We start from the raw sequence: 144,179 nt of genomic DNA, 5'->3' as shown, positions 1-144,179 counted from the left end.
TTTCAGCTGGACGGGTGTTTTTCGTGAAAGATTGGCGAGGGAGGACCAGAGATTGGAGCTCAGACGAGCACTTATTATGGAAATAACGATAAAACAAAGACAGGCTCGTAATGTCTCTTCTGTGGGAGAGAGGTTGCAGGGAAGAGAAAAGGGCATCCCCACTCAGCTACTCTTCCTAACACCAATGTGTTACAGATCAGGTGTTCATGAGTTTTGAGATTTTACCTGTAAGTGAGTTACCAGCTAAAGCCAACAGTCCTCACTCGACCTGTTACCAGATGAAGTTGTCTAAACGTATCAGCTTCCTGACCTAAAATGCACCAAACATTGATGTTATTGTGTTTTCCCTTCTCTTTGCAAAACTCAATCATGTTCTGCAACGCCAAAAAAAATTGTTCCCTAAAAAACACCCAAACTAAATATCATGAATAAAGATCCATCAATAGCCATGAGCCCCATTAGGGGCATAGGCCATCCACAACTTTGTAGATGCTTTTGTAGCGAGGAGTTCTTTTATCGGGGTGAGGGTGCTGGTTCCACGCCCAACCTTCCCAGAAAGTAGATACAGCGCCTAGCCTTCCCAAATGGTCACTCATCTAGTACTGGCCAGTAGCTAATTAACGTTGGTGAACTGGCGAGAACCGATGTGTCAATGTGATTGTGCTGTATAGATATAAAGAGCTCAAAGCATAAAAACTTTCACCGAAATAGTTGAACCTGAAAAGGGTTGATATGCCATAAAACAAAACAACCAAACCAAACACCATGAATAAATATTTCAAGATATAAAGAACATGATGCATAAAAACTTTTTTTTTTTTTCTAAAATTATCGGATTCGGCACTGAATAACCCAAAAAGGGTTGATATGCCGTAAAACAAAACAATCAAACCAAACACCATGAATAAATATTTCAAGACTGAGTTAGTCAGTTAGAGTTTCAGGTGCTTTAGTTCATTTTTTTTTTGTTTTTTGTTTTTTTTACATATGCATAACCACTTATCAAGGCCCAGAGACCACTCGGGGATAAGGGTTAAGAGTATACAGTAGTCAATTGGACAATATAGTAATCGTTAGTAATTGAAATTTGCTAAATTTGTTAACAAGTGGAACGGCTCATCAAGAACTTGCTTACGTTGAACTTGAAGACAACCATATTATAGACAGCTGGAAAGCAGGAAAACGGAAGACAATTCCACAGGCGTGCAGTTCTTAGAAAGAAGCTTTGTTCATGGAATCTATGCTTAGGTTTAGGCACAGATAAAGAATGGGGGGGGGGAATTATTGATAGTGTTTTCAACTAGACGAGTGTTTCTTGTGAAAGTTTGGCGAGGGGGGACCATACATTGAAGCTCAGTCGAACACTTTCCATGAAAATAACGATAAAGCAGAGACAAACTCACATCTCTTCTGTGAGATAGAGGTTGCAGTGAAGAGAAAAGGACATGTCCTATGAGGCTACAAAGTCTATTTTTCTTTACAATAGGCATTCGATACCTATTTAACCCCTAACCCTATCTAAATAGGACGAGTCCCACACCACCCTCTAGAATGAACTATTAGTTGATCCGAAACTGATTACGGATTATTCATAGCTGGCCACCTGGAAGCCGTTCTCATGGCCTTCCAGTGGAATGGTAAATCGTCGGTCCATACACGGTTGTTTTATAGGAAGTCTTAACAAGAACTGTAATATTTTGTAGCAACATGGACATTAAATAAAAGGAAAATGAAACCCTTTTATAAACAACTAGCCTAGGTGGCCAGCGTTGCCCGAGTGTTTGGAGGTGTGTGTTGAGCAAAAAAAAAGAACATGTGGTGGTAGGCAGACAGGCTCGAACTCATACCACGAAAGAGGAAAAGAATGGAGGAAAAAGAATGTGACGTCTTTGCTGTTGCATCCATCGCCAAACCAGAATTGACAATGGTTTAAATTAAGGCTAGTCAATCGAAAAAGGGGGATGACTTTCGAAAACATTGGCGAAAAAAGCGACCCCTTCCTGTAGAAAAGTGCCCAGTTGAGGGTGAAAGAATTAATGTTTTTGGCCAATTTTTCGACATTTGTCGTCTGAAGGGTCGAGCTTTAAAACGATACTGATCTCCTGAAAATCCGTCGCCTCTGTCGAAAGTTTTAGGCAGACATACATACATACATTTAAACAGGCAGGTGATTTTTATTACAGACTAGCGGGGGTACTCGGCGATGCCCGAGTGTTTCAAAACAAAAGAATAAGCGAAGACTTCTTGCCCGGGTGTTTGTGTCGAGGGGGGGGGTGCTTTTGGGTAAATTAAAACAAAAGACGTTGCCTGAGTGTTTGTGTCGGGAGGTGGGGGTTAAAAAAAATTTTTGGTAGGTAAGTAGGAAGGATTGAACCTGAAACCTTGAAGCAAAGTTGGAAAATAAAGTGTGAAAACAAACGTGCGACACTAACCACTGGGTCAGCAAGAAGTAGTAGAGGAAAGATATTTGAATATATTTAAGTATTAAGAATTGGCAGGTGCCCGTACTTGATGACTTAATGACTTAATGAGGTCAACTTTGACTGTGGGGTAGTATTTTATTTACTGCGGGGCAGTAAATAAAATCCACACGCGGTGATCGGAAAATGCGGAATATTTAGCTTTTCAAACTCGGGCAAATTAAATAGACAGGCGGACCCCATTGTTAACTCGTAGATATTCCCAAATGATCACCCATTTTAGTAGTTTAGATTCAACGTCGCTTAACTTCAATCATTAAACTGGAACCGGTGTCAGCATGATTGTGCCATATATTTATAGGAGGTACTTACAGTATTGGGTGAAGATAGCCGGAAGTTAAGAGAGTGTCAGAGTGAAGAAATTAATTTTTTTCTACTCATTTTCCACTTAAGGAATATTGCCAATTGGACGTAAGGGACTTCTATTTGGGAGCATGTCTAGCTTGCTTATATTTATCCATATTGCATTCAACCTATCTATTCATATGCTAGCATTTCAGTCCAGCGTTGCCTGGGTGTTTGGGGGTGTATGTCAAGCAAAAAAAAAAAAAAAAGCGGTCAATTTTTTTATGACCTCTTAACATTTATTGTTTGGGACTCAAATCAAGTTATTAAGTTAGATCTATGTCCAAGGAACCTATATCTAAAATTTCAAGTGTTTAGACCCAAAATTGTCGGAGGAGTTTGGTAGAGTTCTCAAAGGTCAAATCGTTGAACTTTGACCCCTTAACAGCCAAATTTCTGGCCGAAAACCGATCACAAACATTTTCCCAAATCTCAGTACCAAGTATATCAAATTTCGAGTTGTAGACTGAAAATTAAGAGAGTTATTGCATAGGGAAATGTACACACACACGCAGACACACAGACACGTTCACTTTTATAGATATATAAATATAATAGAACCCTGGCATACGGCATTAAAAATTAGTAACAAAATACAGTACAGTATATAATACACATGTATATAATCAAATAACATCATAAATAACACCGTAAGGTGGGATAAATATCGTAACCAGAGTCCTGAAAAAACATTGTATTTCACATCGGAACCTGAAAAAACATATCCTAGGGCCACCGTATCTCGGGGTTCTACAGTATATTTGGTCAGCATTTTTTCTCTAATACATGTTTCATTGAAGAGCAAGGACAATTCCTGTTTATTTCTTTTTGGCAGGATAATGTTCGAACGTCCTGTTCAAGCGTAAAAAGAAATTTGCCGTAGTTACAAATGTTTTCGGCTTCCATAAGTCGTCTTCAGGCGTTGATGAATTAAAAATTGCGGTGGTGAATTTATTGAATAGATTAAAATCGCTTAAAATCATTAAAAGCACTTAAGCGTGCCTTCCCCCTCATATTGAGCTTGATGGTCGTTTTTTTTTCATACGGATGAGTAGGACTTCAGTGATTGGGAGGCGCAGATCACAGTGTGAGACGGCTAAAATGGCGGTGTTTTTAATTAGTATATTCCTAAATTCAGTTTTGGGGGTGTTCTGTGCTGTAAGGTGTTGGTAAATGGAACTATTCGAAGAAGATGGGTGGCACGTTAGTCGGCGAGAGATACTAGTTCTAGCCATGTGTTATTTTTGGCGAGACATTCTCCTACAGGGCATTTAAAAACGTACACGGCATTTCTAATTTTGAGTAAACTGTCGTCACATGTAGTGTTATTGGTTATTAGCAATTGACTTGTTTTTAATTTTTTGTAAGAAATAATTAATCTAATTTTAGAGTATTTTTCACTGGTTGAAATGTGTTTGTGTATATTTCTTATTATTTTTTTTGTCTATTTTATAATTCTCACGCATTTGGTTACAATAAAATGTTATTGGCCTTCGGGGCAAGATCAAAGTGTAGTATCTGTTCTTCAGATGCTGCACTTCTATTTCTTGTTCTCTTTCGGTGGAGGAGAAATCCTTCACGACTGAGACAATTTTTATTTTTGTACCTTTTCTCCACGTTAAAAAACGACCCTGGTGTCTAACTCTGTCCCGTGGGGAGGCATAGTAAATAGGTACAATAAAATGTTATTTTATTATTATTATTATTATTATTATTATTATTATTATTGTTAGTGGTGGTTTTTGTAATGGCGGCTAAAGTGTGTTTAATCTGCTGATCAATAATATAATTTGGGAAGCTGTGATTATCGGCAAATTTCTTTTTATGCTCGAACAGAACGTTCAAACACTGACCTGCTAAAGGGAAAAATGGATGGCAAGAAAAACAAACACGAATTATCCCTGCTGTTCAAATCATATAATATATACCGGACTATCCATTCATGTGAAATCTTTTTATCATTATTTCTTTTACTTCCTATTCCCCTTACCTCACCCTTTTTTTTAACCAAGTAAGATCTGTGACTTACTTGTGGTTTCATTAAATACTTTTACATGCAAAATCCGATCCCACATTTTGCTAATTCCTGCCCTCTGATGAGAAGGAGAGTATTTCTTCGAAACTCCGCGGATTAAGGACTATCCATTTATCTTGTGCTTCCTTTTTAAAATTAAATATGTTTTTAACTCTTTTTCAAGATGTCTTTTAACATGTTTTATTAATTATTTGTTCATATTATAAGCTCTATTTCCTTTTCGGTTTTATTGAGCTTTTACATCTGGTTGAGATTACTTTACTTGTAAATATTAACTCTTTAATATTTATGATATATTTAGTTTACCATTTTGATTACCTTGGTAAACTTATTGTAATTTTTATTTCTTATATATATATATATGCCATAATCATGTTGACACATCAATTCCTGTCAGACCACCCGAGTTAAGCAATGTTAAGCCTGGTCAGTATTAAAATGGGTGGCCATTTGGGAATTCCAGGTGCTGTGTGTGCTCTCTGCTTATCTTGGCATTGTTTCCAGTCAGTCTTGGGCCTCTCCTTGCCACTGGACCCAAGCAGTGCAGATTCAGGAGAGGTGTGGTTGGAGATTATGCAATTTTTGCCTCACAATTACACATGCAGCTACCCTTGTAGTGTTTTAAAACCTATAAATAAAATAAGCTTTATAAACATTACACTTGGGGAGATATATAAATATATCGATTCGATGCCCCCCACCCCGGTTCAGTCTCGAGAGACAATGGATACTCGCTTGACCAATCAAAGTATTAAACCATGATAAATTAATACTGGACCGTCACACGCACACACACGCACACAGACACACACATTTACACACACACACATGTGCACACACAACACATTCACATACAGACTCACACACACAAACACTCACACACACTAACACACACACACTCACATGTAGAAAACGAGTCTATTTTTTTCTTTAAAACCAAAAAATGTTTATTCCATACACTCAGTAACCGTGAATGGAATCTATGAGGGTGGGGCGTTACTTGGCACAAGGAAAAACTGATAAAAAAATAAAATTAAATATTATCAATAATTTAAAGATAAGCCATGACCCCCACCGCATCTATACATTATGCATTCTTGGGATTTACTCCCCCTCCCCCAACGTTTATCCACATGTTAACAGGGGAGACAAGAAACTTCCTTTCAAATTGTTAATTTTCGAAATCTTTTAATCTAACAAGGGAGTGTTACAACAACCGCTATTATAAACCTATCACTGGTGGAGATCTGGTAGATGTCTGAAGCCGAAGCTATACTATCACTTCTGTTAATGTACTGTTGTCATTGTTCCTATTTACTTGCCTCCCCACGAGGGTAGATTTAGACACACAATCAGTTGTAGGACTGACCTGAGTCACCCCTAAAAGCCAAGAATTAGGACGAAAATAATACCATTCTCCAAGAAATAATAGTTTCTTAGCCCCTCTCTTTCTCTTACTCATAAACTGAACACAAATCAGGAACTGCTATCCAGAGTCCCTCATCATCTCCCTCTCCCTCTCTTTTTCTCCTTAACCAATCCATAGCCAGCATGACAGGCGAGTAGGCAGTACACTCTTAGCCCCGAAACCAACGATACTTATGTTGCCGGCGAACATTATAAACAAGAGGTGTACTCACTCCAAAATGTAAAAAGGCAAATAAAGTTATTTCCTTTTAAAGGTTAACATTCGTATCACTTTTATTACTCCAACAGCAACTTATGAAGACAAGTGCTACACAGTTTTTAATGTGGGTAAAATCCAACTCCCTAAAAAGGGGCACTCTGGATAGGAACAAAAATTAAAATTGTCTCAGTCATGAAGGATTTCTCCTCCACTGACCAAGGACAGAAAAGATGAAGTGTAGCGTCAGAACAGCTACTACAGTGTAATCTTGAAACAGAAGGACAAGAAACAATGTTCACCCTGGTTGAACTGAGCCAGTTTTCTTTCCTGGCCTTCTCTACATTCCGAATCATGGTAGCCCATGCATGGCGGTCCTCAGCATAATGGCACGAGATGACTGCGTCACAAACAATTTTTGCTCTATAATAAATAGAATTACGTAAGAAATTTCTTCAAGTTGTGTTTCTTTGAGTGGATAACATCTGGTTATAGCTGCAGACTAAGAAACTGTTAATCGACTCCAAGGGAGAAAAGCAGGAATGCAACCATATTCTCGCTGGCTTGGGAAATACATGTCTTGGTGTGAAAATGACCGGTAATAAATGCCTTTTCATGCAACTGAAAAAAAAAAACTCAGATTTCTTTCTGGTTATAGCTGCAGACGAAACAACTAATTGACCATATTCTCACTAGCTTGGGAAATATGTGTCAAGTGGCTTGGTGTGGAAATGACCGGTAATAAATACCTTTTCTTACAACTGAAAAAAATCCTCAGATTTCTTTCTGGTTATAGCTGTAGACTAATCAACTAATTGACTATATTCTCGCTGGTTTGCAAAATATGTGTCAGGCGGCTTGGTGTGGAAACGACTGGTAATAAATGCCTTTTCTTGTGACTGAAAAAAAACTTGTGTAAAATTTCTTTCTGTTGTTCCTTTGCAAGACTTTCATACTACACGTCCTAACGACCATGTTACAATATTTTGGTCAGCATCTCATTTTAATAAGTACAGATATTTATCTTTTGGCATTTTCAAACTTTACAATGACAGCATTAAGCATGATAAGTCACAAAATTGCTATTTCTGACTTAAGCATGATAAACTTAAAAAAATGCCATTTCTAATGTTAACGTGACAGACCAACAAAAATGCTATTTATATTTAAGATTTAAGATATAAGACCTATAAAAATGTTATCATGATATGTATTTTTGGTACCACACTACTTTTAAATAGATTTCAGGTTAAATTTAAGTTTCACATTATTTTTTTTTATTATTAAATTACTAGGTGGAAGCACAGAATAGTTGCAAAACACCGTCCTCTCCCCATGTTAAGAATGGCTTTCGAAATAATAATGTTATTATTTCAGTGCGGTACCAAAAATACATAAGTACCAACGTTATTCCAAACTTAAGCATGACAAACCAACAGAAATGCTATTTCAAACGTGTGACAGACTAATGTTATATCAAATTTAGGCACTACACCTCAAGGTAAAAAGAAATTTTAAACTCAACCAGAATATACGAACAAAAATGCTATTTGAAACATAATAAATCAACGAAAATGTAATTTATATTTAAAAAGTAATAAACCAACTAAAATGCTATTTCAAACATTAGACGTGATAGATATACGGAATTGTTATTTTAAAATTTTAAGCATGACATTGCAAGAAAAAAATGCTATTTCAACACAGACATGACAGACCAAGAAAAATGCTATTTCAGCACAGATATGACAGACCAAGAAAAATGCTATTTCAGCACAGTCATGTCAGATCAAGGAAAATGCTATTTCAACACAGTCATGTCAGATCAAGTAAAATACTATTTCAAAACAGTCATGTCAGATCAAGGAAAATGCTATTTCAACACAAACATGACAGACCAAGGAAAATCCCATTTCAAAACAGACATGACAGACCAAGAAAAATGCTATTTCAGCACAGTCATGTCAGATCAAGGAAAATACTATTTCAAAACAGACATAACAGACCAGGGAAAATGCTATTTCAGCACAGATATGACAGACCAACGCAAACGCTATTTCATGTTAGACATGACACACAAGCAAAAACGCTATTTCAAGTCATGCATGACAGACCAACAAAAATGCTATTTTAACTAATGCATGACAGATCAAAGGAAATGTTATTTGAAACTTAAGCATGACAGAAGGACAAACTATTCACATTTAGAAGTAACAAAACAACAAAAACAATATTCCAAACTTAAGCGTGACAGACCAACTGATTCTTGTTAAATAAGATGCAATTTAGACAATCCGAAAAAGTGTTCACTAAACAAATATATAGCAAATAAATGTTACCAAAGGCAAGATTACTCTTCTACATACCTAGATAAGTTTTGGTGTTTTAACTTATTTTAAAGCGTTTATTCAGTTTGAAACGCAATTAGTGTTCAGTGTTTAAATAAAAACAAAAAACAGATGGTGACATAAGGCTGTCACCTTTTGAGTCTCGAGAATTGCTCAAAAGTCGAAAATAAATAAAAAATAATCGTAGAAATCCACAAAATAGATATCCTGTGAGATTTATTGGGTGGATTTCTAACAGTATTGTGTTTTATTTTCGAGTTTTGAGCGATTCTCGAGACTCCAAAGGTGACAGTCATATGCTGCAGTCTTTGTTTGCATTTCAAACTTAATAAACGTTGTCAAATAACTTAAAGCACCAAAGAACTTATCCAGGTAGATAGAAGAGTAACTTATCGTGCCTTTGGTAACATTGTATCATTTTCCGGGAACCAATACATTGTAGTCTCAGTCACAAAGAGACAAAGAATAGAAAAGAACTTCAACTCGCGTTTTGATTGTACAACAACATTTATTTCCTCATTCCAGCTTTCTTGAGTGTCATTTACGCCTCCGACGTCATCTCAAACGTTCTTCCTGTCTGTAACGTGATTCCATTTTTAAAGTCTTTATTTTTTTTCTACCGATGACGTCATTTCACAGGCATTTGCATATGTGCGTCCGTGCTACGTTACAACATCTATTGTTATGTATTTGTTTCGTGACCACTTTCTCGGTTTGTTGTCTATAGTATAAACATACTTGATAATTCTATTTCTAACTGCCGTGTGACAAACAAATTGACAGACAGACGGACAGACGAAGCATCTCATATAGATGTAAGGACATATGAAGACAGATCTCAGACATTTGTTGATAAGCGTGTGCTGATTTTCTTGCCAAACTTTATCGATCCTTTTCGCCCGTCTCTGTCGCAGACTCCAGTTGATTGATTTGCTGTCAGAGATTTGCATCCTAGTGATGCTCTGCTGATTTCCCTTGAGGATCGTATGTTCTTCGGTGCAACAAAGGCGGCTTTGCACCCTGCCAACTCGCACGATGACGCCTCGGTCAGTTACCAATCTACTCATTCCCTGCTTGACAATCGCATTTTCCAGATATTCAAAAGATAACACTGCTGTTAACTAAATGAAGGAGTCTGTCAGGCATGCATATGCAGTGCGATGACGTATGGAAGTGAAACCTCGTCTGTGAGGGTTGAGGACATGTGTTGCATGGATAGAAATGATATAAAAATGATGTAATGAATGCATGATGAGAGTCTAAAAGACAGGCTTAGATCTGATGACCTCAGAGGAAGATTAAATGTGGACAGTGTGATGATGTATGCACGTAAAACCATGACTTTGAGAGTTGAGGATATGTGTTGCATGGAGAGAAATGATGTGAGAATGATATGAGGGGCATGAAATGTTTCAAGATAGGCTTAGTTCTAATAACCACAGAGGAAGATCAAATCTGAATAGTATAGGGAGATGTATACGGAAGAGTAGACTTAGATGGTATGGTCACATTGAAAAAAATGGATGACAGTTCTTATGCTAGCAGATGTAGAACAGTTGAGGTAGCAAGGTCAGTTCACAGGGAACGGCTAAGAAAAACAACAAAAAAAAAAAGAATAGATTTGAGAGAAAGTGGTTTGGCCAGATGTAGGCTAGTTTGGAAGTTAATTTCTAAAAGATGTCCAACACATTCCAAAACGGATGTTAAAGCAATGATGATGTCAATGATGATGATTTCAAAGAGAAAGAAAAATTTACTTTTTTATTCTTTCTTAATTTAAATTTTTTTTTTTTTTTTTTAATTAGCTTAGCACTAATATTACTATTACAGTGTAATGATGTATACAAGTGAAACCTCGTCTTTGAGAGTTGAGGATATGTGTTGCATGGAGAGAAATGATATGAGAATGATATGATGGTTGTGTGATGTGAATCTTAAAGATGGGATTCGATCTGTTGACGAACGTTTTGACTGATGTTGCCTCCAGTCTTCTTTAAGTGTGTCTTGTGAAACTTGGCAATTGGTATGTCGAACTCGTGAATTTGCATGGAATTTTAAATTAAACTATTTAATTTATTCATGTGGTGGTAGGTTGTTCTTGTTCTGTCAGCCATGACCAGATAGAAATCTTAAATACTTTGTAATTGTATTTTTAGTATCAACCGTGGGAGGCGATGATGGTTCAGTGGTTAACGACACAGACTGACGACCTGGGTGTTCTAATTTCGAATCCAGGTTGTTTTCACAAAAATCACTATCACTTAGGATGTTGGCAACCTTCAAGTGGTCCCTCCCATAAGTACCCGACTTCTTTCTGGAAAGAATTCTGATGAGAAAGATATCAGGGAAACCAATGCCAACAATTGAATCTTCAGATTCATACGATGATGAGGAGGAGGAGGAGGAGGAGTATCAATCAAAAAGTACTGAGGATTGAATATTCAACCTCTTGAACACAGATTCTTAGTTGGTTGTTTTTGTTTTATGGCATATCAACCCTTTTCAGGTTATTTAATGCTGAATCCAGTGATTTTGAAGAAAAATTTTTTAATAGAATATATTTGTTGTTTTCAAGTCAGTTTCTATTTAACCCATAGTTGGGACCCTAACAGGTACTACCACTCCAGGTCAGAGTGAACCTGGGAGCAATGGCAATTAAAGGGTGGCTCCACACTCTCCAAAGCCCGCAAGCTGGGGCCTCACGACTGGATATAGTTTAAGGTCATATCCAGGACCAAGGGATTCTTACCTAGGTTGTAAAAAAATTATACAGTCGAGGGGGTGTAAATACTTGAAGTAACTGATAATTTAAAAATATTTTTTTTATTTTCAGATTGTGTCATGTCTAAGAAACGTAATACAAATTAACTTCATAATTTTTTTTATTTAGAAAAAAGATTTTTCTTTATTTTTGTTATACGAATGTATAATACTATTTGTTCCTATTTACAATGCCTCCCCCACGGGACAGAGTTAGACACCAGGGTCGTTTTTTAATGTGGAGAAAAGGAACAAAAATAAAAATTGTCTCAGTCGTGAAGGATTTCTCCTCCACTGACAGAGAACAAGAAATTGAAGTGTAGATCTGAAGAACAGATACTACACTTTGAGGTATTTATTTGCTCCCCCACTGAGCAAATTAGGCACAAGGCCGATTTTTAAAGTGAGGAGTGAAGGGGAAATGGGGACCAACTCCCCGGGGAGTAGGGGAGCTGGATAGTAACAATTGGTATGAAGGGGTGCCCCTACATTGACCAAGGTCTTATATGTGGGGTTTCCCCCACATATGGTCTTTGCTTGCAGTATCTGCCGGAACAGATGGTATTTATTTGCTCCCCCACCGAGCAAATTAGGCACAAGGCCGATTTTTAATGTGAGGAGGGAAGGGAAAAAGGGGATCAGCTCCCGAGAGGTGGGAAATGGGAGCTGGTTAATGGGCAGGCATGTGGGGTTGCCCCCACATCTGGTCTTTGCTAGTCATAGCTAGTCATAGCTTGCAGCATCTGCCGGAACAGATACTACACTTTGATCTTGACCCGAAGGCCAAGAAACAATAAAAAAAGGTTCTCCATGTTTTTCTGTCACCTTATGATGGCTATGAATTTTTTTGTATGGGAGCAGAAATATATAAAAACAAGGGGTCAATGATGGAGAAAAGGTTGGGAATGGCTGCTGCTCTAGAAGATTTAGAAATGATTATTACCAATCACTTTTATCCTTTGCGCCATGGGTCTTTGGTGGTTACATCGACCAAAACGTTGGATGCTGAGAAGAGTAGTCTGAGTAACCCAACTAATACAAATCCTAAAACTTTTTTACAAGGAAGTCACCATTTATCAAAACCTGAAAGCCACTCGAGGATAAGGGTGAATGAATATAAGATGGTAGCGTAGTGATTGTTAATGGGGTAGATTGAGTAGAATTTTGATCATTTAAAGAGACGGCTCAACAAGAACTTGTTTACATTGGACTTGAAGGCTACCATATCGTAATCAGCCTAGAAGCAGGCGGGTAGGAGTGGCAACAATACTCCATACATAAGCAAATGGTGGCCTTGTAAAGATACAGGATACTCTCAGGCGTAAGTAACTTTCTAACACAGTAGATAAAGCCTATCTTCTTTTCAGCAGCCTTGGCAACGCCCCCGATGTATCTGTCTCAACTCATGTTCCCTGTGAATGTTAAACCGAGGAGTTTGAACAAAGTACTTTCAGGTAACGTATCATTAGCCATTGCTATTAATGGTTGAGAAGGTATCTTGCAATTATTAAAGGAAAGACCGGTGACATTAGATAATTCCAATATGGAGTCATTTGAAATTTCAGGAAAGATGCAAGTGATCTTTTTTATGTAACTAATCACTGCTTATAAAGGCCCAAAGACCACTCAAGGATAAAGGTTAATGAGTTCGTCAAGTGAGCGATGATACAGCATCGTGAGGATTGGTAACGATGGTTGATACTGGGAAGAAGTTGATTATTTAAAAGGACGGCACTGAACTTAACATTGGATTTGAAAACGACAATGTTGTAGTCAGCTGAGAAGCAGCACCCTGATATTATGTTCCACAGATGGTTGGTTCTTGGAAAGAAACTTTGTTCATGGAAGATCTGTTTCATTTTAATTCATTTTAGGTACGCAGGGGAAGAAAGGGTAATTATTTATAGTGGTTGTAACTAGACGAGTCCTTGTTATGTTTTAGAAGGAGGACCATAAATTTAAGCTCAGTCGAGCATGTGATTTGGGGGATCATTGATGAGGATCAGTAAGAGGGTGAGGCTCAGAATGGATCCTTATGGTGCACCAACATTGATACGATGTGCTTCAGACTTCTGCCCATCAACGACTACATTTATGAACCTATCGGAGAGAAAGGATTTGATGGTTGAAAATTCTCTACCTTATAAGAGCCAGGTACGTCCAAGGATGGAGTATTGTTGCCACATCTGAGCAGGAGCTGCTAGAAAGACCTTATCCTGCCTTGATAGAGTTCAAAGTAGACTTTGTAGCTTAGTGAGGGAGGGGGGGGGCTTTTCTCTTCCCTGCAACCTCTTTCTCACAGAAGAGATGTTGCGAGCCTGTCTCTGTTTTATCATTATTTTCGTGGCAAGTGCTCGTCTGAGCTTCAATCTATGGTCTCCCCTTGCCAATTTTTCACGAGAAATACTTGTCTAGCTGAAAGCACTATCAATAATTTCCCTCACTCTTTATCTATGCCTAAACCTAAACGTAGATTCTATGAACAAAGCTTCTATCTTAGAACTGTACACCTGTGGAACTGTCTTCCATTTGCCTGCTTTCCAACTGACTACAATATGGTCGTCTTCAAGTCCAATGTAAACAAGTTCTTGATGAGCCGTTCCTCTTAAGTAATCCAACTTACCAAATTTACACAGCTAACGATTACTATGATATTGTCCCATTGACTACTGTATACTCTTTAGCCCTTATCCTCGAGTGGCCTCTGGGCCTTGATAAGTGGTGGCTCCTGTGTGTAAAAAAAAAAAATAAATAAAATAAAAACAATAATGAAAAAGTAGATAAAAACTAGCATCCTCTCTTTTGTGAGAAAGGAGCTGTATGCAAGAGAATGAGGCACCCACTCCCACTAGATTTCAAAGTCGATTTTGTACTTTGTCCAGATGTCTTATGATGTATTTGACCCTTATACAGGCAGAGGATTATATCAGGTGTGAGATACTTTCTGGAGCAGTAGAATGATCCAACCAGTTTTCGAGCGATCTTAGTTACCGATTTGATGGAAGTGTTCCATTTCAGGTCTGCAGTAAAGGACACTTCTAGAATGTTATCAAAGCAGAAGGCTTCCTTAAAAGGAAATCCATTCATTTTATTTGCTCTAAAGTGAGGACCAGAGAATTGGCGGCGAAAGAAGAGAAGCTTGGTTTTAGACATATCAACAATATAATCAGTTACCTTTTTCCGTATTGCACGCTGTGCTCCAGAGAATCAGAAAGATCCAGTTTATTAATGCTCTTCAAAGTGTTGCCATAGATCGTTTGTGTGATCTGTACAGGGTGGAACGATAAAATTGTCGTCCTAGAAAAGATGACGTGTATCCATTTCCGTTTGATGGAAACCGGCTTTCTTTTGTTGTTGCAGACTATTTACAAGTGGGCCAGTTGTGTACAAATCCCAAGAGCGATAGGAGCCTTCTATCATGTCTGAAAGTGACACAAGGTTCAACAAGCGAGATCGGAGATGTGCCACTGTACAACTCATGCTCTCTACTGATCTAAGTTATGACAACAGGACCATTGCCAGCACCCTCAAAATGCAAATCTGGATGGTTCAATGCTTGAGGGCACAGCTCAACACATCGGACGAGCCATGGTTATGGTCTTTGGTGCAGTTTGAAGTGAGGGTCACATCATGCCACCTCACATCTTCGAAATCAGCTTAAAAGTCAACACCAAAGTGTACCTGGATGTGCTGAAGAGTGTGGTGATCCCCTGGTGCAATCAGGTGGCCAATGGCAGACCCTGGGTGTGGCAGCAAGACTCATCACTGGCCCACAAGTCCAAACAAACCCAGGCGTGGCTTCAGAAGGTGTGCTGTGACTTTGTACCTTTCTCTCACTGGCCCCACTCCTCCCTCGACCTGAACCCACTGAACTACTTCGTTTGGTCATACATCAAGAATATCACCAACATGACCTCCCACAGTACCAAAACCATCCTGATCGCCACCATCTGGCAAGTATTCGCTGACGCTTGTGGAAAAGGCATGCTCCCAGTTCCGGACCCTAATCAAGGCGGTGATCAAGGCTGAAGGTGGCTATAATGAATAGATGTCAGCTCTGCTACATAATCAAGTTACCTGAATCGATTTTTTTAGGGTGACATTTTTATCATTCTACCTTGTATATATGTTAACAAATGATCATAGAATAAGGTTTGGGAATGTTATGTGTATATTTTCCTGTGTGGTGTTTATTTAATGCATTGTGTATATTTTACGTGTGTGTATACAGTCATGGGTGCGTGGGTGTGTGCCACATACATACAGTACAATGATCTTTTTGGAGGGACAAAGACATACCTTATTTCTTTCACTTCTTGTTGGCGGGTGATTTCATGCCGACACTTCTGGACCCTGAAATAAGACCGAAGCACAAACAACTTTGAGGTTTATTTGTCGATCCCCTTAAAGGTTGGGAAAATCTTTGCGTTTGATCAGCCCGTGTTTCATTCGACTATTTTTCTTTCACTGTCTTTTCATCTTTACTCAACATGTTCTGTGTAACTCGTAGCTGTGTAACTCGTAGCTCTGTAACTCGCAGCTGTGTAACTCGCAGCTGTGTAACTCGCAGCTGTGTAACTCGTAGCTGATTGAGAACTGAACAGGACTGGAAAAAACTGACCGACTAAAAATACATGTGCATCCTCCATATATATTAACCCTAACCTGACCTACTGAACCTAATTTGCCCCTGTGCCTGGCCTCCTGGGCAAAATTGTGAAAAAAAATTAAAACGTGTTAGTAATTTTTTGCCGCCAGCATTCAGTCTTCATATGCCAGTCCGCCCAACAAGTGGGGCCCTCCTTAATGCATAGGCCCACTTTCATCATCACAATTATCATCACTTTCTCCTTCATCGACATTTTCATCATCACTAGCATGACTCGTTTCAGAAACATACTCCTGATCAAATTCGTCTTCATCTGAATCAGAATTTGTCACTTCATCCAACACTTGTTGCACCGTCAAACTCCTTGGTCTCGCTCTTTTACCTGTCGAAGAGCTTGGTTTGTCACAAGCTTACTTCATGGCTACTTTAGTCAACAAAACAACTCACAACTCCACCAAAATAAAAGAAGCCATTTGCAGAACGTTAGGCTTACGCTAAATCAAAGCTAAGCAGCGATTGGGTAGCTATTTTTAACTTCCTGACAACACAAAAACATGTGATCAGAAAAATACCGGTTTAGCAGTAACTCAGTATATAGCATTTTCGGAAATTACCAGCATATCGGTAATTCGGTCTGGTAGGGTTGAGGTGTATGTGTGGGGTGATAACATCCCGTTAACCAGTTTGCACTCAAAATGCACTGACCTGCCTCGTGACCCCTGCTAGCATGCAGGTGCAACATGTCAATCAAAGTGAACGAATTTGAAGCCTGTAAGATTTAACCTTTCGATCTCTCTGCACTTAAACTTGAACAGAGCAAGTTGGTTTAAGCTAGTACTGCATTAACTGCATTATTGACACATAACAAGGAGATCATTGATGAAAATCAGTAAGAAGGCAGGAATCAGAATAGATCCTTTAGGCACAACAACATTGATATTATCAGCTTCAGATTTGTTTCCCCATCAACCTACTTTTATGAACCTTTCAGAGAGAAAGGATTTGATAGATGAGAAGACATTTCCAAATATACCAAAGCTAGTGTAAGTTTGTGAAGTAAACCTTTGTGCCAAACCTTATGAAAGCCTTTTGATATGTCAAGAGCTATTGCCCTAGAAAAGAAAATAATAGATTCACTGACCTTGTGTCATATTACAGTCAGTACATCAGCTGTTGAACTTTCCAGAAGAAATCTATATTACTTGTCACTAATTGGATTGATTTTGTTGAGGTAATTTTCAACGTCTTCATTTATTACAGGTTCAAACAACTTACTCATGACGCAAAAAGGACTAATTGGTCTGAACGATCTTCAGTATTTTTAAATACGGGACTGACTAATCAGGTTTTCCGAAGTGTTGGGAAGCATTTCTTCTTTAGCCATCAATGAACAGCTTTGCTGTGGAACTGTCTTATGAGTACTAGTTTAGGTTGCAACATTTTGAGTACTATGGCTGGAACATTGACAGGACCAGTTGCTTTGCTGGCATCAATGTTCTTGATCAGTGCAGCAACATCACGAACAGATATTATGTGGATGCCACTCAGATTACTTCCTGTCTTAAAGGGAAATAATGTTAATGTCATAAGATACCTTTCTTGTAGTCTATTTGTCTTATTGTATTCCATGACAAGAATTCGTCTAGTCTAGTGGAATATCCAGCCTCATGCTGTTATATAAAGTAACAAAACTTAGAGCATCTTTAAGTGTTTTTAAATACTAGGCAAATTGACAAAGTTTTCTAAGGTGTGGGAAAGCATTTCTCTTTTAAGTAATGATTGGACAGCTTTGTAAGAATAGGAGTTAGTTCCAGTTGCAGTTTTTTTCATCACATTATTCTGAATGTTGTTATGACCAGTTGCCTTGCAGACATCAAAGTTTTTCTTTTAATGTGTTTTTATATTTTGTTTGTGTCTTATTAATGCCTACTATACCCTATCCCCAAGTGTCTAATGTCTCTCTGTACCAGGGGTTTGTCAGGACAACCTCACATTATGGATAATTTTCCCTAGAAGTAAATCCTATCTCAATATTTAAACTTGCTTAGTATTCAAAGCCAAATTAAAATCTCTTTGGTGTAGCTAACCAATGCTGGGAAGACGAAAAGTGATGGAAAGCATTTCTCTTTTAAGCAATGATTAGACAGCTTTGTAAGAATAGGAGTTAGTTCCAGTTGCAGTTTTTTCATCACTATAATCAGAATGTTATGACTAGTTGCCTTGCAGGCATCAAAGTTTTTCCTAAGTTTTGCAAAAGATATGGCTGTTGCTCAGAGTATTTATAAAGGAGGCCTATTAAAAATTGCCTGGCTGTCCTTATCAACATTTTTCAGTCTGGCACCTCAGACAGTAAGCAATAAATTTATTCTAACCCAAAGAAGGAAGACAAAGCCTAGGGTGGTGTACCTCCTAGGACTACACAACACTTACACCACAGCCCGACAGATAAAAGCCACCATGAATCGTCCCCCTAAGTAATCAAATTTAGAAAATTCCCACTACTTATGTTTACTACGCTATAATCACATTGACTAATGTATACCCATTAACTCTTATCCTCGAGTGGCCTCCAGGCCATTATAAGTGGTGATTCCTGTGTAAAAAAAAAATGCAGCCGCCTTCAGTCTCAATCAATATAGGTCTGGAATTGGAAGCATACCTTTCCCATAAGTACCGATGGAAGAAGCTTGGCGAATACATGGCGAATGGCAGCAATCAGACAGGCTTTGGTGTTGTAGGAGGTCATGTTGGTGATGTTCTCAACATATGACCAAACAAAGTAATCCAGTGGGTTCAGTGCGGGGGAGGAAGGGGTGCAGCGAGAGAAAGGTACAAAATTGTAGCACTCCTTCTGAAGACAAGCCTGGGTTTTCTTTGGACTTGTGGGCTGGCGCCGAGTCTTGCTGCTGCACCCGAATCTGCCAGCAGCCACTTAATTGCACCAGAAGATCACCACACTCTTCAGCACATCTAAGTATACTTTGGTGTTGACTTTCAAGCCGACACCGAAGTCGACTTCTAACAACTTTTTTGAGTCTGTGTATAGAAACACAAACCTGTAAAGTTGATATAAATGTTAGAATAAGACTTTATCTTGTATTAAACAAGAATTTAAACACAGCCACCAATGAAAGATTCAACTTGCCACAGGAACACTTGTCAGTCACATGTTATTAACTTCAACACAGACTGATTTGTCGGCAAACAGAAGTCACAGTCATGAACTACAAAACATAGCAACAGCTCATACGAACTCTCACAAACATATTCACAAACAAAATATACATACCAACAAAACAAGACTTTTTTTTTTTAGAGCTTTAGAATTTTTATTAACTCTTTATCTTTAGGTTGTTCCATCGGGAGGCTTTATACTGGAATGACGCGCAAAACATTTGTTACAAGTTAACCGACTTCAAAATTAACAAACTCTGAAGATAACATCACGTTAATATCAACAGGTATATTAATGTCGCAATTCAAATGGTGGTAAATATTGACAAAGTTCAGAAATAAAGACGAAATGTTCTGGAATGCAAAATAGTCTGAAATGTCACTACAGAAAAGCTGGTGAAACTTGCAGAGAATGCTCTGTTTTACGGTTGCTGTAAAAATGGAACGGAAATTTAAATTTCGTTCCGTTTTAAATTCAGTACATTTTTACATTATCTCCAACTCATCCTTCACATTCGATATGTCAACTTTTATGGTTTTTCGAGTATGCTGACAATGTTAGGGATGTCTATTTCGAAAGTCGCTCTTAATATGGAGAGGTTGGGGGTGTCTATTTCGAAAATCGCTCTTAATATGGAGAGTTTGGGGGTGTCTATTCCGAAAAGTCGTTCTTAACATGGGAAGGTTGGGGATGTTTATTCGTTGTAAGTACACCCGAAAACCTATAAAAGCCGACATTTCCAATGTGAACGGTGAATTGGACTTATGTAAAATAAATAAATAAATAAATAAATAAAATACCAAAATGGTATCCGAATTTACTTTTTTTCCGTTTAAAAATTAAATTATTTCGTTTTTGTTAATAAAATTTTATTTTTATAAAAAAAAAAAAAAAAAAAAATGATTTTTTTTTTTTTATATAAAAAAAAAGTACGATTGTTGAATGTTATTCTTTCGCTTACTTTCGTTTTGGGAGGACAATCAAAAAAAAAATTAAAACGGAATGAAATTCAAATTTCGGTACTTGTACAGTTTAATCAATACATTCAAAAATGAAAATATTGAAAAAAAAAAAAAAAAAAAAAGGTTGAATTGTAGGTAACCGTTTTGGACTGAAGAGATTTCATTTAATTTGATCGAGTAGTTTTTCTTTTACAGCGTAAAAACACGTTTTTATGAAAGCACGTTGAAGTCAGCCATTATGGAATTTTTAGAACACACCACGGGGAGATAACTCAATGTAAAGCGCCGACACTCCCTCCCCATCTTTAATACTAGCTTTTCTTCCTTAAAATCGAACCTTTTGCTCGGTATCATAACAAATTGTTTTTTTTGTTGTTTTTGTTTTTTTGCTGTAAAAAAAAAAAAAAAAAAAAAAAAAGGCAGGATTGGAGTTTAGGTGGCGATTAACCTCGAACTCAAAACAACCCAAACCAAAAACGAAAGGGGCACAAATCGCGATTCACCGTTTTGTATCCATGGAAACAGTGACCATTTTTATTTAGATTGTAAAAATATAGAAATAGAACTTTTTATAATTTAAAAAAATTTAAACAATACGAACAGAATTGTTCTGGTACTTTTGCAGAATTGTTTTGCAACTATTCTGTGCTTTCACCTAACAATTTAATTTTTATTTTTTACAAAAACAATAATTGAAAAAGACAGACTGGAAAATTGATACGTGTGTAGGGTTAATTTTATAAATGGTCGATTAATTAATCACGTGGTCAATCATTCGACTTATATAATTAATAACGTGATTTCACCTAACAATTTACTAAAACAAAATATCACTTAAATTGAATTAAAAATGGCAAGAGTGTAGTTTAGGTGGAAAAATAAGCTCGAACTCTTTATCACATAAAATGAACTAATTTCCCTAATCACCGGTACGTTACTATGTCAATAATATATAAACAATGATATATATATATATATATATATATATATATATATATATATATATATATATATATATATATATATATATATATACATATATATATGTAGGTATTTCAGAAGATGTTTTTGAAAACAACTTTTAAAAAAAAAGCCCAACTTATTTATTTTAAAACGATTCACGATCTTTTTTTCACGATATATTTTTTTTCTCATTTTTTACTTCTTTATTTTAAACAACATTTTTTTCATTTTAAACTATTTCATTTTAAACAGAACGTTTCACGATATCTTAAGCACCTTTTGGTAATCGTGAAGAAAGAGAGAGCATGTTGTTTCCTCCGTTTGACTATAGGTGGCGTTACTGTCTGTCCACCCAGTTACGGAAGCACAACATGTATATAATGCCACCCTTGAAATAAAAATAATTTTTTTTGTTATATTTTAATTTTAAACATGTTTTTTTTTTTTTTTTTTTTTTTTTTGCAAACATATGTAAGTTTTTTTTTTTTTGTTTTTTCACACATATTTACGTTTTTTTTTTGTTTTTGCAAACATATTTAAGTTTTATTTTTCCAAACATTTATGTGTTGTTGCTTGTTTATTTTCAAGCATTTACGTTTTTGTTTTTTGTTTTGTTTTTTGTTTTTTTGCAAGCATAAACTAAATATTTTTGAAATATTTTTCTTTTTGAAAAGTTTGCTTATGCACTTATATTTTAATAGTTTCAAGTAAGATTCAGGTTTTACAATATCCTTTTTTCAAATATATATATATATATATATATATATATATATATATATATAAATACTGTCGGAATTTATCTTGCTTCCAGATAAATTCGACGCTAAAGTAACTAGGCTGAAAAAAAAGCATGAAACAAAAGGGGGGGGGGTAAGGAATAAAATATAAATGTCTTGTTTTAAAACGAAGAAGAAACTTTATTTACAATAAGTTGCAAATTTTTCCCTTTGCGGGCATTAAACTTAAAACGCCAAAATAACGAAGACAAAACACGCTCGCAATATTACAGTAACAAAACAAAAAATGCTGGTTCTTCTATATAAAACAATGTTTTAACGGAAGGGTCGTTTGTTAACCCGACTACCACAGAATATATTAAAAGTAAAAGTACTTCCGAAATAAAGCCTTGAATAAAGGAACGTACTCACAAAAATAATGTTCAAAGTTCTTTTAGAATTTTCCTTTCCTGCGTGAAAACCGTAGACACACAGGTATTACAGGAGCAAGACCTCGTCGCTTGTCCGGATAGGAAATTCCATAATACCTTGTCACGTAAAAGGTATTTTCTTTAAATTTCACTCCTTGTAAAATAATAATAAAATAAATACGTGCAGGACCGCAGCCACGTAGTTAATCTCCAGAAGCCTGTCTCGTCACAGCCGGGTTTACTTCTTTCAAGGAGGGCTCTTCAAAATTCATCTTCAGCGCCGGGCAAAGAACGCGTTCTCTCTCCTCGACAGCAGAATTTCAAAAGAAAAAAAGGGACACGGAACCCAATCCAATAAAACAATATATATATAAATATAAATCATGAACCAGCATAAAAAATATAAGTATATACACAGGGGGGCAGTATACAATTGTTGGTGTAAAAACAGAAAATATTCCAACATTCTCCCCCAACAGGAAATGGCAGTCAACCTATAGTTGGATGACACCTGTAAAATTTACAATACAAAAAGTTTTTCTTTATATATACATACATATACTACACAATGCATGGTCAGGAGCTCTCCAGGAAACACATTCGAACAAAAAATCAGAAAAATTCAAATAGGCTTATTCTACAAAAATTCACATGAAAACATTCATGTTTAAGGTTAGAACAGAGAATATTCTGCCAGGTAATCAACCATTAGCATATAAGAGTAAAGGCTTGAGAAGTTCACTTACCATCCACCCTCCTCATCCTTATATTATCTCTGGCGTACACCAAAATATCTCAGCTCCCTCGTAACCACAAGAGCCCAGTGAGATCAACACCGGTGCTACAAGAGGGACGAATCCAATCAACCCTACGCTTGGACGAGTTCTTCAACTCGGTGAAATAAAATAAAACTGCAACCCAAATTTTGCACAAATTATTCAAGGCAATTGCAGTTTTAAACGCTTTCATAGCTATATACATATAGCTAAACAAACAAAGTTGAGTATAGGTGTCAGAAACACATAGGTAGCTTGAGATGTAATATTTATGGAAGACTCCTATCAAGGAGAGATCCAATCTTGTGTTCAGCACTGAAACAAACATCTCAGCATTAGGAAAATCATTTCTAACTAAGTATAGGATGGTTCTGAGCGCCTCAGAAATACCCCTGGACAAATCAAGCTTGACTTCGATAGCTCTTGCAATACTGCAGTAAGCCACGTCAAGGCAGATCTCCACAAAATATTCAAAAACAAAAACACCTGCATGTGACTCCCAAGCAGGAACCGTCCTACTTAAAGGAGCAACTTCACAGAATGAAGGTTCTGCAAGTGATTTCTGCACAACATATCCTACACTCCCGTAGGAACTCGGAGAAGCTGAACTACACACCATGTAGTCAGCAAATTCAACAGGATCCCTCATGGGATTCTTTATCGAGTTACACTCAACCTGAATCTGGACGCCCCAGTCCAACTTGAGTTCACGTAACTCTTCAAAAACCATTCTCCTCTTGGTTTTTACACCTTCACAGGTGGATATAGTGCTTTCTGCCCTATACCCTTGATGGGGAATTTCTCTCCCAGTGATAACAGCACTTAAAGAAGTGCACAAAGCTTGCACTTCAACACAAGATAGACTCCTGTCCTTCAACCACTGACCATTGTCAGAACCACATGACCGGAGTAATATCCCACCGTCATGATTAAGTTCCTCGGTATTCTGACAAGGTTGTGGAAGATAACCACTTATGCGAGTTTTCGAACTCACATGGTTAGAGAGCAAAACAATTCCAACATCCCATGGAAATCCCTCCATAAATTTCATAATATTCATGCCCACACTTAACAAGTCGTGGACACGAGTGGTATCATTCATGATACCTGGGAATCTCACTCCCAATACCTTCTTTAAAATACTACAGGCAAACTGCCCGCCAGAAAAATCGAACTTCAGCGCCTGACTACGCAGATCCTCTGAAGTGGCACTTGCAACACTGCTCTCAGACTGTGATGCAACATCTTCCAAGCCAAACTTGCCAGAACTCAGCGAACAGTTTTCAGAGTCTGGACATTCGGGCTTTGTAGTCGGAAACTCGCCAAGCATCTCCCTAGGGGTTTCAAATATCTCAGGGTTGCACAAGGAATCACACTCTACACCATCTGCCAACCTCGAAAGAATGAATCGAACCTGGGACGAGAACACTACAACATTAACAGCATCCGCTTCTACTAGCGAACAGTCCACGTCCTCACGTAAGGAACGATCACCCAACAACTCTGTAATATCATCTACCGATGACAACCATTCATCGACATCGGCTTTCATCGTCATAAAATAAGGCTGGGGCAAGTCCCTCTGCAACCGCAACAAATCCAAGACGGCGATAACTTTCCCCAAATAAAACTTTCGTTTCTTTACAAGGAATCCGGAAGAACGAGTGACCAACATCGTGCAGCGTTTTTCTTTTTCTTTCAAAAATATGGAATAAATCCAAACAAATACAAAAAATAGGCGTTCGAGAACTATACACAAAAAAATGCACACACAAAGGCTACAAGGGTATTTGCATAAAATTCCTTCCTCATAGCACAAACAAAACAAGACCAATACAGCATATTTAGCCGTGAAAATATCAAGGGATACAATCCCCAGTTACAAATTAAAAGAGTCACTATGGCTTAAATTAAAATTAAATGAATTTAAAATTCAAACTTCTATATGGAAGTTAATTCACTGGAAATGAATAATAGCGTTAAGACGCTTACAGCAATATCCTCACTGAATACGACCTAGGAAAAAAGTGGAAAGAGTTTAAATATACAACTACGTCGGGGGAGGGTACACGCCACTATGTCACATGTGTATCTTCAAAGGAATTCAAATAACCAAATGAAAATACGGGCTAAGAAAGAAAAAGGGGGCTTGTCTCTTCACAAACTCTTAGAATAACAGTCTGCAAAGCAAATGGGTATAAATTCGCTATAGAAAAATAATAAATATCTTCAACGTATAAAATATTTCTAATAATGCTGTCCGGTTAATTCACAACCCGGAAACATTTAACACATGTGAGAGAACGCACGAGTTCATTAAATCAAATAGTGGGGTATATACTTATTCCTTTTTTTCTAATATATTGTGGAAAAATACCAAAACATACCTAACCGGTTTGGGACACAGCGTCTCTATTTACTAGGCTCCCCACGAAGGTATAATTAGATAAAAGTCGTTTCTCAAAGTGGGGATTATCCAGCTTCCGAAAAATATCGAACACGCTGAATTAGGACGAAAAATAAAATTACCTCAGTCTAGTAGGATTTCTTATTCGCTGACTAGGGACAGAAAGTGCTATAGTTTCTCCCGCCCTAACTCACAATACCCGTGGAAATTCAACTAAAGCGGGTAGGATATAAATTATATTCCGAAGGAGGTTTACGAAATTTACAACTTCAATTCTAAGGAATAGAGAAAAAGAAAGTGTATACTTATCGCTTAATCTTTTTATTAAGAAAAATATTATGAAAAGTGCGTAAAATATTACTCAGATATAAATAAAGACACTAGACGCACATAAAAATGCTAAATTCGGGAATTTTCATTAAGCGAAAGACGAATGTTGGAAACACTAAATTACATTACACGCTTTCTAAAATCCGGACATAGCAATCCTCATTTTAAGGAGAGCATTAACAGACGCACTAAATTACAAGTGGGGAGGGAAGGCATCAATAAGCCGTGTTATGGACGAGGGAGTGACAGAAACGCGTCTCGAAATAGAAGGGGCATAGGCGTCGTATCATACAATGCGTGTAGTAACTTAGTTCGCTAAATTATTTGAGATAACTGACCACTTAGTTTGAAAAGTATTCTGAAATAAAGGAATACGAGTTTGTAAAATGCCTTCAAATAACGGAAGCAATTTACAGTGGTCGAACGAATCTAAGTGATGCTGATAGCGTCAAGTAGCGAAGTTAACAGAAATTTCAATCCTAACTCGAAGGAAAGTGAATTAAAGCGTATCTCTATTAGAAAAGGGTACACGATAACGGACAAAAAAAATGGCTAAATGTATTTAATATAAAGTTTGCAAAATGCATTTACCAAAAGAGAACTGGCGTATCTCGATGAAAAAGGAAATATATTTAATTTTCAAAGGGTTCCAAAAAAGGGAATAATAAATTTGCCTAATGCATTTAATATGGGACAAAATTGGCCCAATGCTTTCAAATAAAAGAAATTTCCCAACTACTCTTAAGAAAATTTGCAAATTGTCGGGAAACAATTTGCAAAGTGCCCACAAATAAAGGCAGAAATTTTCTAAACTACCTTTAAATAAACGAAAGAAAATTTGCAAAATGCCTACAAATAGAAGCAGACTTTTTCAAACAACTTTTAAATAAAAGAAAGAAAAATTTGCAAAATGTCGGAATTTATCTTGCTTCCAGATAAATTCGACGCTAAAGTAACTAGGCTGAAAAAAAAGCATGAAACAAAAGGGGGGGTAAGGAATAAAATATAAATGTCTTGTTTTAAAACGAAGAAGAAACTTTATTTACAATAAGTTGCAAATTTTTCCCTTTGCGGGCATTAAACTTAAAACGCCAAAATAACCAAGGATTTCTCCTCCACTGACAGAGAACAAGAAATTGAAGTGCAGCATTTGAAGAACAGATACTACACTTTGATCTTGTTTATATATTTTATTGCTTTTAAAATTTTGTAAATACAATTAAGTAAAAAAAAAAAAAAAAGAAAGATTTTCAAACAACAAAATTAGGCACAAGGCCCTACAAGAAATTGGGAAGGGGAAGGATTCAGGGTCTTTGTGACTACAGTGATTAAAAAGTAATAAATGTAGACTTTGGAGTCTTACTCTTGACTGGCAACATTTACCAAAATACCTCATTCACTCTATGGATCTTAAACTAACTAATAAATCCCCAGCGTTTAAGAATCAAAACCATATTTACAATTTATAAACAGTTGTCTGTGTGTTTGTGTATGCATTTTTTTTTTTTTTTTTTTTTTTTTTTATTAATTTTGTGTGTGTGTGTGTGCATGTGTGAAAAAATAAAGTTCAATTTCATTGATAAATAAAAAAGTTTTTGAATTAAGAAAAGGATTACTCGTGGAGAGGAGAAAACTAATTAAAAGTGTTCATATTAAAAACAAAAAATAAATCCTACTGGGTTGTTAGTGAGACCCCCCTGTACTAATCTAGGTGACTAGACCCCCCCACTGTTTTCCGGGGGAACCGAAAACAAGCAGGGCGATCCCTAATGGGGATTGAGGAAAATATCTTAATGGAAGTGGGAGAAAACAAAGCAACGGGTGTAGGGTGGTTGGAAGGTGACCTCTGAGTAGGGGAGTGACTGGGGATGTTGAAAAGGCAAGGATGTGGCACAAAGAGGATGGGCAGACTCAGAGGTTCTCTAGTACCAAAAAATAAAATCAGGAATAGGATCTCATTTGTACCACCAGTCAAGAGTCTTCTTAAAATGACTTAGCTAGAACCTAAGCGGGATGGGTTCTGAAGGACCCAGCACCGCCCGTGCCATGCTTAAGGAGGGAACACGTATTGAAACTTGGCTCCTCAACGGATGCACAAACTAGTGCTGTGCACCCACCTCTTGTCAAATTCCACTCTAGGCAACCTCCTCCAATCACATCTGATCTTTACTTTAAGCAAATGTTTAAAGTAAATGATCAGATCCCGATCCGGAACAGATGTCCCTTCGCGGACCAACTTGAGGCGCGTGATCCAAATCACCATGCGCGCTACTGCCAGGATCGCCAGGACAACCATTAAGGCCAAGGATGTTTGTCATTGTTTTTCATTAGGGTTTTCCAAATGATTGGGAAAAATGGAGTGCATGTTCCTGTGACCTCAGACTTGTGTTAACTATTCGAACTATGGAAAAGCAGAAGCAACTTAATGATTTTTTTTAAACCTTTGTTTATCTTCTTCAAACTGCAATTAATAATTAATCTTTGTTATAATTTTGTTTTTAAGATGTACACAGTTTAACGATTAATAATATTATAAACATTTGTATATTAAATATGAAATACGGTTTTACTAAATATTTACATGTTAATTGCCGACTTCCATACGTTTGTTTGGTAAAAAGAGACACAAAATATGAGGGAGGGGGTCTACAAAATGCTTAATATTTGTGCAATAATTTTTCAAATCGGTTTTAATTTGGCGATAAAATAGCTGACAAGAGCTATGTTTATATCAAAACTTAATATTTAAAAAAAATTTAAACACAATTAATTAAAAATCTATGTTGTAACGGCACATTAATTAATTTTTATGAAGTTTCTTTTTCTTAGCAATTCAACTGATTATAGTATATATTAGAAAAAAAACGCTATTTAAAAAAAAAACAATATTAAATTTATATCATTTTTTTAATTGCAACATCAAGGTTAGTTTTTGTTCAATACGTGTATTTAAATTTTTTAAAATTAAATATTTTTTACTTATTTGAACTCTTCTGTTTCATAACAAATTGAAATTTCGATATTTTGTTCGAATTTCGAAAAGATAAATATGGTGGGGGAGGGGGGTACGCGCTAAAAAAAATTCTTTCCGTTTATATATTTTGTGGAAACTACATTTTATATGTAATTTCATTCTAAAATGGATAAGTATAAAAAATTTCACAAAAATCTGATCATTAGTTGATTTTTGGTAGATTTATTAAACACAGGTATGTTTTCACGTTTGAAATGCCTACTACATGGGAACATTATTTTAAAGCGCCGATTATGTAAACACGATTTTCATTTCGCAATTTCATTATTTTCGTTCGATGAAAAAATTGTCTTTAAATTGTTACTAGTTTATTTTGCCCTTCTTTTAAATGGTACAAAAGTTATATTGATAATATCAACTTACTAGCTGTACCCTGGCACGCATTGCTGTGGCTCGAGTTGGTGTAATGGAAGAATCCCCATCCCCGCTGTTTTAGTACCCCTAAATCTACCCACCAAATATATTGTTATATACGAACGTGAGACACACGTTTCCAACCCAAAAAAAAGAATGAAAAAAAGGAAGAAGAATGAAAAAAAAAGAAATGGGTTCCTAGTGCCGCCTCTAAGGGAAAACTTGAAAAAAAAAAGAAAGAAAGAAAAAAAGAAGTAAACGATGAAAATTGGGGGAAAAGTATCGAACAAAGCGAAATATAATGGAAATAAAAAAAATGTAAAGTTCGTAGAAGCAGAGGAAAATTTATAAAAATAAAAATAAACAAATAAATAATAAAAATGAAAAGAAACGATGGTGAACTTGCCGAAACAAAGAGGAAACACGGAAAGAGAGAAGAAATAAATTTGAGAAAGGGAAAGATCGGGAAAACGAAAAACAGAGGGAAGATACATGTAAACCCCCCTTCCGCCCCCCCAAAAAGAAAAGCAAAAAAAAAGATGTTGTAATTGCCGAAGAATGCGAAATAAAACGGAATTGAAGTATCATAAGTTTTAATGCACTGTAAGAAAATGTAAAGTTTTTTGGTTTGTTTTTATTTTTAACCAACATAAAAGTTAGCGTGGTGCATCTCATCTAAATTGCTGTCCAGTTTTTATAAAAACCTAAACCGGTGTTCGTCCGTATTTGTCTCCTGTGAATGGTCACGGATGGTGTAAATGAGTTGCGATGGAAGTATGAATTTTTTAGAGAGAGATGACTTTACTACTTCCATTGATCGTAACCGGTTTTGGCAGTGAACTCTCACCAGATATAATATAGGAAGCTCCGATCTGCGAGTTAGTGGATAGCTAATATGCCTATAACACACCTCAGATATCGTGATGCAGTTTGTGCATAGTACATCTGCATAAAATGTCTAGATTCTTAATCCTATTAAGGACAAAGTCAGACGGGAAAAAATGAGTTCATTTTATTTATATAGATATATTATTTATATAGAAGATAGATAGATAGAAAAAAGATAGATGAAGAATAAAAAAAGATAGAAGATATAGATAGGATAGAAGATAGATAGATAGATAGAATAGAAGAAGATAGAATAGAAAGATAGAAGAAGAGGAAGAAGAGATAAAGTTACATTATGTTACATATGGGGGAGGATTAATTTTGTGGTGAATTTTGGAGGTGCTTACTTTTCATAGTGCCTTTTCTCCTACAAGTACAATTAGAAATAAAATAGCCGCAAGCAATAAAACTTTGAATAAAAGTACAAGCTTATAGACTTTATTTCTTCATATCGCTCAACAGAGGGTCTGAAAACAACCTTTTCATTGTTAACGGATTTACAATAGCAATAAGATAACAATTATTTGTTTTTTTTTTCTTTCTGACAAAATCCCATAGACATTTCTGTTTAAAACAACATCAAACCATCATCATCATTAGAATTCAGCTGTGCGAATTCCTCTGAATTTGTGTCGACTAGCAAGGTCACTCGGCATCGCTTGGTCCGCATCATGTCACAGATAGATAGATAGATAGATAGAAAAAAGATAGAAGAAGAATAGAAAAAAGATAGAAGATAGATAGAAGAAGATATAGAGACGATAGAAGATAGATAGAATAGAAGAAGAAGAGATAATAAAGTTACATCGTGTTACATATGGGGGAGGATTAATTTTGTGGTGGATTTTGGAGGTGCCTACTTTTCATAATGCCTTTTCTCCTACAATTACAATAGAAATAAAATAGCCGCAAGCAATAAAACTTTGAATAAAAGTACAAGCTTATAGACTTTACAAAGTAAAGTACAAACTGTGCATCGAAAGAATACCATGATAGTTTGTTGACTACTTCTTAGGCCCGTACAAAATTTCATCCAGATCGGTTTAGTAGTTTCCAAGAAAACTTTTTGAGTAAATGTAGTATTGTGGTGACTAATTCCAATTAATCCCTAACAGTGCATCAAACAGATACCACAATACTTAAGTCATTACTCTTTATCATAAAGGTCCATACAAAATTTCATACAGATCGGAGCAGTAGTTTCTGAGAAAGAGTGAGGTAGACAGACTAAGCAAAATATAGAGATTGTACACGATCATTAATATTGCATACATGAAATAAAATAAAATCTCAAAAGTGTATTAGTTTATCTCAGTTTTTTTTTGTGAAACTCTGGGAGACCTGGTGCAGAATGTTAGGGCTGAGAGACGCTGTGAAAAACACATCTGTGATAAAAATTTGATATTAACGACAGCAAAGAGTAATTCTGTTTGCACTTCAACATTGAAAAAAAAAAAAAAAATGGTTGAGTAATTCTACTGTTACAGAAAGTACTTAACTCCTGATGCAATCCTCCAATTGCATGGGAGTCAAATAGTGTCAAGATGAACTTCTAGAGTTAATGTGGTATTGTGGTGATTAATCCTGATTAATCACTAACTCTGCATCAAACAGATACCATAATACCTTTTTTTTTTAACACAGGAATCACCACTTATCAAGGCCTGGAAGCCACTCGAGGATAAGGGTTAATCGGTATACATTAGTCATTGTGATTATAGTGTAGTAAACATAAGTAGTGGGAATTTTGTAAATTGGATTACTTAGGGGAACGGTTCATCAAGAACTTGTTTACATTGGACTTGAAGACAATCAGATTGTAGTCAGCTGGAAAGCAGGCAATCGGAAGAGAGTTCCACAGGCGTGCAGTTCTAAGAAAGAAGCTTTGTTCATGGAATCTAAATTTAGGTTTAGGCACAGGTAAAGAGTGTGGGAAATTATTGATAGTGGTTTTGGCTAGACGAGTGTTTTTCATGAAAGCTTGGCGAAGGGAGACCATAGATTGAAGTTCAGATGAGCACTTGCCATGAAAATGATAAAGCAGAGACAGGCTCACAACGTCTCTTCTGTGGGAAAGAAATTGCAGGGAAGAGAAAAGAATATGCTGTTGTCCTAGCCCTACTAATCACCACTAATCCCTAACTTTGCATCCAACAAATACCATAATACTTAGTTCGCTACTCCTTGTCATAACAAAGATCCATATAAAATTTCATCTAGATCAGCGCAGCAGTTTCTGAGAAAAAGTGGAACAGACAGACAGATTAGGCAAAATATAATATATGTTGTGTGTGTGTGTGTGTGTGTGTGTGTGTGTGTGTGTGTGTGTGTGTGTGTGTGTGTGTGTGTGTGTGTGCGTGTGTGTGAAACGGCATTAACTCTATTTAAGTTTAACCATGGGAGTATGAAATTCATAAGCGACCTCCAGTCGCATGTACATCTCCATTAGAGGAGATGACGACATTAGGTTTTTGCAACTCTTGCAGAGAGGTGTCATCGTCCTCCTATATACAGCACCTGGAATTATCAAATTGGTCACCCATTTTAGTAATGACCAGGCTCAACGTTGCTTAACTTCAGTGAAACGACAGGTACCGGTGTGATCTGATAGGCTGTAAGTGATCATTAATAACAAATAATAACATGCTGCCACATCTTGGGAGGTGCTGCACAGAGTACGCTTTCTTGCCTTTCCCATTCTCTATGCCCTCCTCCTTTTTTTTTTTTTTTTTTTTACAGAAATGATGTTACTAGTCCTTTTTTATTTTCATGAAAATCACTCCAGACAAGACATAAAGCCACTTGATGTAAGGATCTAAAAAAATACTACTTCTATGTTAAAAAGTAGCCTATGATAAGTGTTAGATGGATATCTTCTGACCCAGAAAACAGCAGTTTTTCCTCCTTTGTCGGAAACATAACTCATGGGATGCAAGAACTAAAGAACAAAATAAGGGAAACAAGAATAACAAGATTGCCGAAAGTAAATCCAGTAACCACTTTCTGCTTTCTACTTTATCGTTATTTATACGAAAAGTGCTCGACTGAGCTTCAATCTCTGGTTCCATCTTGTAAAATATTCACAGTAAGAACTCAACCTACTACAATGACTGCAAAACACTTTCCTTTATTCCTCCATACACCTTTATATTTTTTACTAATGGGTCACTACTTATTAAGGCCCAAGAATCACTCGAGGATAAGGGTTAATGAGTGTTGAGTGGACTGTTAGCCAACACTGTGATGATCAGTAATGGTGGAACGAGTTGGGTTTCATATGGCTCAACAGGAACTTATTTACATTAGATGTGAAGACAACCATGTTATAGTCAACTGGGAAGCAGCCCTGCAGTATTGTGTTTCACAGATGGATAGTTCTAGGAAAGAAACTTTGCTCGTGGAATTTTCGTTTAGTTTTATGCACAAATAGAGAGTAAGGGAAATTATTGACAGTTGTTGCAGCTAGACAAATGTTTGTTGTGAATATTTTGCAGGGGAGAGCATAGATTGAAGCTCAGTCGATCACCTGTGATGAAAATTACGATAGAGAAGAGATAGACTCACAACATCTCTTCTGTATGAAAGAGGAAGTAGGGAGATGAAAAGGCCCTCATCCACTAGATTTTGAGGACAGTTTTGTATCCTTTCAACGTACGAAAGGGTACTCTGACCAGATGTTGCAGCAGTATTTCATCTTAGGACATATTTGGCTCTTGTAAAGGGAGAGAATTGCATCAGGATTGAGATACTTTCTGGAGAGGCGGAATAATCCAACCATTTTTTCCAGCAGCTTTAACAACGAATCTGATGTAGTGTAACGTTACCCATGGGATCTACATGTTATATGCAGTCTACATCAAAAGGAACATAGGACAAGTAATAACTCGACTCCATTGTTTTTTTTGTAACAACAATATTTGTTTCCTCCTACCACACATGACTTCTCATGACGTTATCCACGTCTCTAACATTATCATCCTCTCTAACGTGCTCTTTCACTTTTTTATAATCTTTTTTTCAGTATTTATGCATAATTTGAACCAGGCGTAACTGACCGTCCGATCGGCATTGCTCGGAACTCGACGTTAACCGCTGAGCTTCGTCGATTATGAAAGTGTAACAAACACTGCTCGAAAAAAAAAAAATAAATAAATAAAATAAAGGAATAATAATGATACTTTTAACAGAAGAAATAAGCAAAACAAAAAATAAACCAAGAAACAACGATCTACCGTAATAAGTTTTTTTTTTGGGGGGGGGGGGTAATATAAGTTTGTTTTTTTTACTGTAATTTGTTTTTCTTTTTTGTCCAACGAAAAAGTTCAAAACAAAGTTTTTTCTTTTTTAAGTTTTTGTGTAACAATTAAAGAAACTTTTTTTTTTTCAAGAAATAGATTAATAAATTATATATATGTATATTTTCAGTAATGGTGGTTCTTAACATGGGGAGGTTGATGAGGGGGTGTCTATTCAGAAAGCTATTCTTAGATGAGGAGATTGGGTCTATTCCGAAAGCCGTTCTTAACATGGGGAGGTTGGAGGGGAGATGTTTATTCCGAAAGCCGTTCTTAATATGGGGAGGTTGGGGGGGGCTTATTCCAAAAGCCGTTCTTAACATGGGGAGATTGGGGGGTATGTTTATTCCGAAAGCCGTTCTTAACACCCCCATCCATTCTTCTCATATCTTCTTTTGGCGATGATGCACTTCTCGCCACAGGAAATGTAGTTTTTTCTTTTTTTTTTTTTCAGTAATTAATTTTTTTTTTTCTTGACAATATGAGACCGCTTGTTCTGGCGTCATCAAATATTTCTCCAAACTGAAGATATTATTTTTTGTTTACACAGTTTTCAGAAAAGGGCTGTTACAGGTGTGTGCTGCTTAATGAATTTAATGATTTTTTACTTCCTTCCAATTTTTGTTTCGAGAAGTTCGTCTGCTACTTTGCAGTGCATTGATTAGCTGATTGGCGTCTTACGTCACATTACAATCAAACCCGAGTGCATGACGTCATGTTCCAAGCAAAGCCGATTGAACGCGGAGTTACGTCTGATTCAAATTATGCCAAAGTACTCTTTTTTCTATAAAGTGACATTCTGTTACATTAAGTCTTCCATTTCAGGTCAGGAGCAAGGGTCGAATTTAGAAGTTTGTCATCCTCATCACAAGAATGGAATTTCCATCAAGAGAGTTTTGTTCCTCAAAACCGTCTTTCCATAGAACTCATCACCACAAGATTGCTTCCCTGAGGACTACAACATGGTCATCATCAAACCTAACATCAATAAACACCTGTTCGCATCAGCCATTCCATTCATTACTTTCAATCCTCTCATAATATTCATCATCATTCAACTTGCAATCTATTCATCTTGTTAGCACTTTATCCTTGAGTGGCTTTTCGCTTTGCTACATATTGGTTCATTATTAATAAAAACAAATGGAATAAAATTTATACATTAAAATATTTTCTGTGTTGCAGATAAATTGGACGTAATGGGACATCGCCGAAAACATGTGTGAGGGCATCGTATGAGGACAGGATGAAGTGAGCAAGCCAGGACGTCCAACTTGACATGTTTACGTTATCCTCAATTCCCAACATCCCTCGCCCTAACCCCAAACCTGCAGGATTTTTTTTTTCTTGTTTTACTTCTTCTTTGTAATACCACAATCTTTTAAATATATTTTTACATTAATAATTTTATTGTCACTTTAAAGTTCAACTATAAAAGTTTACTATCTAAAAATATCTGGCTAAAGTCACTAAATAGAGTCTTGAGCTCATATGGGAAACTAATTTTCAGTGTGAGCATTAAAATTTATGGTAAGTGTTGAGACATTATGTTGAACAAAGATGGCGGCAGTAAATCAAATCAGCAAAGAATCAATGCAGTCTCAATCTTGAGTGTTAAGTTGGTTGGTTGGTTGTTTTACGGCATATCAACCCTTTTCAGGTTATTTAATGCCGAATCCAAAGATTTTGAAGAAAATTTATTTTTTATAGAATATATTTGTTGTTTTCACGCCGGTTTTTATTTAACCCATAGTTGGGACCCTAACAGGTACTACCACTCCGGGTCAGAGTGGACCTGGGAGCAATGGTAATTAAAGGGTGGCTCCACACTCCCCAAAGCCCACAAGCTGGGGCCCTCACCGCTGGATATAGTTTAAGGTCATATCCAGGACCCCCATTGAGGGACTTTTACCCTCTGCAGGGGGGCAGTCGACGTATTCTAATGCACCACCAACAGGGCCGCTTGAGTGTTAAGTAATTCCTAGTAACAAAGATGGCGGCAAAGAATCAATGCAGTCCCGATCTTGAGTTGTTTCAAGACATAGACGATCAAAATCATTGGAGTCATACCCCCATCATGAGTCAAAAACATTTTAACAATTATCTTGTCGGAAATTTTACCTTACACAGTTCAGAACTTGACAGAGTGCAAAATTAAACAACGAAAGCAAAGCAAACTTACCTGGTGTGATGAAAAGAACCAGTTGTTCTTCCGTAGGGTTCTTTCGGGTTGCAAAAGTTGTTGCACTCTTTTGCCACTCTGCTGAGTTTTTTTAGTTGCCTTCTAAAGAAGAGTTAGTTGGTCTCTACTGAGTACAGTTTTTAGTTCTTGGTAAGGTTCCGTTTATTTACAGCTCCAGTTGAAGGCAATTAAGTTCGCCGAATAGAAAATATGATATCAACATATACGCTGAAGTAAGGAGACGATAAAACGTCATTAAAAGAAGCCTAATTGATTAGGTATTATAATTTCAGTGAGGAGAAAAAAAAGGTGCCAATAACCTTTAAATAAATGACTTCATGGTTGTAAGCAGAAGAGACGAAAGGCACGTCTCACTTTTTTAAATAAATTCACAAAGTGACAAGTTAGTTGTTTTAAGTGGTTGGCGCCCAGTGTTCCAATTTCAATCCACCAATCAAAATGGCTGTAATAGAACATGGCAGTAATTTATCAACCAATGAAAGTTCGCGTTTCAAGTCATGCAATTTCTGACAATGTTAAATATTATTACATGAGAAGTCAATTCATATTAAAATCTATTCTATTTTACCCATATAAACTCGAGAAATACATGATTAAAATATGTAGACAGCACTTAAATACTATCCATCATGGCTGCCTTGCAGAGACTTCATATCAAACACAACCGCCTTGACAGTCTCTATCAAAAAAGACAAGTCGAGTTAAACCAAAACAGAAAACGAACCGAGCCGAAATTGACAACTCTGCAATTTAAAACTTGAATAAAAAAAAATAAAAAAACATGAAAAATAATTTATTTACAAACACTTATTGTTTAAACAGAAGACAATAAATTAAACGACTTTTATTTTGATATCTTAGTTTGGTTTGTTTCCCGTTTCGGTTGAAATCGATTCGTATTTTTGATCCAGAATGTCCAGGCCATTATGTTGCACAAGGCAACCACCATGGATAGTATTTAAGAAATGTTTGCATATTTTAGTTTAGATGGGTAAATAAAATGAATGTTAACTCGAAATGACTCCTCATATAATATATATTTTTATTTTTACAAAGGAGTCACCTCTTATCGAAGTTAAGAGGCTACTCAAGGATTTGGGTTAATGAGTGAGATAATAGCGTAATAATCGTTGGTGGACATTTGGTCTAATTTGATTATTTAAGAAGACGGTTCAACAAGAACTTGTTTACATTGGACTTGAAGACGACCATATTGCAGTCAGTTGGAAAGCAGGTCAGCAAAACAAAGTTCCACCAGAGGGAAATTCTAAGAAAGAAGCTTTATTCATGGAATCTACGTTTAGGTTTAGGAAATTATTGATAGTGGTTTTAGCTAGACGAGTGTTTTTGTTTTTTGTGTGAAAGTTTGGCAAGAAGGGACTATAGGTTAGAACTGAAATATAAAATCTAAATCGACACAAGAGTAAGTGGACAATAGAATAATTAACAACAATTAACTAATATTTAACATAAAAAAGATTTTTAATGCCGTCATATAATTGTTTTTGCACCTCAAGACTCTTTTTAGTGACTTTACCACTGTCTTGTATTTATGAAGAATAAAATTAATTCCAAATAAATAAAAAAGATTTAAAAAAGAAAACTGTTTTAATATATTAAAAAAAAAAAAAAAGATAATACTTTGTGTCTTGTCATATCTAAAAAGAAAAAAAATCGTGCTGTGGGATTCAGTCCCCTGCCTAAAAAATCTGGTTATAGTTAGCTAATGTACTTCCTAACTTCCGGCGTGGCTACGACCAGAAACGGTGACAAGGCAAATCAGTTCCTTCAGTTTTTTTTCTCTCACGCCTATTCTTTTTTTTTATTAAGTTTTTTTCTGGTCGTTCTTTTTTATTTATTTAATAATCATTGAAAAGGTTGGTGGGGGGGTTCGGTCTTATTTTAATTAATAATAATTGAACTGAGTTTTTTCAAGGAATTATTGAAAATATATTTTAAAATCTTTTTTAAACTATTTTGGGAATATTATGTATTGGATGCGTTTTTTTAATGATGTTTGAAATTTTATTTTGATTTCAATAATTTTATTTTTATACTTTCATAAACATGTTTATTATATAAATTTAAATTTTAAAAAAAAATTTATTTTTAAATTAAAAAAAAAGTATTTTTATAATTTCATAAACATATTTCTTATAAAAATTCAAATGAATTGAAACCTTTATTATTTTAATTTTGTTATTAAAAGTGCAAATAAAGACTTACTGTGTTATTTTTAATCTTTTTATAATTTTGTTAATTTTTATTGCATATTTTTCAGAAAGGCCATTTTCTTCTATTTTATTTCAATAATACTTCACAATAAAAATACTGAAAAACAATAAAAGTGAAAGAACTGATGTACTTTGTCACCACTTCCGGTAGCAGCCACACCGGAAGTTAGGAACTATGTTATATACTATAAAAAAAATCTTTGTATTTATAAAGAATAAAAGTAATTTCAAATAATTTTTAAAAAATTAATTTAAAAAAAAACTTTGTTTCATGGAATTGATATCTAAAAAAAAAAAAAAATGTTGTGAATGATTCAGTTAATATTTCAGTGTTAATCCGCATCATTAATATTAAACTTAAAAAAATAATAATAAAAAGATAAACAGAATTGGTAAACTCCAGATTAGACAATTTTCTGTTCAAATAACCCAGAATTTTATTGTCCCTTGAATATGATCAAATTTAACTCACTACACTGCATTTTATTGATAGTTATTTTATTTATCTCCCCTCTAATAGGTTAAACATGAGGTCAGGTGTGGCTTGGATGGAAGTGCTTATGTGGAACGAACTGGATTCGAACTTGGCACACCCAAATTTGCAGCTCGTGTCGTTACATACTTAGTCAATATCACTTATTGATAGAGTTATGTCCCTTGAATATGGCTACATCAGTTTACTGACCCACCGTTTCTCAACCCTTTTTTAGTCTTGCTGAATCTTTAAAATAAATGTGATTTGAACAAAAAATTTTCTAACCAATGTAGTTAGATGAGATATGCCTGTATGGTTATATAATAAAGTTAAGTAAAAACCAGACGATTTACCCTATTAAGATAAAGGAAATAACTTGGTATTAACTCCATAGGCAAATAGATTCACTAGTGTTGAGGTGGTGCAAATTAGGAATAATGAATTGAATTGAGAAAAAGACGAACTACGTGTTAAATTGAATTAAACGAACTAGGATTTATTTCGTGAAGAAACAAGTGAAAGAAAAGGGTACAACACGTGTTCATGTCTGTGTTCGTCTCTTGCTGTTTACTGGTGGAAAGGAGAAAGTCTATTGTTGTAGAGAGAGAAAGAAAGAAAGTTAATCCAGTTTGGTGTGTGTCTCTCGCTGTTAGCTGGTGAGGAGGAAAGTCTATTATGGTATAGAGAGAGAGAGAAAATGAGAAAAAGTCAATCCAGGCCATGGAGAGAGAAAGCGTATAAAGTGTACGTACGGTCTGTTAGCCTTTTGTTCGTCATAGTAGCAAGTGGCGTGAGGCGTGCGTGCGCCTGCCGAAAAGACACGCTGTCGGTCCGTAGACCGACCAGCTAGGAAGCTGGTCTGAAAAGGGCTGGAAACAGCTTGTCTCTTGCTTTTATAGTCGTTTCCAGTGGTCTTTTGCGCATGTGTGGATTTCCTTTGAAAGGGGAAGTGACGTTGTCCATGTGTGTGTACATGTGCGTACGTTAGCGTGTGTGTAAATACACGTGAATGTGAGTGTATGTATGCGAACGTGAATATATGTGCGTTTGTGGACGTGCACACATATGTTTGTGTGCGCGTATGTATGTGACAAGTAATATAGCCTAAGATGTGAACGCGTGTTTTTGTGTGAGACGAGAAAAGGCTCGCACACTAGTCATCTCTCTATTTCCTCCTCAGAAATAGATAGACGCAATTAATTGGTTGTTTGTTTTTTTTTACAAATTAACAAACTTTTCCCTCTTTCTTTTTACGAATAGAGCATATAATATTATATTCAGATAAACGCAATAACTTGATCTTCACATAGATTCACTGGTCTCTCTATTTCCTCGTCCGAAATAAAAATCGCAATTAATTTTTTTTTTTTTTTTAGTTTTTTTCACAATTTAACAAACTTTTTTCTTTTACTTTTTAAGAATAGAGTACATAATAATTTTACATTTTACATTTTATATTTTACATAATAATTTTACATTTTATATTTTACATAATAATTTTATATTTTACATTTTACATAATAATTTTACATTTTATATTTTACATTTTATATTTTACATTTTATATTTTACATTTTACATTTTATATTTTACATTTTATATTTTACATTTTATATTTTATTTACCTTTTACATAATAAGTTTACATTTTACATTTTACATAATAATTTTACATTTTACATTTTATTTACCTTTTACATTTTCGGGCCCTTTGATCATATTTGTATCAGTTCATTATTTTTACATCAGTTGTGTAAGTCACATGGCGTTTTGATGTTATTTTATAGTGAGTGGGATGCGGACAGAGAAAGATAAATAGAGAGGGGGAATAAAGAGAGGTAAAGAAAAAAGTTTTAAAAGAAAGACGTTATACACATTTTGTAACTCTTCTATTTATATTTCCATGTCCCGGACAACGCCAGGTAGCCATGCTAGTTACATATAAGCAGAAACCAGGGGCAGATAATTATATGATATAGACTAAGATCAATAAATAAATAAATAAATGAATAAATAAGAATTTAACATTTCAGTTACAAATCTCATCAAAATGTTCAGTTATTAAAATTTGAGGAGTTCATAACATTAATAGAGTTATATACCTTGAATATGACAAAAATTCAACTCACTAACCCTGCATTTAAAAAGATAGTTATTTTATTTATCTCCTCTCTAGTAGGTTGGACATGGGGTCAGGTGTGGATTTGATGAAAGTTTTTGGGTGAAAAAAATTGGATTCGAACATCCAGATTTACAATCTTAGCCAATATCACTTATTGATAGAATTGTGTCCCTTGAATATGGCTACGTTCAATTCACTGACCCATCGTTTCTCAACCCTTTTTAGCCTTGCTGAATGTTTAAAATAAATTACATATTGCAAGGAACACCTGTGTGAAAACAAAATCATACAATATATGATGAGAAGGAACACCTGAAATTATAGTCTCTCAATAAACATCATCTCTAAAGCAAAGCGGGTGATTCTTCCAATGTTTGTCTAGTCTGACTTTGAAGGTATTAAGTGACTCTGCAGATACGATTTCTTCCGGCAGCTGGTTCCACACGTTGGGAGAAGAGGTGTTCTCGAACAAACCCAGCTGTCTCCTTCCAATGTCACTGCTTATCCAAACATAACAAATGTCCCTGGGTCCTACAATCATATTTCAAAGGAAGCATCTTAAGACAGTCCTCGTTGTATTCCCCAAAGCAGATATTTGAAGACTTGGAATGGCATCCCCTTTCATTTGACGGAACACCAGAGTTTGAATATCCAGTTGCTTCAGTCGCTTCTCATAGGACAGATCATGCAGATCTGGGACCAATTTTGTAGCCCTCCACTGCACCACTTCTATGGTTCCAATGCCACACATATATCGCAGTGACCATACTGATATGGTATATTCTAGCTTTGGATGGATCAACCCCTTATAGAGAGACAGGAACAGAACATTGCGTACCATATCTTTTTCATTTTATTTTTATCGTAGTTCACAAGGTATATATGAAGAGTGTGAAGTGCAAAACACTATTTTCAAACTAGTGAAGCTTTCATTGTGAAAAGAGTTTCGGTGAAACAGTGATAAAAAAAAATAAAACCCTTTTTAAAATTAAACCATTTGGCGCTTCTACACTATTGGGACGAAATTTCGGAAATCGTAACATTTAATTTCACATGGAAACAATGGTATCTACTAATGGTATTCCTGGTATTTCTAAGATGATTATATCCAAAAATTAAGAAAATCGATAAGGTAGAAAATTATTTAAGAAAATAAAAAGTAGAATTTCACGAAAACGATCGTAAGACACAGGAGAGTTCAAAAGGGAAATGATTTTCCGTTTCGATTTAAACAAGATGGCAGTAATTTTTCACCTGTTAACGCAATTAAAGTTTTTTTTTTTAAATAATTCAGCAATATTCAGGTAATTTCGACTGCATAATTTAGAAGCTCCCATTGTAACTTATTAGAATTGACAAAAGAAATCAGTTGAAACCATTGTTTTTTTATCTGAAAACTCCATTTAATGACTACAAAATCTCGTCTCAATTCTGTAGAAGCGCCAACCTTTTAATAATAAAAAAAAAATACTTGCGCAAAATAGTTTGTTTTGAAACAAACGCATTTCAGGTGAAAACATTATCACATACTTACGTGTAATGCTGAAATGAGTATAAATTCGAAATAATGAAAAATAATTCAGAATATGTGCTAGATCTAGTATTTTTGCAAAATGGTCCAACATTTTATCTTTTGAAATAGCAGATTTTAATTGAAAATCAAGAAAAATAAGTCAGTTTTGTCAAAATTATCGATTGCAGTTACCTTCCCTGGATTTTGAAAACTCTTCCAAGTTAAAACATACAATAAGACTTTATAAATCGATAAACTTGACAAATTTTATAGTTCTGAATTTTTTTAGATGAAGGCTGATTGCTTGTATTCTTGTTTTGATCGGACTATGGTTCTCATCTTGAGTATTATTTGTGCAACTTTTCGATCGATGTGGCCTTCAACCATCGCCAGGCATGTTGGTCGCCATCTTGGAAAAGAAGAGAACAGTTACTGACTCTGTAAAGCTTTTTAAGTCTTTTCCATTTTTTTTTTTATTATTTCATATCCGTACCAATTTGATATTACGGTTCTGAATTTTTTTAGATGAGGACAATAGTCCAATCAAAACAAGTAATTGATAAATTTTGTTTTTACTTGTGATAATTTTTCAATTTATACTAATTTTGACATGGCATGCAAGTACGTAGTAAGGTTTTCACCTGAAATGCGTTTGCTTCAAACAATTATTCTGTACAAGCACAAAAAAGAATTATAAAAAATACTTTTAGAGTTGAGAGGAGTCGTATATGTCTGGTATAAGGTGAATAAATACCTTATCAACATTAGGTTCCATTTCTAAACAAAAAAATGACCAAGTTCAGCACCCCCCCCCCATGATCTCCGGTCATTGATGTTTCATTGAGTTTGTTCTAACAAAAATGAAGTAAAAAATTATAACATTTCTTGTTATAGACAAAATAAGACTATTGCGAATGTTACTAAAAAGGAGTCCTAATTACCTCCCCTTAATATCTTATATCCAAAAGAAATATCTATAATTAATTTTATAATTAATCTTTAAATTTCATATTAAAAAAATATGAAAAGTCATACATTAAACTAAACATTGTTTATAAATTTCTTTCTCTTAAACTGCGTCATTTAATTTTATAGTAACGAAATGATAAATAATAATATTAATAAGATTTTTTTAATAGAAAAAAATAGAGTATTGCAAATTATATTAAAGACTACACTAATTACGTCCCCTTTACTATAACTCTTTAATGTACTCTAAATTATACATTCCAACAGAAAAGGCTGAATAAGGATTCTACAGTTACAATCTTGATTTATTTGTGGTGTTATTCATTACATGGCAACTAGCAGATTTCTCCGGCGTTGCCCGGGTGTCAAATATTGTAAACAAAACAAAAATAAAAATTTTCTTTCCTTCTTTCTTGTTTGTTCTTGTCAATGAAAAAAAAATGATTGTTTTTTTTTTTTATATATTTTTGCTATTTCTTTTATCTGTTTATAACTCTTTTCATTCAAGTGACATAATATATTTAATATATAACAATTTGTAGAAAAAAAAACATTATTAAGACATAATGAGAAAAGTGCACAATAGTTAACAGTAGAGAATTCATAAAAAATAACCTTTAAATAAATTATACTAAATACAGTAGAATTTTAATAATCTGTATACTTTTAACATGCTGAAACTGGGTTTCTTTTTTTTTTTTTTTATAAAGATCTATACAGAACACAAAAATGTCACTTAACAATTGAGTACTTCATAAAAAGATAGCAAAAAGAAATGACACTCCAACTAACCCTAAGTTCAGATTGGGACTTGCCACTGAAACTTAGGGTTAGTGATAGGCTACGTCAGTTTCCTTCTTACTTTTTCAGGCATGAAGAGCGCCAACAATTAAGCGACAGGCAGCTAATTTTTCGTGTGTTGTAAAGGTCGCTTTGAACGAATTTTTTTTTTAGCACATTAAAAGTACACATTAAAAGTGGTGAATTAGTGGAACTCTCCGGTCACTTCCTCTTGTTGTTTGGCGCAGAGTTGCGCCCCTTTGTTTTTACATTTTAAAATTTATCATATTAGATAATGGACACTAGCGGTTGTAAATATGTATGTAGATTTGTTAACAGAATAAAACTTACTTAAGCTATTCTTGTCTTTCTTTTTGTCTGTCCGCTCTCTACACGGTTCTCTTTCTTTAGTATTCCATACCAACAGGTCAGTATATTAAATTCTCAAGCATTTGGTAAAACTCATGAGTAGTTTTTTATTGTTTTGTTTTTTTGTTGTTTCTTTTTTTTTTTTTTTTACGATTTCTAGATTCTTAACTATTCTACACTTTCACAGAAGGATTATAGCAATGCTGAAAAGTGGAGCAGTTAAAGGGTGAATAAAAATAAAAGTACTTGTACAGTTTAATCAAGACATTAAAAATTGAAAATATCGAAAAAAAGGTTATATTGTACGTATCCATTATGGAACAAAGTTCTCCGGAAAAAAAATTCAGGGTTTGTATTACTGTACACATAGATTCGAAAAAGTTGTCAAAAAACAAATATATAACAAATAAATGTTATCAAAGGCAAGATAAGTTACTTTTCTGCCAAACTGGATATATTTTTGTGTTTTTATTCAATGTAACATATTTATTCAGCTCAAAAAACATACAGTGTTTACCGATGTATTCGAAAATTCAAGATGGCGTCTCACACCCTCTTTAACACCGTAAGTATGGAAAAAGGTGTTATAAATAAAAACTAGACAAAATACTATTAAAAACCCGCCGAATATATGTCAACCTATGTCACGGTAACATATATTGAGCGAGTTTCTAACAGTATTTTATCCGGTTTTTTATTTATAACATCTTTTCCCACACTTACCGTGTTAAAAAGAGAATAAGACGTTCCTTGTGATTGCACAGTGAACGAGGCATAAAAAAAAATGACTAAGTTCAGACCCTCCCCCCATTTAGCCCCAAAAGTCCCAAGGGGACGTCAAATCCTGGTGAAAATGAAGAAACGGTGCAGTTCTAGGCAACATATGTAAATTTCAGTTCTGCACCATGCAAAAAAAGAAATGATTTAGTCCATTTGTACAAATATGGTAAAATAGTCCCAAAAATGGAATGTTTTTATTAGCCCTAAAAGAGCTCCTGGAGCCAGGAGTTATCGCAAAGTATAGACAAATAAAATTATATAAAAATTAATTAGTTACAACTTTTCAGAAAGTTATATAAAAATCCAAGACATCAATTTCTTAAATACGCACAAAAGTGTCAATTTTAGCTATTTTAACCCAAAAGGCACCCCTAGGGGAAAACCAGAGTTTTCCCAGAAAATCTGTTCTGTTACTTTTTTTACTCATCATGTTTAATGTTTGTGCAAAATTTCAAAAAATTTCAAGACATAGGTATTGAGAAAAGTGCAAACAGGTGAACAGACGAACAGACAAGGGTGAATTTACAAGTCCACCCTCCTTTTGTCGGGCGACCAAAAAAAAAAAAAAAAAAAAAAACAGTTTTAAGAGATAATAAAAAAAGTATACATTAATTAACAGTCGAAGAAATCGTTAAAAAAAAAAATCAAATAATTTATACGAAATACAGAAGAATTTAGTAATGTGTATACTTTTTATATACTGAAACGGTTTGTTTTGCTTTTTAATATTTTTTTAATTACTTATCTCTTCAATTCTCAAAACCTTTGATATGACCTTAAACTATATCTGATGTTGAGGCCCCAGTTGGCAGGCTTTGGAGAGTGTGGAGCCACCCTTTTAATTGCTATTGCTCCCAGGTCCACTCTGATGCGGAGTGGTAGTACCTGTTAGGGTCCCAACTATGGATTAAATAGAAACCGACTTGAAAAAAACAAACATATTCTATTAAAAATATTTTCTTCAAAATCTTTGGATTCGGCATTAAATAACCTGAAAAGGGTTGATATGCCGTAAAACAAAAACAACCAACCAACCAATCAAAACCTTTCTTTTATAAATGATTTCTTCTAAATGATGATTATTATGCAGGAAAACGAAAGCACAGGTTATAGGTACTTTAGGGATGTGAGATAACTAATTAACCAAAATATAACACTGAATAAAAAAACAAACCTCTTTTAAAAACAATAACAAAAAAAAACAAAAAAAGAAAAAAAAACAGTGAAAAGGTTTCTTTCAGTAGCAGAAAGTTGAACAGTGTCCAGGTAAGAAAAAGGAAGAGTTGAAAGTTCTTTGGCTGTCACAGGTCGGCTAGCAGTTATAGTAATGTGAAGATCGTCGAAACTGAACCATTCAGTGGACAGGGACAGGAGAGAGAGAAAACACAGGTCTTTCTTCAATGCTTGTCGGGTTCTGATGAACCGTGATTTCCAAAAAGGCTAAAGAAATTCCTTAAGATGGAATCAATTCCTTAGGGGACAGATGCAAGCTGATTGGTTAGTGTGTGGCAGAATTGCTTCGCATATGTAACATAGTACAGGAACCAACACAGTGTAACCTCAGTTGTAAAGCAGACAAATAGAAAACAACTTCAACTCAATTTTTTTGTTGTACAATGACATTTATTTCCTCATTCTCTCATTACCACTGTGACATCTCTCATGTGACCATCTTCTCAAATGTGCTCTTGAACGTCATCTATGCCTCTAATGTGATCTCGAATGTTATTTTCATCTCTAAAGTGATCTCTTTTTTAAAGGTTTTAATTTTTCCCTACCGATGACGTCACTTTGATCACAGCTTGGTATTTGCAAATAGCCGTCCATGCTATGTTATACATAGACATTGATTTACGAGAGAAAATAAATCTTTATTTTATTTGTGCCTGCTTCAACAACAGCAAGTTATGTCCCTTTACTGACCCTCAAGGAGTCAGAGAGAAATTCGGCGCCAGTAAGCAAGTAAGATTAAACAGAATGATGATATATGCATTCAAAAGATATCTATATAAAAATTACCCACGAGTAAAACTTATGTTTATCAATCTTTTTTTTTTTATTATTTTATTCAATTTTTTATTTTTTTTATTCAATTTTTTTTTTAATTCAATTTTTTTTTTATTCAATTTTTTTTTTAATTCAATTTTTTATTTTTTTTATTCAATTTTTTTTTTTTAATTCAATTTTCACCCCAAACAAGGCACAGTGCCACTTTGAAGTAGGGGGCTACTATCAGAGACATAATTTGCCGGGGCATTATGCAGAAAAATGAGTAGCAAGATGTTTGTTCGCATTACACTTGAACTTCTGCATATCAGTACAGTTGGGAAAGCAGAATTCCGGGAGGGAGTTCCAAAGATTTGCAGTTCTGGAGAAGAAACTATTGGAGTAAAAGGCTTTCTTACACCTAGGGATCTCTACTGTAAGGGGGTGGGAAATGTTATGTTTTCATTTTTTTTTTTTTCATTTTTTTTTTTTTCATTTTTTTTTTTTTCATTTTTTTTTTTTTTTATACTTTTTTAATGATCACGTCGGGGTCACTAATGTTGGAAAAAAGTTTATTCTCCTTTGCAAATTAACCATAGAGGTCTGAAGCATAAATATAAGAAGTAATGGCGATTTTTAATTTACTTGCTCACACATCCCAAATTCATGGCCGTGGGCCGCCGTCAAAAAACTGCCACATCTACATCAGATGGTCATAAATATATAAAAATAAAACGTGTACATAAAATCTTATTCAGGAAAAAATTTACAATAAAAAAATTATTAAAATTTTCTGGAATGATTTTTTTACATGAAAATGAAATAAAAATAGAATATTCACTTTATTAATGAAAACATATCAAATAATTCAATTAAAAAATTAATATTAAAATAGAAAATATTAAAATATTGAAATATATAAAATATTAAAAAAATAAATATATAAAATATTAAAATAGAAAATATTAAATAGATTAATTAAACAGAAAATATTCAAATATTCAAATAAAAATGTAAATATTAAAATATAAAATAAAATATTGAAATATAATATTACATATATAAATATATACAATATAAAAATATAAAATATTAAATAAATCAAATAAAAACATATTAAAATATATTAAATATTAAACATATAAATGTAGATATATAAACGATTAAAATGCAAAATATTAACATATTAAGGGTTTGTATTACTGTACACATAGATTCGAAAAATTTGTCAAAAAACAAATATATAACAAATAAATGTTATCAAAGGCAAGATAAGTTACTTTTCTACTTAACTGGATATGTTTTAGTGTTTTTATTCAATGTAACATGTTTATTCAGCTCGAAAACCATACACTGTTTACCGATGTATTCGAAAATTCAAGATGGAGTCTGACTCTCTCTTTAACACGGTAAGTTTGGGAAAAGGTGTTATAAATAAAAAACTGGGTAAAATACTGTTAAAAACCCGCTCAATATATGTTACCGTGACATAGGTCGACATATATTCGGCAGGTTTTCAATAGTATTTTGTCTAGTTTTTTTTATTGATAACACCTTTTCCCAAACTTACCGTGTTAAAGAGGGAGTGAGGCGCCATCTTGAATTTTCCAATACATCGGTAAACACTATGTTTTTCGAGCTGAATAAACATGTTACATTGAATAAAAACACTAAAAACATATCCAGTTAGGCAGAAAAATAACTTATCTTTGATAACATTTATTTGTTATATATTTGTTGTTTTTTTTTTTGACAACTTTTTCGAATCTATGTGTACAGACAGTAACAGTAAACCCAAAATATTAAAATAGGAAATAAAACATGAAAATATATTAAATATTGAATATCTAAATATAAATATAAAAATGTTAGAATATAAAAATAAATCAAATAATGTAAATAAAAAATAAATATTGAAATATCAAATAAAAATATTAAAAATATAAAAAATAATAATATTAAATAATGAATATGGACCTTGGTGATCGTTGATACAACAGCCGAAACACACACACATACACACACACACATACACACACACACACACACACATTTAATTTTCAAGGGACGTAATTTTGCTGATGAGTTATTTCCCTTGTGTAGTTTAATTCATCACGTCTCCTTACATTAAATAATTAAGAATATACTTATATAAAACTTTTAAATTAACAAAATAAATTTAGCCATATTGTTGAATGATTGGCCAATCGTTTTTTTTTATTCCTTCTACCTAATACCTATTTTATTTAATATATCAAAATTGCAGAAGGTAGGTGCATTAGGTGGTTTTTGGAATCAATGCATTTTAGGTGGAAAAAATTGTTGCGTATTTACATGGCAGATAAAAATTACTGCAAATTCCAAAAATTACGAAAAATAGTCAAGTAGAAAAATAGTTACAGGTAAAAATAAAATTATTGAATTATCGTGATTTATCGTATGTTTTAAAATACAACAGTTTGGGGAGTTCTTAAAACTTCCTTATTTATGAGAAATTGACTTATCTCCCTTGCTTTCTTTGAGACATTGAAAACATGAAAAATCTACAACTAGGTTTTACGTTTTTTTTTTTTTTTTAGAAAGACAAATCGGCGGACCTGTACGATAGTGCTCACCCCCTAAAAACTAAAAATGCATGTTGTGTAACCTTTTATTTAAAAAAAAGTTTGTTTATTTGGCCGACGTACACGAGTGCTACTACCCCACTAGTGAAATACGCATCGGCTCCGATGTTGAACGTTGTTCAACTGAGGGAGAATTCATTATTTTTACAAGGAAGGAATTTTTGCGTGTGTGACCTAGTTTTTTATTATTATTATTTTGGCTTGAAATTTGCGCATGATTTTTGTTGTGAGTTTATCTGGAATTTTTGTTTTGTTTTTTTTTGGGGGGGGGGATAGATATTTTTTTGCCGGGGTTTATGTAATTATTAACAGGAAAATTGGTGAAAGTCAAAATGGAATCCGCGCTATTTTTTTATGTTATTTTCAAGTTTAATTAAAGTTTTACGATACCTGCATTATTTTTTTTTATTTAAAATTTGCAAAGAGGTTGCGAATACTGGAAATCTGGTGAGACTTGTTGCCACTAAGATTCTAGAGAACACCACAGGTTGTTCTCTTAGATGATTGCCCGTGTGAAAACTCCTAGTGAGTAATAAAAATATTAATAATACTACCACCATTATCATCACCAGCACCAGACCTCCACTGAATGGATGCAAGAAGGACTGGGGCCTTGGGGAGGCTTGTTGCCATCTAAATTCTAGTGAAGACTAATAGTTGTTGCTAGTAGTAAGTCGATGGCAAGTGGATGTTGCGATAACACAAATTCATTTGCAAAAGTTATTAAAAGAGTTGGAGACCACTGGAAATTGGGGGGGGGGGGGGGCTTGTCACCCAGAATCCAGGGGACACCACCGGTTCTTGTCAGTGAGTAACCTCTGAAGATGGCCTGTGTGAGAACTCCTAGTGAGTTATTCTTTCTTTCTATCCCTACTTCTATTCCTGTTGTCATGTCACTAATAAGGGTGTTGGGGGTAAATGTGTTATGTGGTTAGAATTGGGTTTATCTATCTAGCTATGTGTTTATCTAATATCTATTTTTCTCTAGCTGATAGAATGGCAATAATTAAATTGTTGGAAACGATAGTTTAGTCAACTTTGCAGGGGCAAGGAAGGATCAGGGGTCATGATTTGACATAGATCAAACTCTGTTACCGGCCTAAACTTGTACCGAAAATTAGGTAGATGGGGCCCGAATCTGACATGTCGAAAGTTCCGGTTGGGGAAATTTAGTAAATTTGATTTGAGTTGATAGCTAAACATGAAAGAGACAAGATATGAGGATCAAGTTTCCCTAAAAAAGGGGTCAACGGTTTTTCCTCATGTCAAGGTCGCCGGTCCACTCCAGTCTGCTAAAATAATACCTGTGGAGTGGAATAAAATATATATATAAAAAAAAACAATCATCGTCTTGCGTTCGTTTGGCGTGCTTTTGTCTTTGGTTGGCAGGATCAACTCTGTAGATGATCAATAAAGAGTCCTCCACAGCTAAGCAGAGCCAGGTATGTCTTCGTGTCATGTGTTATCCTATGTATTCATGTTATATGTAATTCACACATCCACACACTAAGAGACATTTAACTAGACGGTCACGACCCTGATAAATACGGCTTGATGAATACGGCCCGACAAATACATAACAATACAGACATTACTCTCATAAATAGATAAGAGATGATATAGGAACGGTAAAAGAACCCCCCCCCCCACTCCTTTGAAGAACACACACTAAATTTCATTACAAATGTTTTAAACTGGGTTGGCATTATCCGCCTGATAGTCAGGGACCCGAATCTTTGTGTAACTCTCATAGAGGTTGTCCCATCAGCAGGTGCAAAGTACTGGGGCTGCTGTATTACCATTTGGTGATTGGTATCTGGATCATGTAGTAGTCTCAATGCCATATTAGTAGGAACTGTTAAGGCTTTTCCTTCATCATTAGTCAACAAAAAACCTTGGCTTTCTCTCTTCAGCTTTCCTTCTTTCTATGTCCTTCTCTAAAAAATTCTGTTGACCTTCCCATATTCCTCATAAATAGAAAAAACAAAAACAATTCTAAAAAGATTAAACACAGAATCCCAATTTCCAATGTAGACCCCATTGTAGCACCATCCTGAGCGGGTCCTAACCCTAAGTCTGGGTGGTTACACTTTTAACTCTGTCTAGTAGTGGACCCTTCAAGGGTGACCAGACCCTCATTGATCACTAAAAAATACCGCTCAGATGCTTGGAACACACAAAACGTACACAACCCTGTGTGGCAACAACGTTTATTATGGTCTCCTGTACCTCACTTTGTGCTGAGTTTTCATCTCATAATGGCTTGGTTTGTGTCTTTATCGTCTGGGTGTCAGGTTAGATCTGAAATCAACTGTATCTTCAATTCGATAAGCAATCCACAAATAAAAAAAAGAGGTCATTTTTCTTATAAACAAAAAAATAATTATTCACTGAAAGTTACAAGACTGATAGTTCATAATTACAAAAGTTCTGGGGGCTGGCAGCTTCCATTAGTAAAGTTGGGGCTTGTCTCGTCACAATGTAGATTCAGGGGCTTAGAATAGGGGTTTCTCTTGGATTGGTGTGAAAGCCCCAGGCAGTGAGCAGAGTGTGTCTTCGGGGCTATTTTTGCCTTTCATTATGTTAAGAATCAGGTGGGTTTAACCCCACCTCCACTCCCAGAATTTCATTTCACAATTTTCAGGAAACCAATCTCAGGCAGTTTTGGAAATTCTCAAACTCTAAAAAAAAAATTGCTGTTCTTCTACTTCTTCCTTAATTTGTATCTCTAACTGCCATTCCCGACAGGAGGGTTCATTGCCTTCACCTTCCATTGGGTCTCTACTTTTCACTATCATTCTTGTGGGAGGGTCCATCCTTCATTTGCATAACCAAGGGATTTGTTCCAAGTGCCATTTCGTATGAGTAAAAAATAAATAATTTGGTTATCTTTTGGGGGTGATCTAATTCCCTGGTCAATAATTAATAGACACTTGACTTTGTATCCACCATCTTGTTTTTCCTTATCCAAAGAAACACATAACATCCGACTTATATTTTGAGTGACCCCATAATAATTTTTGGCCACCCAGAATTTGGTTAAATGCTTTTCTTCATAGGGGTGGTGTAGCCTATTCGGATGAACATGCCAAATCACTAAAAGGCGCCATTTCTGACATTTTTATTTTTAGATATCTTTATATTGAATGTCACGTTTTCAGCTAGTGTTCTTTTTTAATGGCCGTTTTATAGCAACGGAAATTATGTAAGAAAACAGATTTCTTCTTTATCAATATCCATAAATAAGTGTGTGCATGTATTAAATTGATACCATAACAACCTTTCCTAACAGTGCTTTTTCTTTCCATCATTATCATCAGCATCATCACCACCATCGCCATCATCATCATCATCATCACTGTCATCATCATCATCATTACATCAATAACAGCCACACACACAACCGGGCCTCCTTCTCCAAGATCAGAGATTGTTCCAACCTTTCAGAGGTTGAAATCCAATTGTACCCCCTCAACGTAAATACCCCCGACTGACTTGACAAACAGCAAAATCCCACCCTACAGTGTAGAGATCCTTAGATGCCGGAACACCTTCTACTCAAATAGTTTCTTCTTTCAAACTACTAGACTTTGAAATTTCCTCCAGGTCCCTGCTTTCCCGACGTACTGATATGTAGAAAATCAAGTGTAATGTGAACAGACATGTTGCTGCTCAACTCCCCACATATTTTCTCTGCAAATTTTGTCTCAAATAGTAGACCCCTACATCAAAGTGCAATAAAAAAAAATTAAAAAATAATAAAATAAGCTTTTTTTGTAAAATTACACAAATGAGAACGAAATGACCAAAAAAGCCACGTCATAAAATGATGATGATTGTATATATATATATGAAACAAACAAATGACAAAAGTCTATATTCCAAATTTCATGGTGTTGACCATCTTACAATTTATTCTTTTAATTACGTTGACATTTAAAATTCTTGACAGTAACCGTTTCATAGTGTAAAATCATTCATTTAATTATTATATCAATCAATGAATCTATTTTGCCCTTAATTCATCAGAATTAGCAACTGTCAATTTATCAAAAGAAAATAAAATGCATTTCGGCATGATTACAAAATCCGAAAATTGAAAGAGAAGTTGCAATTATCTTTTATTTTATCTTTTATTACGCCATTTTGAATTTACAAGTAAAGTCACTAAAATTTAAATATTCATAGGAGGGGCGTGCAATAAGTAATGCCCCTGACCCACTTCTAGTTGTCTGATCTAGCTGAAATTTTGCATCTGCAATGATTTATATATCTATGGGTTATGTGGCAAAATGCATAACTCTGGGTGGTTCCTATGTAGAGAAAGACTGTGCCAAGTTCCGTTGCTTTACTACTATGGGAAGTGGGTCAGGGGCATTACTTATTGCACGCCCTTCGTATTATTGCCTGTAAACATAGTAAGAAACTTTAATAAAGTTAAAGAAACAAGACAAACACAGTTTTACTGCACTTACATCGCTTCCTAGTCATTTTGTGCTGATGTTGGCGTCAACATGATCCATGAATGGTCTGCAATCGTACATATTCTTCACTGACAGCCGCAGTTTCCTGTGTTGTCAGGTTTTCTTCCATGCCTTGAGAAAAAGTTTTTAGTTCATGTAGAACACTATGAAGATAAGAGGCATGTGAGAGCTTCTACAACAGTCAGTTTTTTTGTTTATTTTTTATTTTTTGTTTTTTTTCAGTAGAGGTGGTGTTGGATCGCTCCCATAAACATTGGATTTGTATGTGTTGTCAGATGCATTCTTTACCTCCAATCTTAAAATACTAAGGGGTTTGTATTACTGTACACACAGATTCGAAAAAGTTGTCAAAAAACAAATATATAACAAATAGATGTTATCAAAGGCAAGATAAGTTACTATTCTGCCAAACTGGATATATTTTTTGTGTTTTTATTCAATGTAAAATATTTATTCAGCTCAAAAAACATACAGTGTTTACCAATGTATTCGAAAATTCAAGATGGCGTCTCACGCCCTCTTTAACACCGTAAATATGGAAAAAGGTGTTATAAATAAAAAACTATACAAAATACTATTAAAAACCCGCCGAATATATGTCAACCTATGTCACGGTAACATATAGTGAGCGAGTCTTTAACGGTATTTTATCCGGTTTTTTATTTATAACATCTTTTCCCACACTTACCGTGTTAAAGAGAGAATAAGACGCCATCTTGAATTTTCGAATACATCGGTAAACAGTGTATGGTTTTCGAGCTGAATAAACATGTTACATTGAATAAAAACACGAAAAATATATCCAGTTTGGTAGAAAAGTAACTTATCTTGCCTTTGATAACATTTATTTGTTATATATTTGTTTTTTGACAACTTTTTCGAATCTATGTGTACAGTAATACAAACCCGAAAAGACTAATAATTAAAAATACAAATAATACTATATTGATAATAATTTAAAAATCTAATACTTTAAAATACTAATACTGTAAATACTAATAATTTAAAATACTAATAATTTAAAATACTAATAATTTAAAATACCAATAATTAAAAATACCAATAATTTAAAATACTAATAATTTAAAATACTAATAATTAAAAATACTAATAATTAAAAATACTAATAATTAAAAATACTAATAATTAAAAATACTAATAATTTAAAATACTAATAATTTAAAATACTAATAATTTAAAATACTAATAATTTAAAATACTAATAATTTAAAATACTAATAATTAAAAATACTAATAATTTAAAATACTAATAATTTAAAATACTAATAATTTAAAATACCAATAATTTAAAATACCAATAATTTAAAATACCAATAATTTAAAATACCAATAATTTAAAATACCAATAATTTAAAATACCAATAATTTAAAATACCAATAATTTAAAATACTAATAATTATAAATACTAATAATTTAAAATACTAACAATTAAAAATAAAAATACTAATAATTTAAAATACTAATAATTTAAAATACTAATAATTAAAAATACTAATAATAAAAATACTAATAATTTAAAATACTAATAATTTAAAATACTAATAATTTAAAATACTAATAATTATAAATACAAATAATTTAAAATACTAATAATTTAAAATACTAATAATTTAAAATACTAATAATTTAAAATACTAATAAGTTAAAAAACTAATAATTATAAATACTAATAATTTAAAATACTAATAATTATAAATACTAATAATTATAAATACTAATAATTTAAAATACCAATACTGTAAAATACTAATAATTTAAAATTCCAGTACTTCAAAATACTAATAATTTGAATTCCAAAACATAAAATTCAAGAGTTTTCTATTGACAATAAATTAATTCCATGTATGTAAATACCATTGTATTTTCGTCCTGAAAATTTACATTTATTTAAAGATTTACATATGATGTCAATTCATGCATAGTTTCAAAGTATTCACATAAAAACAGTACACTGGCTATGGAATATCTAAAAATGTCTTCTCAACCATCGAATCTGATAGGTTTATACAAATACTCGTCAGTGGACAAAAGTCTGAAGCGTACAGCATCAATGCTGGCATGCCTGAGGGATCCATCCTGGGCCCAACTCTTTTTCTCATCTTCATCAATGATTTCCCAAATCACATTCTAAGTTCATTCATTGACATGTATGCAGATGACACTACGGTCTATGATAAGATTTCAAAGAATAACAACCACCAAGATCTCTCTGAGTCTCTCTCCTCAGACATTGAGCAAGTGGTGCAAAGGTTGGGGATACAGAGGAGAGTTTAGGGAACACATTGGTATACATAACTCGCTTTCCCTATATATGACGCTTGATACTGTATGATTCTGAGGGCCTCAATTATTGGGCAAGAAAGGTCGTTTTTTTTGTTATATTCTAAAAATATCGAATTCACCCCAAACACCCTATATAACAAGTTGACTGCCTTTTAATGAAAAACTTTAATATGAATTTCTGTTTTTGTTTTGTTTTATGTGGTGACAATAAATATAAGTATAAAATTATTACAAAGTTTAGGGATTATTATTTGGTGCTTTTAAGGCAATCCCTAATAAAATAATTTAACACAATTTTCAGAACAAACAACAAACCACTTCTTAAACTTAACAAGGAAAAGGTTTATTTAAAAAGGCATTAAACTCGAAGGAGGAGAAGAAGGAAGGAAGGTTCGGGACTTCACTGCTTACTAGGTAGTTACAGCCGGTGGCTGTCGTCTGATACCTAGTAGGAGCAGAGAAGCGAAAGGTCTAGTCCCTTCGAAAGCTGGTGGAGTAAGAGAGAGTTTTTTCTTCTCAGGACCGGAAGCTGTCAGATCCTTGGGGGTTAAAAATATTCATGCGCTACTCCTCTGATTGGCCAGTGTATGGCCACATCACTCAATCAGGGAGGAAGATGTGCAAGAAGAAAGAGGTCTATTTGCGTCTGCTACATAACCCCCTGCTTAGGCTGAAAACCGACAGAGAAAAAGGTAGCATAACAAATAGTAAGAAGAAGAATACAATAGAAATGTAAATTTATTTGAGTATTTTTTTGAATTTTTTTTTTTTTTTTTGGTGAAAGAGGGAAGAAAAAAAAATGTGTTCTTTTTTTTGGAAAGGAGAGAAAAAATGTTCTTTCTCAACAGAAATACAGTTTTGCATAGTCTCTTCGGCCAATGTACCCATCGACCACTACGTGTAGTGGTCACATAATTGTTCTCATGTGGAACATTTACCTCAGGTGTATGATGATGCTGTGTGTATGTTGGAGGAATGTGTGGCTCAGGTGTTAATGTGTCCAGAAAGGCTCTTTTTACCCTATCTACTGATACTGTCTCTTTTTTACCACTAATGTCTAGGATCAACATTTTGTCAGTGCGTGAAAGCACGCGATAAGGGCCAGTGTAAGGTGGAGTTAGGGGGGCTTTTACTGCGTCCTTTCTAAGGAACACGTGAGTCCATGTCGATATGTCCTTCGGAACCAAAGATTCAATGGTCTGTTTCCTAGGGTGCATCGGCGGTAGCTTACTGAGATAAGCTCGTAGTCTGTTGACATACAGAGCTGTGTCAGTTGTTATATTCTCTATCAGGGTCAGCATCTGACCTGGCAATGATAGAGGTGCTCCATAGACCAGTTCGGCTGCCGAATATCCCAGGTCCTCCTTGATTGATGCGCGACAGCCAAGAAGGACGACTGGTATGTACTCGCTCGATCGCTGTTGGTCAGGGTAAGCGTGTAATGCTGCTTTCAATTGGCGATGGAAGCGTTCTATCATCCCGTTAGAAGCAGAGTGATAGCTTGTTGTCCGAATGCGAGTGATCCCGAGGATCTTGAGCAGTTCCCGGAATAGGTGGGATTCGAATTGTGCACCACGATTAGTGGTGATTGTAGTGGGAACTCCGTAACGTGATATCCAGCCTGATATAAGGGCTTGCGCTACAGATTCAGCCGAAATGTCACTAAGGGGGATGGCCTCAGGCTACTGTGTGAAATGGTCTATGCAGGTCAGGAGATAAGTAAATCCCTGACTGACTGGCCATGGTCTAACCAAGTCAATGTGAACATGGCTAAACCGAGCGTATGGGGTGCTGAATGTTCCGAGGGGTGCGCGGACATGCTTGTGCACCTTTGACTTTTAGCAGGATACACAGGAACGCGACCAAGCAGTGATATCACGCCTCATGTTAGGCCATAAAAATCTAGCTGTAATCAGCTTCACTGTAGCTTTGCATCCGGGGTGTGCCAGGTTGTGTAGAGTTTCAAAAACAACTCTATGATGGGTCGTTGGAACGAATGGTCTAGGTGAATCCGTTGAGGTGTCACAGATGATCTGCTTGTCAGAAGTAGGCACGGGCAGGTATGCGAATTTGCAAGTCGCAAATTCAGGTGACGATGGATCCAAAGTGTCCAGACTTGGCTGATCTAAGGCCGTCTGTTGCAAATCGATATCCGATGGTGAGGACAGAGAATTAATGGGAAAGCGAGACAATGCGTCTGCTGCGTTCTGTTCACTCGTCATATGCCGGATATCGCTAGTAAATTGCGAAACAAAGTCCAAATGGCATGTTTCGCATGGAGAATACTTATCCGGCTTAGCACGCAGTGCATATGTCAGTGGACGGTGGTCGGTATAGATTGTAAATTGCCGACCCTCGAGTGAATGTTGGAAGTGTTTCACTGTGAGGTACATTGCCAGAAGTTCCCAGCCAAACATGCTGTAATGGTGTTCGGCCGGTTTTAGCTGTCGCGAAAAGTATGCGAGAGGTTGTAACTGTTGTTGGTGCTGCTGTTACAACACTGCACCCACAGCTGTTCCCGATGCATCAACAACCAGTGAAAACTGGGCCTCGGGTACAGGATGTGCCAGTAAAGATGTTGTCGCTAGTGTATTTTTCACTTCATCAAAAGCTCTAAGTTGGATTTCATTAAGTGAGATCTGCTCGTTTTTCTTCTTCCTGTTACGTAACAGGTTGGAAAGAGGAGCTGAGAGATCTGCACAGTGTGGGTTAAAGCATCTGTAGTAGTTCAACAGACCGAGGAAGTGCCTAAGTTGGCGAAGTGAAGTGGGCGGTTGAATGTCTTATAGAGCCTTCACTTTTTCCGGTAATGGAGATATACCGTCTGGGCTGATAACGTGGCCCAGGAAAACTAGTGATGCATTTACCAGGGTTAATCCTCACCTGGTATTGCTGAAACCGTTCAAAAAGTAGGTGGAGGTGAGTGACGTGTTCCTCAGGAGAGGCACTAGCCACGAGAATGTTGTCTATATAGTTATCTAAGTCACGCACTTCTTCATCAATAAAGCGCTGAAAAGTACTGGCAGCGTTACGTAGGCCAAAAGGCATGGTAAGAAATTCAAAGGCTCCGAATGGAGTTGTTACGGCAGTCTTTGGTATGTCGGCCGGATTAACTGGTATTTGATGGTAAGCCTTCACCAAATCTAGTTTGGAAAAGGTCGTAGAGAGGAAGCAAAATCCTGAATATGCGGAATTGGGTAGCGATTAGGTACCGTCATTGCATTAAGTCGTCTATAGTCCCCAGTCGGACGCCAATCTCCATCTCGTTTTGGGACCATATGCAGAGGGGAAGCCCAAGGACTGGACAAGGGGCGTATAATTCCCAACTGTAGCATATGATTAAATTCTGCCTTTGCTGCTTTGAGTTTATCTGCAGGAAGGCGACAAGGGCGTGAGAACACAGGAGCGCCTGTGGTCTCGATGTGGTGTTTTGTGGTGTGCGTGGGTTTGCTCACCACAAAATTCAAATTTGTTAACTCCGGATAGGAGTGTAGCACCTCGTTGTACGGGTCATTCGCAGCGGCAATGAAAAATACTGGGCTGATAGATGGGGCATTTGATAACAAGCCAGGGATGGAAAGTTCCGTGCTAGCGTCTATCAGTCAGTGTCTGTGCATGTCGACCATTAAATTAAAATGGTGTAGGAAATCCGTGCCTAGGATGGGGTACAGTAAATCCGCTATGGTGAAAATCCACGTAAAGTCTCTCTGTAAATTCAAGTCCAGAGAACGTGAAATTTGACCGTACGTGGGGATAGGCGAATGGTTCACCGCTTGCAGGGTTATCAACGACACTGGTGGCCTTTCATTAAGTAGTTTAAGTGGCCAAATGCTACAAGAAGCACCTGTGTCTATCAAGCAACGTGCTTGAGATTGTATGTCAGTGACGAAATAGGCATGGTTATTTGAATTTTGTGGAAAGTTTGCTGTGCTCGTCTTTCCACAATTTACTTTCCCTGGTTATTAAAGGTACAGGGCATTTTGCAGTTCCGCGCCTCAGCGACTATGATAAAAACATAGTCCCGGCGTGTTTGAACGACGTCGGTGGTGCGGGGAACATGAGCGGCTTTTGTAGCGGCGTCTGGGCTAGTGTGACCTGCCCATATTGAGCTTGCCAACCTGTCTAGTGAGGCGTTCGATGGCCGTTAGAATGGCCATAAATGTAGCTTCCTGCCTTAAACTTGCAGGACCCTCGTGTACCTCAGCAGGCTGTTGCGGGATCGCCGCGGTGGTAGGCCCCCTCACAAAATCCATAACCTTGTCCGCCAATGCTGCTACTACATCGACGGGATGTTTTTCTATCATTGGCGCTAGTATGGCCTTTACCTGCGCCGGCAGCCTTGAGAAAAAGAGCTGCTTAATTAAAGCACTGTCACGAGCGACATCCTCTGCCAGTTCCCTTATTCTACGGAGTAGTTCCGTCGGCCTGCGGTCGCCTAAATATTCGTCGTGGACCAGCGTTTGAAAATGCTTTTCCACAGACACTGACGTCCGGAGTAGCACCTCCCGCTTTATGCTGTCATATGTGGAGTTTAGCGGGGTGTCCGTTATTAAATCATTGACCACAGGAGTCAATGACGTGGGGAAGGCACTGAATAATATGTGCAGCTTTGTTTGCTCCGAAACATTGTTCGCTGCAAAATATGACTCGAGTTGAGCAAACCAAACTCGCACGTCACCGGCGAAGGCAGGCAATGTTGTCATTGTCACAACCGAGAGTAAATAAAAAATAAAAAAAACTAACCTATCCGAAGTATGGAAAGGACACCGAATATGGACAATGTGGAGAAAGGAGAAATATAGAGGCAATACAAAAAAAAACTTAACAGGCTGGGAGAGGAGAAAAAGGAAAAAAAAAAATTACGATGAAATAAAGCTAAAAAAACTATACTCTATAAGGAAGAGCTGTGAAAAAAAAAAATGTGGACAATATGTGTGTGTGAGTGTGTGTTTTTTTTTTGTGTGTGTGTAAATGTGTGTAAACCTGAAGATAAATGAACTCTTTGAGTACTTAAATTTTGGCCGAAGGATACTAAATGTCAAAAAAACTTTGTGAAAGTTCTTTTTCTTCTTCTTTTTTCGTTTGTTTTTGTGTTTTTTGTTAAAACTTCAGTACGCGCAAATGTATCTCGGAATGTACCGGGCGTCGTTTCCACAGGAAAAAAACAAACTTCTAGTTTCTCTTGTTTTCTCTTCCCTTTTTTTCTTTCTTTTTTTTTTAAACACCACGCGGTCGACAAAGGGTGGTGCTGACTCCTTAATTTATAAAATATATACATATATATATATATATATATATGTATATATTTTATAACGGACAATCGAACAGGAAATAACGTCTTTTTTTTATGTTAATTTTAAGTTTTAAATGTGCTCTTACAAGTCCATTGCCAGTTGCTGTGATTTTTTTTTTATGTCATTCAGAGGCGTGATGTGGTCGACTTTGCTAAAGTTTTAGACACCATGAGCTGAGTTTTAAAATGCCCGCTTTTCCTTGTTCGCACGCAAAATAAGTTAGCTATTCAGAAAACACGTGTTATCACGTCGGGGTCACCATTTTAGGGATGATTATTTGGTGCTTTTAAGGTTTATTTAAAAAGGCATTAAACTCGAAGGAGGAGAAGAAGGGAAGGAAGGTTCGGGACTTCACTGCTTACTAGGTAGTTACAGCCGGTGGCTGTCGTCTGATACCTAGTAGGAGCAGAGAAGCGAAAGGTCTAGTCCCTTCGAAAGCCGGTGGAGTAAGAGAGAGTTTTTTCTTCTCAGGACCGGAAGCTGTCAGATCCTTGGGGGTTAAAGATATTCATGCACTACTCCTCTGATTGGCCAGTGTATGGCCACATCACTCAATCAGGGAGGAATATGTGCAAGAAGAAAGAGGTCTATTTGCATCTGCTACAAAAGTGAGAAGAATATTTCATTCTTTGTTTATATATTATGATTCCATACTTACCTTTTGATGTAATGAATATGTTATGTCGTCACGGAATATAACTGGTTGTTAAATGTGGGAATTACAAGAAGACATCGTTTTGGCACCAAATTATTATTTTTTTTTAACAGAAAAATAGAAAAACGTTAGAGCAACAGATTATGTTAAATGCTGTGTCAGCCATCTTGAAAAGTCTTCCCCACTTCCCATTCAGGGGAGATAACTCTTTGCTTTTCAGTTATTTTCCCTTTATAACAGAATACGAGAAAAACACAGTTTTACTGCACTTGCATTGCTTTTTAGTTATTATTCTGCATTGATGTTGGCATCAACATAATCCATTATTGTGTTGCGATCGTCTGAATCCTTACCATCATCAGATTCTTCACTGGCAGCCACAGTTGCCTGTGTGGTTAGGTTTTCTTCCATGTCTTGAACACCAAGAAGTAAAGCAGCATGTTAGAAAGGTGAGCAGAATTTCCAAATCAGCCAGTTTTTATTTTTTTTTTTTCAGCAGAAGCGGTGTTGGATCGCCTCCATAAATATTGAATTTTGTACGTGTTGTCAGATGCATTCTGTACCACCGAGTCGTGCTTTCTATAGAGGAGAGTTTGGGGAGCACAATGCTATACATAACTCATTTTTTTTTCTATATATGACACTTGGTATTTTATGATTCTGGGGGCTTCAATTATTGGGTAAGAAATGACGTTTTTTTTCTTTTATTCTAAAAAATATCAAATTCATCCCAAACACCCTGTATAGCAAGTTGTCTGTGCAGACGAGTTTTCTTCCATGTGTTGACGAAGAGCTTTTTGTTCATCTAGAACGCCACGGATATAAGAGGCATGTGTAAGAGGTACCAATGTGAGTAGAGCTTCCACATCAACCAGTTTTTTTTTTTTATGCGAATCACCACTTATCAAGGTCCAAACGCCACTTGAGGATCAGGGTTAATAAGTGTACAGTAGTCAATGAGACAACAGCGTATTATTAGTTAATGGTTGGAATGGGATAGAAATGGATTATTGGGGGGGGATCAACAAGAACTTGTTTACATTGGGCTTGAAGATAACCATCTTGTAGTTAGCTGGAAAGTTTTACAGGCGGGTGGTTCTAGGAAAGACACTTTGTTCATGGAATTTACATTTAGATTTAGACACAGAGAATGGAGGAAACTTGATAGTTGTTTTAGCTAGACGAGTGTTTTTTGTGAAATGTTGGCAAGAAAGAGGCACTATAGACTGGAACTCGAGCACTTGCCATGAAAATAACGATAGAGCACGAACAGGTTTGCAACCACTCTTTTGTGGAAAAGAGGTTGTAGGGAAGAAAAAAGGGCTTCACGTACTAAACCTAACCCTAACCCTAACCCACCTACTAAGTTTTGAAGCTGGTTTTGAACTTTGTCGAGGCAGGATAGGGTTGCTCTGAGCAGTTCCTACCCAGATATGGCAGCAGTACTCCATTTTAGGACGTATGTGGCTCTTATACACGGGGAGGATTATGTCGGGAGTTAGATACCTTCTGGGGCGGTAAAATGTCGCAACCATTTTTCCGGTGACCTTGGCAACAGATTTAATGTAAGTCTTTAATTTCAGGTCAGGAGTAAAGGTCAGAGCCAGAAGTTTGTCAAAACAGGGAGCAGCTTTTAGATGAGAGCCATTTATATCAATTGGAGCCAGGTGGGGATTAGAACATTTGTGGTGAAAAAATAAAAGCTTGGTTTTGTATTAAAATCAATTAGCCACTTTTTACTCCATTGCACCATATGTTCAAGGTCTGAGAAGAGAGAGTCAGAAAGATCTTGGTCATTGTTGGTCTTTGAAGTGCTGCCATAGATCATAGTGTCATCTGCGTATATGTTTTTGTTAACTCCTTACATCAAGTAGCTTTTTGTCTTGTCTGGAGCAATTTCCACAAAAAAAATTATTTGATAAGTTTTGGAAAGTGATTTAATTGTATCTTTGATTTCTCTTATAGGAACCGGAGGTGATGTAATATTCTTTTATATATAAATAGCTTATGACTTTTGATGAAAACACAGTTTGAAATGGTCAAGTTTGGTTCATGGTTGTATTTATGGCAGGTACTCCTCTATTTTGTACACTCACAATTTATTTACCTCCTCACAAGGGTAAAGTTGGACACAGTATCGTTTTTTGTTTTTATGTGGGGAATATCCAGCTCCCCAAAAAAAGGGACGTTAAAATTAACCAGTCACCTTTTACCCCCATTGCATCATATGCTCAAAGTCTGAGGAGAGGTTGGTTGGTTGTTTTTGTTTAACGGCATATCAACCCTTTTCGGGTTATTTAATGCTGAATCCAAAAATTTTGAAGAAAAATTTTTTAATAGAATATATTTGTTGTTTTCAAGTCGGTTTCTATTTAACTCATAGTTGGGACCCTAACAAGTACTACCACTCCGGGTCAGAGTGGACCTAGGAGCAATGGTAATTAAAGGGTGGCTCCACACTCCCCAAAGCCCGCAAGCTGGGGCCTCACCACTGGATATAGTTTAAGGTCATATTCAGGACCTCTGAGGAGAGAGACAGAGATCTTAGTTGGTGTTGACCTTTAAAGTGTTGCTATAGATCATTGTGTCATCTGCATATATATCGACAAATGAACTTAGAATGTGATTTGGGAGATCATTGATGAAGATCAGAAAGAGAACTGGGCCAGGATGGATCCCTGAGGCACGCCAGCATTGATACTTTGAGCTTCAGACTTTCGCCCATCGACGATTATTTGTATAAATCTATCAGACAGAAAAGATTTGATGGTTGAGAAGACATTTCCAGATATTCCATAGCCAGTTTGTCATTTTTTCAGCAGAGACGGTGTTGGTTCATCATTTTTTTCTTTTTTTTTTACATAGGCGTCACCACTTATCAAGGCTGATAGGCCACTCAAGGATAAGGGTTAAAGAGTGAACAGTAGTCAAAAGGACAATATAGTAATCGATTGTAATGGAAGTTCGGTAAATTTGTTAACTTAAGTGGAACGGCTCATCAGAAACTTGTTCACGTTGGACTTGAAGACAACCATATTATAGATAGCTGGAAAGCAGGAAAACGGAAGACAATTCCACAGGCTTGCAGTTCTAAGAAAGAAGCTTTGATCATGGAATCTATGTTTAGGTTTAGGCACAGATAAAGAATGGGGGGAATTATTGATAGTGTTTTCAGCTAGTCGAGTGTTTCTTGTGAAAGTTTGGCGAGGGGAAACCATAGATTGAAGCTCAGTCGAACACTTTCTATGAAAATAACAATAAAGCAGAGACAAACTCGCAACATCTCTTCTGTGAGATAGAGGTTGCAGCGAAGAGAAAAGGACATCTCCCACCTCTTCATAAACATTGTATTTTAGCCATGTTGTCATACATTCTGTATCTCCGAGCCACGCACCATGCAGAAGAGAGTTTGAGGAGCACAGTGGTATGTAGGACTCGTTTATCGTATATATGACGCTTCGTACTGTATAATTTTTGCGTCCTCAATTTTTCTTACTATACCACAATGAGGAGTTTATATGCACAGTGACGAAATAACATGACCTTGAGAAAGAAAGAAACAGCGAAAATCAGCAATGAAAAGAGAAAAGAACAAGAGACAACACAATATATTTCAATTTCGAGGAAGAAAGGAAAAAAGAGGACAAAGCAATATTAAAATGCAAACTGGTCAGAAAGTAACTATGGCTCGACAAAAATTTGTTTACACTGGTCTTGAAAATGGCGATGTTATAGTCTGTCTCGAACAAGCTCCATGGTACTGTGTTCCACAGACGGGCAGAAAAGAAACTTTATTTGTCCATGATGAGAATAGTTTGTATAATCCAAATAAATAAACATAAAAATGTTTTCTGTTTTTTTAAAACCAAGCTACCACTTAGCAAAGTTCGGAAATCATTCAAGGAGAAGCATTATTGGATTTGACAGATGAACCACTGACGGGATTAGTAATGATGGGTGGTTGAAAGAGGTAAGAAAATGACTGTCATAAGATGGCTACAACAAGAATTTGTTTAGATGGGACTTGAAAACGTCAATGTTACAGTCAGTCAAATGAAATTAAGGTGATTTGTCAGTTTTATGACCAAATCCGTTAACAGGGACTTTTCTTCAGGAGCGAAAATAAATGCCATTATTTATGACTGCTACGAAACAAGTATTTGTTCATTCGTTTTATTAAATTATAGATTCCTGTTACTTGTTCATCAATTCATTAATTTTAATTAATGCAAGAAATAGTGTTGGGACGATTAATTGGAACCGAAATTGGGAATCGGAAAAATCAGAACTTTTTGGGTTATTGGAAAAATTTGTGCCTATTTTCCGAAGCCAAAAACAATTCCTTTAATTACATTTTTTTATTTGATTTGAGTTTAAGAAAAAAATCTTCCACTACTGATAATAATAATAAAATAATCAATATTTATTGATTTTAAATTAACAGTAAAACTAAAATCTATAGATCACTTCCACCCCACAAGTGTGCTATTTATATACAAGAAAATATATGCACATTTAAGATGTGTTTTTACAGCTAAAAAATCATTCCACGAAGCAGCAACTTTATGGCAACCTACCTGCCATATCTAATACCATCAGAGAAAGACGCCTACGATTTGGTGATCATTGTCTGAGGAGCAAGCATGTATTGATGAGTGATGTATTGCTGCTATGGACTCCACGACACGGACGCGCAAGCAAAGGATGACCTAGATCCACGTACATCCAGCAAATAGCACACGATGCCAACTGTGAACCTGAAGATCTGAGGCAGCTAATGGAAGACAGGAAACTCTGGAGAGGAAGAGTCACATTGGTCCGGGCAAGGAGTCAGTGATGATCATGATTTTACGGTAATTGGGACAAAATAACCATTTTAGAGTTAAATATTTAGAGATTTATAAAGAATCGGAATTAGAATCGGGAATTGAGCACAGAATCGGTAATTGTATCGAAATCGAGAAAAAATATTAGAATCGTTCCAACACTAGTAAGAAAGGTAAAAAGTAGACCTTGGTTCTACGTTCGGCAGGCACAGCCTTGTAACACTCACTCTCCTTTTGTCCATTACTTCTCACATTCCATTGTGGTGACTGAATCACAAAATGAGTCCTCCAAACGCTAAAAAGCAAATGTCTCTGATTGCTACACTCTTTCTTTCTCTGCTTCATTTGGATTCGCTTTCTTGATCACTTTCCAAACTAAGTTTTCACAGGAACATGTGAACTGAAAATACCCCCCCCGACCCGATAATGAAAATCGTTTTAAACACCAAAACGTAACAAGTTTCTGTGAGAATGGTTAAGCCAGTGTGAACTTATAAATTCCTATAAGACCTGGTCAACAAATCAGTTTCACTAGAATTCCTAAGTCGGCCTTGAACTTTGAACATAACTCCAGAATTTCTGCTGGACACATCCATCTGGCTAAAGGACAGAGGAGGTGGAAAGCACTTAAAGACTCACAACCTTCAACTATACATGCACTAACAAAAACATGTTAAACCAACACACATACACAATGCCACGCTGCAAAATACTCACATACGTATATTGTTTACATGTGCATATATTAATATTATAAACATTTTTTTGACTTGTGAATATTAACTCAACTTTCTTTATGAAACACGTGTTTATATAAATGAATAAAAATTATGAACCTTTATTCTGAATAAGGTCAGTTAGTAACGTAAACAAAACTGACTACTTTGCTCAAGATCGGGATTTGTGTGAATTTTAAAGACTTATAATTTCTATAAAATTTTAATTTTTAATGCAAATAGATAAAAAAAACGAGGGTGTAAAACAAAATATTTTGTTTTTAACAAATTTCCCAATTGTGTTTCCTTTACAATAAAGAGTTTTCAGTGTAATCTGAATGAGTCCTAGAAAACAAAAACAGTTTTCAATTGGTAGCTAATACAAGTCATAGACATGAAAAAGAGTTTTTGGATGTGTAGCTAATCAGTACAAGTCCTAGAGATGAAAAAGAATTTTCGGTGGGTAGATAATCTGCACAAGTCCTTGCGATAAAAAAGAATTTTCGGTGGGTAGCTAATCTGCACAAGTCCTTGCGATAAAAAAGAATTTTCGGTGGGTAGATAATCTGCACAAGTCCTAGAGATAAAAAAGAATTTTCGGTGGGTAGATAATCTGCACAAGTCCTAGAGATGAAAAAGAGTTTTTGGTGGGTAGATAATCTGCACAAGTCCTAGAGATGAAAAAGAGTTTTTGGTGGGTATCTAATCTGTTCACGTCAAGGTAATATATCTTCAACCTAATTAAAAATATAGAAGCTACAGAAAAAAAACTATGATTTACGTATTCGTCACGAAATTGTCATATTCCAAAACTCATGTAACTTGACCAAGTAGTTTTTTATCTTTCTTTCTTTTTTTGTTAGAAAATCACTTTTCCCCCTTCTTTGTAACTTTTTTAATGACCTTCATAGCCAATGGTAGCCATTACAAGTCCTAAAAATGAAATCTTTTGGTCTCGGTCGTTCCAATTTAGTCATCTCGCTTATATATTAAACATGGCGCATCAAGACAATCCGTTTCATTACCTCATAAAATTTTATTTTCTTAGTTTTATAAAAATAAAAAAACTACTTGAATTTACATGATCTTCGTTCGGTGATCCGTATGTACATCATAAAGATTTTTATGTGTTTGTTTAAAAATTGAGTTGAACTCTGGACTTGCACCCTTATGTCTTATATTATTACATTTTTCGTGCTTGTTAAGATAAAGTCTTACAATATTACCTAATTGTCATGTTCAAAATAGTAAGTAATATAGCAAAAAGAAAAAAAAATACGAAAATTTATGAAGTAGAAAATTATTTATAGTTAAAAAATAATTTTTTAAGGAAAATTAGGTAAAATTGCATTTTTCTTAGATGTTATAAAATAGTAGACGATGAAGAGTTCACTCACAAGGGACATAACTCGGAACGCAAAATTTAGATTATACTATCATGGCTTCCGACATTTTTAGTCTATAGTGCTTTTCTTTTTTAACTAAAAACACAATATCAGCATGAATTTTCGTAATATTTGGATATAATCATTATTTTCGACATAACAAGTAAGTACGTAATATTGTTTTTGCTTAAAATGACATATATTTTAAACTCGATCCGTTGCCTCTAACTTTAACAATTACCACATTTTTTAACGCAAATGGGTCTCAAATAAATATTGTACCTATTTACTATGCCTCCCCACAGGACAGAGTTAGACACCAGGGTCGTTTTATTGTAAACCAAAATAAATTGTTTTTTTTATTAATTTATATTGCTAGCCGTAACGTTTACCATATATATATATATATATATATATATATATATATATATATATATATATATATATATATATATATATATATATATATGAGCAAACAGTTAATAAAATATGTTAAAAAACACTTTGAAATGAGTTAAAAACATATTTTTCCTCATATTATAAGCTCTATTTCCTATTTAGTTTTATCGAGCTTTTACATCTGGCTGAGATAATTTTATAAATATTAATTCTTTAATATTTATAATATACTTTAATTTTATCATCTTGGATAATTTTGGTAAATTTAATTGTAATTTTTAATATATATATATATATATATATATATATATATATATATATATATATATATATAATTATGCATATTTGTTTTTTCGTAAATAGAATGTGTAATAATTATTTAACTTAGTTTTCGTGCAGGCCAACAAACAAAAAATATATTTTTCATATTAAAAACTTCCATGGAAACGGAAAAAAAAAAAAAACAAAAAAAAAAAAGCTACAATTCTTGCGAGTTGATACGAGTTATTTCCCCGACAAAACACACTCGAATCAAAATACACAACACCACATCGCTTTCGTCATAACCGGGCATTTTATTTATTTTTTTGCTGGTTTCTTTTTCTTTTAAATGATATCATCCCAAAGTATAAACTAATTTTTATTTATTTATTTTGATTCGATTATCGATTTGGATCTTTCGGTGTTGGATCTCCCGCGAGTTGAATATCGTTAAAGCAGCCACGATGGCAGAAACCGATGGTGACAGTCCGTACAACGACAGCGAATATACCCTGAAGATCGAGGCGCAGGGTGTCGTGAAAGAGATCGCTTATGCCGTGGAATTCGTGGAGATTTCTAGTTCCATCCCACCCACTAATCATCTGGTCCATCTAAATCTCCACACAAAGGACAATCAAAAATACTGTGTTAGCCTCTCCGATCAAGGATTCCGGGTAGGTTAAAAAAAAAAAAAAAAAAGAAATTCTCTAGGCTGTGTGTTTTTCAAACCTCTCTCCACGTTACTGAATTTCTTCATCATTATTATTTTTATTTATTTATTTTTTTTTTAGATCATTATTTATAATTTGGATTATTCGGACATCTATTCTCATCTTGGTTCTTACATTTCACTCAACGTTTCGGCCGATTAAATCCCCAACCTTCTTCAGCTACATCTTTCTCAAACATATAAACCTTCAAGGTTCAATTCGGAACTCTGTGCAGGTTCCCGAGTTCGATTTAAAAAAGCTCCCAAATTCGAATAGGTTCTTAAGGTCAGAAAACTGCTTCCTGAAGAAGAAGGGAGATTAAATCGGCCGGAACATTGTAAATATAGCGACTGAAACGAGAATAGCAGTTCGAATGATACAAATGCTCTATTTATGTTTTCGTCGGCGATAATTCCTATCATGCGTGGTAACTCTCTCTTTGTCAAGGTCGATAACGCTTGCTTGGTTGTGGCTCAATTATACTATAGGGACTGTTGGAATATTCTTTTGATTTCGCTTAATTTTCGCTCACATTTGGGAATAAAATCAATTATTTGTCTTAAATATTATTGTAAACCAAAAGAATAGACGGTGCTTATTCAAATTGGCACTTAGCGGTAATTAAAAGTAATATTTAAAAAAACAGAAAAGTTTATATGTAAACGAAGAAGATGTCATATTTCTAAAATTACGTAATTTGATCGAGTTTTTATTATTATTGGTATTTTTTTTACGATCTGCCCCAGCGTAGTATAAACACCCTCCACCCCCCCCCCCTGTTAAGAACGGCTTTCGGAATAAACACCCTCAACCTCGAAAGCCATTCCTAACGTGAGAAGGTTTATTTATTCCGAAAGTCGTTCTTAACATGGGGAAGTTAAGGGTGTTTCTCGCAGGGGGAGACAACTTAAATCGAAGTGTTGAGCCTCAACACTGTTGAGGTAACAAAAAAAATCAATAGTTTAATAGTCAAATCGCTAAAAATTGTAAATTTTAAATTTTCTGGGTTTGTATTACTGTACACAAAGATTCGAAAAAGTTGTCAAAAAACAAATATATAACAAATAAATGTTATCAAAGACAAGATAAGTTACTTTTCTACCAAACTGGATATATTTTTCGTGTTTTTATTCAATGTAACATATTTATTCAGCTCGAAAAACATACAATGTTTACCGATGTATTGGAAAATTCAAGATGGCGTCTGATTCTCTCTTTAACACGGTAAGTTTGGAAAAAGGTGTTATAAATAAAAAAACTATACAAAATATTATTAAAAACCCGCCGAATATATGTCAACCTATGTCACGGTAACATATGTTGAGCGAGTTTTTAACAGTATTTTATCTGGGTTTTTATTTATAACACCTTTTCCCAAACTTACCGTGTTAAAGAGAGAATCAGACTCCATCTTGAATTTTCCAATACATCGGTAAACACTGTATGTTTTTCGAGCTGAATAAACATGTTACATTAAATAAAAACACGAAAAATATATCCAGTTTGGTAGAAAATTAACTTATCTTGCCTTTGATAACATTTATTTGTTATATATTTGTTTCTTGACAACTTTTTCGAATCTATGTGTACAGTAATACAAACCCAATTTTCTTTACTTTTAATTGCCGCCATAAGTGCCAATTTGAATAAGCACCGAACAGGCGACTCAAAGTCCGCAGTAAACGATGTCAGATAAAAATTTTTTTTTTTTTTTTCAAAAATTAAAAAAAAAAAATCAAGGTGCTTATTCAGGTTGGCACTTCTAGCAATAAACAGAAATTAAGAAAAACTTTTCTATTATACCTACTTGTCACGAAGTGAAGATTTTATATTCCAAAAATCACAAAAATTGACTAAGTAGTTTTTTGGGATTTTTTACGAAAAACAAATTTACCGTTATTTTATTTATTTTTGGTACGGATACGTGACAGACGACGCCATGTTTTATAGAGAACATAATAAGGGGAGGTAAGGTACTTATACACAATACGAACTAATCTATTTTGGAAATTTCTACTGAATATGGACCGTGCTGCTGCAATAATAACATTATTTAGAAACCCATTCTTTACATGGGCCTTTTTTTTTTTTTTTTATCTAAACTACTCTGTACTTTCACCTAACGATTCCATAAATAAAAGATACCGTAAAAAATTCTCGATTACCACTATATTCGAATACCATAATTTCATATCCTTTCATTGTTGCAAAATAATCTCATCAAATTTTGACAAACTTTAAATGGTGATTGGAGTTATCTCCCCTGGTGCCCCGAAATAAACAAGATGGCCGCGACTCGATTGATCTCATTAAAGTTTTATTTTTATCTGAAAAAAAAAAAAAGAAAAAACTACTTGATCAAATTAAGTGTGTGTGTGTGTGTGTGTTTTTTTTTTTTTTTTTTGTATGAAAACTTTATTCCATAATGAGTACGTACAATATAACTTTTTATTCAATATTTTCACTTTTTAATGTCTTGGTTAAACTGTACAAGTACCTAATATTGTGAGAAATTGAGACAACAATGAAAAGCAAACTAACCAGGTTGAAGCAGTTGGTCGAGTCTTCTTATTTGCAAAAATGCTCTGCCATTTAATCCGCTCCTCCGAGTCTTTTAGGTGAACTTCTGATGAACTGATAACTTTTTTTTTCTTCTTTTTTTTTTTTTTTTTTTTTTTTACAAGGTGGTCACGACTTATCAAGGCCCGGAAGCCACTCAGCGATAAGGGTTAATGTAAGTACAGTACGTTAGCGTGGAGATTTAATAAAGTGTCTACTTAAGGGGGCGGTTCATCAGGAATTTGTTTACGTTGGACTTGAAGACATCCAGGTTGTAGTCAGGTGGGAAGCAGGCAGACGGAACAGAGTTCCACAGGCATGCAGTTCTAAGAAATAAGCTTTGTTCATGGAATCTACGTTTTGATTTAGGCATAGATAAAGAGTGGGGAAAGTTTTTGACGGTGGATTCTGTGAAGGCTTTCGTGGTTTCTTGTTTAGAGTCCAAAATTTCTACGTTTTTTTCAAGGTGCCAATATTCCATAGAAGTGTGAATCCCAACGTCAGCATAGTTGCCAATTTAAAAGACGATATTTCATCTAGAAGGAAAACCTAATGAGTTAAGTTAAATTGTCTGATAGCGCCACTGAGACTAATAGCGTGGCCTTCGTTACGGTCTTGCTAATAGGGACTAATTCGCCCTTAAATTAATAAGTCTAAGGAGCGTCGATGGTAAACATGAACTAACGTCCATCGTGTTAGGAAGCTAGTCAGGAACATGCGTGAGGTTAAAATTTAAAACCACCAATCAGAAATGGCTGTAATAAAACTAGGCATTAATTCATATCAACTAATGAATATGCGCATTTCAAGTTATGCAATTTCTGACAAGATTGAATTTCAAGGCAAACCAATAGTCTCTACTTAATTGTCAATGTCATGTTCTATCCATCCATAGCCTTGAGCCCCTGGAGGGACATAGATAATCCACAACTTTGTAGATGCTTTTGTAGCGATGAGTTCTTTTTTCAGGGTAGGGGTGCTGGCCCACCTTGCCAGAAGGTACATACAGCGCCTAGCCTTCTCAAATGGTCACCCATCTGGTACTGGCTAGGCTCAACGTTGCTTAACTTCCGTGATTTGGCAAGATCAGGGTGCCAACGTGATTGTGCCGTATGCCAATGTCATGTAACAGTAATGAATATACCCAAAAATTACAAAAAACGATGAGGTAAAAAAAAATTTATTGAAAACATTTTGAGACGAAAATTAGCGAAAATACATGTTTGGCTGTAAAAAAAATACAAAAAAAAAAAACAAGAAAAACAGTTGTAAAGGGAGGTAAATAGGGTGTCATTGCCAATTTTTTTTTTTTTTTTTTTATGGTGCGTTTTGTCTTGTTTTTAACATAACCGAGTTACTTGCCTTGTTATTATGTCATGTTCCTCAAAGAAATATGGCATGGGGAGGCAAGTAAATAAGATTAGGTCTATGAAATTGAGTTATCTTTCTTCCTTAGATAGCTCCTTTTTCGACTTTTTTAACACACACAAAAAAAAATGATATTGGGGCATTTTATTAAAATAGACAACAAAGGTAAAATGTGGTCAAAACTAAATTGGTGCAAAGTTTTTAAGTTAGAACAAGAAAAAATGTATTTACTTATTTGCAGACTTTTATCCTCATTTTGTAGTTGTTTCACAACGTTTCAGTCAACTAATCCTAAAGCTGACATTAAACAGTCATGTACAGTCTCGATAATCGTTCAAAAATCGAAAATTAAACAAAATACCGGTAGAAACGCACCTTATAAATGTTACAATGATATTGTGTTAGTTTCTGCCAGTATTTTGTTTAATTTTCTATTTTGGAGTGATTATCGAGACTCTCGAAATGATCGTTTAATGTGCGCCATTTGTTTTTTTTATTTGTGATTTGACACGACTTGTGTTTCATTTCATAAGTTACAACACAAAATCTGTAGCTTTTCTTGCTTTTGATTAGTTATTTGTTTCTTAATTACTTTTTGGGTTTTTTTTTTCAGTAATATATATATATTAAAAGGTTTGACTCCTGTCCAGGTAACCTACATCTAAAATTTCAAGTGTTTAGACCAAAAATTTGCGGAGGAGTTTGGTAAAGTGTGTAAACGTCAACTCTTTCAACTTTGACCTCTTGGCAGCCAAATTTGCACTCAAAAACTGATTAAAAAGCTTGCTTCATGTCTGAATATCCTTTATGTAAAATTTCAAATGTTTAGACTTAAAAATTGCTGAATAGTTTGCTAGAGACCGCAAAGATCAAATCTTTTGAACTTTGACTCCTTGGTAGCCAAATTTTCGGCCAAAAACCGATTAAAAAGCTTGCTCTATATCTGAATACACTTTATGTAAAATGTCAAATGTTTAGACCAAAAATTAGTGGAGTGGTCAAATTTTTTCAACTTTGACCCCTTAACATTTATTGTTTTGGGCTTAAATCAAGTTAAAAAGTTTGATCCATTTATAAGGAACCTACATCTAAAATTTCAAGTGTTTAGAACCAAAATTGGCGGAGGAGTTTGGTAGAGTTTTCAAAGTTCAAATCGTTGAACTTTGACCCCTTTGACAGTCAAATTTCTGGCCGAAAAACGATTAAAAAGATTTTCCCAAATCTCAATACTCCTTATGTCAAATCTCGAGTTTATAGACTGAAAATTGACAGAGTAGTTTGGGAGGGAAATGTACACACACACACACACACAGACAATTTCATTTTTATAGATATAAAGATAGATTAAATTGAAATATACAAACAAATAGTGCCCAACCACCAATGTTTAAATAATTGGTTAATTTGCCTGACAACTGCCATGACCTAGAGTCCGTGAGGGGGAGAAATAATTAACAAACAAATAACAGTGAAGATGAAATTATTAGTTGCTTTTGGGGGTGGGAGTGTACAAGCAGATTAAAAAAAAAAAAAAAAAAAAAAAAAAAAAAAACTCGTATTAACCTCAAACAAAGCCCACATTGGCAAGGTGACAGGAGTTAATCAGACTGTGCCAAGTTCGAATCCAGTCCATTCCAAAGAAATACTTTCACTTACGAATGTTGGCAACCTTCACCTGGTCTCTATCGTAAGTACCTAATGCCTTTCTGGAAAGCATTCTAACTAGGAAGATATCAGGGATACGAATGCCAACAATAATCATCTGATTCATACAAAATGAACGGTAATACTTAAAAACAACAACAATGTTGGAAAGGTGGTCCAACCAGAGACTCCTATTCAAGCTTTCCTTTGACAGCAGCTAAAATTATTAAATTACTTTTATCACAGACATCCGGTTTTAACTAAGCCTCCATCTTGGTTTTCTAGTTAAATGAAACTACAACAGCAAGCAAGGGAGATCACTCTAACAAGAACACCTTTTATCTAGTGACAAGGGGAGGCAACTTAACTGTCTTAACTCAGATAACAAAAACAACTTTCTTTTTTTTTATTACTTGTGTAGCTTTACAGTCTAATAAAGAATGAACTCTTGTTGTGGTTTGAAATGCTACCAAAGGCAAGATAAGTTACTCTTCTGATTAAACATCTTAAAAATTGGTACAAACCTGTTTTCGTGCAGCTTGTAGGGTTCATGAGTAAGGAGTATTTAGCAACAGCGTGTCGAATTTTGAGTAAGGAGTTTTTGGCAGCAGCATGTCAAATTTTGAGTAAGGAGTTTTTTGTAGTAGCATGTCGAATTTTGAGGAAGGAGTATTTAGCAACAGTGTGTTAAATTATGAGTAAGGAGTTTTTGGCAGCAGCATGTCAAATTTTGAGTAAGGAGTTTTTTGTAGCAGCATGTTGAATTTTGAGTAAGGAGTATTTAGCAACAGCATGTCGAATTTTGAGTAAGGAGTTTTTGGCAGCAGCATGTCAAATTTGGAGTAAGGAGTGTTTCGTAGTAGCATGTCGAATTTTGAGTAAGGAGTATTTAGCAACAGCGTGACGAATTTTGAGTAAGGAGTTTTTAGCAGCAGTATGTCAAAAAATAGAGTACTGTTGCCATATCTAGGTGAGAGCTGCTCGGAGCGTTGCCTTGACAAAGATCAAAACCAGCTTCGAAACCTCATAGGTGATGCCCTTTTTTCTTCCCTGCAGCCTCTTTCCCACAGAAGACATATTGCAAGCCTGTCTCTGCTTTATCATTATTTTCATGGCAAGTGCTCGTCTGAGCTTCAATCTATGGTCCCCTTTCGCCAAACATTCACGAAAAATGCTCATCTAGCTGAAACCACTATCAATAATTTTCCCCACTCTTTATCTGTGCCTAAACCTAAACGCAGATTCCATGAACAAAGCTTGTATCTTAGTACTACATGCCTGTGGAACTCTGTTCTATTTACCTGCTTTCCAGCTGACTACGATGCAGTTATCTTCAAGTCACATGTAAACAAGTTCTTGTTGAGTGCCCCTCCCCAAAATAATCCATTTCTGCCCCATTTTATCACAAACTATTAATATTCTGTTGTCTCAGTGACTACTGTACACTCATTCATTTCGAGTGGCTTTCGTGCATTAATAAGTAGTGACTCCCATGTAAAAAGAAAAAAGCCGAAATGTGTTAGTTTAAAAGCTCACCAATGTAAACAAGCATCTATTTTTTTTTCTCTCCTTCTGACCTTCAATTTTAACTCTTTATTTTATTTCTCCTGTGTTTGTCCTAATTTTGGTGTGCCATCTAGGAATAAGTAATAATAGCCAAATGACCCACTTTCAAGATGTGAATGAAAGACTTGACCCATTTAAAATCAGCTCCCCCCCCCCCCCCCGATGCCAGCCAGCGAGCGGGATGGGGGAGGAGGATGATCCCTTGGGAGAGGGGACAAGGCCATCAGAGTTGAGGCCATTGTTAACTGTTGGCTGAAATGTATGGTTCTGTGTTCTATGCAGTTTAAGGTGATCCACCTTCCCGGGATTTGCCTTCTCACCATCTGAGAAAGGGTTAGTTTATTGCAAATCCCTGAGATGCCAATCTCGGAGAATACCAATGAGATTTTTTTTTTTTTTTTTTCCAAGTTAGAATGCTCTTCCTCTAAGTGCTAGCTTTTTAAATCCTATTATTCTGACCTTGTGTCACATCTTCCTGCCGTGGGAGAGATAAACATTGAGTTCAGTTTAGAGCTAAAAATGTTGGGACACACAAAGAGCTAAAGGCATCCAATCATGCTTGAATTATCTCTTTTTCTTGTAATATTTCTCGTCATTGGAACTTATACTTTGTGGCATAAATTCAGGTTATGGGCCCCGGGTGTCACCAGATCTCTGCTCACCCGTGCAAATAGCCCAGTAGTACCTATCAGCTAATAATCAAATTGGTGGGTTTATTTTGTTTCAGAAATATACACGGTGGAAAAATAAAATTGTCGCCCTAGAAAAGACAACATGATTCCATTTCCATTTAATGAAAAACGGGGTTCTCTTTTTTTTTGCTGCAGACCATCTACTAGTTAGCCTGTTGTGTACAAATCCCAAGAGCGATAGGAGCCTTCCATCATATTTGAAAGTGACACAATGTTCAACGAGCGAGATTGAAGATGTTTCGCTGCACGACTGATGCTCTCTACCGATCCAAGTTATAACAACAGGACCATTGCCAGCATCCTCCAAATATGTATCAATGGATTGCCATGAATAATAGGGTGCTCAGGATGGTGAAAACAAAGTTTCCCACTATGGTTATAATCTTTGGTGTGGTTTTTATTTGAGGGCCACATCATGCTTCCTCACATCTTCAAAGTTGGCTTGAAAGTCAACACCAAAGTGTACCTGAATGTGTTGAAGAGTGTGGTGATTGCCTTGTGCAATCAGGTAGCCACTGGCAAACCCTGGATGTGACAGCAGAACTTGACGCCAGCTCACAAGTCCAAAGAGACAGACTTGGCTTCAGAAGGAATGTTACGATTTCATACCCTTCTCTCACTGACCCCTCTGACTTAAACCGGCTGGACTATTTTGTTTTGTCATACATCGAAAACATCACCAACATGACCTCCCACAACACCAAAACCAGCCTGATTGTTGCCATCCGCCAAGTTCCTGCCGGCGTTTGTGGAAAAGGCATGCTCCCAGTTCCGGACCTGTATCGAGGCGAGGATTGAGACTGAAATCATCTAAATTGAATAGACGTCAGTTCTACTATATAACCAAGTTACCTGAATTGATTTTTCCAATAAAAGTTTTAAAATAAATTTGTAGTGTTGTTTTATTTAGGGCGACAACTTTATTGTTCCATCCTGTGCTTAATAGATTTATGTTGTCATGCCTACAAATTTCAATTAATTGCTTAAAGATGAATTTCCTTATAAAAATAAAACTACTTGATTTATGTGATTTTCGGAATATGATATTTTCGTTTCGTGAAAGGTACATTCATTATAAATACTTTTCTGCAATTAATTTTTTAATATAGGCGGAATTACGGACAATAAACAATTCAACTCACTAAAAGGTGTTACTTCTTTTCGATATTTTTTTTTTTTTTGTAAGATTTACTGCCACTTCTTCGGTATTAGAACAAAAATCGAAAAATTGAATTTTTATTAAAAACCAACGTTATCTATTTTTGTTTTGTTTTTTTTACTTGAAAATCACCACTTACCTGAAGGCCACTTGAGGATAAGGATTAATGAATGCATGTGTAGTAATCATTTATGGTGTCAATTGGGTATAATTTGATTATTTATGAGGACGGCTTAACAGGAACTTGTTTACATTGGATTTGAAGGCTACCATGTTGTATTTGGTAAAGAAGCATGCCAGCGAAACAGTGTTCCAAAGCTGGGCAGTTCTGGGAAAGAAGCTTTCTCCATGGAATCTGTGTTTACATTTAGGCACTGATAGAGAGTGGGGAAAATCATATACAGTGGTTATAGCTAGTCGAGTGTTTTTGTGAAAGTTTGGGAAGTGGGGGCATAGATTGGAATTCAAATAAGCAGTTAACATGAAAATAGTGATAGAACAGAGACAAACTTGCAACGTCTCTGTGGAAAAGAGATTGCGGAAAAAAGAAAAGGACATCATCTACTAGGTTTCGAAGCCGGTTTTGCACTCTATCAAGGTAGGATAGGGCATGCCGAGCAGCTCCTGCCTGGATGTGGCAACATTACTTCATTGTAGGGCGCACTTGGCTCTTATACAGACAGAGGATTGCATTGGCAGTGAGATACTTACTGGAGCAGTAGAGTGTTCCGACCATTTATCATGCAATAATTTTTAATATATAATATATATATTATTTTATATCATTTTCATCTCAAAAAAAAATCTGATCTGTAAACTTCACGTTTGCCTTCCAATTAAAAACTAAGACATCTTGTGAAGCCCACTGGAGGGAGGTGATGTGGCACCTTGCTTGGAACACCGCGTTTGGCAGGAAGTGTTGACAAGGCACACGCAGAATGTGACACAGACAGAAATGATAAAAAATCTCTAAGATCAACAGTTCTTATCAGCCAGAACTCACAACGAGATGATCTCGTCTTGTCTCTCCTCGGGGCTGGAAGGAGATTAAAACGTGGCCCAGAATGGTTAAGCAAGATATCAAACTGATTCTGGGTCAGACGATCTACGGTGTTCGTCATTGGAACTGACTGGCTGTTGATAGTGTCAGCATTGGTGATGAATCGCCGAGTTTGGATGTGGCCGTCATAATGACATTTATAAATATAAACGCGAAAATGTATGTGTGTTCGCATTTTCTGTATGTCTACAAAAGGCTTTTTTCAGAGAAGCGGTCGGTCGCCTAACAACGTTTTAAAACTTTTTATATCACATGTAAATCATAAAATCTCAGAGTTAACAACAGAGCTCGCCTGTCTATTTAATTTGTTCGACTTCGGGAAGATAAATATTCAACATTTGTCGCTCGCCGCAAGTAGATTAGTCTTTTTCCTATAATAAAAGCGACACTAATTCTGGTGGTATTTTCCGTCTATCGCTGGAAATGTCCGAAAGCAATCAGCTTTGATCAATGTGGAAATATTTTCCATATATCAAACAATTGCTATTCAATTTGGACAAGGGGAGCTGTTTCCTCCTACCCCCAAGATCTTGGAAAAAAAAAAAAAAAAAAACGTGTACCTGCAAAATAAACTAAGTAAAGTTAAATAAATTCAAACGTGTTTCCATTAGCATCTTGTGGTGGCGCAATGGTTAACGTCGCACTTTCTTCTTTCATTTTTTTTTCACACTTTAATTTACAACTTTGCCTCAAGGGTTCGGGTTCGATCCTCATACTTACCTACCAAAACATTTTTTTTTTTTACCCCCCCCCCCCGGAGTTTCCACACACACCTCCAAACACCCGGGCAATGCCGGGTACCCCTCGCTACTCTATATATATAAAAGCGAAAATGTATGTGTGTATGCTTGTGTGTCTGCTAAAAGCTTTCAACAGACATGATGAAAATTCACAAATTCGGTATCATATCGAAGCCCCATACTTCGTTCGAAAAATTGGCCAAAAACGTTGATTTTTTTCACCCCGAAATCGACAATTTTCGACGGGTGGGGGGGGGGGTTCAGCAAAAACCGTCCTCTCACGCATGTATCATGCAACGACGTAACATGATTTAGTTTAAATATTTGAAAAACTGACACAATTTCGTCGACGTCGTCTTAGCTCAGTTGCTTAGAGCGCGGTCTCATTATTGAAACATTTTGGGTTCGAATCATGGTGTGAGATGTCTTCTTTTTTTTTTTCCGATTTTTTAAATTTTAATATTGAAGCAGGGTTATTTAAGCCATTTTTCACATGTTGTTTTTTTTTGGTCGGGGGGGATTTTTCACGTTCGTTTTTCTGTTCTTTTGTTTTTTTTTTTACTTCGCTTATTCTTAGGTTTTCATTAATACCCGTCCGACCACACACACCCAAAAACACCCAGGCAACGCCGGGTACCCCCCGCTAGTGTATTATAAAGTCCATGGTTTGGCCAGCTTTCATGTGAGATACGGTGAATTCATTGGAAGGAACCGGATTAATCGATCCGGGGTGAATGCCGTCTCAAGACAAGAATTAAAATGTTTTATTTTTTGTGCATTGTAATGAGAATAATAATGGTGAACATTTTCCATCTTATCATGGTCTTCCCATCTGCAAACCAGCAATTGCAACAAAATTTCCTGCTTACTCCTTAAACTTTTCATTACATTTTGATCGAATCAGAAGTTCTGAAGGTGCCCATTAGCAGGTTGTTAAAAATTAGACACTTGTGAACTTCAGATTGCCACTGATAATTATTTGTTTCCGGTTTCGGAAAAGTTCTATACAAAAAAAAGGGGAGATAATCCAGAATTTTAATGATTTTCAGCAAATTTTTTGGTGCTGATTTAGAATTACATTTAATTTAAAAAAAAATACAAAAAAAAATCTTTATAAGAAATAAAACAAAATGTTGGTTTGTTTTACTGTACACATAGATCCGAAAACGTTGTCAAAAAACAAATATATAACAAATAAATGTTATCAAAGGCAAGATAAGTTACTTTTCTACCCAACTGGATAATTTTTTAGTATTTTTATTTAATATAACATGTTTATTCAGTTCGACAAACATACAGTGCTTACCGATGTGTTGGCAAATTCAAAATGGCGCCGAACCTCTGCTGAACATGGTACGTTTGGGAAAATAAGTTAAAAATAAAAAATATACAAAATACTGTTAGAAACTAGCGCAATATGTTACCGTGACATATGCTGACATATATTCATTGGGTTTTTAACAGTATGTGGTATAGTTTTTTATTTTTAACTCATTTTCCCAAACTTACCGTGTTTAGCAGAGAGTTCGGCGCCATTTTGAATTTTCCAACGCATAAACACCGGATGTTTTTCGAGCTGAATAAACATTTTACATTAAATAAAAACACTAAAAAATTATCTAGTTAGGTTGAAAATTAACTTATCTTGCCTTTGATAACATTTATTTGTTATATATTTGTTTTTTTTTGACAACTTTTTCGAATCTATGTGTACAGTAATACAAACCCTAAAATGTTAGTAGAAACGCACCCAATAAATGTCACGTTAACATTTATTGGGTGCGCTTTTACCACCATTTTGTTTTATTTCTTATTTTGAAGTGATTATCGAGTCTTCAAAGACATCGGGCTATCTTTCCTTGTTCTCCAGCAATGTTCAACATTACTCGTTTTTCGAACCGAATAAACATTTTACATTAAATAAAAACACTGAAACCTTTTCCAGTTAGGTGTGTAAAAAAAAAAAAAAAAAAAAAAAAACCTGCCTTTCGTAACATTTATTTGTTATATATTTGTTTTTCGTACCTCTGTGGATTGTAATTATAACTCAATCCCTTTCAAATAAAAACTATTGCGCCGAAAAACTGAATTAAACCAAAATACAAATCCTGAGATTTTTTGGGGGGGGGGGGGAGGGGGGACTCGGACTAAAATATCACCGGAGAAGATGAAGGCCACACGTGTTGGCTTAAAGAGCAGACAATAATATTGTCTCAGCAGGAAGACACGGCCGACTTTACACACGTGTTGGATTGCGGTCAGTCATTAAAGAAATAAACAAAAGTATTTCTCGCTTCAAATTGCGCTTTAAATAAACACGAAAAAAATTTTTTCCCCTACTTGTAAACATCTATTTTGTGCACAATGGTTCACGTAAAATAAGCAACGCACAGATGTTTTTGTATGGATTAAATGAAAACAAATTTGGCAATCGACCAAATTTCGTTTCGTTCGTTTTTTGTTTTTTTTATGTAACCCGACGAAAAGTTCCTTTCTCATTTCTCTTTTTAGTAATTCCCAGAGAAAAAATATTACGACTTGGCGTGGTTGATCTTGGAACTTTTACATTGTTTCTTGTTCGAAATAGCAACATTCGAAATATTCAGTGTCAATTAAAACTAATGATATCTACTTAATTGCTATGTCGCAGGAATGAACATATCCAAAAATTACGAACAAAGTAGAAAATTAATTATTAATGAACAGTTTTTTTAATTTTCTATCTAATCGTTTTTCGTAATTTTTTGATATTTTCATTATTGCGACATAACAATTAAGTAGATTTCATTGGTTTTACTTGAAATTCAATATGTTTTTTTAATATTAGATATACTTACCAAAACGAGTGACAGTATGAAGATATTAGAATAGTTGGCAGGACATGGCCTATTGGCCTAATTGGCAGTAGTCTGTGTTGAGAAATGTTATCGGACTTTTTTTTTTTTCATTTATTTAGTTTATTTTTTAATTTATTATATTTATTTTAGGTGCTTCTACACTTCATCGCCGAAATTGGAGACGCCGTTTTATTTCACGCACCTGCTGTCCAAATCCAGGAGAAATCAGTATTTTAAACTATGGCCGAAATTAAAAATAAATAATAAAAAAATTAAACTAACGGAAAGAACTATGAAAAAAAAAGTAAATAAAGAAAGTGAAAGAGAACATATATCCATAATTGTTTAATTGGAAATGTTTCGATTTAATTAATGAAAACTGGAAAGTTTTTCATGAAACATTTTTTTTATTATTAAAACAGAAAAAGAAATGACATTCATAATTGTTTAAACTGGGCGAGCGAGCGCCTTTTGAAAATCAAAACATTTATTGTATAAAAATTTATCAAAATATAATTGTAAAAACATTTATTGAAAAGTTTGCGTAAAAAAATATAATTTTAATAAAACAATTTTGTGATGAAAGCAACAGAGTCCGAACAAATAAATAATTTTAAACATTAATTAAATAAAGTAATAAATGTTAATTTTAGGTTAATTTATTATTTCCGGAAGCAATCGTTCTCCAGTTTAATTTTTTGTTATTCATTTCATGCTTCAGCCATAGTTTAAAATAATGATTTCTCCCTTGCATTTAAACTGCAGGTGCGTGAAATAAAATGGCGTCTTCAGTTTCAGCGATAAAGTGTAGAATTACCTTATTTTATTATGTAGTTTAATTCATTATATTTTAGTAAATAAACATTGGGTATTTCCAACACGCCGTCTATATGTAACACGATGTAATTACAATTGAATTTAATATTATCATCCTAACTTTTGTACCATTTAAAGGAAGCTTCAAATAAACTGGTAATGTTTTTTTTTTTAATTTTTAGAGCATACGAAAATAATGAAAATGCAACACTAAAATCGTGTTTGCATTATCGACGCCTTAAAACAACGTTGCTATGTAGTGATCATTTTGAAGCCGTAAACATACTCAGCCGGGCGGGGCGGCGTTTAGGAGATTTCCCCCCTCCCCATACACACCTCTAAATTTTACAATTTACATTTTTTTTTTTTTTTTTTTTTTTTACGTTAATCATAGTGTGTACTTAACTTTCAGATAAAAAAAAAAAAATTTGAAAAAAATACTTTTTATAACTTTTCGTCAGGGACCAGTCAAAAAAAAGTTTTTTTCTTTGTTTGTTTGTTTTTTTTTTTAATGTTTTTTAATCTGCAATTAAGTTTGTAATTGATGAGATTAACGTGAACATTTTTTTTTTGTACTTGTACAGTTTAATCAAGACATTAAAAAATGAAAATATCGAAAAAAAAAGGTTAAATTTTACGTATCCGTTATGGAACGAAGTTCTCTGAAAAAATTTTCACCAAGTAGTTTGTTTTTTTTTGTTGTTTTTTGGGGTTTTTTTTTTTTTTTTTTTTTACAGCAAAAAAACAATTTGGGGTTTGTATTACTGTACACAAAGATTCGAAAAAGTTGTCAAAAAACAAATATATAACAAATAAATGTTATCTTTGATAACATTTATTTGTTATATATTTGTTATATATTTGGCAAGATAAGTTACTTTTCTACCAAACTGGATATAATTTTCGTGTTTTTATTCAATGTAACATGTTTATTCAGTTCGAAAAGCATACAGTGTTTACGGATGTATTGGAAAATTCAAAATGGCGCCCGACTCTCTCTTTAACACGGTAAGTTCGGGAAAAGGTGTTATAAATAATAAACTTGACAAAATACTGTTAGAAACTCGCTCAATATATGTTACCGTGACATAAGTTGACATATATTCGGTGGTTTTTTAATAGTATTTTGTCTAGTTTATTATTTATAACACCTTTTCCCAAATTTACCGTGTTAAAGAGAGAGTCGGGCGCCATTTTGAATTTTCCAATACATCAGTAAACACTGCATGTTTTTCAAGCTGAATAAACATGTTACATTGAATAAAAACATAAAAAATATATCCAGTTTGGTAGAAAAGTAACTTATCTTGCCTTTGATAACATTTATTTGTTATATATTTGTTTTTTGACAACTTTTTCGAATCTATGTGTACAGTAATACAAACCCACAATTTGTTATGATACCGAGCAAAAGGTTCGATTTTTAGGAAGAAAAGCTAGTAATAAAGATGGGGTGGGAGTGTCGGCGCTTTACATGGAGTTATCTCCCCGTAGCATGTTAAAAATTTCCACAATGGCTGACTTCAACGCACTTTCATAAAAACGTATTTTTCTGCTGCAAAAAAAACTACTCAATCAAATTAAATGAAATTTTTTTTTTTAGATCTTCAGTCCAAGACGGATACGTACAATATAACCTTTTTTCGATATTTTCATTTTTTAAATGGTCAGATTGTCATGTAACTTTCGATACTGATACATTTTTAAATTAACTTCCATCTTAAAAGTAGGTTTCGTTAAATATGAGGGGAAAATATTTTATTTTTAGATGTTCTACCCCCCCCATATTTCATTTTACAAAAATTATTGTTTTAAAAAATTAACGTTTTTTTCTCAATAAAATATATTATAATTAAACTACAAAAAATAAAAAATAAAACAGAATTTTAAAGTATAATTAATTTTTAAAAGATTTAAATAGAATAAAATTCTAATATTCCCTGAAATTTTAAATATAGTGTGAGAAATTTAATTCTCACATCTCAATTTACTCCCTGCAGAGGCAAAAGAATCCACAAATACAAAAGCCATACCTTTCAAACTCAAAATTTATTCAAAAGTAACAATGAAAGTCTATTGGTTCTGGAATTGTCCAATTGCAAAACGGTGGCCAGTTTGCCTCCATAGCATGGAGCCGGTAGTATGAACTCCTATTGTCGGAGTGTTAGTTCTTTGTTCCTTGAAAGGATCCATGTATATTCATAGTGGACTCTGCGGAAATGTTGGCGCCTATAATTAGGCGGCCCTGTCGGTGGGGCATTAGAATACGCCGACTGCCCCCCTGCAGAGAGTAAAAGTCCCTCAATGGGGGTCCTGGATATGACCTTAAACTATATCCAGTGGTGAGGCCCCAGCTTGTGGGCTTTGGGGAGTGTGGAGTTACCCTTTAATTACCATTGCTCCCAGGTCCACTCTGACCCAGAGTGATAGTACCTGTTAGGGTCCCAACTATGGGTTAAATAGAAACCGACATGAAAACAAATATATTCTATTAAAAAAAATTTCAAAATCTTTGGATTCGGCATTAAATAACCCGAAAAGGGTTGATATGCCGTAAAACAACCAACCAACCTATAATTAGGCATGATGCAAGTCGCTTGGGACTCTAGTTTAATTGAGATAAGATCCAATATTTGGTAAATATAAAGATGAAGAAATGTTCAGGAACGTCATCCTATAATTAGGATAATTTCAGCAATATAAAATTGTCTCTGCTTGTAGAGATGTGATTCTTTGTTCACCAACAGTTTGCTGATCTAACATGAAGAAATTGACGTAGCTCCATTCTCATGTGGGAGCTGCTGAAAAGGAGTCCTTCCCTTTGCCGAGTTCTTGCATGGACTGAAAAATAAAAGCATGATACAAAAAAAGGGCGCCAAGCAATTCACTTGTCTCCTTCAAAATTAACCAATCACAGCCAACCACCAAACTGTGTGGGCGGCCTAAATAAGAAAGATGGCGAATATAAATGGAATTTCTCACAATAGATTTTAGAGTAAGATTTTTCAATTGGCAATTATGAAATAGCAAATTTAACTAGAACTTAATTGTTAAAAGATGTTTATTTCGGTGGGGGGGGGGTCAATTTGATTTCAGTGCTTACTTTCAAAAAATGTATGGAGGCCTATAATTAATAAAATTAACATAAACATTAGCAAGTGTTGCTTTCCTGGTTCAATTAAAGCATCTAACGGTATCCATAAAAACTATGCACAAACATAAAATGACGACATAGCTAATAGTGTGTAAAATGTTGGTAATTTTACCCAAGAATTTGGGCATCCCTAATGAACATTTTCAATTTCATTACATTTATTTTATTCAGTATATTATATGTGAATAACTCATTTTTCTACAATGTTAAGTAAAGTTTTTACTGTTAGTATTAATTATTTCTATAAATAAACATATTTAATTTAATTTTAATTTAATATATTTATAAAAAAATTCTGTAAGTAAATGTATTTAAAATTTTAATTCATTATATTTATGAAAAAAATTTCCATAAATAAACATAATTAACTTATTTTAATTTATTATATTTATATAAAGAATTCTGTAAGTAAACATTTAATTAATTTTAATTTATTATATGTATGAAAAGTATATTTCTGTAGATAAACATATTTTATTGATTTTTATTTATATTTATAAAAATAATTTCTGTAAATGAACATCTTTAATTAATTTGAATTATATTTATAAAAATTTTATTTGAAAAAACATTCTATTAATTTCAATTTATTATATCTATAGAAAATAGTTTCTGTAAATTGATATATTAAATTAATTTTAATTTATGACTATAAAAATTTTTTTAAAGAAACATATTTAATTAATTTTAATTTATAACTATAAAAAATTTCTTTAAAAAACATATTTAATTAATTTTAATTTACACCCATAAAAAATTTCTTTAAATAAACACATTTAATTAATTTCAATTTATATCTATAACAAATTTGTTTTAAAAAAGCATTCAATTAATTTTATTATATTTATAGAAAAATGGTTTATGTAAATAATTAATTTCAATGTTTATAAAAAAAAATCTGTAAATAAACATTTTTTAATTTATATTTATAAACAAATTTCTTTTAATAAACGTATTCAATTAATTTTAATTTATTATATTTATAGAAAAATATTTTTTGTAAATATATTTCAAATGAAAATAATCAGTTTTTAGATATTCTTGTGTGTTGACCTACATTTCATCAGGATCATCAGATTAGGCTACACCATTTAGTGCGATCCACTTTCAAAGCAGGAAGTCATTTGTTTGGATAAATATGCACTTACACTGCTAAAATGTCAAAACAATAACAAAAAAAATTATTTATTGACATTGGAAATAATTTGACATTTTTGACAAGAAGCAATGGGAATATTTCTAGATTTAAATTATTTCATACAAATTTTAAAAGTTAAAAATGGAAAAGTTCTATCAAAGCATCTTTTTATGAATTTAAATTTGAAAAAAAAAAAAAAAGCAAAATGTCTTTGTAAGCAAGTATAAAATATTATTTATTTATTTATTATAAATCTTTCTTTTTTGTTTTTGTTTCTTTATTTTTATTTAAAATTTTTTAATACCAATCCAGAACTTGACCAAAGGTCATGTCAGCATCTTCTGTAAGTTTACGATAAGCTGCCAGATAAAGCTAACATGATTATCCAATCAGCAAACAGCTATCATCAGAAAACAAGTTTACAGTTTCAATAAAAGTTATTTATTGCAACAATATAGCCTCTCCCTCTGTGATAGGGTTAAAAAAAAAAAATGTTTTCAATCTAATTAGTCCCATTTTGTCAACTAAGCTCCAACCTCTGTCCCATCACCGCAATGTTGCATCTCTGTTTTACAAATATTTTAATGGAATGTGCTCTGAACTCGTTACATTTGTGCCCCCTCGATTTACATATTCCCAACAAACTCACTTAGCAACAAAATCTCACCCCTTCACTATTAAGGTCCCTAAAATGCCAGAAAGCTTTCTGTTCTAATAGTTTCTTCCTTTGAACAGCTAAACTTTGGAAATTCCCTTCTTGCTACCTGTTTCCCTAACTGTACTGATGTGCAGAAGCTTAAATGTAATGTAAACCAACATCTTGTTAATCTTTCCTAGGCATGGTCCAAAATAATAACCCCCTTTTTTTTTTTTCTTCTTTTTTTTTTTTTTTTTTTTTTTTTTTTTTACACGGTGGTCACCACTTATCAAGGCCCGGAAGCCACTCAGGGATAAGGGTTATTGCAAGTACAGTACGTTAGTGTGGAGATTTAATGAAGTGTTTACTTAAGGGAGCGGTTCATTAGGAATTTATTAACGTTGGACTTGAAGACATCCAAGTTGTAGTCAGGTGGGAAGCAGGCAGACGGAACAGAGTTCCACAGGCGTGCAGTTCTAAGAAAGAAGCTTTGTTCATGGAATCTACGTTCAAGTGGTGATATGCCTTGTTTGGGGTGAACGTGAGTAAAAAGAAAAAAAATATATAACGCAAAAAGGAACTGCAGCATGCTGTGTAAAATTAGTAAGTCTCCCTGAGGAATCTATTTCTGTCGGGGAAAGAAGACTCCTGGAAAGAAATAAAAAATGCAAAAAAAAAAAAAAAATTGCGAAAGTTTCTGTAAGATGATTGGAAGTTATACTATTATGCATAAATTTGCATCGAGGTGTACAAATACAAAACGTACGACATGGACATCTGTAACAGAACAAATGAGTATGAAATGCAAAATGGCGTCACTGTAAGGATAAAGAAAAAAGACTATAAAAAAGAATGCGTGCAACAGTCAGGAATACATTCGGGAGCGTGTTCAAAACAACGTTCAAGAAGACGGGCACTTTGGAATCACGTTTTATTCAGGAAAGCATCCGGAAATATGACGGCTCCCATTAGATCACTGAAGTTAAATAACGATGAACCTGACCAATACCAGATGGATGACCATTTAGGACTTCCAAGTTCTGTATGTGCTCTCTGCTTATGTCAGCATTCTTTCCAGTCGTCCTTGACTTCTCCTTGCCATTGGACTCAAGCAGTGTCAATTCAGGAGAGATGTGGTTGAAGATTGTGCAACCGTTGCCTCACAATTACAAGTGCAGCTGCCCTTACAGGTAGTATCATTTGTCTTTTGAAACTGAATGGAGGCATCGATCCAGAAATAAATGGCGTTGTTACAACACGAAAAAGTGGGTTCAAGTTAATCTTTGTCTTGGACTTCTTTGCGACGTAGATTGCTACAATGTGTTGGGTCCCATGTGTAAGCATTAAACATCCACCCTAACTCTAAAATTGATATTTTTCTTGAAAAAATGAATTGTTGTTTCCTTAAAAAAAAAAACAAAAAAAAAACACTTTGATACTTTCCATTAAAAATAATTGATTTTCAGTTGTAGCTGTGTCCACCTTTCCAACTTTGAAAGAAAACAAAACTTATTTCTTTGAAAAAATTGCAAAAAAAAAAATTATTTTTCTTGAAAATAAATTAAAAATATTTCTTTTATATTATTTGACATTTGACTAGCTACAACCATTATATACGATTCCCCCCCCCCTCTCTATTTATGTATAAATCTAAACACTAATTCTATAAACAAAGCTTCTTTCCCAGAACTGCCAGCCTTTGGAACACTGTTCTGCTGGCTTGCTTCCCAGGTGAATACAACATGATAACTTTCAAGTCCAATGTAAACAAATTTTTATCGAGCCGTCCCCATAAATAATCAAATTCTACCCAATTTACACCATTTACAATTTCTACACTACCACCTTACATTCATTAACCATTATCCTCGAGTGGCCTTCGGGCCTTAATAAGTGGTGATTCCTAAGTGAAAAGAAAAAAAAATGATGCTGTCTTATCTTCTTGTTTAAGTTTTGGATACTAATGCATTTTGTGAACTGGATGTCTATAAACGTTGGCTCTGGTTTGCCTGGCAGACATAAATCGCCATATTATTCTGAGTGTCTCTGAGTAAATCTTAAATCAAAAAGTTACAACAAACGCAATTATCCAATGAGAAGCCACATAATTAGCAGACGGCTTTTGATAAATTGGAAGAAAAAGTAAAAAAAAAAAAAAAAAAAAAAAAAAAAAAAAAACTTTTTTAGTTATTACTTTTAAATCATGGAGCAGCAAGCAGCAATTAATCTAACTATGCTGGACAAATTAGTACAGTCATAGAGTACTGTCAACAGAACAAACTAATAACATCTGAAATGAAGTGCAGGACATCACCACTATGAAAGTGGGCTCCCTCTACCATGCTAGAAAATTACTCACACTTGACAGTATCCTGTATCTCTACAAAGCCATTCACCAATACATGGAGTATTTTTCCCACATCTGGGCTGGTGCATCTATCACTAGTCTCTCTCCCTTAGACAAGGCCCAAAAGGGAATCTCAAATCTGATAGGTTCCACGTTATCAGCCAAGCTCCAACCCCTGTCTCATCACTGCAATGCTGCATCTCTGTGCCTATTTTATAAGTACTTTAATACAATATGCTCTGATGCACTTATTGCACTTGTACCTCCTTGACATACATATTCCCGACACGCAACAAGATCCCACCCCTTCACTTTTGATTAACGTTACTCCCCGGGGATCTGGATTACCCAATACGGTGTGTCAAAGTGATTATGATGTATATATTATCAATTTCAGGTCTGGGATGAAAATCAGTCATAGGAGTTTGTTAAACCAGAGCAGAAAGTCCTTCATTTTTGCATGGATTATTGTTGTCACATCTGGGCTGATGCATCTGCCACTAGTCTCTCACAGGTTTTTAAAAAAAAAAAAAAAAAAAAAAGTATCACTAACAGATCCCGCGATGAGTGATGCCTCCATTCAGTCTCAAGAGACAATGGATACCTTCTGTAATGGATAGCTGCACATGTAATTATGAGGCAACGGTTACACAATCCTCAACCACATCTCTCCTGAATCTGCACTGTTTGAGTCCAGTGGCAAAGAGAAGTGCTAGATAACTGGAAACAATGCCGAGATAAGCGGAGAGCACATAGAGCACCTGAAATTCCCAAATGGTCACCCATTTTAGTATTGACCGAGTTCAATGTCTCTTAACTTTGGTAATCTAACAGGAACCAGTGTGTCAACGTGATTATTCCTCATTGTAAGACAAACTCCAACCTCTGTCTCATCGCCAAAATATGGCATCCTTGTGTCTGTTTTACAAGTACTTTAATAGTAAGTGCTCAGATGAACTCAAAGCATTAGTACCCCCTTGACATAAATACCCTCAACAATCAGCAAAATCCCACCCCTACACTGTAGAGATCCCTAGATGCAGTAAAGTCTTCTTCTACTCAAATAGCTTCTTCCCTCAAACTGCGAAATTTTGAAATTTCCTCCCAAGCTTCTGCTATCCCAACTGTACTGATATGCAGAAGTCCAAGTGTCATGTGAACAGATATCTCACTGCCCAACTCCCTACATAGTACCCCTGCAAGTCTGGTCCCAAATAGTAACCCCTTATAACTTAGTGGCACTGTCTCGTTTGAGGTTATAAAACTAAAAAAGAAAAAAAAACTGAGGCAAAACAAGGATCCGAGTATTGGTAGTGTAAAGAGAGAAATATTTTGTTACAGTTTTTATAATCATGTTTTTTACTTTTTCTTCTATTTCTCAGATTGTTGGAAATGATTTCGATAAAATTGATGACTTGGTCACAAGCCGCTACTTTGAAACAATCTACAGTTTACTTGATCACGTCAGCCCAGAATATCGAAATTCCTTCGGAGATGCTTTACTTTCGCGTTTACAAAGCCTTAAGGATCAGCAAGTACAATCTGAAACAGAAATTTTGAACTGATGGTAAGCATAAACAGTTTCTTCGATGAACAGTTTCGGTGCTTCTAATGATTTCAAACAAACTATGTACTTATGTGTCATTTTGAAATTAGTATAAATTCTAAAAGTTACAGAAAGAATTAGGGAAAAAGAACTACTCCGTCTATATTATTATATTACCATGCCAGGGCAATGGCAAGTAACCTTGATCGATTATTATTATTATTATTATTATTATTATTAGAAAAATAAAACAATCAGATTTTGGAAAATGTGGATTTACAGCTTGGAATTTAACTCAGAAGTATAATAAACAGTCGATTTAGGAATTTTCGGAGTAGTTGTGGAATTTGGTAAGAAGTAAAGACTTTGGTTTATGTGAAAGATCACCTGTTTGTATCCTTAGACACATGATTGGGGTTTTGCTGATGTAATAGGTAGTTAGTCGGCAAAAATCAAGCTAATGAGTTAGTAAAAGACGCATTAGCAAGCCGACGTGTGGATGACCCTGTTGGAAGCAGAAGGGGAAGAACTTGTGAAAATGTAGAAAGAGACTCAGCGTTCCAAACTCCAACAAGGGAAGCCATAATTCGAATAAAGAACGTGTAAAATATAACTCGTTATGGCGTTCTTTCAGAGTTTGGACAAATAAGAAGGTATGTGCTCTTTTTGGTCTGAGACAAGGAGACATATTGTTAACCGTTTGGTTGTAAGAAAAACTGTCTATGAAAGTTTGTGTCACATTTGTTAAGTACGTGTATTTGTGAAGAAGCGGCGGCACTCACAATGAACATTTTGTATACATGCAGGGCACAATGAATATTACTATACCCTGTATACACGCATTCGTTAGATATCAAAGACACTGTCACATAAACCACTAGACAATACACAAACTCATGTAATATATATTGACACATGTAAGAAATATAGACACGTATATATACAAGGCACCCATATCTATATCTATACTCCTATAAATTTGAGCTTCTTTATTGATATTCATATTAAAAAGCCTTTTTTCGACTTATTTAAAAAGAAAATACAGCTTTGTTATATATGGGTCTTGGAATTGCATTCATCTGTAAAAGATCTAATTTGCATATTCTTTTAAATATTCATTTTATTAGTTTTTTTTTGTTGTTTTTTTGGGTTTTCATATGGGATGATCATCTTTAGTTAACATGTAATTATAATTATGCAGATAGTCTACATGATTTACAAACCTCTTTCTATATCTACTTATGTATGCATATATATATTTGTTTAAAACATTTTGCCTACCTAACTTCTCTGTCAGTTTTTGGTCTACAGACATGGAACTTAATATGTAGTGTATTCAAATCCATGCAAAACTTTATATTTAGGTTTTAGCCGAGGAAAATCTGTGCAAAGTGTGGAAATTAAAAGAATGGAATTTGCCAGATGAAGATCAAAGGACGGCATTACGAATATGCATGCGTAACGTAATAGCTATTGGTTCATGTTTTAGTTTTTAGCCTTGCAGCAAACATGTCTTAATAGCTCAGGCATTAACATCAAAGGAAAAAGTAAATCATAAGCTAAACGTTTTGGTTTCGATTCTCAGTGGCGGCGCATGAGTCATTTTCTTTTTTTTTAACTTTTTAAATCATTACGGGTCCAATCTATATATCTATAAAAGTGAACGTGTCTGTGTACATTTCCCTACGCAATAACTCTGTCAATTTTTAGTCTACAGGCTCGAAATTTGATATACAAGGTAATGAGATTTGGGAAAATCTATGTGATCGGTTTTCAGCCAGAAATTTGGCTGTTAAGGAGTCAAAGTTCAACGATTTGACTTTTGAGAACTCTACCAAACTCCTCCGACAAATTGGGGTCTAAACACTTGAAATTTTAGATATAGGTTCCTTGGACATAGATCTAACTTAATAACTTGATTTGAGCCCAAAACAATAAATTTTAAGGGGTCATAATAGGGGTCAAATTAAAAAAAAATTGACCGTTTTTTATTTATTTATTTTTTTGCTCAGCATACACCACCAAACACCCGGGCAACGCCGGGCACCCATGCTAGTATAATATAATAAATATGAAATCTGCATTAATCAAAATATCATATTTAAGTGTATTTTATGACCAGACAGCCTACTAGTATATATATATATATAGATAGAGAGAGAGAAAGAGAGAGAGAGAGAGAGAGAGAGAGAGACCCTGGCTACGTAACAAATGGCCAGGATCCCATCCTAAAGCATCATCACCGACAACCTACAAATGGCCCCATATTAAAAGGGAGGAAGAGACACCTCTGCATAGGATTGCAGTCGTAACATGACCACTTTGATGTTTGAAAAAGACTGGGTGCTTCTGCAGAATTGTGGGATTTCCAAGTTCATTTCAGGTAAAAACACTCTTACGTAATTATGTGTCATGTTGAAATTATTATAAATACCAAAAAATTACAGAAACAAATCATCCAGTAGAAGATATGCTTGATCTAGTATTAAAAAAAGAAAACATTCATACTACTGGTCGGATATTTCCGATTTTGAAATAACGGATTTTAATTGAAAATAAGCACGTCAAGGGAGATAAGTCAGTTTCTTTTATAGAATTAGTCACAAAGAACTGTTCCACATTAAAACATATGATAAAACTTTATAATTCGATAAATTTTATTTTTGTAATTATTTTTACTACTGGGTCATTTTCCATAATTTGGAGAATTCATACTAATTTCGACGTTACATGTAAGTACGTAATAGTGTTTTTTTACTCAAAATGCATTTGGTTCAAATCCCACTGTTCTGTAAAAACATCAGTTTCTTTCCAAGAGCTTCCTATCTGTGTAACACGTTGCCAGAATATTACTTCCCTGAGGGCTACAACAGGGTTATCTTAAAGATTAATATAAAGAAACACTAAACATAAACCTATTTACTCCTTCCATACTCACTCACTATTCGGACTCTTTAAAAGTAGGATGTTATCAGGGTCTGAACATCACTCTATCCCATGTACTGGATCTAAATAAAATATGACACCTACAAAATATATGAATCTGCTCTTATATATGTAAATCTAATATATAAACGGTTATATGTCTGTCTGTTGGTCTGTCTGTTTGTCTCCATATTTTCAAACTCTATCTCTTCTGAAACTAAAAGTCATAGAGTGGCGCTAGGGGCCTCAAATGATTGGATTTTTTACAGACCGTTCTTTTATGGATCTTTAGCCATTAAAATTGTTTTTAAGGGGTCAAAAATAGATCAGAATTAAAAAAAAAAACCCATTAAACATTTTGTACATTCATCTTAGTTTATTTTTGAGTTTTAAGTTTTAATCAGTTTATATGCGTGTCACGTTAGTACAGTGGTAACATCACCAGTTTTGAATGCTGCAGTTTTGGTTTCGATTCTAGCTGATGACACCTAGATACTTTCTTTTTTTTTTTTTTTTTTTTTTTTTAAATTACGACTCTATAATGACGTATATAAAATATGGCCAAATTAAAATAATCTATTTAAGCGTATTTTACGATCGGGCAAAGCCGGGCGCCCCTTCTCTCGCTAGTAAATTAATAAATACGTTATCTATTGAAATACTAAACTATATAATAAATGACTATATGAATCTTGCTTCTCTAATAGCTGGAAAATTGGCTATGTAGTATGGGTTTCGAGTACCCTCATTAATTTTTTTTTTTTTTTACTCACATTCACTCTTAACAAGTCACTTGAACATAAGGGGCTACTATTTGGGACCATGCTTAGGGCAGAATAACAAAATGCTGGTTTACGTTTACATATAAACTTCTGCATATCAGTACAGTCAGGGAACCAGGTAGTATGAAAGGAATCTCCAAGTCTAGCTGTTCAAGAGAAAAAAGTATTAGAGTAGAAAGCTTTCTGATATTCAGGGACCTCAATAGTGAAGAGGTGAGATTTTGTTGCTAAGTGAATTTTTTTTTTTTTTTTTTTTACTCACGTTCACCCCAAACAAGGCATATCACCACTTAGATGTAAGGGGCTATTATTTGGGACCATGCTTAGGGAAGATTACCAAGATGTTGGTTTACATTACATTTAAATTTCTGCATATCAGTACACTCAGGAAGCAGGTAGCAAGAAGGGAATTCCAAAATCTAGCTGTTCGAGGGAAGAAACTACTAGAGTAGAAAACTCTCTGGCATTTAAGGACCTCAGTAGTGAAGAGGTGTGATTTTGTTGCTAAGCAGGTTTTCCAGGAAGGGGCACAAGTGAAATGAGTTCATCAACGGCACAGGGATGTAACATTTTGGCGATGGGACAGAGATTACAGCTTAGTTGATAAACCCTTACGATTAATGCAACTGACAGGAAAAATCATCGCCCCCCCCCCATATGTTGCATTTAATACTGCGAAGATTAAGCCTCCTTTCCTTAAAAAATTATCAGAAATCTTTCCGATTGTCAGTACCATAACAGATGGTACTTTTTTGTAGATTCCAACGTTCAACTACCTCAGTCTAATACTAATATTCACAGCCAACATGAAATCGAATAAATCGTCATTTGCAAAGAAGATTGGCTTTCGTATGGATAAATAAAGTCATCATTTGCAAATGCATGGAGTATTGTTGCTATATCTAGGCTTGCACACATAGTTTCTCACTCTTATGTAACGTGGTAGGAACAAACAAACACAGGAAAGAAATAAAATAGAAATCCGAGTCAGCATTTTTTTTTTTTCTCAACGAAAGTTTTTTTATTACCATTATAAGTGTCTCTCGTTATCGTCCATCTTGCCCGGTGTCCACTTTTCTTCTTTCCTTCGACTGCTGTCCGACCACAGCCAACCCATTCTCTTCTTTAACTTTACACGTCCATTTTCTTTGACGTCCATTTTTCTTCTTCCTCCGACCGCATGTCGGCCACAGCTGATCCTTTTCTCGCCTTCACATTTACATGTCCATCTTCTTTGATGTCTAATTTTTCTTCTTCTCGAGTATCATCATCAATCATTACACCCAGTGGGGTGTTGGGCAGCAACAAATCCCCTCCACCTCCATCTATCCTGAGCCAGCCCAGCCAGTGAACCTCAAGAATGCTGCATAGTTTTTTCCTCTCTCTGTCCACCATTCTTCTCCAAGTTGCTCTCAGCCTTCCTCTCTTTCTTTTGCCATCTGGGGTCCAGTGCAATGCTCTTCTCACATTCTGTTGTTAACATCCTCTCGGCTTTGGCCACCAGCTTTCATATGAGTTTCACTTCTCAGAAGCCCTCCCCCCCCACACACACACACACACGCTGAAGTAGGGGTTCTCTTTGTACCGTTTCCGTAACATACTTGTTTTATGAGAAAGGGTCGTTAGCCCTATGCTCAGCCCCCAACCTGGAGGACCAGGGATCATGCTTTGTCTCGTTTCTATCCGTCGACCTTTCTTGCAAGGGTGACCCTGCCAGGAGCTTTCGCTCCCACCAGCATAGCTCTAAGGATCATTGAAACGCTCTTGCTCCTTCACCGCGAGAAGGTGGTAATCCAAGGAGTCTCCTCGAGTAGGTGATGCATTTTTTCTCCTTTACTTTTTTTCCCTTTTTCTTTTTGCATACACTTCCTAATTTGCATATGCCTTTTTGTTATTTTTGGCTTCAATTTGCATATGTGTGTTTTTCGGCTGCTGCTGCTAATCTCTTCACGGCCAGCCATTTTTGCTGCTGTTGATATTTTCCAACGCACTCATATGCACCGATAGTAGCTCAAATCGGGTCCTTTTTTTTTTGTTTTTAACAACCGATTTCTTTCTCTTTTTTTCTCAATCGGTCAGTGAACGGAGTGTTTGTGCACAGAGTAGTGGCGGACAGTAACTACAACTTCCCAATAACAACAACTGACTCTCACCTGCTCTGCGGCTCCTTTTAAATGAAGAGGTGGCTAAGGTCCAGGCTAGTCTTGTTTCCCACCCAACCAATCCCTGTTCACCACACCACACCCCGACTTGCTCTGATTGGCTATCTGGCCACATCACCCATGCATATTAATTAGGTGATTTTCCGACTGCAACCAAACATTTCCATTATCTAGGTTCTTACACAGTCCAATCTCGGCTTTGACCTTTAAGGTCACTTCAAGACAAAACATGGTTAGATAACACACAACAATCCTATTCACTAAAACAATATTATTAATGTTCTCAAAATTGTTTTTTTTTTCTTCCTGTATTTGTATCAGCGATGAAGCCGTTTTTTTTAACTAGCAAGGGCATCTGGTAGTACCCAGGATCGTTCACATAAATAATTCAGTTTTTATTAGCCTCCCTCCCCCTTCTGGGGCAATTATCGGTCATCATAGCTGGTTGGGTACACTTAGACAGAGTACAAAAAATAGTGTTCACTTTCTCCCCACAATATTGTTTGACTATCTTTATGCTAAGTTTCCAATGATCACGTTTGTGAAGATTGGCCGTGCTCATTTGCTACTGCTGCCTGATGGTTTCATTCGATATTTTTTTTTTTTTTTTTTTTAAGTGTCCAGCTTTCTTTTTGCTGTCCAGTTTAAGGTCTCTGCTTGTGCTGATATACCCCATTGCTTCATTCAACATGACTGAACCAGCAAAGTTTGCCCTGATTAGGACATCGAGTTTTATGATGACCAATTTTTCAAGTAAAATTTGGCACCAATTTATGTCTCTTCACAAAGATGTAATGCTGCTAAATTTTGTCTATTCTAGATTATTCCAATTTCGATCGAAACCCATTGCATGATTTTTATCCTAGAAAATGTTTAAAAGTCAAAGCTTAAGGGATCTTAAGAAATTGAAATTCAAGGAATGTTGCTTAATAGTAAAATGTTTATGCAAATCTGAAGTATTTAAATTTTAAAATGGGAGTATTCATTCTTTTGCGGACTGTTAGCCTTATCTTTATAGTTGTTGTTCTTGTTTCACCACGTTTCGGCCAACTAATCATCTGGCCTTCTTCAGGTCGTTAACCATGATGGGATAGGAATGCTGACTCTTGTAACTGTATCCGCAGTAATTACTTCCTTCCATAGTTGTGGTCTCACCTCGTTTTTGTCAGCTAAGCCTGCTTGGGTAAAGATTGAAAGCCACTGTCTTCAGACAATGCTCACCTCTATCCACTGTGCCACAGGTCTTACAAAAAGTCCACAAAAGAATGAATACACAAATTATGGAACCTCATCTGAAAGGATTCTGAAAAAAAAAAAAAAAAAAAGAAAATATAATTACAATGGGAAGTTTTGCCGATATTATGATCCTAAAATCCTTCAAAATGTCTCAAAGAAACTGAAATTTGGGGATATTCATTGATTGATGTTTAATAATTAAATTAAACAAAATATAGCCCACATTACCCACTCTTATACCTTGTAACTGTGTTCCAAAATCTCTATCTCCACTTATATAACCCTTATCCCTGAGTGGCTTCTGGGCCTTGATAAGTGGTGACCTCCATGTAAAATAGATATATATATATATATATATAAAGCAGTGTGTTTTTTTTGTTTTTTTTTTTACATTTCACACAAATGTACTTTATGTGCCTGGCAGTGTTCTTGGATAGGTTTTTTTATTGGAATGCCTCCGATAAGTATTGATAATCAAAAAAGTTCCAAAACAGTGTGATTTTCACCAAAGTTAACACTTTTATACAGCCTAACATCACAAGGGCATTTGAGAAATGTTATCACCGCACAACCAGAAGAACCCGGCATATAATATCAACAGTAGATTCTTTGAGATATATATATATATATATATATATAATGGTTATCTACATACATGTGTTCCACTGTACTACAACTCACCAGCATGGCTTGACTGTACCGTGAAACAGATGTATATAGATAAATTATAAATAAAAATAAAGAATATTTGTTTACGTCGAAAAATATGAGACCTCTTTTAAGGGAAAACTACTTTCCCGATCTCCTAGAAAAGAGACACTGATACCAAATATTTAATTATAGTTAAAAAGAAATTAACAACAACAACAAAAAATCAACATATATATATATATATATATATGCATAATAATAGAATAGTTTGCAAAAATTCTGAAGATCAAGTTATCTCTGTTGGTAATTTATTGTTTTTACAGGGTATAAATTACAATATTGTTTCATTCGTGACTAACAAGTCAGCAAAATTATGTCTTTTCTGCATTTTCAGTCGCTGAAAAATTGGTACATCGGAGTCATTGGATTTTTATCTATTTGTCAACTGTTTCACAAATGCGCATGCATGAATGGTTTAAATGACAGATTCTTTATGTCTTTTAATAATAAGTAGGTTTGAAAACGTTTTTAAAGACGTGTCAAGCTGGCTTGATGGTTATTGTACTTGATTCCCTGTTTTAGGTTTTGATTTCGATATCAGCTTGAGTATTTTTTTTTACTTCTAAGAAGTGAAGTTTAGAAAAAAAAATATGCACACGTTTCAGTTTCTTTTTGTTTTTGTTTTCTTTTTGCTTATTTATTTATTTATTTATTTATTCAAGGAATTTAACGTTACGTTTAATATCTACGATATTTCTGTTTTATGATAAATAAGAAATCTGCATTAATTAAAATAATATTTATGAGTATTTTACGACTGGGCAATGCCGAGCAGCCTGCTAATGTGTGTGTGTGTGTATATATATATATGAGCAAATAGTTAATAAAATATGTTAAAAAACACTTTGAAAAAGAGTTAAAAACATTTCATTTGAAAAGGAAACACTAAATAAGTAGATTGTCCTTAATTCGCGGAGTTTGAAAGAAGTACTTTCCTTCTCATCAGAGGGTAGGATTTAGCAAAATGCGGGATCGGATTTTGCTTGCAAAAGTATTTGAAACTACAAGTAAGTCAAAGATCTTTCTAACTCTTTTTCAAAGTGTTTTTTAACATGTTTTAACTATTTGCTCTTATTATAAGCTCTATCTCCTATTTGTTTAATATTTATAGTATACTTTAGTTTTACCATCTTGGATCATTTTGGTAAATTTAATTGTAATTTTTATTTTATATATATATATATATATATATATATATAATATAAAGTATTTTTTTTTTTTATCTTTCAGAGGACTGCTTCTTGTGAACAAGAAAGAATGAAAGAAAAAAAATATCAGTAACTCTTCCATTTTTTTTTAACTTTTTTGAAATTTAAAACAAACAAAATATTTCTTTTTTTTTTTTTTAAATGGAAATATGATGGAAATAAGAGTCAAAACAAAATTTTTTTGAAATCTTTTTTCTATGGTAACTGCTTTTTTATAACAAAACAAATTTGTCACTTTGGAAGTTTACACAGTTTTTAATTTGATCAATAAAAACATTCTGTGATCAAAATTTGGTGCGTATTTTTTACAATCACAACACCATAAAAAAGTTTTTTTTTGTTTTTTTTTTTTTAAATAGTCCAATTTTTGATGACACGTAAATAGTCAAATAGCAGTTAGAATCTCTGTGCATTTGGATAACAGAACAATAGTTCTCATTTTATTTTAATTTAAAATTTTACTTAATACTCATAAAACATGAATTTTTTAGCACCTCTTCTAATCCGGACAAAATCACAAGAGGTAGCTTAAATTAACCTTGATGTCATTAGACTAGTTTATTGGATGGCTTACAGGTGGCGCCATCTATTTGTTTATTTATAATGCCTTTGCTTTTTGTTGTCTCCCTTTATTTTGAAATTGTATCTTTTGACTAGGAGCAAAGTATAGTGTATCTTCTGCTGTCATACAGTCTTTTCTGTTCTCAGTTAATAAAGGAGTAATCCTTCTAGACTGAGGCAATTTTTATTTTATTGTCTCAATACAATGACCATTTTGGCGGTGTTAGATTTGTCTTGGATTAAAACACAACCTTGTGTCTAACTCTGCCCTCATGGGGACGCAAGTAAACAAATTTTTTAACTTTTTAAATCACTACTATATATTGGGTACAATGTAATAATCAATAGAGTATTGGCTTTATAATAATAAATACGAAAATGTTGTACTTAAGCATATTTTATGACTGAATAACAACTGACATTGTTTGGCGCTTAACTTCTTTGTTATCTTAGTGCTTGTCTAGTTTTGGATATTCAATAATACGAATGAAAATGGAGATGAAAAATAATTATTGTAAAAGACAATGAGAAAGTTGTTTTAAAAAATTTTATTTAAAAAATAATGAAAAGATTTCAATCATTGAAACTAATTTTAATTTTTAGCGTTACTCTCACAGTGTTTGGACAGATATAATTTCCCCTACTTTTTATATGTGCCTAAACCTAAACGTAGATTCCCTGAACAGAGTTTCTTTCTTAGAACTGCACGCCTGTAGAACTGTCTTCCGTTTGCCTGCTTTTCAGCTGACTACAATATGGTCGCCTTCAAATCCAACGTAAACAAGTTCTTGATGAGCCGTTCCACTTAAGTTAACAAATTTACCGAATTTCCACTAATAACGATTACTATGATTCTCATACTGTACACTCTTTAACCCTTATCTTCGAGTGGCTTCTGGGCCTTGATAAGTGGTGACTCCTATGTAAAAAAAAAAAAAAAAAAAAAAAAACTCCCACCTTCTGCAGGCATATCTTGTTGAACTTTGGAAATTTTCTGTCGAACTCAAAGATTCACCTGAAGAAGTGTAGATTGTTTTCATTCCCTCAACCATGACCAGGTAGAATTGTTAATAGACGTGTGATGCAACAGGTCAAAGCATTGGTTCATCAGTTCTCAGTGACTCTCTTCTGGAGGTTGAAGGTTCAATCCCTACTATATACAATAATAACTAATAATACAATAACAATGACTGAACACTTCTACCCTGATGTGACTAATAGAAAAAGAACGATCTAATTTCATATGTAGAATAAAGGGTTGAGTTTCAAATTCCGTATTGGTTCCTGGGTTTGACAAAGATTCACCTGATTAAGGTTGAAAGTTACATTTTCTGAAACATGAAACGGACAAACGTGACGAGAATAGTAATCCAAATAATCCAAACCTAAATTACCGATCTGAAAAATTCTGAAACATAATGTCACATATTTTGATGATGTGCTGATTAATGGATGCTGCTTAAGATTGTATAAGTCATTCCATGTAAAGTGAAACTATTTGTATCACTTGCATCATTCAGATTAAACTGTTCTCATCTTAAGAGTTATTCTGGCATCATTTCGGTTAATGTAACCTCCAACCTTCTTCAGGTGTATTTTATCAAACTTTGGAATCTTTCTGTCAAATTCGAAAATCTGCACGGATTTTGAATGGAGCTCTTTAATTTAATCGATGTGAGTAAAATGCTCTTATTCCATTAGCCCCGACTGAGTAGGTCCTAAATAATTTGCAGTTGTATTCCGAGTATCGCTTGCACTGCGGATTGAACTTTCAGAAGAGTGTCACTTAGAACTGAATTTCATCAAGTACTTTATCCGTTACGTCACCTGACGAAACAGATAGTAGTCTAAAAAATTCAAATAATGACTTGTTTATTGTTCAAGACTTTTATTCCCAACCCCTGGCAATTTTATTTTTTATTAAACTAAAAATTGAAGTATTAGTTGATTGTGGGGTAGGGCTGATGATCCTCTATGGAATACAACTGATATTCCTAAGAGGATTAAATTAATAACATATGGGATTATGTACGGAGTTGCTGCTTACCATATTTCGTTCTTTATTGAGGTTAACCTAAATTCCTTCCTTTCATGACCAGGTAGGAGTCCTAAATAATTTGCAGTTGTATTCTTGGTATCGCCCTGCGCTGAGGATTCAGTTTTCAACATCTAGAAGGGTGTCGTTTAGAACAAATTTTTCCTAGTACTTTATTCATTACGTCACGAGTCCTTGCAGACATACCTGAAGAAGGTCAGAGGTTACGTCAGCTGAAACATTGTAAGAATAACACTGAAGGTGAGAACGGTAGTTCAAAGAATACAAATTATTAATCTTCATCTCAAAAATTCAGTAAAAGTAATGAAAAAATTAATGAAAAATAAATGTTCATATTTTAAATTAATAATAATTTTAAAAGTAATGAAAAAATTAATGAAAAATAAATGTTCATATTTTAAATTATTAATAATTTTAAAAGTAATGAAAAAATTAATGAAAAATAAATGTTCATATTTTAAATTAATAATAATTTTAAAAGTAATGAAAAATTAATGAAAAATAAATGTTCATATTTTAAATTATTAATAATTTTAAAAGTAATGAAAAAATTAATGAAAAATAAATGTTCATATTTTAAATTATTAATAATTTTAAAAGTAATGAAAAAATTAATGAAAAATAAATGTTCATATTTTAAATTAATAATAATTTTAAAAGTAATGAAAAAATTAATGAAAAATAAATGTTCATATTTTAAATTATCAATAATTTTAAAAGTAATGAAAAAATTAATGAAAAATAAATGTTCATATTTTAAATTAATAATAATTTTAAAAGTAATGAAAAAATTAATGAAAAATAAATGTTCATATTTTAAATTAATAATAATTTTAAAAGTAATGAAAAATTAATGAAAAATAAATGTTCATATTTTAAATTATTAATAATTTTAAAAGTAATGAAAAAATTAATGAAAAATAAATGTTCATATTTTAAATTATTAATAATTTTAAAAGTAATGAAAAAATTAATGAAAAATAAATGTTCATATTTTAAATTAATAATAATTTTAAAAGTAATGCAAAAATTAATGAAAAATAAATGTTCATATTTTAAATTAATAATAATTTTAAAAGTAATGAAAAATTAATGAAAAATAAATGTTCATATTTTAAATTATTAATAATTTTAAAAGTAATGAAAAAATTAATGAAAAATAAATGTTCATATTTTAAATTATTAATAATTTTAAAAGTAATGAAAAAATTAATGAAAAATAAATGTTCATATTTTAAATTAATAATAATTTTAAAAGTAATGAAAAAGTCTGCATAAAATAATGAAATAAATGAGACGGATTAAAATAAGGGTGCAACTGTGTCGTCCAACCCAATCATGTATTTTCAAACAAAAGCATTTCAGGGAAATACATTAAGTCGTATTTACATGTCATGTCAAAATTAGTATAAATTTCAAAATTGACGAAAAACGATCCAGTAGAAGATGTGTTAGAGCTAATTTTTGAGAAAAAGCAAGATGGCCGACCTGAAAGATAATGTCATCAGATTCTGTGAAAAGCAACTTAAACAATAGAATACAATTAACTCTCCCTGTTTTTCGATCTTCTAAAGGATTAATTTACAGTGAAAGATTGCAACTTCAAAAAATTCTGTTTTTACTTAATTATTTTTCTACTGGATCAGTTTTCATAATTTTGGAATTTATACTAAGTTCAGCTTTACATGTAAGTATGTAGTAATGTTTTTCTGTGGAGTGCATTTTTTTTTTTTTTTTTTTTAAAGACGCGCTATAGTAAAGTTGCACCCAAATAAATTAGTTAAAAATTTTTTTTTTTTTTTTTTGCATTATTGCAACACCCGTTTACCATTGATTTCTCGTTGACAGCGACCATTGGTCTTCACTGGAATTCGAGTGGCAATAAGCCTCCTAAAGATCCCAGTCCTTTTTGCACTCATCCAGCTGAGGTCTGGCTAGTGCTTTCTTTCCTCTTTCTTTCCATCCTCCTCGAAACTCTTCTCTATTATCATTATTATTATTATTATTATCATTATTGTTATTCATCCTCTTGACTCACGCTTAAGGTTAGACATTCCATCATATCTTGTCTGTTGCCATTTAACTTGTGCTGCCTGTCAAGATGAGATCATTATCAATCAATTCCCTCCATGTCTTAAACGGACTACAATGTGGATTTGTGCCATCAATGTCAATGTAGAAGATACTTTCGAGTGTTTTTGATTGACCAACGACATGCAATGTGGCCGTACTAGTTGACATGCTATTGTGTGACATATTTTCTTGTGGAGGCCTGTAGAGTGAGACTGGCAAGTTTCTTCATCCGATGTGCTGCAGCCAGGATTGTGTAATTCCAACATGTTGTCGTTGACCATGTCTTGTAGCCATACAAAAGTATAGGTTGCGTGTTGCCACTTTTGGATACGATTGGATCCCTGCATTTTGTAAAATTGTTAACAGCTCCCCAATGTGATGTGGCGAAAATATGCTGTCTTATAGCTGTGTCAGTTCAAACACTGGAATCTGCTATTTTAATAATAAGTAAACCAGCAAATCGAATAGTTATACATCACTTTTATGCATTCTTATGAAAATGAAAAATTATGATGCTAAACCTTATCTATAGAATCCTTATTCCAATTTTAATTTTTTTTAATTCATTAAATAATTTGGATTCTATTAAACTTAAGAGATCTCAAGAATAAGTTTAGATTCAGGGAAGTTTTCTCAATTGGTTTCTAATACCTTAATTTGAATTTTAAAATGGGAAGTTGTTCCCAATGCTCCCTTTTTGGCAACCTTTTAAAATACTTCAAAGAAATGGGAATCTTTAGAATATTTATTAATTCTTATATGTATGGCTAAAATTTCATCAGTCAGAGGTTTTTGAATGTTAACAAACAGCTACCAGCCCTCTCCCATACCCCTTGCATGAATCTAAATTAAATTTAAATATAGCCCACATTATGCACCCTTATGCTTAGCAACTATGTTAAAAAAGTCATAATGATTATTTTGAGTTTGGAAATTTACCGACATAAACATATATGTATGCATATATAAACGTATACGTATACCTAACATATGTATTTATATTATATGTATGTAATTTTAAAGCTTTAAATTATTTTCAAACCATACTCCAAATAAAAGTATATGCGATGATATCAAAATTGGTTACAGCTGTTTCCAGACAATGTTTATTTTCAGTTATATAAACATAACCTAAAATTTATCCAAACAGTGTGTGTCTTCAGTTTTATAGTTAAATATTTAGACTATTATAAATAATCAGAATTTGTAATAGTATCGGAATCGGGGGGGGGGGAATATTGGAATCATTCCATCACTAAAACATGGCATAAAATTTATTCAAACAGCGTCTGTCTTCAGAATGGTATTTATTACACGTCTTTTGTTTGTACCTATAAAAAACAATTAAAATCTGAAAATAATATAGGTAAATGTGCCTAAACACAAAGTCAATTTTGACACAACATCCTAAAAAAAAGAGAGGGAAATGATTATCTAGAACGAATTCGGAATTTTTAACCAAACTTATTTAATCTGTGGGGGTAGATTGTTCTTGTTACATCAGCTATAACCAACAGGAGTGTTAATTTGTATTTTATTCCTAGTAATTATTGCCAGTAGTAAGGATTGAACCTTCAACCTCCATAAGACTGATTAGTAGAAGTTTTTAAAGTTTTAAATTTTTTAGATAAGGGCTGATTGTTTATATTACTTGTATTGATTGGACTATTGTTCTCATCTTAGGAGTTATTTGTATCACATTTCGGTCGGATTGTCCTTCGACCGTCTTCAGGTATATTGATTGTTGTTTGGAAAAGAAGAGAAAAGTTACTGACTCCGTAGATATTTTCGTGGTTTCGTATGTGTGTAAAGGTCAAAATAATTGACAGAGATGCAAGGTGGAGGGTCAGGCGACTTAAGGAGGCTGCACATACGCTAAAAAAAAAAAAAGAAAAATTACTAAGCAGACCAAGCTTAGAGATTAATAGCATTTTGAAGCTTCTAATTGTAAGAAAAACAAAAAATTGTACACCCTTAAAATTTCGGCAATGAAAGGGAGATAATCCCCTGTCGAGCTTTATTAGAGTTGCCTCCCCTTTGTTAACCAATTTTTTTTTTTTTTCACACATATGAAACCACAGCCATAAAACATAGACAAACTCAAAGAATACGAAAATATCTACAGAACCAGTAACTTTTCTCCTTTCTTTTCCAAACAAGAACCGACATGCCTGAAGACTGTCAAAGGCCAAACTGACCAAAACGTTGCACAAATAGCACTCAAGTTGAGCACAATAGTCCAATCAATATGAATAATATATTAAAGGTTCAGTTTAAAATTCCATAAAGGTTCCTGAGTTTGTCATAAGTATCCCTAAATTGGAAGATGTATCTGAAGAATATCGGAGGTTGCACCTGCCAAACCGTTGCAGAACATAACAACCATGATGAGAATCGTAATCTGGATAAACTAAGTTATTGATCCTCGTTTAAAACAACGTGAAACATGAAAACTCTTGGCGGATTATGAAAATGCATTGAGAATCTAAGTGGTTACGACAAAGGACTCGCACCAAAATCTAGGGTTATTGTTTAAAATTCACTCCATATTAAAAAAAATTAAAATCAAAAGGAAAATCTGTATGATATATATACTTGTGATGAAACAAAAATATATTCAAAAAATCATGTAAATTTTTTTGCAAAAGATATTTTTAAGCGATTAATGGAAATTCATAGGCTTTACAACATAAATCTCATAAGTTTGAATTTTTGTCAAGTTATCTCCCTTTGCTTCTTGATCTTATCTCCAAGATGATAGACAAAATGGTTGCCCATAATTTAGCTATAAAATTTGATTATTTTTATTTAGAAATAAAACTACTTGATCAATTAATGTGATTTTTGGAATATAATATTTTTGTTTTGTCACGGATAAATGCATCACACAGAATTTTCTTTTTTTTTTTTTTTTTTTAATAGAATTAATTCTGGGCAAAAACCAAAACTGGACTATTTAAAAAAAAAAAAAAATATTAATCCATGACGGTGTAATTGCAGAAAAAGTTCGGCCAAATTCTATCGAATATTCAAGTGCTGAATATGCAAAAGTCTTTGAAAGAACAAACACAAATTTTTTCTATTTTTTTATTTTGAAAGAATTTCTAAAATCGAAGATTAAATCTTCGCATACTGATATCCTTAAAAATGGAAACTAACCAAATATACATCAGCTTAACCATGATCGTTTTTTTATCTAGTTTTTACACAAAGGAATACTTCCACAAGGAAATACTGCTATTTTGTTTGTATACAGAAATGTTATTTAAAAGTTTTTTTTTTGTTGTTTTTTTTAGAATGCTTATAAATGCTGAGTATTTTATTTAAATTTTGCCTTATTCCCAAAATTTAATGAAATGCTATTGAATGCCAAGTATTCCATTTATATCCCTTATTATGCTAGTGAATGCTAAGTATTTCATACATATATTACCTTATTCCCAAAATTAAAAAAAAAATGCTATTGTCTTACCTTATTCTCAATATGATACAGGACAATTTATAAAAATCATAGTTATGGAAGAACGCAAGAAAAAAATCTGTTTAAGTATTAAAAGTAGTTTTATGTTGTTTTAGTTAAATATTATTGATTTATATTATTATTAATAAATATTAAATGAGGAATCATTTTGAGTGAAAATTTGAGTTTCAATGTTAAATAAACATAACATCAGGTTAAATTCACTGGCCATTTTTTTTTTTTTTTTTTTTGCTTCAATTTTTGCACATCACATAAACTCTTTTCAAGAGTGTTTTTTTTTTTTTTTTTAATTTTAAATGCAAATTACTAACTGGATTTTTAATAGAAATTATTCCTCATTTTGTAATATATAACTAAAAAACAACATAAAGCAACTTTTAATGTTTAAATCGATATTTTTCTTGTGTTATTTTATTTATAAATTGTCAAATACAAATATATATAATATATTTTGTTTATATTATACCTTATTCCCAGGAGTCAATATTTACACAAAATAATATTTCCATTTTTTTTTCGTATTAAAGCAATTTTTAAATCAAAGATTAAATCTTTGCTTACTGCTATCCTTAAAAATGGAAAATAACCAAATAATTAATTGATTGTTTTTAACCAATTTTTATACAAATATTTCCACACAGAAAAATTGCTATGTTGCTTGCATACAGAAATGCTTTTTTTTTTTTTCTTTCATATAATGCTTATAAATGCTGATTATTTTAAGCCTTGCCTTATTCCCAAAATTTAATAGAATGCTCTTGAATGCTAAGTATTCTATTTATATCTTGCCTTATTCTCAATGTTGATAAATGCTAAGTATTCCACACAGATGTATTACCTTGCTCCCAGAAATTGAATTGAATGCTAAGTATTTTGTCTTACCATATTCCCAACATAAGACTATTGATAAATGCTATGTATTTCATTTATAACATACCTTATTTCCAAGATTCAATATTTACATAAGGTAATACTCCAATTCAGATATCACTGTTGCTTGCAGACAAAAATATTATTTCTTCATTTTTCATCTGTTTTAATAGAATGCTTATAAATGCTGATTATTTTATTTAAATTTCACTATATTTCCAAAATTTAACAGAATTCTAATGAATGTGATATATATATCTCACCTTATTTCTAATATTGATAAATGCTAAGTATTCCACACAGATGATAAATGCTACATATTTCATACCTTATTCCCAAGATTTAATATTTATAAATGCTAAATACACCATTCGTATCTTGCCTTATTCAAAAAATTTAATAGAATATTAACTATTTAAATCTTATTCTCAAAATTGAATCAGATGCTGAAAATGCTAAATATTTCATTTGTGTTATCTTATTCTCAATTTAAACGAATGTTAACAACTTCATTTATATCTTACCTTATTCCCAACATTTAATGGAATGCTTATAAATGCTTGGTATTCTATTTATTATCTTGTATTATTCCTAAATTAAAAAGAAAAAAAATGCTGATAAACGCTTAATATTTCATTTATATCTCGCCATATTCCCAAATATCAAAAGCTAATATTTTTGTCTTCTGCTTATATCTCACTGTGTTCCCTATTATTATTATTATCACTCACTAGTAGTTCTCACACAAGTCAACAATTATTATTATTATTATTATTATTATTATTGTCAAATATGTATAATTTTTTTTTACTTGTATAATAAACTGCTGGTTTTGTATGTAATAACCAGATAATTATTTTAATTATTCGACAAAAAGTGGATTTTTTTTTTTTTTGATTTTTTTGTTTTTCGTTGTGTGTGCATATTTTTTGATTTTTAGTTTTTTTTATGTTTTTTTTTTTCACAGCAATACATTTGGCTCACGGTTATACATATAAGAGGCCTAGCAAACATGCAACTTGGCAGATGTGTGGGGAAACCTAATATCTGATAGTACACTATTGATTAATCTGTAATATAATGATATGCTCATACGTTTCCATATATGCTATCTCTTTGTGCATTTTTTTTGTTTTGTTTTTTATAAGATTGTTTGATAACCAAAAAAAAAAATCGAATGCAAAAAAAAAAAAAAAAAAATTACAAATATCGGTTGTAGCTAATTGACAAAAATTAGATTTTACATATTTTTGTAATTGCCATTTGCTGCAGAAAACGAAGATGGCTGCCCTATGGAAAAAATATTCAGAGCAGAAATAATTGTATTTGCAAAGAAATTAAAGGGAATTATATATATTTTTTTTCTTTTTAACAACATGGTCTAACACTAAAGAAAAGAAAATGGCTCTTCAAAATAAAATATGTATATTTTAGAATGGAAGCTATATAAGTCTAAAATTGAAAATCCGGCCGACTTATTTTATTTTTATGTATTAGATACAATCACTTGAATAAACTTATGTAAAATAAATTTTATTCAATTTGTATGACGAGAAAAGTTATACATGCAGGGTGGATGGTGTGGCAGTAAGAGAGAGAGAAAATATGTACAGCATGAAAGAAGAGGAAATGAATGGCAACCATTTTTAAAAAAAATATTATACTGAAAGTTATTTTAAACTGTATATATATCTTTATATCCATATTCAGGGGTTGTGATACAAAAATTGCTACTAGTTGTGTAATAGATGCCAATCCAATATTGTATACACTAATATATATATATATATATATATATATATATATATAAATTATGATAAGTTTACCAAGGTAATCAAAATGGTAAACTTAAAATATATTATAGATATTAAAGAGTTAATATTTACAAGTAATCTCAACCAGATGTAAAAGCTCAATAAAACCGAAAAGGAAATAGAGCTTATAATATGAACAAATGATGAATAAAACATGTTAAAAGACATCTTGAAAAAGAGTTAAAAACATATTTAATTTTAAAAAGGAAGCACAAGATAAGTGGATAGTCCTTAATCCGCGGAGTTTCGAAGAAATACTCTCCTTCTCATTAGAGGGCAGGAATTAGCAAAATGCAGGATCGGATTTTGCATGTAAAAGTATTTAATGAAACTACAAGTAAGTCACAGATCTTACTTGGTTAAAAAAAAGGGTGAGGTAAGGGGAATAGGAGGTAAAAGAAAAATGATAAAAAGATTTCACATGAATGGATAGTCCGGTGAAGGGTAAAAAATCCAAGAATGGTAAAATCCAAACACGGTCGAATTAAAAATTTCCAATCCAACAGGTAAGTTCCAAATGGTCCAAAAGGCAGAATTCCTTGGAAAAAAAAAATCACAAATGGAATGAGTTCCAAATCATTAAAAGAAAAGTTCAAATGTGCACAGAAAAAGCACTGGAGAGAATATTTAAAACACGTCTGCCAAGGCCGGAGGAATCAAGTAAATTTAATGTAAAGTGAATTTACTTGATTCCTCCGGCCTTGGCAGACGTGTTTTAAATATTCTCTCCAGTGCTTTTTCTGTGCACATTTGAACTTTTCTTTTAATGATTTGGAACTCATTCCATTTGTGATTTTTTCCAAGGAATTCTGCCTTTTGGATCATTTTGGACCATTTGGAACTTACCTGTTGGATTGGAAATTTTTAATTCGACCGTGTTTGGATTTTACCATTCTTGGATTTTTTACTCTTCACCGGTATATATATATATATATATATATATATATATATATATATATATATATATATATAGTCTTGGAAGTTTCTTTAAAACTATTAAAAAATAAAACAAAATAAAAATTGTCCTTCATTGAAACATTATTTTGTCAGTAAGTCAATCAATCTCCCGTATCGCAGAATAGTTTTACTTACATGAACAAACAATAGTACCAATGTTTCATAAAGGGATCATCAGTTCTTTACCATGAAACAGTTTCAGGGATTTAAAATATATATATATATAGAGAGAGAGAGAGAGAAAGAGGGAGAAAAAGAAACAAACCGAGTTATGTGTTCATCAACGTTTCATTTTTATTTCGAGACTTCCTCTGGATGAATGAGATTAAGAAAACAAAAACACCAGTGCAAATATTTTAAAATTTTTCATGTGCAAAGTGTGCCGCTGTTCTGTTTCAGAAACAGAAAAGATGTTGGAAAGGAGCTTGTGTTGTTAAAAAGAATATTAAAAATCTTCCTTTCTTTAACAACGTAAGCTTCCCTCCTTTTTTGAATTTCCAACGTCTTTTTTCGTTTCTGAAACAGAAAGCGTCACACTTTGCACACGAAAAATTTTAAAATATTTGTACTGGTGTTTTTGTTTTCCATTATTCTCATCATATATATATATAGTTTTCAATCTTCAAAACTATATTCAAAGAAAAGAACCTTTTAATCGCAAGTCTTTTGTTGGAAAACTATTTTCTTTGTAAGTCAACTAATTTCTAGCAATCAGTTTGTTTGTTTTTTTTTCTTTTTTTTTTTTTACATAGGCATCACCACTTATCAAGGCCAAGAGGCCACTCAAGGATAAGGGTTAAAGAGTGTACAGTAGACATTGGACAATATAGTAATCATTAGTAATGAAAATTTGGTAAATTTGATAACTTATATAGAACGGCTCATCAAGAACTTATTTACGTTAGACTTGAACACAACCATATTGTAGTCAGCCGGAAAGCAGGAAAACGGAAGACAATTCCACAGGCGTGCAGTTCTAAGAAAGAAGCTTTGATCATGGAATCTATGTTTAGGTTTAGGCACAGATAAAGAGTGGGGGGAATTATTGATAGTGTGTACAGCTAGACGAGTGTTTCTTGTGAAAGTTTGGCGAGGGGGAGACCATAGACTGAAGCTCAGTTGAACACCTTCCATGAAAATAACGATACATCAGAGACAAACTCGCAACATCTCTTCTGTGAGATAGAGGTTGCAAGGAAGAGAAAAGGACATCTCCTACGAGGCTACGAAGTCTATTTTGAACTCTATCAAGGCAGGACAAGTCCTTTCTAGCAGCTCCTGCCCAGATGTGGCAACAATATTCCATCCTTGGACGTACCTGGCTCTTATATAGATAGAGAATAGCATCAGCAGTGAGATATTTACCGGATCGATAGAAAGATCCGACCATTTTTCCAGCGACCTTGGCAACAGATTTGATGTACGTGTTCCATTTAAGATCAGGAGTAAAGGTCAAGCCCAGAAGCTTCCAAGAATATCATTTTATGGATTGTCAATTGTTTACCATAAAAAACTATTTTGTGGGATATAAAAACAAAACAGTATGTTTTATCATGGCTTCGTAACAGTGTTGATCAAAAACCACCTCCCTCCCTTAAAAAAAAAAAAAAATGTCTTCCTTATTTATGTCATTCATCTTTGCTTCCAATAAAAAGAAAGTGTTATTTATAAAACTGTTGTATTTTTATAGGGTCCGGATGAATTCATTATATCACCCCCCCCCCTTTCAGTTATTTTTTTTTTTTTTTTTTATATATTTACATTATAATTTACTTATAAAATATCTTTATATTTATAATAGTTTATTTAAAAATATATTGCGCGTATTCAGGCAGACATTGTTAAAAATAACAGAAAGTTTCTGTTTAGAGATACCTTTTTTTTTTTTTTTTTTTTTTTTTTTTTTTTCAATTTTTCGTATTATCTTTTTTGTATTCGAACGTATGGATGTATATACAAAAAGATAATACAAAAAATTGAAAAAATAAAAAAAAGATATCACTAAACAGAAACTTTCTGTTAATAATGTTTGCCTGAATTAAAAAAAATATATAAATATTAGTGATGGGACAATTCCAATATTTTTTATTGATTCTGATAATTACCAATTCCATACTAAATTTCAAATTCCAATACAATTTCCGACTGCAATTCTTTATATATCTCGAAATATTTTACTATAAAGTTTTTATTTTCCCAATTACTGTAAAAAAAACAAAAAACAAAGCCGATAGCCATTAGTCGCGTGCTCTCGTGTAATGAATGAATGCATGAATGTAGGATTGACATGAAATTCTTAAAGATAAACTAAAATGACTGAAAAATGGGCTGAAATGACTTAAATAAATAAAAAGTAAATGACTTAGAATGACTTTAATGAACTTAGGGATGAATTGAATGACCTTAAGAATGACTTGAATGCTTAAAAAATAACTGGAATCCTTCAAAAACAACTTGAATGATCTGGAGAATGACTTGAATGGCTTTGAGACTGACTGGTTGTAAAGTGGGTGATAATTTTACATTAAATTAATACAGAAAAATGATCCCCCACTTTATATCACAAAGTTACAAACATAAGTACAGCATGTAGTAAAAACAGATACAACACTTTGATCTTGGCAAAAAGGCCAAGAAAATGTGTATTTATTTGCTCCCCCACCAAGCAAATTAGGCACAAGGCCGATTTTTAATGTGAGGAGTGAAGGAGAAATGGGGACCAACTCCCCGGGGAGTAGGGGAGCTGGATAGTGACAATTGGTATGAAGGGTTGCCCCTACATTGACTAAGGTCTTATATGTGGGATTGCCCCCACATATGGTCTTTGCTTGCAGTATCTGCTGGAACAGATACTACACTTTGAGATATTAAATCCTTTATTCATGTTAAAAATACATTAAAAATCAAAAATGAACAAAAAACTTAGGCACATGGCCAACTCAAAAGGGGGGATTGTGGGAGTCGTTGGTCATCCTTGTTACTTCAGAACTAAACAAAATCAAAAGTTTCTTCCAGCTAGTATCTTCTTTCACCATAATACCGCATTCACTCTTTCATACTGGGGGACGTCCTACTTAACTCCCAATTTTTTAAACTTTGATCTTGGCCAAAAGGCCAAGAAAAGCTTAAAAAGCTAAGAACAGCATCTATTAACAACAGACCTTTGATCTTAACCAAAAAGGCCAAGCACAAAAGTGTTACGGACAGACTGACCGACGGAGTGACTTATAGAGTCGCTTGCACGCGACTAAAAACATGTTAATGTGCAGATATTTGCTCAAACGTAAAAAAACATACTTGTTGGACTGATCTATAGATTTTTGCTTTACTAGTAGTTTAAAATCAATAAATATTGATTCCTTCATTATTACTACAAGCACTGAAAGATATGTTTTAAACAAAATCAAATAAAAAAAAAAAAATTAAAGGAATCGTTTTTAGCATCAGAAAATAGGCACAAAATTTTCCGATTCTGATATCCTCAGAGGTCCTGGATATGACCTTAAACTATATCCAGTGGTGGGGACCCGGCTTGCAGGCTTTGGGGAGTGTGGAGCCACCCTTTAATTGCCATTGCTCCCAGGTCCACTCTGACCCGGAGTGGTAGTACCTGTTAATGTCCCAACTATGGGTTAAATAGAAACCGACTTGAAAACAACAAATATTCTATTAAAAAATCTTTCTTCAAAATCTTTGGATTCGGCATTAAATAACCTGAAAAGGGTTGATATGCCGTAAAACAACCAACCGACCATGATATCCTCAGACGTCCTTATTATTCCGATTCTTGATTCTAATTAATCGTCCCAACACTAATAAATATATAAACAAGTTTGTTTTTGTTTCGTTTTTTTTTTTTTTTTTAGTTGACTTTGATTATTGGGGGGATGGAAGGGATTAAACATTTTTTTTTTTAATATGATACCGGATTTTTTAATATCAAAGATGTTAAGAAAAGTGAAATGAATGAACAAAAAAAAAAAAAAAAAAAAATAGATTGATATAGAAAGCAAAGAGAGAGAAAAAAAAAGTCTCATTACAGAAATAAATTTGCGTTCCTCCTTCCCTTATTCGTTGGGCAAACTTTTGTGTGACAGGATGGATATATATTTACAAATAAATACATATTGCACATTATTACAAAATGGAGGGTATATGCCTTCTACTGCTTTGATATTATGTAGCATTTATTTTTATCGGAAAATCACATTCTCCAAATAATAATCGTCTTCCACTAAAATAAAAATATATATATGTATATGCACACACATATACACACAAATATACACACACACACACACACATGCACACACACACACACACACATGTATACTCTATCCCTATGTATATTTCCAAAAATTACAGATCTTCTCGTTATATTCCATTTTTAGCTTTTTACCTCTCTTGATAAAGCTTGTGCAACAGACGGTGAAACGTTGACATTTTAGGTCTTCTACATTTTCCATTTTTAATTGATGCTACCAGATTTATTTTATCCTTTGATTATCAACTACCCCCCTCCCCCGGCCATAAAAACAAAAAAAAAAAAAACACAAGATAGAAGAGGTTAAAAAGCATGCATAACGCCTTTATATTAAAACTTCTTTTCTCTCTTTTCCTTTTTTTTTTTTTTTCCACATCTTTCTTTCACCTCCGCCCAGCCCATTCCTCTCTATTATTTTATAATGTATTGAATATAATGATCTAAATCAATCACTTCGCTTTTATACAATAGATAACATTCAAAATGGCTGGAAACTGATTTCCATAACGAAATCTAACCCAGTTGACCATTAGAAGATGAATGATTTTTTTTTTTTTTTTTTCTAAACTTTATATATTATTCATCCAGGGCAATGCCGATTAAGAATATACAAATTTTGTGGGTGTTTCTTTTGTAGTTTTGAACTTTTAACTTGGCATACACACATACATATAGACTTCTTTACTAACTTGATGTTTAAGAGATAAATGAGAACTACTAAAATATTCAAATATCTATTTATCTAATACAGAGATCAAGGGGAAGGGTTCCTTTTGATTTCTAAAAACTTTGAAGTAAAATGAAACCGAGTACAAACTAGACACAATCCTCAAGTGTCTTTAGTTTCTCTATACAGCGGTTTGTCAGGGAAACCTGGCAAAGGGATACTTTTCCCTACAAGTCAACATGGACTAAATATTCAAAATAAAATAGTATTTGCGGCTCAAAAATAAGATCTCCTTTGTATGGCTAATCCACCCGTTTACAAGGAATGGTGCACTTTCTCCAAGTGCTATCATCTCAAGTAATAGCACGAAGCTAGATACTCCACTAGAACAAGGAGAATTATTGCCCTGGAATCCAGTAAGACAAAGAAACCAAAAAAAAAAAATAAAAAATAACACATCTAAATGGTTAATTTGGAAGAGAAACATTATTTTCCCAACTTCTTTACGAACTCTGCTTGAGAAGTAAATGAGAACTTTAATGAAATATTCGAATATATGTGTGTCTCAATTAGAGATCAAGTGTTAGCTCCTAGGATGGAGCCCCTTCATTTTTGAGAATTTCAACTGAAGCAAAATGAAAAACACAAGAGAACAACCACTCTTTCTTCTGTGTATTTTCAAATATGGTTGACTTGAGTTCTTACGAAAATCTCTGAAAATCAAGTATTTTCAATGCATTTGCAAATATGGTTGACTTGAGTTCTCACAAAAATATCTAAAAATCATTTTCAATGCCAAGGTTGTGCATGCAAAATTTTGGTGTTTGTTTACAATGGTGACTTTTTAAACCAACACATTTCAGGTGAAAACATTATTACATACTTATGTGTCATGTCGAAATTAGTGTAAATTCCAAAAATTATGGAAAAAAATAATCCAGTAGATAATGTGCTAAGAGTATTTTAAATAATAAAAAATCAGCAACAATTACATTCCTTGATATCATGTTTTAAGATGGCAGACTCTTAATTTAAGTCAAGTTATCCCCCTTGTTTGCCATAGTGAATTGGTTGCACAACTCTTCCACATTAAAATATACAATAAAACTCGATAATTTGACAAATTCTATTTTTACTTGTAATTATTTTTCTACTGGAAAATTTTTTGTAAGTTTTGTAATTTATATTAATTTCAACATGAGGTGAGAGTACGTAATAATGTTTTCACCTGAAATGTGTTGGTTTAAAAGATCAGTGTAAACAAGTACCCAAAATTTTTACCATAGATCAACGAAAACAATTTTCCAGAAACTGGAAAAAACAAAATTGTTGATAAGAATCGTGCTTTCGTTTAAATTTTCTTGGCAGTTTACATAAAATGCTGAAAGGTGTTGAATGAAAGTTCTGTGATTTTTTTTTTTTTTCTGCACAAATGCCGAAACAATTAATTCAATAAAAAATTAATTGGAAATTGAAAAAAAAAAAAAATTACAATGAATAATTATTAGACAATTTTTACAAAACTTTAAGAAAATTAAAATTCACATTAAGAAAAAAAAAAAAACGTTCTAAGGTAAGTTTCATGAATAAATATTTTTTTAATAACAAACAAAATTAATTGATTTTTTTTCATGTTTTTCTTTATGATTTTATGTAACGCCGTCGCTTGAGCGAGGCCCCAGTGCCCCCTCGGTATAGCTAGTCTTGGGAAATTCACCCCAAGTTAAGCTAACTGCCATAATACATACAGGACCTGATCACAGTAGCAATTGGTCAACTAGTAATTATGATAGTTATTATACAAAATTGATTTTTAAAAAATTTTTTTTTTTTTTTTTTTCATATAAGTTCTTTCTTCTTTATGATATATATATTTTTTTTTTGTTCAACTTTAAATAAAGATTAAGTTTTTGATTTTTATAATAAACCAATGATAGCAAATAAATGTTTTCTTGAATGGCATTGTGGCTGGTGCGATTTCATTGGCTCAGTGTTTCGGCACCTTTTGGTGTTTTTTTACGTAAACTGCCTGGAGAATTCCGACTATAGCACAATCTTTATTCTGAATATATACTGATAAATTTAATAAAAAGAGTCTTCAGATGGTTAAAAAGAGGCCTTAGAGCAGTAGTAATACGGATTTTGAAAGCACTACATCTCACCAGGTTTGAACCTTTTTTTTTTATGTTTGAATGTGATTGCATGAGTAGAAAAATAGAGATGAACGCCTCTTTTCTCGAGTTCTATCATTTACCAGATTTGAGTTAAAATGTATCGCAAAATTCTGTTTGTAAACGTCTTTGCACGACTTTGCCAGTTTACACGTTTTTTTTTTTCTGGTAAATTGTTAAAATGAAAAGAAATCTCCCTTTGTAAAATGCTTTTTACCAAATATTTCTGTTTTTTTGTTTATTATTTTTTATTATTTTTTTATTATCTTTTTTTAAATCTCCCTTGCTTTTTACCAACTATTTTTTGTTATTTTTAATTTTTTTAATTTGTTTATTTTTTTTTTTTCAAAATTCTCCCTTAGTTAAATGCTTTTTACCAAATATTTTTACTAAATATTTTTTGTTTTTTAATTTTTTTAATTTGTTTATTTTCTTTCAAAATTCTCCCAGAGTTAAATGTCTTTTTATTTCTTTTTTTTTTTTTTTACTTCAAAATTATCTTTTAAACTTGCCTTCATCTTTAAAAAAAAAAAAATTTTTTTTAACCAACGTGGCCTCTTCTGAACAGTTTTATAAACATTGTTAAACCAAGTTAATATTTTCAGCAAAATATTGTATTTATTTTGTGAAATGAAATAAATTTTTAATAAAAAATTTTTTCTTTGTTTTGTTATTTTTTCTTTCCAAACATGATTTTTTATCAGCTAGATTTGGCATGTACTGGTGCTACCAGATCAGGCTGTCTGAAGATACCGGTCTCCTCACCTAAAATGCAGCAGACATTGATGTTATTGTTACTATTTCCTTTCCTTCCATACCCCTCTCACTCTTTCGATGATGTTCAGCGAGCGACGTCACAAAATTTTTCCATTCTCAGTCCCAGTTGATCCTTCAGTGCTCAGCGGTAATTCTGGCAAAGAAACTGAGTGTTGAAAGGTCCTGTTCAGCAAACAACCTCTTCTTCCACGCTGTAAAAGATCAAAAGGGCAAATTGTCCAGTATTGGTCATCAATGAGGAGCAAAAGCCATTTGAGCCAAAAGAAGAACTGGTCTTTTTAAAGAAGAAAGAATAAGACTGCAAAAACTGGTCTTTTTAAAGAAGAAAGAATAAGACTGCAACAACTGGTCTTTTTAAAGAAGAAAGAATAAGACTGCAAAAACTGGTCTTTTTAAAGAAGAAAGAATAAGACTGCAACAACTGGTCTTTTTAAAGAAGAAAGAATAAGACTGCAACAACTGGTCTTTTTAAAGAAGAAAGAATAAGACTGCAACAACTGGTCTTTTTAAAGAAGAAAGAATAAGACTGCAACAACTGGTCTTTTTAAAGAAGAAAGAATAAGACTGCAACAACTGGTCTTTTTAAAGAAGAAAGAATAAGACTGCAACAACTGGTCTTTTTAAAGAAGAAAGAATAAGACTGCAACAACTGGTCTTTTTAAAGAAGAAAGAATAAGACTGCAAAAACTGGTCTTTTTAAAGAAAGAATAAGACTACAACAACTGTTTTTTTTTAAATAACACTGTGGAACAAAACTTTTAGTAACTTTGAGTTTCATTGGATATTTTAACTGATTCTGAAGCAGTTTTAGGTGCTGATTTCAAATCTGAACTTAGTTTTTCTCTACAAGCTCTAGTTTGTATGCAATTTTAGGTTGATGAAATCATACAAATGTGAACTTGTATAAACCATGTATAAGCATTTTCTCATCCATATATATATATATATATATATATATATATATATATACCCAGTACGGACATAAATCCTTCAGATATTCATGCAACAGAGATTTCCTAGAATAGAATAAAGCATCAGACAGTGTAGGAAGTAATAATAATGTTTGGATTAAACAGGAAAGGAAAACCAGAGGTTTTAAATGAGACATCCCCAAAGTTGGTATTGACCAAATTTTGTGGCTTGTGTCAACTTATCTTCTTAAAAGGCCCTCAGGAATATAAACAAGAATAAGGGTGCCATAATGCATCATTTGGAAGCTAAATAGATAAGGAAGTGAATGGGGATGCTTGTTTAGTCATAAGAATTCTACTTTATGAAAAATTCAAGTGAACGTTGAGTGCATATTTTTTTACTAGTCTGGACTGGGTGCAAATTTTTTACCCCCTTTGACTATAATTCTTCTTTTGTTTCAGTTCAAACATGGCTTCCATAATGAGACATCATTGCAGAAATAAGCCTGATGCTTTCTGCTACATATGTGGATGCTACACACTTAATCCTCAGAGACGTAACATGTCCTTGTTTGTCAAGCATGCCTACAAGGCATAGTTACAAGTTCATCTTGGTGATTCAGATGAACAATGGGCTCCTCATGTTGTGTTGAGAATGGACCAAAGGAAAATGCTAATTTTTTGGCCTTCGGGACAAGATCAAAGTGTATCTGTTCTTCAGATGCTGCACTTCAATTTCTTGTTCTCTGTCAGTGGAGGAGAAATCTTTCACGACTGAGACAATTTTTATTTTTGTTCCTTTTCTCCACATTAAAAAACGACCCTGGTGTCTAACTCTGTCCCGTGGGGAGACATTGTAAATAGGAACCATGTAATTGACTGCTATTTCTGCATGGTAAACACATTGGGTGTCCAAACTTCCCTCAGCTATTCGGCCTACTCCACACTCTAAAGAAGTTCCTGTTCCAGTTTTCAAAGGCTTGCCTTCATTGAACAATAAAGACATTGGACATGATACAAATGAGCAAAATAATTCTGACAGTGAATTGGCAGAAAAGTGTTCATTGTCTGAGGACTGTTCTTCAGACACTGAATCTTTCCCCATCCTCAAGGCTGAACTGAATGATTTTGTGCGGGATTTGGGTCTTTCAAAGAAAGCAGCAGAGGTTTTGGCATCAAGATTACAAGGCATAAATCTTGTTGATAACTCTGTTAAAGCATCATATTTCAGAAATTGTGACCAGCTTTTTGTGACCTTCTTTTAAGAAGACAGTTTGTTTAATGGCATGACATCCCAGGGCTTCCCAAAAAACTGGGTGTACCTTACTATAGTCCTGCTGAATGGCGACTCCTTTTAGACAGTTGAAAACGCAATCTAAAGTATGTTCTTTTTACATAATGGCAATGTTTATGGCGCAGTACCTGTCGGTCAGTCAGTGCATTTGCAGGAGGACTATGATGATATGAGAATGGACATAGACTTATTAAAGTATCATGAGCACAATTGGATCATTTGTGTAGACTTAAAGATGGTCGACTTTCTTCTTGGACAACAGAAAGGTTTCACCAAGTTTCCATGTTTCCTCTGTATGTGGGACAGCAGAGCACGAGACAGACATTGGGTTCAGAAGAACTGGCCTATTCATGATACTCTTGAAGCAGGCATGCCAAATATCATAAAAGACCCAATTATAAACAGATAAGATCATCTCTCTTCCTCTTCACATCAAATTAGGTTCGATGAAGCAATTTGTCAAGCCACTGGAAACCGAAGGTAAATGTTTCTAACACATCATCACAGCTTTACCAGGGTTATCATTTGAGAAGATCAAAGCAGGTGTTTCTGATGGCCCACAGATTCGGACTCTAGTTTGTGATGATCAGGTTGTTGCTAAAATGACCGCTTTAGAGAAGGCAGCATGGTTATCCTTTGTGGCAATCATTGAAACCTTCCTTGGAAACAATAAGAAGGAGAACTACAGTGAACTTGTAAACAGAATGCTTCTCGCTTTTCGTGATCTCAGGTGTAACATGAGTATAAAGCTTCATCTTTTGAACATCTACCTTGATAAGTTCCCTGACAACCTGGGGGCTGTGAGTAATGGAGAAGGAGAACGATTCCGCTAAGACCTAAAGATCATGGAAGAACACTACCAAGGATGCTGGAACAAAAGTGTGATGGCAGACTACCGCTGGATCATTAAACAAGATTGCCCAGATGAAGTGTACAAACACAGAAGTTACAAATGCAAATTCCTTTCTGAATAAAATAATCATTCAGATAAAACCGATGTTTTCTAAGAAACGTTATCAGAAAATATGGCACAACCAACAAAAGTGTAATATACTCTATAATCACATTTTAATGTTGTCTCTTTTTCTTTAATAAATATGCATAAATGAGTTTCTTGCCGGCTTAAGATTAAATTGAAAAAAAAATTTGTGGCTGATATTGCAATTTCCAATAATAACAAAAAATAAAAAATGTAAAGAAAAATGTCAAATAGCATAAAATATGTAGCTTGCAGTAAAAAACCAACTTCAGATTTGAAATCTGCACACTCAAATTGACTATAAGAAGATCTTTTTTTTAACGCAACAAAATGAGTATTCCCAGTGTTATGTTACAATAATTATTCGTAGGAAAAAGTTATACATGCTGGTTCTTCATAAGTCTCAAATTAGGCTCTTAATATCTGTGTGTGGACGGCACCCTTTGGTTAGTCTGGACGATTGTCAAGTTTAGTCGTTAACTAAACCTAAGTCTGAGAGTCAGTTTCTCAGCAACGTGGCATACAGTTTGGTCATCATCCCTAAGTTTGAGGGTCAGTCTTTGAACAACGTGCGATCCAGTGAGGAGCAAAGCAGAAGCTCTCAGCCTAGTCCAGTTATGTCTCTCTCTCTGTCTTCTAAATCTCAGTCTGACTGTCTGGAGCTCCCAATGCACAGATCTATATTGAGAATTTGTTGGTGGATGACTCTGCCTCTGTACCAAAAGAATTCAACTCAATTCTTGACAACACAATATTCAAAATGATACTGATTTCATGAAAATCTGTCGTCTCTGTCGAATGTTTTAGGCAGACATACATACATACATACATACATACATTTAAACAGACAGGTGAGATTTATATTGTAGAAGAAAATACAACTTTCTTATATATGGGTCGTGGAATTGCATTCATCTGTAGAAGATCCAGCTAATTTTCATATTCTTTTAAACATTCATTTAAATTAATTCCTGATTATTTCTTCCGGTTTTCTTATGGGATGATCATCTTTAGTTAACTATTACATTTAAACAGACAGGTGAGATTTATATTGTAGAAGAAAATACAACTTTGTTCTATATGGGTCGTGGAATTGCATTCACTAGAAAAATATTTAGCTAATTTGCATATTCTTTGAAATATTCATTTTAATTAATTCCCTATTAGTTTTTTTCGGTTTTCTAATGGAATGATCATCTTTAGTTAACTATTACGTGTAATTATATTCATGCAGATATTCTACATGATTTATACTTGCATAATATTTGCGTAAAAAGTTTCTAATTAACACAAACCTCTTTCCATATATATTTATGTATACATATATTTATTTTTGTTTAAAAAATGTTGCCTACCAAACTCTTCCTAGCGTTTTTAGTTTACAGACATGAAACTTCATATATATATATATATATATATATATATATATATTAGCATGGTTGCCCGGCATTGCCCAGGTATTTGGAGATGTATTGTTGAGCAAAAAAAAAAGGGAAAAAAGCGGTAAATTTTTTTAACTTTGGCCCCTATTATGACCCCGTAAAATTGATTGTTTTGGGCTCAAATCAAGTTATTAAGTTAGATCCATATCCAAGGAACCTATATCTAAAATTTCAAGTGTTTAGATCCAAAATTGTCAGAGGAGTTTGGTAGAGTTCTTAAAGGTCAAATCATTGAACTTTGACCCCTTAATCGCTAAATTTCTGGCCGAAAACTGATCACATCGATTTTCCCAAATCTCAGTACCCTGTATATCAAATTTCGAGTCTGTAGACTTAAAATTGACAGAGTTATTTGGTAGGGAAATGTACACACACAGACACACAAACACACAGATACACAGACACGTTCAGTTTTTATGGATATATAGATAGATATGGTATTTGAACCCATACGGAACTTTTTATTTGGGTTTTAGCCTGGGAAAATCGTTGCAAAAGTGTGAAAAAAAAAAAAAAATTTTTAATGAAATTTGCCAAGTGAAGGTCGAACGCCGGCATTATGAATATGCATGCATAACGTAGTAGCTATTGGTTCACGTTTTAGTTTTTAGCCTTGCAGCAAACATGTTTTCCTAGCTCAGTCACTCACAGCAGAGTCAAAGATAAATCGTAAGCTAAACATTTTGGTTTCGATTCTTGGTGGTGACGCACAAGTCTTCTTTTTTTTTTTTAATACTTTTAAAATCATTACTATATATTGGGTTCATTATAATATAATAATAAATACGAAATTTGCATTAATCAAAATATGATATTTAAGCGATTTTTACGACCGGGCAACGCCAGGCGCCCTACTAGTTTATAAATATATACAGAAATTACATTTCATTGGCGAGGGAGTGAGAAATAAATAAACAAACAAAAACCAACAAAAATTGGTTAGTAAAACCCTCCCAACCCTTTCTAAATAATAGATCGCCCACTGTTTTCTGGTTTGCCGAAAACAAGCAGGTCAATCTCTAAGTGGGAGTAGGATCTAAGTGTGAGGAAAAAGAAGGAGGGGGTTGTAGAATGGATGGAGTCCTCCCAAGCTGAGTGAAAATGGGGGAGACTTAGATTCTAAGGCAAGAAAAAGTGTATTTTAGAGTTTCAGAACAAAAGTCGATTGGAAAGTATTTAAAATATCACCCTACTTTCCTACAATTATTTCTATTCCTATCAACCTTTAAAGGCTGAATTGTCTCCTCCCTCTTATAAAAAAAAACCGCCTATCTTCTGTTCAAAACAATACTGAAAAAGAAAAGACTATATCAGCTTCGTATGCCTTGTGTAGGTTTTAAATTTAAGCTGGACACACAGACAACAACTCGCAGAATGGAAAATAATGCATGTATAAAATATAAAATATATGGATTCAGTTAGGTACAATAATAGAAGTCCATGTTGAGTTTGAAGCAAGTGGTAAGTGAGTTAACAAACCGCTATGTGTTCAAATATCAACTCGCAGCTAAGTGTCGCTCTTAAATATACGTGAACTGTAGCCACATGTTCAAACCACGTCACAACACTTATATATGATGGACAAGCTAGAATATCAGTCGTCTGTTAAGTCCTTTAATAACGGGAATAAAAAAAATGGTCTCCAAATCAAGCAAAAAACGTACTGTCATCGTAAGAACGGCTGAAGTTATGAGCCTATGCTATTACTTAGATTTAATTTACCTCTGTTACTAATAGAGATTTGGCATCCGTTTGTTCGAAAACTATACTATTATTTCTATTAATGTACTGCTATTTCTAATTTAAGACAAACAGATACCAAATTATATTTATATGCATAAACATACACATTGCTGATGCACCTGTAGGAGTATAGGGTAAAGCTAAAAACAATCTAGCATCATCGTTTCATCCTTTGATGCACTTGTTTTACTAGGGTGGGTTGAGGGGTCACCGATAATTGTTCGACAAGATACACCTGAAGAAGGCCAGACGTTATATCAACCGAAACGATGTGAAAGTCATACTCAAGATGAGAACAGTAGTCAGATGAATAATAATACAAATTTTACTATTAATTCACCATTAATCTCAAACCCAAAATTATTTGCTATTAATTTACTATTGTTCTCAACTCCAAACTTATTTACGAATAATTCACTGTTAATCTCAAACCCAAAATTATTTTTATACAAATTTACTATTATGCTTAACTCCAAGCTTATTTACTATTAATTCACTATTAATCTCAAACCCAAAATTATTTGCTATTAATTTACTATTGTTTTTAACTCCAAGCTTATTTACTATTAATTCACTATTAATCTCAAACCCAAAATTATTTGCTATTAATTTACTATTGTTTTTAACTCCAAGCTTATTTACTATTAATTCACTATTAATCTCAAACCCAAAATTATTTGCTATTAATTTACTATTGTTCTCAACTCCAAACTTATTTACGAATAATTCATTATTAATCTCAAACCCAAAATTATTTGCTATTAATTTACTATTGTTTTTAACTCCAAGCTTATTTACTATTAATTCACTATTAATCTCAAACCCAAAATTATTTGCTATTAATTTACTATTGTTCTCAACTCCAAACTTATTTACGAATAATTCACTGTTAATCTCAAACCCAAAATTATTTTTATACAAATTTACTATTATGCTTAACTCCAAGCTTATTTACTATTAATTCACTATTAATCTCAAACCCAAAATTATTTGCTATTAATTTACTATTGTTTTTAACTCCAAGCTTATTTACTATTAATTCACTATTAATCTCAAACCCAAAATTATTTGCTATTAATTTACTATTGTTTTTAACTCCAAGCTTATTTACTATTAATTCACTATTAATCTCAAACCCAAAATTATTTGCTATTAATTTACTATTGTTCTCAACTCCAAACTTATTTACGAATAATTCATTATTAATCTCAAACCCAAAATTATTTGCTATTAATTTACTATTGTTTTTAACTCCAAGCTTATTTACTATTAATTCACTATTAATCTCAAACCCAAAATTATTTGCTATTAATTTACTATTGTTCTCAACTCCAAACTTATTTACGAATAATTCACTGTTAATCTCAAACCCAAAATTATTTTTATACAAATTTACTATTATGCTTAACTCCAAGCTTATTTACTATTAATTCACTATTAATCTCAAACCCAAAATTATTTGCTATTAATTTACTATTGTTTTTAACTCCAAGCTTATTTACTATTAATTCACTATTAATCTCAAACCCAAAATTATTTGCTATTAATTTACTATTGTTTTTAACTCCAAGCTTATTTACTATTAATTCACTATTAATCTCAAACCCAAAATTATTTGCTATTAATTTACTATTGTTCTCAACTCCAAACTTATTTACGAATAATTCATTATTAATCTCAAACCCAAAATTATTTGCTATTAATTTACTATTACACTTAACTCCAAACTTATTTACTATTAATTCACTATTAATCTCAAACCCAAAATTATTTTTATACAAATTCACTGTTAATCTCAAACCCAAAATTATTTGCTACTTATTTACTATTGTTTTTAACTCCAAGCTTATTTACAACTTGCATTTCTGCTCGGCTTTGCTCAGGCCCTATGTACTGTTCATAACTTGCCCTATGTGTGAATACACCAGGACAGGTATTACACAACATATGTATTAAAATAATTGTACCTACCCTAGGACAGGAAATTTAGAGCACGTCTATGGAAAAAATTTCCTTACTTAGGGCAGGTTATGTATAACATATATTTAAAATAATTTACAAAATTTTCTGTTGTGCTAACTTTTCTCTAGGTCACAGGTAAGAGTTTGTTTGTTTTTACATCAGAGTTCTACAGTGAAGAAGCACCTTATTTCTTATATAAATGTCATACTACTCGAATATAATTTTCCGTTTTGATAAATTATGTATGCCACAGGTAAATTTTCTTTGTTTTTAATATGGTTGCTATACTGCACAAGTACCTTATTTCCTGGGTAGGATACTGTACAAACACCTTCTTTCTAATTAAAAAAATGAAAGAACTCGATACTTTTAAGTAATTTTCTGTTGTGCTAAATTTTTTGTGTGTCTAAAGAATTTTTTTTTTTTTTCATGTGAGTTCTATAGTGGAGAAGCACCTTATTTCTCATTTAATAGTCATACTACTCGAATATGTAATGTGATTTTCGGTTTTAATAACTTTTATACACGTCTAAGGTAGGATTTTCTTTGTTTTTGCATATGCGTACTATACTGCGCAAGTACCTTATTTCTTGGGTAGAATAATGTAAAAGTACCTTAATTCTAATGTAAAGATTAAACTACTCGATTTTACATACTATTCTGTTGTGCTAACTTTTTCGTGTGTCATAGGTGAGAGTTTGTTTTTACATTAGACTGTAATAGTGAAGAAGCACCTTATTTATAATATAAATGTCATACTACTCGAATATATTCCATGATTTTCGGTTTTGATTACTTTTATGTACGTCACAACTAAAATTTCCTTTGTTTTTTTCATATGAGTACTATACTGTACAAGTACCTTGTTTCCTGGATAGGATATTGCACAAGTACCTTTTTTCTAATTTAAAAATGAAAGAAATCGATACCTTTATGAAATTTTCTGTTGTGCTAAATATTCTATACGACAGGGATAAGAATTTGTTCCTTTTTCCATCTGGGTGCTATAGTGAAGAAGCACCTTATTTCTCATATGTAAGTCATACTACGCAAATATTTAACGTGATTTTCGGTTTTAATAACTTATGTACGTCACAGAAAATATTTTCTTTGTTTTTTCATGTGAGTACTATACTGCACAAGTACCTTATTACTTGGATAGGATTTCTTATACACATAGATACATTAAAAAGTAAGTGATCATTGTATGTGATTTTTGGAATATGACATCTATACAATATATAAACATACAATACATAAAATTCATAATGATCAGTTAATTAATTTAGGAGTGAATCCAATACACACAAATATATAAATATATGCATATAATTAAAATTCATAATGATCGGTTAATTAGTTTATGAGTGAATCCAATACATAGAAATATATAAACATATACACATAATTAAAATTCATAATGATCGGTTAATTAGTTTATGAGTGAATCCAATACATAGAAATATATAAACATATACACATAATTAAAATTCATAATGATCGGTTTAGTAGTTTAGGAGTGGATCCAATGCATACAAATATATAAACATATGCACATAATTAAAATTCATAATGATCGGTTAATTAGTTTAGGAGTGAATCCAATACAAAATGCCATTACTTGATCTATTTACGTGATTTTTGGAATATAGCAAATAAGCGATATACAATATATCAGATATACTTGGAATATGACATTTACTTTACGAACATCAGAAACATTCTTCTGTATTTTTTTAAATAAAAGTGTTCTTGTGTAATTATTACATAATAAAATTTAAAAATCAAGAATATCGAAATGTAAAAAAAAAAAAAAAAAAGAAATGGTAGAACTCGAAACCGTAACACTGGTGTTAGTAATCAGTTATGCTATACACTGCTCCAAAGGAACAACTATTTAAAGAATGTTATGAAATGTCTCTTTTACACAATGTACGTATGCGCACAACGGCGCCATTGTGTTAGGCTCGTCAAGTTGTCATTTCTTTCAATTTTGAACCCTTTTTTTAATCCCTTAGCAATTGTTTAAAACGATTAAACACCTCTAATAAAATTGTGCACCAAAAATGCAATCTTTTGAGCTATTGTACGCCGTCCAACGACCATCCATCTGGGAGGAGATACAATTTGAAAAACAGACACACACACACACACACACACACACACACACATAGTGAGATTTATATATTAGACTTTATTTCTTCAGGTCCCCTGAACAAGTAAAATTAACAAGGCTTTTCTTCATAATCAAATCAATAATTCCTTCAGAGTTTCTCTTGAGAAAAAACAAGACATTTCTTATCAATCCCCTTTCTTTTACAACTTTTACAATTAACACAGTTCTAACTCTTTTCTTCTTCTCATTTTCCTCCTCAATCAATAATTCCTTTTTATCATCCAAAATAATTCAGAGGTTCTCTTGAGAAGAAACAGAACTTTTCTTGTCAATCAATCCCCTTTCTTTTACAACTTCTACAATCAATTAACACAGTTCGAACTCCTTCTCATTTCCCTCTTCAACCTTTTCTTTTTTTTCCTTTCTTTTTCTGCCTTTTCTTTCTCCTCTTTCCTACCGTCTGAATTTCAACCCCCGATACATAGCCACACTAAACTAGCCCTCACTACACAGCCAGACTAAACTAGGTTTCATTACATGGCAAGCTCGCACTACATAGCCAGACTAAACTAGTCCTCAATGCATGGCCAGAATAAACTAGTCTTCAATACATGGCCAGTCTAAACTAGTCCTCAGTATATGGCCAGACTAAACTAGCCTGCACCACATGGCCAGACTAAACTAGTCCTCAGTACATGGCTAGATTAAACGCCCTCACTACACAGCCAAACTAAATTAGCCTGCACTACATGGTCAGACTATACTAGCCCCTGATACATGGCCAGACATAACTAATCCTGGATACATGGTCAGACTAAGCTATCCCTCGATACATGACCAGAGTAAACTATCCATTGGTACATGACTACATAGAGCTAACTAGCCTTCACTACGTGGCCAGACTAAACTAGCCCTGATAACATGCCCAGACACATCTAGTTCTTGATACATGAGACACTGCTAGCCTTCGATACAGGGCCAGACTAAACTAACCCTCACTACACAGCCAGATGAAACTAGCCTTCACTACACGGCCAAACTAAACTAGCCTGCATTACATGGCTAGAATAAACTAGTTCTTGATACATTGCCAGACACAGCTAGCCCCCATTACACAGTCAGACAAAATTAACCCTAACTACATGTCAAACTAAACTAGCCCTTGATGCATAGCCAGACTTAACCAGACTTAACTACTTGGCCAGACGTAACTAGACTTCGATACACAGCCAGATTAATTATCCCTCACTACATGGCCATCCTATCAAAAGGTGATCAAAACGAATGCTCATTTGAATTTTGTTTTGGGTGCCAAGATACACCTATACATATTAACATTGTGTCATAACACCTACGCAGTTAACAGTCTTTTTTTTTCTTCTCATCAGTTTGTTCAAGCCAGGGATAGAGTATCCTACTGGATGCCAAACATTCACCTGCTAACTCAGATATTCCAACCAAGAGATCTTTTTAAGATTCTGACAATTATTTGAATCTCTCTTGCACTTTGTTCACCATATTTGCCGAGTAGTTTTTGAAATTCTTTTTCAGGGGTCCAGTTGCTCCTATGATAACTGGAATGATGGAGATCTTCCTAAGATTCCAGTTTCTTTTCATGTCGTACATAAGACATTGGTATTTCGTTATCTTTTCTCTCTCAATCCTGTTTAACCCAGCATCATTGGGGACACGAACTTCTAATAAGGTTGCTTCTTTCTCCTTCTTGTCTCATATCACTATGTCAGGTTTTATGGCTCCGTTTTCTAGGTACGTAGCTATAGAAATTGGATAGTTATAGTGGATAGTGTATGACTTATTTCCGATTATCTATAAGAGTCCTGGCTGAACTAATCCTGAAATCACTTTGCATGCTGTTGCTCAGCACATTCTTCCAGTTTTTTGCAATGGAAGTTCCTTGTGTATTATTGGCGACTCTTTTGGACTATTTCTTTAGCAAACTTGTTTTCTGATTCTGTCTTATTTCTTAGCCCAGGTTTCAATGTGCATGGATTCAGAATTATCGTTCTGTTTGTGCCAGCATCTTGTTATGATTTATGTAATTACCTACACCGTTTGGTATGGGTGAAAGAAAGTTGGATGAAGAAAATAAAACGTTGAAATGTTATGATTAGGAAAGAAAGTAGCATTTACCTTCGATTACAAAGTTTGTTTCATTATTTGGCAGTCTCATTCGCACAGCTTCCACAAAGAGACTGATTTGAAAAACCTTTGTTTTTTCTCTCAGTAAAACATGACGTCATTTATCATATCCTCATATCTCTGTTTTGTCTACAGCATTTGACCTACTGACCCCTGCCTCAACTTTACATCACTCATCTCTGAGAACGATTCTGTTTACAGATTAAGATCATCATGACAAGCACTCAATGTGACTGTTGATGTATGGTCTTTAATATGTAATCGACTGATAAAGGTAATAGATTTCCATATTTTACTCTTTTGCAAACTTTGTGATTAAAAATTAGTACAAACCTGATTTTGTACAGCATGCAGTGGCTGTGTCAGGCGATGAGAACAAAGAAAGAAAAAAAATGACCGTTGCTTTTACTTATGAGACGTTAGGCCATCTAATATCCATATGAAAGACATATGGTTTCAATAAAAAGCCTGTTGGTCAGAGAGGGGGTATTCTTTAGGCAGAAGTGAGTTTTGTTAGATGTGTATTGAATTTTGATGACGAGAATTGTGAGAAGGAGAAGAATAGTTAACATAAATTGTTGGGAGACTGCAGAATATTTTGCAACAAATTTAGTAAATAAAATCTATTTCTAATTTACTATATTAAGCTGGTATAGATCTGATAATTATGTGCCTTTTAATTTGTTGTGCAAGTATAGTTCTTATGAATGGGGATGTTGACCAATATGCGTTTGTACATATGTAGCACATGAATGACAGAACTAGTGGAAGAAATAAAGATACTCACAGTTAACTCAATGCAGACATTTGATTTACAAGAAGGCAACACATTGAAGCAGTCTTAGTCCGCTATTACCTGAGTTTCTGTGTCAAAACTATCACAGACAGAAGTAATATATCTACATCTTCATTTAACCAGATTCAAAGTCATCCTTTTGTTGTTTTGTTGTTAGTGGTCCTGTTCTTGCATCTCCACACAAGAACTCACATAATAGAGATGAAAGGAGCATAAATCCGCCTGAAACAGAAAAGGAATTAGCTCCCCTTGATCTGTTATCCTAATACACATGAAAAAAAAAAAACATGTTTTTCTAGTATCGACATGAAACTATTTCAAGTGGTGAGAGGGATCGAGAAAGCAAATGGCAAGTGTAATGCATGGAAAACTTTAGAAAAGAAAATAGGATTTCTTTGGTTGATTGCGCAATGAAATTTTTAATTGAAGAAATAGATACCTATTTTCTCTTTCTGCTTTGGGTAACTTGATAATTTGCTACACAAGGCATCAAGTTACCCAAAATACCAACCCTTCTGTTTAAAAAAAGAAAAGGGATGAACATTCTTTGTCCAACCTTAAGATTTCAAAATATCAGATCTACACTTCCCCATCTTCCACACAGAAAAAAAGAATCCCAACAATTCCATGCAAAAGGACTTGACGAAATTTCAAAGATATTTTAACATATGGGCGAATCACTTCCCCAAAATGGCCCCTCCTAAATCCTTTACATTAACTCTTAGTCATATCATATGTGATATGCTGAGTGTTATGTGACTACCGTGTGACAAGAAATCACCAGGCATCAGCCCCCCCCCCCATTCGAGGTTAACCATATATTCGGATGGGCGAAAATGTTTTTTTTTTTACTTGACAATCTTGGTTTTTCTACAAAGAATAAAGTTAAACTTTTCCCCAAAACACACAAAAAATCTATCCATCTATATATCTATAAAAGTGAACGCGTCTTTATGTGTGTCTGTGTGTGTGTGTGTGTGTACATTTCCCTATGCAATAATTCTGTCAATTTTAAGTCTACAGACTCGAAATTTGATATACAGGGTACTGAGATTTGGGAAAATCTTTGTAATCCGCTTTTGGCCAGAAATTTGTCTGTTCAGGGGTGAAAGTTAAACAGTTTGACCTCTGAGAACTCTACCACCAAACTCCTCTGCCAATTTTGTATCTAAACACTTGAAATTTTAGATATAGGTTATTTGGACATGGATCTAACTTAATAACTTGATTTGAGCCCAAAACAATAAATTTTAAGGGGTCATAATAGGGGTCAAATTAAAAAGAATTGACTGCTTTTTTTTTTTTTTTTTTTTTTGCTCAACATACACCTCCAAATACCCGGGCAATGCCGAGCACCCATTCTAGTATATCTACAAAAGTGAAATTTGTGTGTGTGTGTGTGTGTGTGTGTGTGTGTGTGTGTGTACATTCCCCTACCAAATAACTGTCAATTATTGAGATTTGGAAAAATATTTGTAATCGGTTTTTGGCCAAAAATTTGGCTGTCAAGGGGTCAAAGTTAAACGATTTGACCTTTGAGAACTCTACCAAACTCCTAAACCAATTTTTGGTCTAAACACTTGAAATTTTAGATATAGATTATTTGGACATGGATCTAACTTTTTAATTTTTTTGAGCCCAAAACAATAAATGTTAAGGGGTCATAATTGAGGTCAAGTTTACAAAAAAATTGACCTCTGCTCAGTCAATTTTTGGTCTAAACATTTGAAATTTTACATAAAGTGTATTCAGACATAGGGCATGCTTTTTAATCGTTTTTTTTTTTTTCTGAAAATTTCGCTTCTAAGGGGTCAAAATTCAAAAGATTTGACCTTTGCTGTCTCTAGCAAACTATTAAGCCAATTTTGGGTCTAAACATTTGGAACTTTACATAAAAGGTATTCAGACATGCAGCAAGCTTTTTAATCAGTTTTTCAGCGAAAATTTGGCTGGCAAGAGGCCAAAGTTTACAAAGTGGACCTTTGCAGACTCTACCAAACTCCTCTGCCAATTTTGGATCTAAACACTTGAAATTTTAAATGTAGGTTACTTGGATATTTTAATTTAATTGGAGCCCAAAACAATAAATGCTAAGGGGTCAAAATTGGTGTCGAAGTTAAAAAAAATGACGTCTGCGGTCTCTACCAACTTTTCTCTATCATAAAGTTATGAACAGTACATAGGGCCTGAACAAAGCCGGGAAGAACTGCTAGTATATCTATAAAAGTGAAATTGTGTGTGTGTGTGTACATTTCCCTACCAAATGACTGTCAATTTTCAGTCTACAGACGCGAGATTTGACATAAAGGGTATTGAGATTTGGGAAAATCTTTATAATGGGTTTTTGGTCAGAAATTTGGCTGTTAAAGGGTCAGAGTTCAACGATTTGACCTTTGAAAACTCTACCAAACTACTCTACCAATTTTGGGTCTAAACACTTGAAATTTTAGATGTAAGTTACTTGGACATGGATCTAACTTTATAATTTAATTTGAGCCCAAGACAATAAATGTTAAAGGGTCAACATTGGTGTCAAATTTAAAAAAAAATTGATCTCTGCGATCTCTACCAAATTACTCAGCCAATCTTTTGTCTAACCATTTGAAATTTTGCATAAAGTGTATTCAGATATAGGGCAAGCTTTTTAATCAGTTTTTGGTCGAAAATTTGGCTGCCAAGAGGTCAAAGTTAAAAAGATTTGACCTTTACGGTCTCTAGCAAACTATTCAGCCAATTTTTTGGTCTAAACATTTGAAATTTTGCATAAAGAGTATTCAGACATGCAGTAAGCTTTTTAATCAGTTTTTCAGCGAAAATTTGTCTGCCAAGAGGTCCAAGTTTACAGAGTTAACCTTTGCAGACACTACCAAACTCCTCCGCTAATTTTGGGTTTAAACACTTGAAATTTTAGATGTAGGTTACCTGAACATGAGTCAAAGTTTTTAATATATGTATATATGTACATAAAGTTATGAACAGTGCATAGGGCCCGAGCAAAGTCAGGCTGAACTGCTAGTATATACATATTTAAACAATTTCAGACATTCATTGTCTTGGACAAGCTATATATCTTTCAACTGGAGCCATGATTTAAGAAACATATAGAAATAAGAAGAACTATTGATTAGTAGTATTTAATAAAAATTGAACCCTTTATTTAATTGATAAGGGTAGTTTGGTCTCATTCTATCAAGTGCTAAGTAATTTGCAATTATATTTTTAGTATCGCCCACACTGAGAATTGAACTTTCAACCTCCAGAAGAGTGTAATGTAAAACTGGATTTGGTCGACCTAGACGAGAGTACCCAAAATGGCCGACCAGGACTGAGATATGACACTTGACCGGATGTAATGGAAGAAATATCTCATGTATTTAATTTAAGCCGTCGTTTCGTATCTTACAACATCGTATCTTACAACATATACAACAAATACTTTATTGTAACTTTTTCTTTAATAATCTATATTTAATAAATATTTATATAAAATTATCAGAATTGAAAAACATTAAATATAGATTATTAAAGAAAAAGTTACAATAAAGTATTTGTTGTATATGTTGTAAGATACGATGTTGTAAGATACGAAACGACGGCTTAAATTAAATACATGAGATATTTCTTCCCTTACATCCGGTCACGTGTCATATCTCAGTCCTGGTCGGCCATTTTGGGTACTCTCGTCTAGGTCGACCCTGGATTTTAACAAGTATTTCATCCATTATATTAGGGTTCTGTTTGGAATATGAGCAAATTCTTGAGTTCGACAAAATAGACCTGAAGAAGGTCATAGGTTAAATCAGTCGAAACGTTTTGAAAATAACATTCAAGATGAGAACAGTAGTCGGAAGAATCCAAATAATATGAATAATCAATCCTCATCTCAAAAATTCAGAGACATAAGATGGTTATCCTCCCAACCGACGCATATATGGAAAGAGGATATTAGTCTTCAACTTTTGAATTGCAAAAGAACGTGAGCAGACATTGATTAAACATTGGAGAATGCGTTTATTTTTTAGGGAAAATAGCAAGCGAATCATAAACCACAAACTGTCAACAATAAATTCCAATAACAAATTTTAACAGTAATATTTTGGGAGGAATGGGGAGTCAAGAGTAGAAAGAAAAACAATTGGGTTAATAAATTAATACATAACTGAAAGAAAAAACAGACTTTTTATCTTTAGTCTTTTTTACTGCTTACTGTAAACTTTAAATTAAAAATACGAAGACATATTTTATGTATTCTTTTCATTCATTTATCGTTTGAATAAACAAATTTTAATTCAATGACACTTTTAAATATTTAGTTACTCCGACTAAAATACAAAGTATACGGAATATTTTCCGACATTATCAATAAATATTGGATTCATTTGTGTTCGCTAAATCTCAAAATATAACCTCTAGAGTTGTAAGTCATGTTTAGTTTCAGAAAAGTTTCCGATGGTTAGATGTTCTATATAAGTCCTGGAGGTGACTGGTTCTCAGTAGACAGAACAGTTTAAATTCCGATAATAAATTATAACGGTAGTATTCATTGGGGGAGTTGAGCGAGGGGGACAGTGTGAAAGAAAAACAATTGGGTAAATAAATTAACACATAACTGAGAGAAAAAACAGACATTTTAAAATAATTTATTTTTCTGCTCACCAGAATTCAGTTACCAAGGTTTATGCGTGGAATTCTTGAGCAACTCGGCTGTTTTCCTTGATTCATCCTGACGTGATTTGAATGGAAATTGTCTACCCTTTTTGATAACATCCGACACTAGGCAGCGCATTTATTAGTATAACTATTTTGAAAGTATACTAGAACGGAATGTTGCCGATAGTTTTTTTTTTTTTTTTTTATGCAAAAGAATGTGGACAGACATTTTTTTTTTTTTTTATATACATTTTTTCCTCTGTGCCAGTTGGCACAGTTTAATATTCAAATTTAAAATCGTTAAATACAATTTAGGCGCGCAGTGCAATTGATTGTTTCGGCGCTTTAAAAAAAATGAAAAATGGCACCCACGCAAATTCCGGCGTGACCTTTATATACCAAAGGTGCGGACCTAGTTGAAAGCACCCCATGTGATGTCTTCCGTCCAATGGAATTCCTCCTAGGACACATTTTAAAACTGGTTTTCTAGAGCTCGTTTGGAGCCGATCAAATCAAATATAAACATGCACAAACACAAAATCTATCTCTTTAGTCTCTTAGCCTTTCGAGCATTCTTTCGTCTCTTTAAACTCTTCCGACTCATTCAACGCTTTCTCATATGGACTTACCACGCGTGCAAACATCAATTATTTCATTTCCACTGCTCCGCGCATTAATACTCTCTTTTAACAGACGAACATTAATATTGTCTCTGTTACAAATTTGAACATTCAAAGAACACAAAAAAAGAGACTCTCCATCTTTCATATGAACTCAAAAAAAAAGAACTCTGAAATATTGAGAACTATGTTTTAACTTGTTATTATTTGTTATTTCTATTCCGGAAATAAACCTCCGTTTGTGTTGCACATAAGATTTCTTATTTTTATTTTTATTATTTGTGGAGGAAGTCAGTTCCCAAAAAAAGGCCAGGCGACCCCCACACCTCCTTCGCGGTATGGGTTCAAGCTTGCCTATCTACTACCACTTTTTTTTTTTTTTTTTTTTTTGCTCAACACACACCTCCAAACACCCAGGCAATGCCAGGCACCCAGGCTAGTCCTTACATAAAATGAAATCCGGAAAATAACGACACTCAACAGAAAACACGAAATGACTGTATCAACATAAAACAAACAATTATTTACGTGTTAAAAATATTAATTCAAATTGTTCCAGTATAAGTCTTTTCTTGTGTTGAATGTTCATAATGAAGGATTAATGAAGTGAGGGGTTTGTGAGAATAGCACAAGGTTTGAAATTACTGATTTTTTTAATGATCAGAATGCCGCACGTGGGCTTAAAGGTTTATGTGGCTATTTTTGAGAACAGTCTATGGAGTCCTGTTGCCATATCTGAGGAGAGTCTTCTCAGAGCACCTTTTCCTAATTTTGTAACATAGCACGGATGTGTGTATGCACAATAATGTCACCGGTAGAGAAAAATCATCATCATCATCATCATCATCATCATCATCATCATCAAGTGGTGTCCTGCCTGGTACAGGCATTGGCAGCTCGGCACTCTATCTCTCTCCTGAGGAATTCATGAATTCATTGTTGCTCATCATTTTTTGATCTTGCCCAGGTATTCAGAATGTCAACGTATGTTTCTTGGTGTCGTCCTTTGATTCTTCTACCCATGATCTTTCCTGTCATGCTAATCTGTTCTGTTCCACTTTTTTCTCTAAACATGGCCCATGAATCTCATTTGTCTTTTTCGTACTGTTCTTATTAGAGACTTTTCTGTGTTTGCCATTTCTAATACCTCCTGCTTTGTTTTCTTTTCTGTCCAGGATATCTTCAAAATTCTCCTCAGGAACCAAGTTCCAGTTGCCTCTAGTATTATCCTTGTGCTGTTGGTTATTATCCAGCACTTACAAACGTATAATAGAACAGACCATACATACATTCAGAGTATTCTGAATAAAGACTTTAAAAAGGTGATCACGTGAGAGACAGTATTGACGTTCAGGATCACATTAGAGATGTGGATGACGTTCAAGAGCATGCTCACGTGAAGGGCATCATAGCAGTAATGAGAGATTGAGGAAATAAATGTTGTTGTGCAACAAAAAGAAAGCGAGTTGAAGTTCTTTTCTATTCTTTGTCCAACTTGATAGGGTCCAAAACCAACTTCGAAATCTAGTGGGCAAACTTCTTTTCTCCTCCCTGCTACTTCTTTCTCACAAAAAAGACATAGCGAGTTTATCCATATCATTATTTTTTTGACAGATACTCAACTGAGCTTCAATCTATGTAAAACATTCACAGCAAACACTCGTCTAGTTACAACCACTGCCAACAATTTTCCATCTGGGCCTAAAACAAAACAGAATATCCATGAGCATTTTCGACTGATACACACCCTCTATCGGTCGTTCTTGAAACTAAAATACACACATTCGCCTCATGGCACTGTCATGCAGAAGTGCCCATTTTTTTTATTGTAATCAAGTACATTTCCATATAAAATGATGAAAAAAAAAACCAATTGTTTTTCAATTTTATATATTTTCTTGTAAATA

The 144,179-nt window shown here is 33.9% G+C and overlaps 3 protein-coding genes and 1 long non-coding RNA gene across 5 annotated transcripts in view; 2 read left to right on the top strand and 2 right to left on the bottom strand.

Annotated features, from left to right (window-relative positions):
• LOC145247942 (uncharacterized) overlaps positions 1 to 14,355 on the bottom strand; it is a 206,139-nt gene extending 191,784 nt beyond the window's left edge. Inside the window, exon 1 of the mRNA XM_080109583.1 lies at positions 12,352 to 14,355. The gene's annotated coding sequence lies outside the window, so the exon portion shown is untranslated. The remainder of the gene's footprint in view (positions 1 to 12,351) is intronic.
• LOC145247944 (uncharacterized) overlaps positions 1 to 38,373 on the top strand; it is a 677,357-nt gene extending 638,984 nt beyond the window's left edge. For both annotated transcript variants that reach the window (XM_080109587.1, XM_080109586.1), the window contains one exon: positions 35,718 to 38,373. In XM_080109587.1, coding sequence (XP_079965713.1) covers positions 35,718 to 35,758 — 41 coding nt within the window. In that variant the 3' untranslated portion in view covers positions 35,759 to 38,373. The remainder of the gene's footprint in view (positions 1 to 35,717) is intronic.
• A 32,768-nt stretch (positions 38,374 to 71,141) lies between these two features.
• On the top strand, positions 71,142 to 104,962 carry LOC145247947 (GSK3-beta interaction protein-like). The gene is made up of 3 exons (XM_080109591.1): positions 71,142 to 71,585; positions 94,721 to 94,905; positions 103,931 to 104,962. Exons 1-2 carry the CDS (start codon positions 71,376 to 71,378, stop codon positions 94,901 to 94,903), a joined length of 393 nt encoding a protein of 130 aa, XP_079965717.1. The 5' UTR covers positions 71,142 to 71,375; the 3' UTR covers positions 94,904 to 94,905; positions 103,931 to 104,962.
• A 15,699-nt stretch (positions 104,963 to 120,661) lies between these two features.
• On the bottom strand, positions 120,662 to 142,514 carry LOC145247937 (uncharacterized). Its single transcript, XR_013863308.1, has 2 exons — positions 141,659 to 142,514; positions 120,662 to 123,790 (listed from the first exon to the last, which is right to left on the bottom strand). It is a non-coding gene; the product is annotated as an uncharacterized LOC145247937 (long non-coding RNA).
• Positions 142,515 to 144,179: the final 1,665 nt, after the last annotated feature.

The sequence above is a fragment of the Euprymna scolopes genome, chromosome 26 (assembly GCF_053919585.1).
Source record: "Euprymna scolopes isolate OS-2025 chromosome 26, ASM5391958v1, whole genome shotgun sequence".
Lineage (NCBI taxonomy): Eukaryota > Metazoa > Mollusca > Cephalopoda > Sepiida > Sepiolidae > Euprymna > Euprymna scolopes.
This window is presented reverse-complemented; position numbering and strand designations above follow the sequence as displayed.

What these genes read in the sequence shown, in the direction of transcription:
- LOC145247947 (XM_080109591.1), top strand. Translation starts at nt 71,376, where the DNA reads ATGGCAGAAACCGATGGTGACAGTCCGTACAACGACAGCGAATATACC. An exon ending in TCTCCGATCAAGGATTCCGG is followed by an intron (nt 71,586 to 94,720) that starts GTAGGTTAAAAA and finishes TCTATTTCTCAG; the next exon opens with ATTGTTGGAAATGATTTCGA.